The sequence below is a fragment of the Dryas octopetala genome, chromosome 7 (assembly GCF_963921425.1).
Source record: "Dryas octopetala chromosome 7, drDryOcto1.1, whole genome shotgun sequence".
Classification (NCBI taxonomy): Eukaryota; Viridiplantae; Streptophyta; class Magnoliopsida; order Rosales; family Rosaceae; genus Dryas; species Dryas octopetala.
The window spans coordinates 10,354,611-10,497,572 of record NC_141372.1 but is presented as its reverse complement, the minus strand read 5'-3'; the positions used below and the strand labels follow the sequence as shown (position 1 = coordinate 10,497,572).

Genomic DNA, 142,962 nt, shown 5'->3' with positions numbered 1-142,962 from the left:
TGGGTCGTTTATGTTCTGCCAATTTTCATGGGTTCTATTACATTTTGGAAATCAGGATAAATAATCTTTTTTTTTTTTTCTTTCAATATTTCGGGAATGTTATGATGACCTTTTTTTTTTTTCTCCTTGCAGAGATTATACTTAGATGGATTTGCCAGCAGGTTTTTCTTATATTCAATTCCAAGCTTTTGGGTACTTCGATCAGGTAAAACAACTTTGCATATTTTTATCTACCTTTATAGGAATGTATGGTGCTGATGATGGGAAGCCAGAATTTTGCTGTCTTTGTGTTTAAGTATTTTCTTTCTTGTTATCTCCTATTGGTTAGCATTATATTTATATCTGGTGTTGCCTGCTTATTCTTTTCATATTTAGATTTTATCCATTTAGTAATTTGTGTAACCATTTGAAAGTATATACAGATTTTCTTTGAGAATTTAGAAACTCTATTTTTATTATTGGGTGGTTTTATTTTGTTGCGTGTGTGCAGGTCAGCAGCATGGCTTGGCCGAGGTCTTTCTTGCGTGTGTGCACAGAGAAGAAAGAGCGATGCTCGTCCTTCCTTTGATTAACCCCTGTCCAGGTAATATTTTGCAGTTGTATAAAGTGTACCTGTCCATTACAGTATGCTGGTAGGTTCTCCTTTTTGTATATAAGACCTCAGTTTGATCTTTTTCTTACATCTTTACCTTACATACTGAAGTGATGCCCCTGTCTGATGCATTTGTAGCTTACACACCTCAACATCAACCACTTGGCTACTTAATTTTTAGCTTTCATTGTTCTCTTTAGTTTCCTAGTTTTCGCTTCAAGTTTGTGAACCTTTTTTAGTTTAGCAGAAGCTTTCTTTCTTTTTCTTTTTTTAACTGCCTTGTTCCTTTCAGTTTTGTTTTGAGTTATTAAAATGTTCTTAGTCTTTAAAATCTACTCTATGGAAAATCATCTATTACAAGTTAGATTCATGCACTAAAATTGTATGTTTTACCTGCTTCTTATAATGACAATATTGTGTTCCTGCTTATGTTCATCTACTTCTTTTACTCATGTTGCTCCTCAAGTAAATAGACAGCTGATAATTTAAACACCATTTGAGTCTAAATTTTCTTAATACACCATTAATGACTCTTATTTATTCCCAAACACACTTTTAGAATTTTAACAGTACATTACTAAAAATAACTTAAATAACTTTAAAATTCACAAAAAAATCAGTGGACTTAAAGAGTTGTTTTTCTGGTTTAAATAAAATCATCCGTGATATAGTCTTTGTATTTCCTCTAATATCCGTTGATGAGGTCCAGTTGAAGATAGGAAAGGCTCTTTGTCCATGTTAGTGTTCTGTAGCTGTGCCACCACTTAGCTAGGCAGCATGTGTAGAAAAATTGAATGAGTGTAGTGTGTGTGGATCTGTATTCTGATGTAGACGATTGTGTAGAAAGTAAAGAACAACCATTCCCTGGATTGGTGCTTTTACTTGAAGATAGAAGACGTTCTACTCAACTTAAAAAAACTAAAGACTGCTTGAAGTGCAATATATATATATTCAAGCTAAAGAACAATGAAAATAATGAAAGCAACTAAGAGTGTTGTGAAAAGACCCGTACAAAACACACATATTAAGTTTTACTTGCTGATTGAAGCTCAACTTTGTTTACACTTAGTCAATTATATTTATTATTGTCATGATCATTATCACCATCATCATTATTATTAATATTATTACTATGATTATTATTTTCAAAATTTTGGTGCAACCACATGTCAGTAAATTTTAGTTCAAATACCTTAATATCTTCGAATAAATTACAACTTAACATGCAATTTTTCATAATATTGGTTTCACTTGCAGTATTCAAGATGGTTATGATTGATGAACCTTTGTTATGTTGTTAGTGGTTAATCATTGGTTGTTATATTTTTAGGCCTGCTGCAGTTGGATGTAATATTTTTAGGCCTGCTGCAGTTGCAAAACATATGGTAGCAGTCAGCACCCCTACAAAAAAACTGGGCAATGGGGACCCAAGCTTGCAACTATAAAGGCTTTAGTTGTTAATGCCTTATTTGTTGGTCAAAATCACCATATTTTAGGTTGACTCTCTTATGCCACACCAATTAAGTGGGTTAAGACTTAAGAGTCACTAACTAAAGGAGGTGTTGGCATATATGTGGGTTAGTTTACAATGCAATCAAAATTGAAGTGAGTTTCTTAATGGAACTGAAGTTGAAAGGGTGGGTGTGATGTGGCAAGCACCCATATGTTACTTCCTCCACATACCCACTTTATCTTCAACTGAATACATCAAAAGTGGGTGAGCAGTAGCAACCGGTGGTGGTGGTGGTGGGCGCACAAAGTCCCAAATCTTCGTTCTTTAACCAATCCAGCCAACCATGAAAGAAAAAAGAAATGAGATGTCTTTCTCCCTTTCTTTCCTCTGGGCTTCTATCTCCTTGCCTTCTTTCAAGTATCAAGCCCTAGCCCCGATTTCACTTGTCCTCTGTCTCTCTATCTCTTGGTCTCTCGCTCTCTAATCTTAAATAGATGGCTTCGAAGAAGAACAAGGCATCGATCTCCACTATGGTCGAAGCACGCGAAGCCAGGAGGAGGGAGGGGATCAGTAGAAGCCCACGCAAGCCCGCAGATCTAGGTCTCAGCCTCGTGTTTCTTTCTCTCTCTTTCTCCCTCTATTTCTGCTTCTTGCCGTTATCATTGAAGGTTGCCTCCATCTCTGAAGCTCATCTTTTTAATTTATTAGGGTTTTAATGTTGGTTTTAATTTTCATTATTGAGTTTTTAGGGTTTCATACAAGGAAGCTCCTCTGTGAAAAACATCCCTTTTATTTTGCTCACTTTCGGTGAGTTCTTCTTCAGGTCACTTCCCATTTTGCTTCACCATTTTTCTACTTCTTACTCTTATAATGATTATATGGTTTCTAGTGCCCCATCTGCTTTTTTTTTTTTTTTTTTTTAATTTCAATGTTATACATCTTTATATTTTTAATTCCTATTAGTTATCATGAATTTCTGTATGCTATATCTTGCCTGATTTAATTTGCTATTGTCTGGACAGTAGTTTAGAAGTGTTGTATAAAAATAATGGACTCAATTTCTGCCTTCAATAGCTTTGATTTTGCATATGGAGGTTGGTCTAGAATATCAATTTCTTAAATTTCCAAGTCTCTAATGTTTACTTATATTTCATAGTTTGGTTATATTTGTTTTGAGATTTTGAGTGCCCTGAACTTGCTCTTATTAGTCAAACAAATTTTAGATGTCAGAAATTAGTATATCCATGCTGGCTTTTCTGCTTACCTTCAATTCTTGTTGAAGATGGATGATTTTGTGGTATTTACAGGTTTTGTGATTCTGCAGTTTATGTCAATTCTAAGTTCGTTTTGTTTTGGTTAAAAGGTCGACTAATGCAAAGAATCAAAAATTGCCCAAATACAATTTCTTGGAGACGGTTCTCAAGGAACAGCTGCTCCTTAGTCTCCAAATCGGAGGACTATCATGTCTGAAATATTTGAACGAGAAGGCACTTCAACTCCTCAAGAAAGTAGGTAGTGTTCCTGTCTTGAATTATGTAGTTATCTCTTTCCTATCTGTTCATCAAGAACTATTCTTCCATGAAGAAAAGTTATCAGAATAAGATGGGGGAAGGTTGGCCGAAGATAGTTCGCATTGATTACATAACAGAGAACATCTTGGTTTTCATTTCACTCTCAAATCAAAGTCAGGTGTGTAACAGTAGCACCACTTATTTAATTTCAATTTCGTAGTTTATGCTTTGACTTTTCAACTGAAAGGCATTACTAGTTATGAACTTCACTTCTTTATTGCTTAATCACATGTGCAATAAAACATACAGCCACTTAGCTAAAATTGAACTCTCAACTTTGTTTTCTGCAGAGTTCTTCAAATGGCTTATTTCACTTTGTTTTCTCAACTTTGGTAAGTTCAGTTCAATTAAGATTAGACTCTAATGGTGGTACAATTAAAATTGTTAAGTTTCTATCATAAGGTTCTAATTTGACGATTGTTAATCATATAAAACACATATTTTTGATAATAAAAGTTTTATTTTAAAGAGTAACACACTACCCTTTACATCTCACCTGCTCCAAATATGATTTGTATTAGGTGTTGTTGACTGACATGCTAAATAGCTAGCCCATTTGTTTATTGTGGTTCTCTTTTTGTTTTGTTTTTTTTCTTTTCTTGTTTTTGTTTCTAAGGGTGCAGAGCAGGGGTATGTAAGTATATAATGTGTTGAAGCCCCAAATTCTTAGTACCTTTTATATATGTTTGTTAGGCCATATAAGGCTTTTAGCAGGGCATTCTTTTGTGGTTATGATTTAAGACATTTTCTCTCATGTTTTCTCATTTTTCCTTTGAATTGATTTTTGTGTCTTACATCATTCGCATGTACAAATATGGTTTGTTTTCAGCAATTCAAATGGCTGAGATAGAGCGTGACAGATTGCTCATGGACCAATACCGTTCTGAAATGGAGAGAGTGCGCATTACATACACTGGGGAGATAATGAACCTGCAAAGACAGCAAAGTGAGATGGATATTCGACTCAATGGGAGGGTGTCGACTGGTCTTCACTGCAACCTTAGGGGTGGAATTGGCATAAGCACCAACAACACTACCTTATTGGCACCCACACTGCTCCATGGCTCTATTACCCCAAATCCCATTCCATTTCCACAGTTTGTTGCCCAACCACCAAGCTATGATGGTGAGAGCTTAAACTCTTCACAAATGTTGATGATGCTGCATAATCCAAGTCCCATGGTTGAGCCGGACGCTTTTGGGGAAAGTGCAGGCAAGTCTACACTTGGGAAAGGGAGTGCAGCCTCCAACTGAAAGAGCATCAGGTTTCTTTCTGCTACTAAATAACCAGTATGCATTTTGTTATCTTTTATGCAATATTTTGAAACCTTATATTGGGGGAGATATAAACTTGCTAGTTTATATTTTGGTTAAGGCCTAGATTATATTATTAAGTTTGGAAACTTGAGTGGGGATTACTTAGGACCCGTTTGGTACCTACTCAAATTTTTTCTTCAAAAATTAAGATTTTTTTTTTTAATGTGAGTTTTCAAAATCAATTTTTAAAATTTGAAAACGTGTTTGGTATGAAATTTGAAAATAATTTATAAATTTAAAAAATGATGACAGCTAAGAAAGAAGGAAGTGTAAAAAAAAAAAAAATGAGAAAAACGATATTTTATCATTTATAAAAAGAGGCATGTTTTTGAATTTTTTTCTAAAAACTGTTTTTGAAAATTGTCTACCAAACACGTTTTCTTGACTAAACCTTGTTTTTTTGTTTTTGAAAAAAAAAAAAAAAAGTTTTTGAATAGAATACCAAACAGGCCCTTAGCTTTTGTTCAAAACTGGGAATGTAGGAATTACAATCTCTGTTTAGCAGGGTGGCAGTGCTTTTGATGTACAATCACTGCATAGTTCATAGGACATGAGGCCTTAATGAGAATATGTATTTTCTGTTGATAGTTTTGCATTTCACTGGTCTTGTAATATTTTGAACTCCAAATTATGTAATGCAACTTGTATTCTGCTGTAACCATATTGAGTGAAATGGACATGGTAATTGTGCTCGAATTCTGTTCATTTTGGTATTCTGCTGTAACTAGATCAATAGCTCATTGAACCATTACGTATTTCCATCCATTTTACCAAATATGGAAATAATTCATACTCACTATCCTCTGAAATTGGGTGGCATTTGAAATGTCAAATACAAATCAATTAGTCTCTAAAATATGTGGCAGGCTCTTTTCTTTAACCACCAACATACCAACCTTCAAGCAATGGTGAGATAAATAAAACAACCAAAATCTGCAGAAGTTGCTAAACAAAACAACCAAATTCTGCAAAAGTTGTTATGTAAACTGTCAGCTTTTATTGTCAGATGTGGTCTGCTGGTTCCGCCCTTGTTTTAGATGGGTGGCCTTTGCCAATTTGCCACTCCAACCCCTGCAACTAACAGCTTAAATGTGGCAAAGGGGTGGCAATTTGGTTAGCCTACTATAAAGAGTGGCTGGAGGCTTAATAGCTAACAAAACCTTTTAGTGAGCATTGCCCAGTTTTCTGGTAGTGCACTAATCTTGCAGTATGACTATTTTCTTTCTTTTGTTGCATTTAGTTGATTAAGCATTTGTCAATGACACTTGTTAGGTCTAACTATTCTCCTATATTATCTCTATGTTTCTTTTTCAGCTTGTAGAGAGGTTTGGGATTGACCCTAATAATGCTTTTGCATTTTGGGATTGGGTCGGTGGCCGGTACAGTGGTAAGTTGTTTACATTCTTGTGTAGATATTTGTAGCTAACTTGATGTCTAATTCAACATTTTTGGACCAAACAAAAACAGTCAAATATTTGAATTGTTGGTTGCAGTTTGCAGTGTTGTTGGAGTGTTGCCTTTATCACTTTAATATGGGTTCTCAGTTGTTGAGAAGTATGTCACTCATGGTTGTTACAATTATATTTGAGTCACTTCTGAAATGTGTTAATGAAGTGGTTTTTTTTCTTTTATAATTCTAAGTACTTATTAACCGGTTGTTCTGATTCCCAAAAGGCATAGTTACAGTTCTCTAAAAAGTGGTCGTTTTAATAGTTGGGGAGGTCATCTTTGTGTATACTAACTAGGATGCTATATATTCTACTTAAAGGTTCTTAAAGGGAGCTTCAAGTATTGATCAACACTTCTACTCATCGCCATTTGAGAAAAATATTCCTGTAAGTGCCCGTATTCTCATATTGTTGCCATCATGATTATTATTAGAGTGGTTGTCTTGCATTTCGCCATTTCCTACTGGAAATGGAAAGGATGATAGAGTAATGGCATAAGTACCTGTAGTACTGGTAGGTTACAGAAATATCTGTATGCACAATGAATCTCATCAGTTGTCCTATGAATCAATTCATTCACATTATATTATTTGTTTATTTAATGCAGGGATTAAATATGCAACCAGGTATTCAAGAAACTTTCAATGGTGTTTAGCGTTGTCTAGATTTGGGAGGAGTTTGGTTATGATGGTTGCTTGTGTTAGTTTTTCTGTTTATTTCTTGTATAGGTCTTTGGCTATTGTAAGTTTGTTTGGTTTTAAGTTCTTTATTATTTTCATGTTTTTGTTTCTTTTAAGCATTGTATTTGGTGTACAATGACTAAATTTTGATATAAATAAATATTTTTATTTATATCTTGCAATGCATTGGTCTCATTTCAAATGAAGTGTTTCTTTCTTTTACGTTTACTTTGATGCATTCTTTTATTTTATGAAATAAATTAAATGGCAGGTGTATAAATAATATAAAGCTATATAGAAATTTAATTGCATATATATATAAATTCAAAAACGGCATGCAAGACAAGCCTTAAACAGGAAGCATGATGATATTTTAAGGCGTGCAACGTAAGCCGTAAATGTTGACTACTTACAGCGTGTAGATCATGTTGTAAATAGTAATATGAAATATGCAGGATTGTCAAATATGGTGTGTTTTTTCGTATTTATGATATGCATTACATGTCGTAATAAGTATAGACTTTTTACGGTATGTGCTTCAATAGCAGCCAATTGCATGCCGTAAAATCTCTTTACGACATGCAACGCACGCCGTGAAAGCTCAGTTTTGGTGTATTGAATTAGTTTTCTAAAATTATAAAAAATGCTAAAACTCTTTAAATGACACAAATTTTGACTAATCTTCCAAATTTCTCTTAATTTTACGCATTTCCATATTTCAATTTTTGCTAATTAATTTGTTGGAGTTTTTCTGGTTAGGCATGGCAACCATCCTGGAGACACTGTGTGACCAAGCCATGAGGGCAAATATATAAATGAACACAAATTTATCAATAAACATTAAAATGATCACAAGGATAATTGTCTTCATATTTGACAACATTTATTCGAAGTAGATATATGAATAAAATAAAAAAAATTTCAAGCGGAGCTTATCAATCCAAGCCTATGTAATACAAATTCGCATGCAGCTAGCTTCATTACATAGTTTCTTCTTTAGCTCTTACTTTCAATCACACTCGCACAACAAATAAGCAGAATACAGTTGAAAAAGTAAAACAATAAATTAAATTACAAAACGATCACAAATCACAAACACAAGCAAGTTGCATGGGCATATTATATATATGCCTTTTGAAGGCGAAAAGCAAGCTGTTGATAAATTAACTAAATGACTAACCTTTTGGGGCCTTTTGGTAGGAATCAGTCGGGGCTTTTTGACGGTGATCAGTTGGGGCCTTTTGGTGGTGATCAGTTGGGGCGCCCTTTTGGCGTTGATCAGTTTGGCGACGACGAGCACGAGTTGAACGCCTTCTATTTTTCTTTTTTTCTTCATCATCATCATCTTCATCTTCCTCGATTTGACTGTCGTCATCATCACCTTTATCTTCCTCCATTTGGCCGTCATCAACATCAGGCCGGCGACGACGAGCACGAGTTGAACGCCTTCTAGTTTTCTTTTTTTCCTCGTCATCATCATCATCATCATCATCATCACCTTCATCTTGCTTGATTTGGCTGTCATCATCATCACCTCCATCTTCCTCGATTTGGCCGACATAAGCATCAGGCTGGCGACGACGAGCACGAGTTGAACGCTTTCTAGCTTTCTTTTTGTCTTCATCATCATCATCACCTTCATCTTCCTCGATTTGGCCGTCATCATCATCACCTCTATCTTCCTCGATTTGGCCATCATTAGCATCAAGTCGGCGACGACAAGCATGAGTTGAACGCCTTCTGGTTTTCTTTTTTTCCTTATCATCATCATCATCTCCTTCATCTTCCTCGATTTGGCTGTCGTCATCATCACCTCTATCTTCCTTGACTTGGCCATCATCAGCATCAGGCCGGCGACGACGAGCACGAGTTGAACGCCTTCTGGTTTTCTTTTTTTCCTTATCATCATCGTCATCTTCTTCATCTTCCTCGATTTGGCTGTCGTCATCATCACCTCCACCTTCCTCAACTTGGCCATCATCAGCATCAGGCCGGCGACGACGAGCACGAGTTGAACGCCTTTTGGTTTTCTTTTTTTCCTTATCATCATCTCCTTCATCTTCCTCGATTTGGCTGTCGTCATCATCACCTCCATCTTCCTTGACTTGGCCATCATCAGCATCAGGTCGGCGACGACGAGCACGAGTTGAACGCTTTTTAGTTTTCTTTTTTCTCTCATCATCGTCATCATCTTCCTCACCCCTATCATCTTGAGAACCACCTTCATCTTCCTGGATTTGGCTTTCATCATCATTAGTCGGGCGACGACGAGTACTTGAACGCCTTTTAGTTTTCTCTTTTCTCTCATCACCATTACCACATTCTTCTTCAAGGATTTTGTCATCACCATGATCTGTGACAATCGCAGATTGTTCACCGCCTACTGTGGTGGTGGTTTTTTTGGGCTGATTACGAGCAGGGTGTTGGAATTCGTGTATCTGATCACCACCAGCACCAGTAGCTCCCGTTGGCCTCTTATATAACTTCTTCTTCTTCTTGGCCAAGTAATAGAGACCAATTGCAAGAAATGCGAGGAAGAAGACACCACCGAGAGAGACAAACGCGGCAACATAAGTGGTGGTGTGGTCTTTAGCACTATGAGATGATGATATTTGTTGTGGTGATGGTGCAAGTGAATACGGTGGCCCAGCTGGGCATATGCAGCTTGGTACTGGAGGACATGAGGGTGATGGAGGAAGTAGGGGTGGTGGTGAGTAGTATGGAGGATAAGATGAAGGTGGCTGCGGTGAAGAGGGTGGTAGTGATGGCCGTGGCAGTGATGGTGGCGGTAGTGATGGCGGTGGAAGTGTTGGTGGTGGTGATGAAGGTGGTGGAAATGTTGGTGGTGGCAGTGATGGTGACGGTAGTGATGGCGGTGGTGATGAAGGTGGTGGAAGTGGTGGTGGTGGTGATGAAGGTGGTGGTGGTGAATGAGGTGGTAGTGGTGAAGGCGGTGGTAGTGAAGGTGGTGGTGGTGGAAGTGTTGGTGGTGGTGATGAAGGTGGTTGCAGTGATGGTGGTGGTGATGAAGGTGGTGGAAATGTTGGTGGTGGCAGTGATGGTGGCGGTAGTGATGGCGGTGGAAGTGTTGGTGGTGGTGATGAAGGTGGTGGAAGTGTTGGTGGTGGTGATGAAGGTGGTGGAAGTGTAGGTGGTGGTGGTGGTGGTGATGAAGGTGGTGGTGGTGAATGAGGTGGTAGTGGTGAAGGCGGTGGTAATGAATGTGGTGGTGGTGGAAGTGTTGGTGGTGGTGATGAAGGTGGTGGTGGTGAATGGGGTGGTAGTGGTGAAGGCGGTGGTGGTGAATGAGGTGGTAGTGGTGAAGGTGGTGGTGGTGGTGGTGGTGGAAGTGTTGGTGGTGGTGATGAAGACGGTTGCAATGATGGTAGTGGTGATGAAGGTGGTGGTGGTGGTGGTAGTGGTGAAGGCGGTGGTAGTGAAGGTGGTGGTGGAAGTATTGGTGGTGGTGATGAAGGCGGTGACAGTGATGGTGGTGGTGATGAAGGTAGTGATGGTGAATGGGGTGGTAGTGGTGAAGGCGGTGGTAGTGAAGGTGGTGGTGGTGAATGAGGTGGTAGTGGTGAAGGCGGTGGTAGTGAAGGTGGTGGTGATAATAGTGGTGGTGGTGATGAAGGCGGAGGCAGTGAAGGTGGCAACGGTGAAGGGGGTGGTAGTGGTGATGGCAGTAATGGTGACGGTGGTGGCGGTGAAGGTGGTGGTGGTGGTGGTGGTAGTAATGGTTGTGGCAGTGGTGGTGGTAATAATGGTTGTGGCGGTGGTGGTGGTGAAAGCGGCTGTGGTGAAAGAGGTGGTGGTGGTGGTGAAAGTGGCTGTGGTGAAAGAGGTGGTGGTGAGAGCGATGGAGTGGTGGTGTTACATGGTGGTGATGATGGTGGTGTTAGATGGCGGTGATGGTGTTGTGGCGGTGATGGTGAAAGCGGCTGCGGTGAAGGAGGTGGTGGTAATGGTTGTGGCGGTGGTGGTGGTGGTGGTGAAAGCCACTGGGGTGAAGGAGGTGGTGGGGAGTAGTATGGATAAGATGAAGGTGGTGGTGGTGGTGAAAGCGGCTGCAGTGAAGGAGGTGGTGGTGAGTAGTATGGATAAGATGAAGGTGGTGGTACTTGAGATGGCAGTGATGGTGAAGATGATGGTGAAGGTGAAGGTGCTACTTGAGATGGCGGTGATGGTAAAGGTGGTGTTAGTGGTGATGGTGATGGTGATGGTGATGGCAGTGGTGGTGGCAGCGTGGGTGGAGGGGGGAGTGATGGTGTGGTTGTGTTACATGGTGGTGATGGCGGTGGAGGTGGAGGTGGAGGTGAGAGTGATGGAGTGGTGGTGTTACATGTTGGTGATGGTGTTGGAATTTGTAAAGGTGGTGATGATGGTGGTGTTCCATGGTGGTGTTGTTGTGGCGGAGGAGGCGGTGGTGGTGGGGAGAGGTATGGATTCCTCATTGCAAGAGAGGTATACTTGCACAGTAGCTGCTACTAAATGAAATGGTTACCGGCCTTATGGCGGTTTCTATTTAAACTGGTCGGTCGGGACTGGGGGCTTCACGAATCAAAAGTTTAAAGAAGATTCTCCTTCCATCAAGTAGTAATATTATATGACTCGAAGTCTGGATCCAACTTTTGGAGAATTCAATAGCATTCATTTGTCGTTGGTTGGTAGGAAGAACAACATAAAATATCACAAGCACGTGATTCATGAATTCGTAAAATATTCATGCAAATTGCAATTAAGCTCATCTTTATTTTTCAAATTTACATGTAATATATTTCCGCAATAAATAATACCCAATTGCACCATAAAAACTAACCAGTTGCCACTTATATATGCTACATGAAATAAAGCAAGGGGCCTACTGTTAATTGACCAAATGCAGCAAGAATAATGCACTGTTTTTTGACATTAAGTGATCATATATTCATATAGCGTGACAGTAAAAACATATATAGTCACTCATGCAAGTAATATTAGAGAATTACATTTTTATATTATATTAGTGACATACTCACAGTTGAGATTAAATTTTAAGAAATTTTGGAGGAATGGAGATTAAATTTTAAGAAATTTTCTAATGTTGAGTGATATGTATCGATCGCAGACTCGCAGTAGACTTCATCCACAATTATTAATAAATTTATAATTAATGGTAGATATGAGATGAAGAATATAGGCATCTCAATTTTTAATAACTGTATAAATAGTAGATATGTGAGAGATAAAGCATAACAATCTCATTTTTCTAAATTAAAACAAGATAAACTCTCTTTGATAATTTTTGCACTTAATTGCTTTTAAAACTAACCAGTAATTGATTTGGAAAGCTTAATGCATGCTTTGTTTAAACAACAGAGTACAACACAGGGGTTGTATTTAGTTAGGGGAGCAAATTACTAACATTTTTTTTTTGGCCATAAATTAATTACATTTGAAGTACGAGAAGAGTGCCAATTATACTTCATTTCAGTATAATCGGGAGGCACATGGTCTGGCTCAATTTGCTTTATATATATGTCAGTCTTGCCTCTTGGATACTGTTGTATGAAACTATGAAAGCTCCTCCTTGGTTGTCCCGTACGTGGATAACGCTTCTTTTGGCCATATGCCTTATACATAATAGCTAGGAATTATTGTTTCTAGTTTTAAAAGGAGACTCTTGCATGTATTGTGTAATTTGTCCGAGCTAGTGAATGAAGACAAGTGTGGGATGCTACACTTTTAATTATCCCCACACTTCTAATTAATCGATAAAAGTTGAAAACAGTGTGTAGCACATGTGAGGGTGGTTTTGATTGGCTGGGTAAATAGTTTTTTTTTTTGTGGCCACGGCTGAGTAAATTGTTACATACGTAAAAGTTAACACTTACTCTGAGTCCGAGGCGGTGCACAACTGCCCTTCAACAATTTTATGGTCTATTCTACAAGTGGGTCTTCAATTCTGACTGGCTGTACGCATGTGTTTGGTTGGAAAAGAATACAGTAATGCTACACATATCACATTTTTATACCACAATTTCATACCATTTTACATGACATTTATTATTAGACACTAAAAATTAAAAAAAAAACCTAAAAAAAAAACGAAATAACCTTCCAGTAAAGTAATGACACATCATGTGGGATACAAATGTGGAAAAAAAAATGTGGGACAATTAGCATTATTGAAAAGAATATAGGAAAGATATAAATGATTGTGTTAAATGCTTAATTATTCTGACTGGCTGTACGCATGCACTGACTGACTGATCGATATATAGTGTCACATGCTTAATTATTCTATTTTTTTCTTTGTGTTCTTATCTCAACCAATAGCATGCATCCTCCAGCTGCTTAGCAATGTTAATCCATAATTAAAGATGACATCGACCCGCACTTTCTGCTTAAATACTCCATCTTTGTAGACAATACAAGATGAAAGCGACAACTTACGTATATGTATAAGTAATCATTATATAATTATTGACAACTTACATTGCTAATTAAGCTGGAGGATATATGCTATTGGTTAATTGCCCATGGAAACTCATGTCCCTCCTGGCTCATGCTTACGATCTGTGTTATTAATGTCATATTCATGTCTAGCTAGCTTATTTTGAACATTGTGTATTACACAACATGCAAGATTGTCATGATTAATGGTCTGTGTTTATGCTAGCTTAGTCCCATTTCCAGATGATCTTAATTTCACTATATGCGCATACTGCAGCACCAGCTTCGCAGTCAATATTGTTAGCATTTGGTACTGTTATCACCCTATCATTTGTCTACACGTGCACGGTGCCTGCCAATGCTTGCTGCCGAGAATCAATATTGTTGTGTACTTGTTGTTTGGTTAAGTTCTTTGTCTCCCAAAATATTGGTAGGTGTGTCAAACATTCTTAATACTAATCAGAACTTTCTGAGTTTAATTAGTTACCTATAATTTCATGAGAAATAGTTAGATATATTCATAAATTGTAGGTTTTGGTTATTCTATTTATAATTAATCTTAGTTAGTTCATGTGAAATGCTATAAGTTTCTTTTGTTTGAAATATGAGTAGCCACAGATTTTTAAAGACATTTTAAAGTATTCAAAATTATAAAACTTTTTATTATTTGATCCGAATACTTTGAAACTTTTTATTGAATTTTTTTTCTGATAACTAGATAGTGATTGAATTGGGAGAGATACTGATTGGATGTTAATTTGTGGTTTTATTGGTTTTCTTTTATATATACATAAGTTTATTAGTTTATATGCACTTGATAAATCATAATTGACTATATTATCTATAGAATCTTGATTAGAGAGAAAGACTTTACAGAAGGGAAAAAAACAAAGACTTCACTTATCCCAACAATACCCGAGGGAGAAAAATATACTTGACAATAGAAAGTTTTAGAGTAAATTACAATTTAGTACCTCAACTTTACATGTTGTTTCAATTTAGTACTCAAACTTTGAAAATTTGCAAAAAAGTACCTCAACTTTTATTTTGTGTCAAAATAGTACCTCCATTAATTTTTCTGTCAAATAAACCGTTATCTGCTGACGTGGCATGGGTATTTTCGTCATTTTCTCTAAATTTAAAAAATAATAATATTTTAAAAAAATAATTAAAATTTCTTAAAATAATTAAAGGGCAAATTACACAAAAGTACCTCAACTAACCACCCTATATTACTTGAGTACCCCAATAAAAAAAAAGTTGCTCGTAGGTACCTCAATTACTGATTTTGCACACCTAAGTACCTCCGTCAACTTTTCCGTCAGGCCTGCCGTTAATTGCCTACGTGGCACACTAGAAACATGCCACGTGGATAAAAAAATAAAAAAATTTTAAAAAATGAACTAATTATTTAAAAAAACAAAAAATAAAAAATAAAAACTCCAAAACTAAAAAAAAAAAAAACAAAAAACAAAAAAATGGCAGGGGAGTTGCAGGGGCTAGCTCCCAGCCTCCTTCCGCCTCCCACCCCTCCCTCCGAGACCCACCCAACCCAGCCACCCACCCCTCCGACCCCAGCCACCTTGCCGCCGACCCCAGCCACCACGCCGCCGACCCACCCCCTCTCTTTCCACGCCCATCTCCTCTCTCTATCTCTCTAACTCTCTCTCTCTCTCTCTCTCTCTCTCTCTCTCTCTCTCTCTCTCTCCCCGAAACCCCAGCCCAAGCCCAGCCCGAGCCTAGTGACCCACCCCCTCCTCCCTTTGCCTCCCCCAGTGACCCACCCACCTCCCTCCTTTCTCTGGCCACCAGCTCCATCTCTCTCTTTCTGTCATTCTCTCTCCCTTTGTTTTTCTCTCTCTTATAGATTTGAACGAAGGTGGAGCTCAGGGCGGGCGAGTTGGGGCTGGGGTTTCGGGGAGAGAGAGAGAAAGAGTGAGGTAGAGAGAGGAGATGGGAGGGGAGAGAAAGAGGGTGGGTGGCTCGGTCGGGGAGAGAGAGAGCGAGCGAGGCAGAGAGAGAAAGTGAGGGGCGAGGAGAGAGAGAGAGAGTGAGGCAGAGAGAGGAGAGAGGGGGTGAGTGGTCGAGTGGGGCGACGGCGTGGTGGGTGGATCGGCGGCAGGGTAGCTGGGGTCGGAGGGGGGGATGGCTGGGTTGGGTGGGTCTCGGAGGGAGGGGTGGGAGGCGGAGGGAGCTAGCCCCTGCAACTCCCCTGCCATTTTTTTTGTTTTGTTTTAGTTTTTGAGTTTTTAATTTTTTTTTTTAATTTTTTTTAAATAATTAGTTCATTTTTTAAAATTTTTAAAATTTTTTTATCCACGTGGCATGTTTCTAGTGTGCCACGTAGGCAATTAACGGCAGGCCTGACGGAAAAGTTGACGGAGGTACTTGGGTGTGCAAAATCAGTAATTAAGATACCTACGAGCAACTTTTTTTTATTGGGGTACTCAAGTGATATAGAGTGGTTAGTTGAGGTACTTTTGTGTAATTTGTCCATAATTAAATAAACAAATTTCATAAAAAAAAAAAACATTTCCCCAGCCATCCCCCCCTCCCTTCCCTTCCCCGCCCCCAGCCATCCCCTCCCTCCTCCTCCCCGCCCCCACACAGCCAGCCCCCTACTCCCCCCACCCATCCCCTCCCTCCTCCTTCCTTGCTTCCCCACTTACCTCGTATAAATAGACTCTCTTCTCTCTCAACCTCCAACTCACAAATCTCAACCCCAACTCAATTTCTTGATGCCTATGTCTCAGAGGCCCAGCGTCCCTCACTCCTTCTCCATAGCCTTTGCCCTCCATTCCCATCTCTTCATCTCCAGTGAAATGAACTCCAGCAGCTTCTACTGGTCTTAACCCCATTTTTCTCTCAAATTTTGCTCATTTCTTTCATTCTTTTTTAACCCAAAAGACACTATCTTTCAGCCTTTAACCAACTTTACCAAATGGGTCTCAAAGCTTTCGTCGAGGGAGGCATAGCTTCCATTGTCGCCGGCTGTTCCACCCACCCTCTCGATCTCATTAAAGTCTGAATGCAGCTCCAGGGCGAAAAGGGTCGACCCACCCACATCCCACAAGTACAACCCATTCACACTCTCCGACCCGCTTTCGCCTTTCATTCTTCCCATTTTGCCACCATGCTCGCTCCGCCTCCTCACGTGCCCGCGCCTCCGCCACATGTCGGACCCATCTCCGTCGGCGTCAAGATCGTCCAGACCGAAGGCCTCGCCGCCTTGTTCTCCGGTGTCGGGTGGGGGAGAGGGTGGGTCGGGGCAGGGAGAGAGGGATGATGGGTGGGGGCAGGGATGAGGAGGAGGGAGAAGATGGGTGGGGGCTGGCTGGGTGGGGGCAGGGATGAGGAGGAGGGAGAAGATGGGTGGGGGGCTGGTTGTGTGGGGGCGGGGAGGAGGAGGGAGGGGATGGGTGGGGGGCGGGGAAGAGAGGGGGGGATGGCTAGGGAAATGTTTTTTTTTTAATGAAATTTGTTTATTTAATTATTTTAAGAAATTTTAATTATTTTTTTATTAAATTTTTTTAAAAATATTATTTTTTTTAAATTTAGAGAAAATGATGAAAATACCCCTGCCACGTCAGCAGATAACGGTTTATTTGACAGAAAAACTAACGGAGGTACTATTTTAACACAAAATGAAAGTTGAGGTACTTTTTTGCAAGTTTTCAAAATTGGGGTACTAAATTAAAACAACATGTAAAGTTGAAGTACTAAATTATAATTTGCATGGCTTGGCCGAGGTCTTTCTTGCGTGTGTGCACAAAGAAGAAAGAGCGATGCTCGTCCTTCCTTTGATTTCCAGTTAATATTTTGCAGTTGTATAAAGTGTACCTATCCATTACAGTATGCTGGTAGGTTCTCCTTTTTGTATATAAGACCTCAGTTTGATCTTTTTCTTACATCTTTCCCTTACATACTGAAGTGATGCCCCTGTCTGATGCATTTGTACCTTACACACCTCAACATCAACCACTTGGCTACTTAATTTTTAGCTTTCATTGTTCTCTTTAGTTTCCTAGTTTTCGCTTCAAGTTTGTGAACCTTTTTTAGTTTAGCAGAAGCTTTCTTTCTTTTTTTCTTTTTTTAACTGCCTTGTTCCTTTCAGTTTTGTTTTGAGTTATTAAAATGTTCTTAGTCTTTAAAATCTACTCTGTGGAAAATCATCTATTACAAGTTAGATTCATGCACTAAAATTGTATGTTTTACCTGCTTCTTATAATGACAATATTGTGTTCCTGCTTATGTTCATCTACTTCTTTTACTCATGTTGCTCCTCAAGTAAGTAGATAGCTGATAATTTAAACACCATTTGAGTCTAAATTTTCTTAATACACCATTAATGACTCTTATTTATTCCCAAACACACTTTTAGAATTTTACAAGTACATTACTAAAAATAACTTTAATAACTTTAAAATTCACAAAAAATCAGTGGACTTAAAGAGTTGTTTTTCTGGTTTAAATAAAATCATCCGTGATATAGTCTTTGTATTTCCTCTAATATCTGTTGATGAGGTCCAGTTGAAGATAGGAAAGGCTCTTTGTCCATTTTAGTGTTCTGTAGCTGTGCCACCACTTAGCTAGGCAGCATGAGTAGAAAAATTGAATGAGTGTAGTGTGTGTGGATCTGTATTCTGATGTAGACGATTGTGTAGAAAGTAAAGAACAACCATTCCCTGGATTGGTGCTTCTACTTGAAGATAGAAGACGTTCTACACAACTTAAAAAAACTAAAGACTGCTTGAAGTGCAATATATATATTCAAGCTAAAGAACAATGAAAATAATGAAAGCAACTAAGAATGTTGTGAAAAGACCCGTACAAAACACACATATTAAGTTTTATTTGGTGATTGAAGCTCAACTTTGTTTACACTTACTCAATTATATTTATTATTGTCATGATCATTATCACCATCATCATTATTATTAATATTATTACTATGATTATTATTTTCAAAATTTTGGTGCAACCACATGTCAGTAAATTTTAGTTCAAATACCTTAATATCTTCGAATAAATTACAATTTAACATGCAATTTTTCATAATATTGGTTTCACTTGCAGTATTCAAGATGGTTATGATTGATGAACCTTTGTTATGTTGTTAGTGGTTAATCATTGGTTGTTATATTTTTAGGCCTGCGGCAGTTGCAAAACATATGGTAGCAGTCAGCACCCCTACAAAAAAACTGGGCAATGGGCACCCAAGCTTGCAACTATAAAGGCTTTTGTTGTTAATGCCTTATTTGTTGGTCAAAATCACCATATTTTAGGTTGACTCTCTTATGCCACACCAATTAAGTGGGTTAGACTTAAGAGTCACTAACTAAATGAGGCGTTGGCATATAATATAATGTAACTGAAGTTGAAAGGGTGGGTGTGATGTGGCAAGCACCCATATGTTATTTCCTCCACATACCCACTTTATCTTCAACTGAATACATCAAAAGTGGGTGAGCAGTAGCAACCGGTGGTGGTGGTGGTGGGCGCACAGAGTCCCAAATCTTCGTTCTTTAACCAATCCAGCGCTAGTCCCGATTTCACTTGTCCTCTGTCTCTCTATCTCTTGTCTCTCGCTCTCTAATCTTAAATAGATGGCTTCGAAGAAGAACAAGGCATCGATCTCCACTATGCTCGAAGCACGCGAACCCAGGAGGAGGGAGGGGATCAATAGAAGCCCACGCAAGCCCGCAGATCTAGGTCTCAGCCTCGTGTTTCTTTCTCTCTCTTTCTCCCTCTATTTCTGCTTCTTGCCGTTATCATTGAAGGTTGCCTCCATCTCTGAAGCTCATCTCTTTAATTTATTAGGGTTTTAATTTTCATGATTGAGTTTTTAGGGTTTCATACAAGGAAGCTCCTCTGTGAAAAACATCCCTTTTATTTTCGTCAATTCTTTTATTTTGCTCAATTTCGGTGAGTTCTTCTTCAGGTCACTTCCCATTTTGCTTCTCCATTTTTCTACTTCTTACTCTTATAATGATTATATGGTTTCCAGTGCCCCATCTGCTTTTTTTTTTTTTTTTTTTTAATTTCAATGTTATATATCTTTATATTTTTAATTCCTATTAGTTATCATGAATTTCTGTATGCTATTAGTTCTTGCCTGATTTAATTTGCTATTGTCTGGACAGTAGTTTAGAAGTGTTGTATAAAAATAATGGACTCAATTTCTGCCTTCAATAGCTTTGATTTTGCATATGGAAGTTGGTCTAGAATATCAATTTCTTAAATTTCCAAGTCTCTAATGTTTACTTATATTTCATAGTTTGGTTATATTTGTTTTGAGATTTTGAGTGCCCTGAACTTGCCCTTATTAGTCAAACAAATTTTAGATGTCAGAAATTAGTATATCCATGCTAGCTTTTCTGTTTACCTTCAATTCTTGTTGAAGATGGATGATTTTGTGGTATTTACAGGTTTTGTGATTCTGCAGTTTATGTCAATTCTAAGTTAGTTTTGTTTTGGTTCAAAGGTAGACCAATGCAAAGAATCAAAAATTGCCCAAATACAATTTCTTGGAGACGGTTCTCAAGGAACAGCTGCTCCTTAGTCTCCAAATCAGAGGACTATCATGTCTGAAATATTTGAACGAGAAGGCACTTCAACTCCTCAAGAAAGTAGGTAGTGTTCCTGTCTTGAATTATGTAGTTATCTCTTTCCTATCTGTTCATCAAGAACTATTCTTCCATGAAGAAAAGGTATCAGAATAAGATGGGGGAAGGTTGGCCCAAGATAGTTCGCATTGATTACATAACAGAGAACATCTTGGTTTTCATTTCACTCTCAAATCAAAGTCAGGTATGTAACAGTAGCACCACTTATTTAATTTCAATTTCGTACTTTATGTTTTTTTCAACTGAAAGGCATTACTAGTTATGAACTTCACTTCTTTATTGCTTAATCACATGTGCAATAAAACATACAGCCACTTAGCTAAAATTGAACTCTCAACTTTGTTTTCTGCAGAGTTCTTCAAATGGCTTATTTCACTTTTGTTTTCTCAACTTTGGTAAGTTCAGTTCAATTAAGATTAGACTCTAATGGTGGTACAATTAAAATTGTTAAGTTTCTATCATAAGGTTCTAATTTGATGATTGTTAATCATATAAAACACATATTTTGATAATAACAGTTTTATTTAAAGAGTAACACACTACCCTTTACATCTCACCTGCTCCAAATATGATTTGTATTAGGTGTTGTTGACTGACATGCTAAATAGCTAGCTCGTTTGTTTATTGTGGTTCTCTTTTTGTTTTGTTTTGTTTTTTTTTTTTCTTTTCTTGTTTTTGTTTCTAAGGGTGCAGAGTAGGGGTATGTAAGTATATAATGTGTTGAAGCCCCAAATTCTTAGTACCTTTTATATATGTTTGTTAGGCCATATAAGGCTTTTAGCAGGGCATTCTTTTGTGGTTATGATTTAAGACATTTTCTCTCATGTTTTCTCATTTTTCCTTTGAATTGATTTTTATGTCTTACATTCATTCGCATGTACAAATATGGTTTGTTTTCAGCAATTCAAATGGCTGAGATAGAGCATGACAGATTGCTCATGGACCAATACCTGAAATGGAGAGAGTGCGCATTACATACACTGGGGAGATAATGAACCTGCAAAGACAGCAAAGTGAGATGGATATTCAACTCAATGGGAGGGTGTCGACTGGTCTTGACTGCAACCTTAGGGGTGGAATTGGCATAAGCACCATCAACACTACCTTATTGGCACCCACACTGCTCCATGGCTCTATTACCCCAAATCCCATTCCATTTCCACTGTTTGTTGCCCAACCACCAAGCTATGATGGTGAGAGCTCAAACTCTTCACAAATGTTGATGATGCCGCATAATCCAAGTCCCATGGTTGAGCCGGACGCTTTTGGGGAAAGTGCAGGCAAGTCTACACTTGGGAAAGGGAGTGCAGCCTCCAACTGAAAGAGCATCAGGTGTCTTTCTGCTACTAAATAACCAGTATGCATTTTGATGTCTTTTATGCAATATTTTGAAACCTTATATTGGGGGAGATATAAACTTGCTAGTTTATATTTTGGTTAAGGCCTAGATTATATTATTAAGTTTGGAAACTTGAGTGGGGATTACTTAGCTTTTGTTCAAAACTGGGAATGTAGGACTTACAATCTCTGTTTAGCAGGGTGGCAGTGCTTTTGATGTACAATCACTGCATAGTTCATAGGACATGAGGCCTTAATGAGAATATGTATTTTCTGTTGGTAGTTTTGCATTTCACTGGTCTTGTAATATTTTGAACTCCAAATTATGTAATGCAACTTGTATTCTGCTGTAACCATATTGAGTGAAATGGACATGGTAATTGTGCTTGAATTCTGTTCATTTTGGTATTCTGCTGTAACTAGATCAATAGCTCATTGAACCATTACGTTTTTCCATCCATTTTACCAAATATGGAAATAATTCATACTCACTATCCTCTGAAATTGGGTGGCATTTGAAATGTCAAATGCAAATCAATTAGTCACTAAAATATGTGGCAGGCTCTTTTCTTTAACCACCAGCAAACGAACCTTCAAGCAATGGTGAGTTAAATAAAACAACCAAAATCTGCAGAAGTTGCTAAACAAAACAACCAAATTCTCAAAAGTTGTTATGTAAACTGTCAGCTTTTATTGTCAGATGTGGTCTGCTGGTTCCACCCTTGTTTTAGATGGGTGGCCTTTGCCAATTTGGAAAAGGGGTGGCAATTTGGTTAGCCTACTATAAAGAGTGGCTGGAGGCTTAATAGCTAACAAAACCTTTTAGTGAGCATTGCCCAGTTTTCTGGTAGTGCACTAATCTTGCAGTATGACTATTTTCTTTCTTTTGTTGCATTTAGTTGATTAAGCATCTGTGAATGACACTTGTTAGGTCTAACTATTCTCCTATATTATCTTTCTATGTTTCTTTTTCAGCTTGTAGAGAGGTTTGGGATTGACCCTAATAATGCTTTTGCATTTTGGGATTGGGTTGGTGGCCGGTACAGTGGTAAGTTGTTTACATTCTTGTGTAGATATTTGTAGCTAACTTGATGTCTAATTCAAAATTTTTGGACCAAACAAAAACATTCAAATATTTGAATTGTTGGTTGCAGTTTGCAGTGTTGTTGGAGTGTTGCCTTTATCACTTTAATATGGGTTCTCAGTTGTTGAGAAGTATGTCACTCATGGTTGTTACAATTATATTTGAGTCACTTCTGAAATGTGTTAATGAAGTGGTTTTTTTACTTTTATAATTCTAAGTACTTATTAACCGGTTGTTCTGATTCCCAAAAGGCATAGTTGGAGTTCTCTAAAAAGTGGTCGTTTTAATAGTTGGGGAGATGATCTTTGTGTATACTAACTAGGATGCTATATATTCTACTTAAAGGTTCTTAAAGGGAGCTTCAAGTATTGATCAACACTTCTACTCATCGCCTTTTGAGAAAAATATTCCCGTAAGTGCCCGTATTCTCATATTGTTGCCGTCATGATTATTATTAGAGTGGTTGTCTTGCATTTTGCCATTTCCTACTGGAAATGGAAAGGATGATAGAGTAATGGCATAAGTACCTGTAGTACTGGTAGGTTACAGAAATATCTGTGTGCACAATGAATCTCATCAGTTGTCCTATGAATCAATTCATTCACATTATATTATTTGTTTATTTAATGCAGGGATTAAATATGCAACCAGGTATTCAAGAAACTTTCAATGGTGTTTGGCATTGTCTAGATTTGGGAGGAGTTTGGTTATGGTGGTTGCTTGTGTTAGTTTTTCTATGTTTTTCTGTTTATTTCTTGCATAGGTCTTTGGCTATTGTAAGTTTGTTTGGTTTTAAGTTCTTTTTTATTTTCATGTTTTTGTTTCTTTTAAGCATTGTATTTGGTGTACAATCACTAAATTTTGATATAAATAAATATTTTTATTTATTTCTTGCAATGCATTGGTCTCATTTCAAATGAAGTGTTTCTTTCTTTTACGTTTACTTTGATGCATTGTTTTATTTTATGAAATAAATTAAATGGCAAGTGTATAAATAATATGAAGCTATATAGAAATTTAATTGCATATATATATATATATGTATATAACTCAAAAACAGCGTGCAAGACAAGCCTTAAACAAGAAGCATGATGATCTTTTAAGGCGTGCAACGTAAGCCGTAAATGTTGACTATTTACGGTGTGTAGATCATGTCGTAAATAGTAATATGAAATATACAGGATTGTCAATTATGGCGTGTTTTTTTGTATTTACAACATGCATTACATGCCGTAATAAGTATAGATTTTTTACGGCATGTGCTTCAATGGCGGCCAATTGCATGCCGTAAATATCAATTTACGACATGCAATTCACGCCGTGAAAGCTCAGTTTTGGTGTAGTGAATTAGTTTTCTAAAATTATAAAAAATGCTAAAACTCTTTAAATGACACAAATTTTGACTAATCCTCCAAATTTCTCTTAATTTTATGCTTTTTCATATTTCAATTTTTGCTAATTAATTTGTTGGAGTTTTGTCTGGTTAGGCATAGCATGCATCCTTGAGACGCTGTGTGACCTAGCCATGAGGGCAAATATATAAATGAACACAAATTTATCAATAAACATTAAAATGATCACAAGGATAATTGTCTTCATATTTGACAACATTTATTTGAAGCAGATATATGAATAATATAAAAAAAATTTCAAGCAGAGCTTATCAATCAAAGCCTATGTAATACAAAGTCGCATGCAGCTAGGGGTGTGATTTGAATTGGAAAATCCGAATCCGACCGATTCCTATCCGAAAATTTCCAATTCTATTCCGAATCCGAAAATGCCGAATCCGAAAATGCCGAAATCCGAAAATTCCGAAAAAAATTGGATTGGAATTGGAATGTTTATGTAAATTCCGATTCCGATCCGAATTCCGATCCAAAAAATTCCGAAATGTTCCGAAGGCATTCCGATCTGATATTTCCGAAATTATGCCAATTTATTTCATATTATATATTTTATCATTTATTTAGTATGATACATATAACATATATTTTTTAAAAAATGACCAATACTATTAATATAAACATATGTACATTATAAATATATGTGTATCATAATAACGTAAATGGTAAGTTGGTAACACAAATACCCACATTTTTCCGTACATGTAATTACTATTTTTTTTTATTAGGGAGGGGAATTGAAGATATGGAGTAATTCTACAGTTGTTCCAACTGGAATATCCCATCAATTGTAATTACTAATTACTAAATATTTAAGCTTATTATATTCAAAATTTCAAACATGATATATATATATATATGTGAGTAACATGTATCTACTAATGACATTTATTCTAACAATGTTGGATGAGCTCCAAAGATTAATCCCCCACCTCTAAGATATGTGCTATTAAGCCTATTATACATTCATAGTGACATTTATTTCTCTTATATATTATGTATGTTATAATATATAATATATACCATTAAACATACACAATATATATCATACATAATTTATTTCTCTTATAACATACATAATCTAGCAATGAAAAACTTGCTAAATTGCATCTTTATTTTATTTTATGGTAATGGTATGGGATGGTATGGTTCAAATGTTATTTAAATTAATATTTTGAATTTTTTTTTTAAAATTGGACATATATTTTAATTACATTTTAATATAAATATTGAAATGCATCATAATCTATTGTCTTTTAATTTTTGTTTGTTTGTTAATTTCATCATTATTCTAAAAAAAATCCAAACATGTTCTAAAAAATATTATGAAAATGTGAAAATTCCGATTTTTTATTCGAAAATTTCAAATGTTTATCCGAAAGTTCCGAAAATGTTATATTCCGAAAAATTCCGAAAATTCCGAGAAATCCGAAAATTCCGAATCGGAATGAGATGTTGAAATTCCGAATCGGAATGAGATGTTGAAATTCCGATTTTTTGGAATGGAAATTGGAACATAAATTCCATTCCAAAATTTTTTGGATTGGAATTGGAACACCCTATTTCCGATCCGATCCGGCCGAAACACACCCCTACATGCAGCTAGCTTCATTACATAGTTTATTTTCTAGATCTTATTTTCAATCACACTCGTACAACGAATAAGTAGAATATAGTCGAAAACGTAAAACAATAAATTAAACTACGAAACGATCACAAATCACAGACACAAGCAAGTTGCATGGGTAGATTATATATATGCCTTTTGAAGGCAAAAAGCAAGCTGTTGATAAATTAACTAAATGATTAACCTTTTGGGGCCTTTTGGCGGGAATCAGTCGGGGCTTTTTGACGGTGATCAGTTGGGGGCTTTTGGCGGTGATCAGTTGGGGCGCCTTTTTGGCGTTGATCAGTCTGGCGACGACGAGCACGAGTTGAACGCCTTCTATTTTTCTTTTTTTCTTCATCATCATCATCATCATCATCATCACCTTCATCTTCCTCGATTTGACTGTTGTCATCATCAACTTTATCTTCCTCGATTTGGCTGTCATCAACATCAGGCTGGCGACGACGAGCGCGAGTTGAACGCCTTCTAGTTTTCTTTTTTTCCTCGTCATCATCATCATCATCACCTTCATCTTCCTCGATTTGGCTATCATCATCATCACCTCCATCTTCCTCGATTTGGCCGACATTAGCATTAGGCCGGCGACGACGAGCATGAGTTGAACGCCTTCTAGTTTTCTTTTTGTCATCATCATCATCATCATCATCATCATCATCATCATCATCATCATCACCTTCATCTTCCTCGAGGTCATCATCATCACCTTCATCTTCCTCGATTTGGCCATCATCAGCATCAGGCCGGCGACGAAGAGCACGAGTTGAACGCCTTCTAGCTTTCTTTTTTCCCTCATCATCATCATCTTCTTCATCTTCCTCGATTTGGCCGTCGTCATCATCACCTCCATCTTCCTCGATTTGGCCATCATCAGCATCAGGCCTGCGATGACGAGCACGAGTTGAACGCTTTTTAGTTTTCTTTTTTCTCTCATCATCGTCATCATCTTCCTCACCCCTATCATCTTGAGAACCAGCTTTATCTTCCTGGATTTGGCTTTCATCATCATCAGTCGGGCGAGGACGAGTACTTGAACGCCTTTTAGTTTTCTTTTCTTTCTCATCATCATTACCACATTCTTCTTCAAGGATTTTGTCATCACCATGATCTGTGACAGTAGCAGATTGTTCACCGCCGCTGGGTTGATTACGAGCAGGGTGTTTGAATTCGTGTATCTGATCACCACCAGCACCAGTAGCTCCCGCTGGCCTCTTATACAACTTCTTCTTCTTCTTGGCCAAGTAATAGAGACCAATTGCAAGAAATGCGAGAAAGAAGACACCACCGAGAGAGACAAACGCGGCAACATAAGTGGTGGTGTGGTCTTTAGCACTATGAGATGGTAATATTTGTTGTGGTGATGGTGCAAGTGAAGGAGGTGGCCCAGCTGGGCATGTGCAGTTTGGTACTGGAGGACATGAGGGTGATGGAGGAAGTAGGGGTGAAGAGGGTGGTAGTGATGGCGGTGGAAGTGTTGGTGGTGGTAGTGATGGCGGTGGAAGTGTTGGTGGTGGTGATGAAGGCGGTGGCAGTGATGGTGGTGGTGATGAAGGTGGTGGTGGTGGTGGTGAATGGGGTGGTAGTGGTGAAGGCGGTGGTAGTGAAGGTGGTGGTAATGATGGTGGTGGTGGAAGTGTTGGTGGTGGTGATGAAGGCGGTGACAGTGATGGCGGTGGTGGTGAATGGGGTGGTAGTGGTGAAGGCGGTGGTGGTGAATGGGGTGGTAGTGGTGAAGGTGGTGGTGGAAGTGTTGGTGGTGGTGATGAAGGTGGTGATGAAGGTGGTGGTGATGAAGGTGGTGGTGGTGGTGGAAGTGTTGGTGGTGGTGATAAAGGCGGTGGTGGTGATGAAGGTGGTGGCAGTGATGGTGGTGGTGGTGAATGGGGTGGTAGTGGTGATAAAGGCGGTGGTGGTGATGAAGGCGGTGGCAGTGATGGTGGTGGTGGTGAATGGGGTGGTAGTGGTGAAGGCGGTGGTGGTGAATGGGGTGGTAGTGGTGAAGGTGGTGGTGGAAGTGTTGGTGGTGGTGATGAAGGCAGTGGCAGTGATGGTGGTGGTGATGAAGGCAGTGGTGGCGAATGGGGTGGTAGTGGTGAAGGCGGTGGCAGTGAAGGTGGTGGTAGTGATGGAGGTGGAAGTAATGGTGGTGGTGTTGAAGGCGGTGGTGTTGAAGGCGGTGGTGGTGATGGCGGTGGTAGTGAAGGTGGTGGTAATGATGGAGGTGGTACTGATGGAGGTGGTACTGATGGTGGTGGTGATGAAGGCGGTGGTGGTGAAAGGGGTGGTAGTGGTGAAGGTGGTGGCAGTGAACGTGGTGGTAGTGATGGAGGTGGCAGTGATGGTGGTGGTGATGAAGGTGGTGGCAGTGAAGGCGGTGGTGATAATGGTGGTGGCAATGATGGTGGTGGTGATGAAGGCGGAGGCAGTGAAGGTGGTGGTGGTGAGTAGTGTGGATAAGATGAAGGTGGCGGCGGTGAAAGGGGTGGTAGTGGTGATGGCAGTAATGGTGACGGTGGTGGCGATGAAGGTGGTGGTGGTGGTGGTAATGGTTGTGGCGGTGGTGGTGGTGAAAGCAGCTGTGGTGAAGGAGGTGGTGGTAGTAATGGTTGTGGAGGTGATGGCGGTGGTGGTGAAAGTGGCTGCAGTGAAGGAGGTGGTGGTGAGTAGTATGGATAAGATGAAGGTGGTGGTGGTGGTAGTGAAGGAAGTGGTGGTGGTGGTGGCAGCGTAGGTGGAGGGGAGAGTGATGGTGTGGTTGTGTTACATAGTGGTGATGGCGGAGGTGGAGGTGGAGGTGGAGGTGAGAGCGATGGAGTGGTGGTGTTACATGGTGGTGATGATGGTGGTGTTAGATGGCGGTGATGGTGTTGTGGCGGTGGTGGTGGTGAAAGCGGCTGCGGTGAAGGAAGTGGAGGTAATGGTTGTGGCGGTGGTGGATGTGAAAGCCACTGGGGTGAAGGAGGTGGTGGGGAGTAGTATGGATAAGATGAAGGTGGGGGTGGTGGTGGTGAAAGCTGGGGTGAAGGAGGTGGTGGGGAGTAGTATGGATAAGATGAAGGTGGCGGTGGTGAAGGAGGTGGTGGTGAGTAGTATGGATAAGATGAAGGTGGTGGTGAAGGTGGTGTTAGTGGTGATGGTGATGGTGATGGCAGTGGTGGTAGCAGCGTTGGTGGTGAAGGTGGTGTTAGTGGTGGTGGTGAAGGTGGTGTTAGTGGTGATGGTGATGGTGTGGTTGTGTTACATGGTGGTGATGGTGGCGGAGGTGGAGGTGAGAGCGATGGAATGGTGGTGTTACATGTTGGTGATGGTGTTGGACTTTGTAAAGGTGGTGATGATGGTGGTGTTCCATGGTGGTGTTGTGGCGGAGGAGGCGGTGGTGGCAATTGCGGTGGTGGTGGGGAGAGGTATGGATTCCTCATTGCAAGAGAGGTATACTTGCAGTAGCTGCTACTAAATGAAATGGTTATGGGCCTTATGGCGGTTTCTATTTAAACTGGTCGGTCGGGACTGGGGGCTTCACGAATCAAAAGTCTAAAGAAGATTCTCCTTCCATCAAGTAGTGATGAGTTTTTCTTTTTTACTTTTTTTGTGATACATAAGTAGTAATATTATATGACTCGAAGTCTGGATCCAACTTTTGGAGAATTCAATAGCATTCATTTGTCGTTGGTTGGTAGGAAGAACAACATAAAATATCACAAGCACGTGATTCATGAATTCGTAAAATGTTCATGCAAATTGCAATTAAGCTCATCTTTATTTTTCAAATTTACATGTAATATATTTCCGCAATAAATAATACCCAATTGCACCATAAAAACTAACCAGTTGCCACTTATATATGCTACATGAAATAAAGCAAGGGGCCTACTGTTAATTGACCAAATGCAGCAAGAATAATGCACTGTTTTTTGACATTAAGTGATCATATATTCATATAGCGTGACAGTAAAAACATATATAGTCACTCATGCAAGTAATATTAGAGAATTACATTTTTATATTATATTAGTGACATACTCACAGTTGAGATTAAATTTTAAGAAATTTTGGAGGAATGGAGATTAAATTTTAAGAAATTTTCTAATATAATAACAAAAAATATTACTAAATTACTAGCTAATTGGTAATAATAATGTTATTTAACGATTGATATAATAAGTAGAAATTAAGCAGTAGCTGCGTCATTATCAGCAATGCTTTCCTTAATGGAATCCCAGTGTGCATTCACATGGGAATAAGATAATGACATCACTAGACTTGTCAATCAGGACGTGTGCATGCTTACGTGTTGTTGAGTGATATGTATCGATTATTAATAAATTTATAATTAATGGTAGATATGAGATGAAGAATATAGGCAACTCAATTTTTAATAACTGTATAAATAGTAGATATATGAGAGATAAAGCATAACAATCTCATTTTTCTAAATTAAAGCAAGATAAACTCTCTTAATTTGATAATTTTTGTACTTAATTGCTTTTAAAACTAACCAGTAATTGATTTGGAAAGCTTAATGCATGCTTTGTTTAAACAACAGAGTACAACACAGGGTTTGTATTTAGTTAGGGGAGCAAATTACTAACATTTTTTTTTTTGGCCATAAATTACTAACATTTGAAGTACGAGATGAGTGCCAATTATATTTCATTTCAGTATAATCGGGAGGTACATGGTCTGGCTCAATTTGCTTTATATATATGTCAGTCTTGCCTCGGATACTGTTGTATGAAAGCTCCTCCTTGGTTGTCCTGTACGTGGATAACGCTTCTTTTGGCCATAAGCCTTTTTCATAATAGCTAGGAATTATTGTTTCTAGTTTAAAAGAAGACTCTTGCATGTATTGTGTAATTTGTGTGAGCTGGTGAATGAAGACGAGTGTGGGGAGACTACATTTTCGATCCCCTAATCGATAAAAGTTGAAAAGATCAATGTGTAACACATGTGAGGGTGGTTTTGATTGGCCGAGTAAACAGTTACATACGTAAAAGTTCAATGGCATCAAAAGCGCTACATGTAGATGCAAACTCATTCAGACACCGACTCTGAGTCCGAGGCCATGCACAACTACCCTTCAACAATTTTATGGTCTATTCTACAAGTCCAAGTCTCCAATGAAGTGGGGTCTTTCAATTATGACTGGCTGTACGTATGTGCTTGGTTGGAGAAGCATATAGGGAGGATATAAATGATTGAGTTAAATGCTGAATCATGCACCGACTGACTAATCGATATATAGTGTCATATGCTTAATTATTCTATCTTTTTCTTTGTGTTCTTATCTCAACCAATAGCATGCATCCTCCAGCTGCTTAGCAATGTTAATCCATAAAAGATGACATCGACCTGCACTTTCTGCTTAAATACTCCATCTTTTTCTTTGGATGTAATTTGTAGACAATACAAGATGAAAGCGACAACTTACATATATGTATAAGTAATCATTATATAATTATTGACAACTTACATTGCTAATTAAGCTGGAGGATATATGCTATGTTGAGAGCAATGTGGAGCAATGTCCCACATCGGAAATCTAGAGCTTATATATGTGCTTATAAGTCTTGAGCCTCTCCACCCATTACCAATTGGTTTTGGGTTAGATGCTCTAATTCTATCATGGTATCAGAGCTTGGTTATCCGCGTGTAAGGCCTAACGGTCACACGTGCTCCCACGTCACCCAATACAATTTGTTCACGTGTAAGGCTCAAAAATCTCGCCACACGTGCGGGGGCGTGTTGAGAGTAATGTGGAGCAATATTCTACATCGGAAATCTAGAGCTTAGCATATGTGCTTATAAGTCTTGGGCCTCTCCACCCATTACCAATTGATTTTGGGTTGAATACTCTAATTCTATCATGCTATTGGTTAATTGCCCATGGAAACTCATGTCCCTCCTGGCTCATGCTTACGATCTGTGTTATTAATGTCATATTCATGTCTAGCTAGCTTATTTTGAACATAGTGCATTACACAACATGCAAGATTGTCATGATTAATGGTCTGTGTCTATGCTAGCTTAGTCCCATTTCCAGATGATCTTTCACCATATGCGCATACTGCAGCACCAGCTTCGCAGCCAATATTGTTAGCATTTGGTACTGTTATCACCCTATCATTTGTCTACACGTGCACGGTGCCTGCCAATGCTTGCTGCCGAGAATCAATATTGTTGTGTACTTGTTGTTTGGTTAAGTTCCTTGTCTTCCAAAATATTGGTAGGTGTGTCAAACATTCTTAATACTAATCAGAACTTTCTGAGTTTAATTAGTTACCTATAATTTCATGAGAAATAGTTAGATATATTCATAAATTGTAAATTGTATGTTTTGGTTATTCTATTTATAATTAATCTAGTCAGTTCATGTGAAATTCTCTTTTGTTTGAAATATCAGTAATCACAGATTTTTAAAGGCATTTTAAAGTATTCAAAATTATAAATCTTTGAAACTTTTTATTGAATTTTTGTCTGATAACTACATAGTGATTGAATTGGGAGAGATAGTGATTGGATGTTAATCTGTTAGTTTTATTGGTTTTTTCTTTTTCTTTTTCTTTTATACATAAGTTTATTAGTTTATATACACTTGATAAATCATAATTGACTATATTATCTATAGACTCTTGACTAGAGAGAAAGACTTTACAGAAGGGAGAAAAACAAAGACTTCACTGATCCCAATAATACCCGAGGGAGAAAATTAGACTTGACAAAAGAAAGTTTTAAAATGATCATTTGGTGGAGGGGACCTGTGGTCCGGGCAAACGAGAAAGTATGAGCTTTTCCCAAAGGAACTTTTGGTTATAATAATATTTGCTTAATGGGTGCTTTATGTTTGTCTAGTCTCCAATCCAACATCTGTACGTCTTTCATTCTTGAAAGTTGTTTTTCTTTCTATAATTTCCACACTTATCATTTATCTTTAATGTCTGTGATATACTGATATGTGATATGGATCCTACTTAATAATTTTGGACATTTTACAATCTTTCTTTTTCCTGTCATATATAGAAAGGAACATAACACACTTTTAAAGTTCGATCGGAAGGTGCCCATTTTCCATGTGAACCACTGTCTATGTCCTCTCTCTCTCTCTCTCTCTCTCTCTCTCTCTCTCTCTCTCTCTCTCTCTCTCTCTTACTGAAAAATTATAGGAATAATGTTATTTGAATCAAATTAAGTGACCAAATGAGAGAGACCAAGTGAGGTGTCACTTAGGGAGGTGGTCCTCATCTCCATGTAGTCCTTCATCTTCACATCTCCCCAAGTGACACCTCACTTGGTTCCTCTCATTTGGTCATTTAATTTAGTCCAAATAGTATTACTCAAATTATATATGTCTACATCTATGTCCATGTGAACCACTATATATATGTCTATGTCTTCTTTCTCTTTGCTTGTCCTTTTTTTAATAAAAAATTGTATTGAATATTGATTAGGTGATATGAGTGTATTTTTTAGATATGGGAAACTAGTGATTAGGGTTTAGAATATGATATAATATTAGAGTTTACGGTATTTGTAATTAGTTTTTATATAAAAATGTATTATATAAATTTAAAAATATATAAATTATTAATTATAGGGTTTAGGGTATAGGGTATAGAAAGGGTTTAGAGTTTATAAATTTATATATTTTTATATAAATTATAGAAATGTATAAAAATGTAATATTTAAATTAAATGTTATATATCGGTTTGGTTCGGTAAATCGACTGTAATAGGATCTGAGAATCGGAACCATACATACTAGTTCGGTTGGCAAACTAATAACCTGGTTTGGTTCCTCTTTGATATAGTTATTCTCGGCATCGGTTGGGCCGATTTTGGGTCCAATTTCGATTTTTCGGTCAAACCGACCCAGCCCTACAGGGAATGGATGGGCTTGGGTTTTTGACCTTGTACAATATAAGTAGGCTAGCTACTAATGTAACAATTTTTTACAATATGTTTTGGTATAAAAATTTTAAATTATTATCTTATTTAATAATACTTAAACTTTTATTTCATATGTTTTCCAAGTGTTCAATTTTTTTTCTTATTATATATAATGATATAAAATTTTAAAAATAAACAGAATAGCATTTTTTCGCAAAAAAAAAATCATCTAAAGCACTTATGTACAATATAAAGTACTTTAATGTTGACAGCCAAACAATAAAATGCTTATGTGTAAAAGTGTTACTAATATGGTGCTACTATCAAAAGTGCCACGACACAAAGTACTTTTTAAAAAGTAGTGCCAAACGAGCTTATACTATGTACGCCCAAGAACGCAATGTAACATATACAACAGCAACTTGAATACTGTAAGAAAACATTGTTTTCCAGGGCACATTGACATACGTTTGAGACCATTCAACACTATTATAACCTGATTTTTATAATCAAAGTCATGTATATATATATATATATATATATATAGTAAGACCAAAGTTTGGTATGTGGGGAACCAATTAACTAAAATAAATTTCATTACTCATCATATTGGTGGCGTGATTAGTTATCTTAGGGCTTGTTTGGCAGTGCTTTTAAGAAGGTCAAAAGTACTTCTAAATAGGTAAAAACACTTATGAATAAAAAATTTAGTGTTTGGTAAAAAATGTAAAAGCGCTTTGAACCAATTTTAAAGCACTTGAAGTGGTTTTGAAAGAAGCACATAGGAGGTGCTTCTTCCTAGAAGTGCTGCCAGGAGAATACACGGGAAGCACTTGGCTCCCTTTAATGAAAATTTCAAACTTCCCAATTTATCCCTATTTATTATAACAAATGCCCAAAGAACCCTTATACTGTTTTATTTTAATAAAAATTTCTTTATCGAACTGCAAACTTCTCAACTGCCTCGAAACCCATCGCCCACCGCCACTATCCATGATCCAACACCACCGCCTTATGCACCAGCCCCTCCACCACCAATTCATCCATGCTCTGCTGAGAATCACCACCTAATTTTCGTTGTAGCACAACTTAATTAGGATATTGTGTTTAACAAAAAAAATGAATCAACACCTAATTAGCTGGGACTCCATCCTCCAAATTCCAGGACCCGACTCAGAAAACCATCTACCCAGCTCGAGAAGCTCGCCACCGTCTTGAATCCCAAACAAGAACCGATTCGCTTTCTTTCAAGAGGCCTTCGAGCTAGTCTACAAATCCATTTTGAAATTGACTTTTAAGAATGGGAAAGAAACCCCAAAAATAGAGAGCAGAAATAAACCGAAACTAATAAAAGGGGTATCTGCTATTACATCTTTGAGTATGAAGTGTATAAGAATTGTTGCTTGAGATTGCAGAACTTCAAGTTCAAGAAATTATATGACGAAGAGAGACAAGGGTGTTATAGTGAACTCCAAACAAATTAATGATGATGATTCAGTGGATGGTTATGGTGGGAATAGTGGCGGTGATGGAGGACCATGGATGGTGATGGGATGAGTTGGTACTGGGCAAATGGGTTTCGGGGGTAGTTCAGTAGATTAAAGAAAATAGTTTTGTTTTAATTATTTTGCTATTTAGAGCTAAGGAAGATGTTACTTACAAATTTATAATAAATGTTTTCGCACAGATAAAGACTTTGACTGGAGCAAGAAAATTATAAACATCTGTTAACTCCATTAGCAAGGCATCTGTAAGAAATTTAGAAACAAATATATTATAACATATGTTACTAACAAATCTAATCAAAAACATCTGTGTGCAAGGAGTCCTCCACTAGCAAGAAAAGGATATACATGCATTTTGGGACAAAAAATCACATAATTATTTTATTTTTATAATCATTTTTTCTTGTTGAATTATTCATAATCATTTTATTATATATGATGATGGACAAGTTATAAAATAAAAATAGAAGCACTTTTTTAAGGCAAACCAAACACTATTAAAAACACTTTTATATTGATAACCAAACGATAAACTGTTTATTTGTAAAAGCGCTATTAACAAGAAGCGCTACTGTCAAAAGCGCTACAACATACAAGCACTTCCTAATTTGTTTTAACTTATGTTTACATCAATCCCACACTAGTTGGTAGCTTAATATGGACATCTGATCAGCATTGTTATACATGTATAATTTCCAGTAAGTTTTTTTTATTTTTATCAGATAGTTGCCAATTAATAAGTCGGTTTAATTATCAAGTGTTATAATCTACTCATGCAAATTAGTTACAAACTCAATTTTTTTGTTTTGTTAGTATACTATTAAGTTTACTTATCAAGTCATATTATATATTAACTACCAAGTCAATTTAATTATCAGGTTTAATGAATTAATGATTAGGTTTCACATTCAATCTTTTTGCTTTGCTTATTTTACATATCTTCTAGATTAAAATTCAGCTGGCATGTCATTACAATATTGGAGTAGGATGTAGACTGTCGAGGAAGTCATATTATATAATTAACCAAGTCAAGTCAGCAAGGCCAGTCCGAGGATTTAGGTGGCTTTAGGTAAGAAAAAAATTTAAGGTCTTTTGCTCATTTAATAACTAAAATTAATTGACCAAAAAGTAAATAAGCAATTTATAACTTGATACCCATCAATTTAATAAAAAAAATTAAAAAAATAAAACTGAGAATCTTTTTAAGTACACAAAAGTTGGAGTCAATTTTAAAGATAATTAATACATGTAACAAGCTTTAGGCTGCAAATAGCAAGCTTCTTGGCAATTTATATTCCAAATTCTTTGTTAACAAATCTTTGTTACCAAATTAGAGAGCTTTTTTACTTTTCAATATTAATTAAAGGAGGCAAAGTGTAAAACAACTAAGAGGAATAGTCGAATGGATAAAGGAGGCCCTGGACTATGAGACTGAGAGTGATGAAGATGAATGAATAGTTGACAAGGAATAGTTAGAAAATGAAGATGATTAGAGAAATAGTCAATGAATAAAGAAGACCTAGACTAAAAATAGGAATAGTAAAAAAAGTTTTTTGTTTATTAAGAAGCCCAACTTAGAAGTTTGAGGCCCTTTGGGTGAGTGGGCCCTAAGCAGTTGCCCAACTCGCCTACCCTGAGGGCCAGCCCTGTAAGTCAGTTCAATCATCAGATTTAAGGATCACTGTTTCATATTCAATGTTTTTGCTCTACTAGTATTTTATTTTTATTCAAATTCAGGCATGTAATGACAATATTGGAGTAGATTGTTGTGGGAAAAAAAAAAGATTATGATTATAATTGCCAACTAGGATGCTCTATATATTTTGTACGTGTTCTAATATTGTACATTATGTAAAAAAATCATCACTAATATATATTTTTTTATCTAAGGAAGGGGAATTCAACTTCAAATTTCTCTCAACATTTATTTGTTAGTGGTTTTTCTCTTCTCATTGTTAGAAGAGACCACAAATTCAAATCTCCCTTTTCCAAGATCAAAAGAAATTAAAAAAATTTATAGAAACAGCTAGTTGGTCGCAATTATTTATTTAATTTTTTAGGATTTTTTTTTATCAAAAAAATATAATTTTCATTTAAGCTAATTAGGGAAGTATACTATATGCATCCACCTGAACACTAAGCCATTCAGGCACTTCCCTCACTCAACTAGACATAGAGGTACAATGAAGAGCATGTCGAGCAAGTAAATAAGTTGCACCATCACATTTTCTGGGAACATAAAACAAGAATAATTAGAAAATAAAGACCAAATTTCCTTAGCTTCACCCATGAGATGATCATCATATGCCAAATCATCACCTTGCTTTTGAAGTTTGGAAATAACAACCTGTGCATCAGATTCAAGAACATTCGAACTAAAACTTGCATCCAATATGAATTTAATCCCGTGACGAATATATTTCTGTTTGATGAGGGGAAGCAATACTACTTAGAGAAAGGGGCACAGGCGCATAGCCACTACAACCTCTCCGTACAATTATGAACAATGGCACCAGCACCACCAACCCCAGTCACGTTCCAAACAACTCACAGGTGGGGGAGGCTGCGGGCCAGTGATGGGCCTTTTAGAATTACCCTCGACAAAAAAAGGCCCAAATAGCTAGCCCATCTAATGAATCCAAGAAGAGAAGGAGAGAAATGTTGCCCAATAAAAATAAAAGAGGGAGAGGACCCTCTTTGGGCCCAACACAGTACCAACTACCAGCAAACAAACGACAGGACTCACAGGAGAGATTTAATTGACAAAAAAAGAGAAAAAAAACTCACTTAAAAAAGTTAAAAAAAAAAAAAAACAAAAATCCTTCAAGAACAATGAGGGAAGTGGGAGAAGAGGACCCTCTGACTCTGTTACTCTCACACCACCAGCATTACCACCAACACCAAGAAGACGATGATGCAGAAGACGGCAATCTGATCAGACGGACATGGTCGGAGTCAAAGAAGCTATGGCGAGTAGCAGGTCCGTCCATCTTCAGCCGCCTCGCCATGTTCTCCGTCACCGTCATCACCCAATCCTTCGCCGGCCACCTCAGTGACCTCGACCTCGCCGCCATCTCCCTCGTCACCACCGTCATTATCTCCATCACTTTCGGTTTCTTGGTAACTCCACACTTAGCTCGCTCCACTCTAATCTCACTCTACAATCCTTAATTTTAGAAATCCAACTCTCGAACAATGCTCGAGTTTCTCTCGAGAAGTGCTTGAATCCACCTCGAGTGACACAAATTTTGGCTAATTTTATTTTAATTTTATGCTTTTCTACATTTCAATTTCTGCTACTTTTCTGGGTTTTGTCTAGCTAGGCATGGCCAGCGCGCTCGAGACGCTGTGTGGCCAAGCCTACGGAGGCAAACAGTACCACATGTTGGGGATCTACTTGCAGCGTTCGTGGGTAGTCTTATTTCTCTGCGCAGTGCTCCTATTGCCTCTGTTTCTGTTCGCCACGCCATTGTTGAAGCTCTTGGGACAGTCCGAGGGGGTCGCCGAGCGGACTGGTTTGGTGGCTCTGTGGTCCATTCCGTTTCACCTGAGCTTCCCATTTCAGTTCACGTTGCAGAGGTTCTTGCAGAGCCAGCTGAAGACTGGGGTCATAGCCTGGGTGTCCGGAGGGGTTTTGGTCCTCCATGTGTTTGTGAGTTGGGTTTTTGTGTACCAGCTTCGGATTGGGATAGTCGGGACTACTCTTACTATTGGTTTTGCTTGGTGGGTATCGGTTCTGGCACTGTTTGGATACATTGTTTGTGGTGGGTGCTCCCAAACCTGGACTGGTTTTTCTGCTCAAGCTTTTGTTGGGCTCTGGGATTTCCTTAGGCTTTCTGTGGCTTCTGGGGTCATGCTCTTGTATGTGTTCTCTTTCTCTCTGTATATATATCTATATATATATATTGTGATTGATTGAACTTAAATATGTGCATACTATATTTCAGGTTGGAGAATTTCTATTATAGATCTTTGGTGTTAGTGTCTGGGTATCTACACAATACTGAGATTGCAGTTGATGCCCTTTCCATCTGGTCAGTGTTATAACTTGATCTATTCATATAGCCTGTTTCATTTTTTTGGGTCCAATATACCGTGTTTCAATAATTTGACATATGCATTAGTTTCTGTGAACTCAATTATTCTCTTTTTGCAGTATGACTATCTATGCTTGGGAATCCATGATTCCTCTAGGATTTTTGGCTGCAACTGGGTACGTTACTGGTTGTAAGTGTCTCTCTTAACATATAGCTAAAAGCAAGAGAAGTTGATATCTTCTTGTCGTGACAATGTTTTCTCTTTTAATATGAACCTTTATTACCACTGCGTTGGGCAGTGCTATTGTCATTCCTCAATATGCACTCCTTGTGTGAGCGCTTTGTAAAACAGAATATTTAAGTTTAGAGTGCAAGAGTATAAACTTTGGATAGTTCCAAGCCAAATGGTTACTTGACTATTAAACACTAACCATAATAAATCTTGAATTTATATAAGTCAAATAAAGCCAGGATAAACTAGATTTAAGGTCCAACTGTCCGAGAAATATGGATCGCATATGTTAAGGTCATCATATTAATTGGCCATCGGTAATGTCACAGGCAAAAGAAAACGTACTACAACAGTTGTTGACTTGTTGTGGTCTTCATTTGGCATCATAGATTTTTATTTTGACCATTTCAAGATAGGACAAAGCATCTTCCACCACTTTACACACGAGTATTAGACAAATATGTTTGGCCCATATTATCCCCACTTTTGGTACTCAGTTCTCACATTTATAGTTTTTTCTTATAAATTCAATAGGGCAGGTTACATTTGTGTACATTCTTATGCAAGAAATGTTATACATGAAGTTTTTGTTAGCACCTTCTGACATTATACTGGTTTATGCCCCATGTATTAATATCAAATAATTGAATTGATAATAGAAATTTTATTTTGAGATAATAAAGTCACTCCAGCTAGCATGGCAGTACAGAGTATCATTTATATCTTCAATGTTTTATTTTCTCAATAAATTTTTTACACTTTCATAAGTTTTTGAGCAATTAACTTTTCTGTTTTGATAGTCTCAATTCTACTGATGGAATAGTGCATTCACATGTAACAATATAAAGGACAGATTTTTATGATTATCAGAATAGTTCTATAGTATATGATTCTGGAATTCACATGTTTCATTTACAATATGACTGCACCATTGCAAAAATCTAATTGCTTTTCGCCTATTGTTCCTTTGTAATCCAGAGTTCGTGTAGCAAATGAACTTGGTGCAGGCAATGCAAAAGGTACAAAATTTGCAACCACTGTTTCAGTCTTGACCTCCCTAGCAGTGGGACTTCTATTTTGGTTAATAATAATAGCCTTTCATAAGGAGCTTGCGATGATCTTTACCTCAAGCACTCCTGTCATTGCAATGGTCAATGACTTATCAGTCTTGTTGGGATTCACCATTCTCCTTAATTGCATTCAACCAGTGCTCTCAGGTGAGAAACTTTTTTTTTTTTTTTAAAAAGCATCATAGGTTTTGTCTAAAGAAATGTTTAGTCTCATGGAAAAATTGGTGGTCATATGTTGCTTTACAGGGGTAGCAGTCGGATCTGGTTGGCAAGCAATAGTAGCTGTTATAAATGTAGGTAGCTATTACCTTGTTGGACTGCCTGTTGGGGTTATTTTGGGATGGTTGCTATTGTTTGGTATTAAGGTATGTATCTATACTGAACAGTCTGCCACTTTTGCACATATGCATTTGAGTATGAAGGAGTCACACACCCTTCGATTGTGGGCTCACTATTGTTGACTAAGCTGCAATGGAAACTTGTTTTAACCGCAAGGTTATATATAAGTAAACAATTTCTCTGCTCTTGCTCCCAAATGTTACGCAAAATTTATAATCTAATCTGGTTTCTTAGTCTGACATGTGCTTAAACAAACAAGTAGGGAATGTGGGCTGGAATGATCAGTGGAACTGTGGTTCAAACCTTGATATTAACCATTATCACCATGAGATGTGAATGGGAGAAAGAGGTAACAGTTGAAATAGTTATACTGTGAAACACAATGCCTCGGTTTTTTCTATGTAATTGAACTTGTGTGATTAAAATGTTATTAACAGGCACAGAGAGCTCGAATTCAAATAGCAAAGGAGGCAACTTCCAACCAGTGATGTTAGCTCAACAAAAATAATTCATGTTTTGGTCTGTCCGATGATCTGTTCGAACTGTGAGTGATATAATCAACTAGACCATGTCTAATTTGAATAAGAAATAATAATGTGAAATATTAAATTAGACTCAGAGACTGACATTCAATTTCATTCATTATCAGCTGATGAGAACAGTGCCACAGTGGTAATGTAATATGATGGTGCCATAAGAGAATTAAGAAAGATGTTGCCTTATCATCTCTAGTAATTCTATCAAGCACGGATGCGAATACAGAACAAGAGTTACAAGTGGACACGGATATGGCAATATGACAAATTTCGTTAGTTTAGAACATAGACACTCTGCATGAATATGCACTACTGTGTTGGTTGTTGGCTCCAGTTTGGCTAGAGGTCTCTTCTGCTTTCTTTGCCTGAGTCTCCATTGCCTTACTGAGGTTGGAGGCCGGTTTCCTCTACTTTGCTGCTTTTGGCCGCTAATATGTCTACTTTGCTTCCTTGTGTCTAATTCCCATCAGTTGCTACTGTGGTCTGGTTCGGGGTTTCTTTTGCTATGAGTTGTTCCTACTGTAGGCCTTGCTGTGTTGGGCCTTGTTTCCCTGCTTGTATTATTTTTGGGCTAGCCTAATTGCTGCCTGGAAGTTGTTTGCTTTTTAAGATGAACAAAAAATGATAGTGAATTGTTATATTTTTATGATGAAAGTATATGAAATATTATTTTACCTAATATTTAGGCCCGGATATGAGATGTTATTGCTTTTAGGTCCACTATAAGATGTCATTGCTTTTCTTTTTGGGTACAAGGGAGGGTAAAATAGGAGGAAAAGTTCGAACTCTAACCTTAGTATCACGGGCCATGTCTTTTGACCCTCTACATTGCAACTATATTGTGCTTAATTTAACCACTTTGGATGTGTAATGCGTGAGGTTTTATTTCAGAAGTCTTGATGTAGTCATGTAATTTAAGAAAATATCTCTCTTAATATATTGAAATAATTATATTTTTTTCTTTAATAAAATGACATTTGGGAAGAAAAAATTTGAACTTAAAACATTCTGTGTAAGGATAAAGATAAATATTCTTAACTTTTAAAGTTATAAATCCCCACAAGCAGGCGGTGTGTAGGGTTATAGCCCCATTTATTTAAAGAAATTTTATTTATTCCATACCCCATTAATTGTCTAGCCCCCAACCTATCTAATCTTTACTCCTAGCCCACCACTAGGAGTAAAGATTGTTGAACCGATTATTGTTTTGTCGAATTTCTTTCAGAAAATATGCGCCAAGTCATTGTATGTATCAGATGTGGAGATGTTGAAGGATAAGATTGTGTACATCCTGTGCAAGTTCGAGTAAATTTTTTCATTGTCTTTTTTGATATAATGATTCACTTGCTGATATATTTGCCGTTTGAGGAAACTCTTGCTGGCTCGGTCAGTTATCGGTGGATGTATCCAATAAAAAAGTAACAATTCTTAAACATTTTTGTTAATATTCTTCAAATTTAGCTTAATTAAATAAATTTGTCTCACTATGTACTTCCATGTTGCAGAATGATGGGCACGTACAAAAGGTACATCCGGAACAGGGCACGGCCTGAAGGTTCCGTAGCGGAAGCATACATTGCCAATGAATCCCTCATTTATTGTGCAATGTATCTCCGTAATGTTGTGATGTCATTCAATCAGCCCATACACAACCACGACGGTGGTATCAGAAATGAGACACTTTATGTATTTTCTCAACCTACATGACATTTTGGCGCCCATACATGTGAGGTCTCGAAAGCCAACATGAAGGTAATGCATTGGTTCATACTCAATAATTGCGATAAAGTCGTATGATTGCTCGAAGAACATGAGAAACTGATGAAGCGCGACTATCCTTCGAGGGTAGAGGAAAAACATAAAGAATTGTTTCCAGAATGGTTTAAGGCACATGTAAGTGATTAATGTACATGTTTATTAGTATGCATGATTATTTGTAATCGTTTTGGTAATATTAATAATTACATTATCTTTTAACAGATGCAAAAGTTGAAAGATGATCATTTGCCCTTGTACAACAAAGAGTTAATGGCTTTGGCTTTGGCGTTCTTAAGGTTGAAACATACTCCGGATGTATTGTGAATGAAGTTAAGTTTTTGGTTGCGGAACGAGGTGATAATTTGACTACTCAAAATAGTGGGGTTTGTGTGTCGGGGAACTGCGACACTACCACGATGGATTTCTACGGCAAACTGACGAGTGTACATTAAGTGTTGTATAAAGAACGCTATGAAGTTGTGTTATTTAAGTGTGATTGGTTTAATATAGACTTGACAAATATTTAACGCGATTATGACTTAATATATATGAACACAAACACTCAGTGGTATAAGGATGATCCCTATATTCTTGTTGCCACAGCGACACCAGTATTTTATTTAGATGATCCTAAGGCGGGTGATGGTTGGAAAATAGTTCAAAAGATTCATAATCGAAACATATGAGATATTTCAAAAAAAGAAAATCAGAATGACTAGGCCTACCAAGAGGATTCATCTTCAAACACCCCTAATTCATGCGTCGCTCGCAACAATGATGATATCATACACCAAGTAGAGATTTATGACGTTCTTCCTATTGAGATTGATGCCGTAACAATTGATCTCGTGCCTCTTTTGCGAATTGATGTTGATGATTGGATCCATAATGATGATGATGATGATAACGATGATGATGATGATGATGATGGTATCGATGATGTGATGATGATGATGATGATGATGATGATTATGATCAAGTGGTGTATGCAAGTACCTCAGACAACGAAGAAATTAGTATTTTTAGTGATAATAATAATGACTCAGATTAGTAAGTCTTTACATTGATTTGTTATTTATATTTCTTAAGTTCATATATTTAAATGGTAATTAATATATTTGTGACTAATATAAATATTTATTGAATTGTGCAGGTGCGTCTCGTGATAACGAGGGCAAGAGGATCTATGTCTACGCAGTTTGTCCCAAACCAGCCCGAACCCGAGGTTGCCTCGGACCCCATTCTACTGTCGATTCCTGATTCGAGTACCTAGTCAGCTCTTGTGGCACAGAGGGCCCTCCGAACCCACAACAGACGTGGTCAGGTCGATGATGCAACCAACTTATCATCGTCGCAACCCGGACATGGTAAGAGAAATGTTTATATATATTATGTTTAGATTCAATTGTGCTTAAATGTTCTAAGATTAAAGTGATTATAATTATTATATTTGCTCTTGTAGATACCAAAGCGACGAGGGGGCCATGTAGAGGGTTGAAATCGTCAAAAATTACGCATACAACAAAGCCGATGATTAACATTGTGTGCGTGGATGGTAAATGGTGATCGGCCGACCCAGAGACCCATAATATGTTTGTGCACGACGTTGGGGCGCTTATTCGTGATCACTGCCCCATGTTGTGGGCCAAATGGAAAGATGTTGATCCCACCCAAAAAAAGAGAATCAGTACCTTAATCTCAGTGAGTATAGTTTGATTAATACCAAATGATGAATTTGATCAACCCTAACAACATAGTATTTATTCTATTCAGGTAAACTTTAACGTGTGGGAGGATTTCAACACAACAAAGTATTTTGATAATATATGCAAGAGTAAGTTTAAGGAGTGGAAGCACGAGCTGCACTTGCACTACCAGAGGTGGGCGTCGCTAGCTGAGGCATTAGCCAACCCCCCTGAGGAGATGACAGATTGGCTTGAGTAGTGACAATATATGTGCACGGAGTTCGAATCTCCTACGTTTTTGGTACGTTATATTATTTTAAGACTTTAAAATATTATTTTCTTTTGTTATTTCATTCTTTTATTGTATATGCAATAACATATTTATAATTTGTCTCATATTTAACAGAAAAAGTCAATCGCCAATGTGAAAAATCGGAAAACGCCGGCAAGGATTGAACATCATGGTCGTTCGAGACCCGTCAATTACCGGTTGGAGGAGCGACGTCGGGTACGTTGTTCTTTAATTTAATTTAATACATATATATTCATTAGTATTGTTTAATTTTTTACAACATTATTTTTTTGTTCAGGCGGGTTCTCAATTCTCGGAGATCGACACCTACAAGGATGTCTATTGCAGTCATGGCGGCAATGATGCAGCCAGGGCGATGCACGTTAGTTTTTTATCTTTTAATTTTTTCCACAATTTTTTTCTATTTATATTTAATTTCTTAATTTCTAACTTGTGTATCCGATTTTAAAGGTTGAGATGTTGGCCAAGACGGTAAGGTATTTGGATGAAGCGGCCAGCCAGCTCCTTCCTGATACTCCGTTGGAGTCGATCCAACCTGATCCCGATGCCGACCTGCGTATTCTGATGGACACACACTCGGGGGGCTTGGTAGGGAGATACACGACATGAGATATGGGAGGATTCGTGACGTCAGTACCTCCTCTTAGTCTTTTTCTCAGTAATCTCCAGCCGTCGCCGATCTGACTGCTCAATTGGAGCAGATGCAACATACGCTAAATTTCGAGAGAGAGACTCGGGAGGCACAGATGCATGCGATGTTCACCCAATACTTAATTGGCTTTACCGCGTCTACACTGCCAGGAAGGGATTTCGTTGATGCTGACGACTTAGATTGACCACTAGGGTCATATAACAATTATATATTGTTTGTACATATATAATTTGAATATAATTATGAATTTTTTGCTAATTTGTGTTAATATAAATTTTATGTTAGATTATATAGTTTTCGAATAAAAAGGTAAAATTAAAAAAATTAAAAACTAAAAAACTAAAAAAATAAAAAAACCTTAGGCGACGAATATTATCCATTGCCTAAAACCACTTTAGGCGACGAAATCATGATTTCGTGCCCTAAAACAACTTTAGGTGACGTCATAGATTTGTCGCCTGCTAAAGTCTTGAGCGTCAAACTTTGGGCAACTTGGGCAATGAAAATTCGTCACTTAAACTCTTGGGCGACAAAATCTTGTTTTGGGCGACGAATTATTTTCGTCACCTAAACTGTTTGTTTTGTAGGTATTGACTGAGGACACTAATTGCAGACTATGGAGCGAGGGGGATCTTCTTGACGAGACCAAACCCCCTTTCCATTATTTCTCTTCTATTAATTGTATTAATGCCCCAAGGGGTTGTACTGAGCAACGCATCTCCTTGCACGGAATACGCTTATGTCTCCCAAATTTATTGTTCAGATTGAAGATCGACCTGAATGGCTATCCTATGTTCTAATTAGTACATAAATTAAGTCCATCTTCTGAGAAAAAAAAAAAAAAAACTTTAACCCCCTTTTCAGAGTTTTAGAATTCAAAACCCTCAAATAGTATTCGAGCTTCTTGTAAGAAGTGTTTGAATTAACTTTAAGTAGTGATCGAACTTTGTCGACTATTCAAACACCACTTGAGAAGAGTTCGAGCACTATTTAAGAATTAGCTAGATTTCTAAAATTCTAAAAAAAAGGCTAAAATTCTTTAAATGACACAAATTTTGACTAATCCTCCAAATTTCTCTTAATTTTGTGTTTTCTCATATTTCAATTTTTGCTAATTTGTTGGGGTTTTGTTCAGTTAGGCATATGGCAAGCGCCCTTGAGACGCTGTGTGGCCAAGATATGGAGCTAAATAAATAAACGAACAAAAATTTATCAATAAACATCAAAATGATCACTAGGATAATTGTCTTCATATTTGACAATATTTATTTGAAGCAGATATATGAATAAGATTAAAAATTTCAAGCGGGGCACCCTTACCAATGAAAGCCTTGTAATGTTGCCTCCATTATACAAATTTGCATGCGGCTAGCTTAATTTAAGTAATTTCTTCATTCTCTTATTTTTCAATCACACTTGTACAACGGGAATAAGCCAAATACAATCGAACACGTAAAACAATAACTACGACACAATCACAACTCACAGACACAAGCAAGTTGCATGGGTTGATTATATATATGCATGCTTTTTAAAGGCGAAACGCGAGCTGTTGATAAATTAATTAAATGATTTACTTATTTGGGGCCTTTTGGCTGTGATCAGTCGGGGCCTTTTGGCCGTGATCAGTCAGGGCCTTTTGGCCATGATCAGTCCGGGGACGACGAGCACAAGTTGAATGCCTTTTAGTTTTCTTTTTTTTCTCATCATCACCATCATCATCAGAACCACCACCATCATCAGGACCATCGGAGGCAGAAGTACCATCATCATCATCATCATCACCATAACCACCTTCATGTTCTTGGATTTGGCCGTCATCATCATCAGTCCGGCGACGACGATCACGAGTTGAACGCCTTTTAATTTTCTTTTTTATCTCATCACCACTATCATCATCTTGAGAACCATCGGAGGCATGCGTACCACTACCACCTTCATCTTTCTGGATTTGGCTGCCATCATCATCAGTCCGGGGACGACGAGCACGAGTTGAACGCCTTTTAGCTTTCTTTTTTCTATCATCAGCACTATCATCTTCTTGAGAACCATCAGAGGTAGAAGTACCACTACCACCTTCATTTTTCTGGATTTGGCTGTCACCATCATCAGTCCGGGGACGACGAGCACGATTTGAACTCCTTTTAGTTTTCTTTTTTCTCTCATCACCACAATCATCTTCTTGAGAACCATCAGAGGTAGGAGTACCACTACCACCTTCATCTTTCTGGATTTGGCTGTCACCATCATCAGTCCGGGGACGACGAGCACGATTTGAACTCCTTTTAGTTTTCTTTTTTCTCTCATCACCACTATCATCTTCTTGAGAACCATCAGAGGTAGGAGTACCACTACCACCTTCATCTTTCTGGATTTGGCTGTCACCATCATCAATCCGGGGACGACGAGCACGATTTGAACTCCTTTTAGTTTTCTTTTTTCTCTCATCACCACTATCATCATCATCATCACTCCGGCGATGACTAGCACTAGTTGGACGCCTTTTAGTTTTCTCTTTTCTCTCATCACCATTACCACCTCCATCTTCTAGGATTTGGTTGTCATCTGTGCCAGTCACAGGTTTGTCACCGCCACTATGGTTGCCTACTGTGGCGGTTTCGTTGGTCTGATTTCGACCAAGGTGTTGGAATTTGTTTATCTCACCACTAGCAGCTTCTGCTCCTGGAGGTGGAAGAACCACTACCGCTGGCCTCTTATATAACTTCTTCTTCTTGGCCAAGTAATAGAGACCAACTGCTAGAAACGCGAGGAAAAAGACACCACCGAGAGAGACAAACGCGGCAACATAAGTGGTGGTGTGGTCTTTAGCACTATTAGATGATAACATTTGTTGTGGTGATGGTGCAAGAGAATAAGGTGGCCCAGCTGGGCATATGCAGCTTGGTACTGGAGGACATGAGGGTGCAGGAGGAAGTAAGGGTGGTTGTGAGTAGTATGGAGGATAAGATGAATGTGGTGGCAATGAAGAGGGTGGTAGTGGGGATGGCAGTGGCGGTGAAGATGGTGGTGGTGATGAAGGCGGTGGTAGTGAAAAGGGTGGTAGTGGTGATGGCGGTGGCAATGATGGTGGCAGTAGTGATGGATCAGGTGGAAGTGAAGGTGGTGATGATGATGGCGGTGAAAGTGTTGGTGGTGGTGATGAAGGTGGTGATGAAGGCGATGGTGGTGAAAGGGGTGGTAATGGTGATGTCGGTGGCAGTGATGCTGGTGGTGATGAAGGTGATGGTGATGAAAGGGGTGGTAGTGGTGATGGTGGTGGCAGTAAAGGTAGTGGTAGTGATGAAGGTGGCAGTGATGGTGGTGCTGATGAAAGGGGCGGTAGTGGTGATGGCGGTGGCAGTGAAGGGGAGAGTGATGGTGTGGTTGTGTTACATGGTGGTGGTGGTGGTGAAAGCGGTTGCGGTGAAGGAGGTGGTGGTGAGTAGTATAGATAAGATGAAGGTGGTGGAAGTAATGATTGTGGCGGTGATGGTAGTGGTGGTGAAAGTGGCTGCGGTGAAGGAGGTGGTGGTAATGGTTGTGGCGGTGATGGCGGTGGTGGTGAAGGTGGTGGTGGCAAAAGCTGTTGGGGTGGAGGAGGTGGTGGGGAGTAGTATGGATAAGATGAAGGTGGTGGTGATAGCCGCTGCGGTGAAGGAGGTGGTGGTGAGTAGTATGGATAAGATGAAGGTGGTGGTGAGTAGTATGGATAAGATGAAGGTGGTGGTGGTACTTGAGATGGTGGTGATGATGAAGGTGGTGTTAGTGATGATGGTGATGGGAGTGAAGGCAGTGGTGGTGGTGGTGGCGGTGTAGATGGAGGGGAGAGTGATGGTGTGGTTGTGTTAAATGGTGGTGATGGGGGAGGTGGAGGTGAGAGCGATGGAGTGGTGGTGTTACATATTGGTGATGGTGTTGCAATTTGTAAAGGTGGTGATGATGGTGGTGTTCCATGGTGGTGATGGTGTTGTGGCGGAGGAGGCAGTGGTGGCAATTGCGGTGGTGGTGGGGAGAGGTATGGATTCCTCATTGCAAGAGAGGAATACTTGCAGTAGTTGCTACTAAATGAAATGGTTATGGACCTTATGGCGGTTTCTATTTAAACTGGTCGGTGGGGCCTGGGAGCTTCACGAATCAAAAGTTCAAAACTAATCAAAAGTCAAAAGATTCTCTTTCCATCTAGTAGTGCTGTAGTGATGATGAGTTTTTCTTTTTTACTTTTTTTTGTGATACATAAGTAGTTATATTATATGACTCTGAATCCAATTTTTGGAGAATGTAATAGCATTCATTTATGGTTGGTAGAATGATCACAAAATATCACAAGCACGTGATTCATGAATTCGTAAAATATTCATGCAAATTGCAATTAAGCTAATCTTTATTTTACAAATTACATGATACCCAATTGCACCATAAAAACTAACCAGTTGCCACTTATATATGCTACATGAAACAAAGCAAGTGACCTACTGTTAATTGACCAAACGCAGCAAGAATAATGCAATGTCTTTTGACATTAAGTGATCATATAGCGTGACAGTAAAAACATAGTCACTCAAGTAATATTAGAGAATTACATTTTTAGACTATATTAGTGACATACTCACGTACAGTTGATGTATATTTAACACTTATTATTATTTTTTTAGTTTGGAGGAATGGAGATTAAATTTTAAGAAATCTTCTAACATAATAACAAAAAATATCACTAAACTACTAACTAATCGGTATTAATAATGTTATTTAATGATTGATATATAATAAGTACTGCTTCAGGTACTGCATCATATCAGCAATGCTTTCCTTAATGGAATCCCAGTGTGCATTCACATGGGAATAATGGTAGAGTCCCATTTCCAGATGATCTTTCACTATATGCGCATACTGATTACTGCAGCACTAGCTTCACAGTCATTGTTAGCTAGCATTTGGTGCTGTTATCACCCTATCATTTGTCTACACACGGTGCCTGCCAACGCTGCTGAGAATCAATATTGTTGTGTATTGTTGTTTGGTTAAGTTCTCTGTCTTCCAAAATATTGGTAGGTGTGTCAAACCTTCTTAATACTAATCAGAACTTTCTGAGTTTAGTTACCGATAATTTCATGAGAAATAGTAAGATATATTCATAAATTGTAAGTTTTGGTTATTCTATTTATAATTAATCTAGTCAATTCATGTGAAATGCTGTAGGCCTCTCTGGCTTGGAGTATGGATATCCATAGATTTGCAAAGGCATTTCAAAGTATTTAAAAGGGAAAATTTTAGTTAAATGACTCCAACTATACCTCATATTTCTATTCAGAACATGGATTTTACTTGGTGTCAACTGAGGACTGAAACTTTCATTTTGTGTCAATTAAAGACCTTATTTTTTTCAGTTTTTATCTCAACTTTGGCCCGATGTTAGACCTATCAAACCTCCATCAAATTCAACAAACGTATACTGGGTTTAAAACTATGCATCTTCTCTTTACAACCATATAAAAATCACTCAAATCGGACATCTACAACTCCAGATAATCGGCCCCAAAGTAGGGTATTCAAAACTGTCTAATTGGACCTCTGGGAAAATATCTAAAAATTGGACAGTTTCGAGTACCATAGTTTGGGGCCGATTATATGGAATTGTAGAGGTCCGATTTGGGTGATCTTTATATGGTTGTAAAGAGGAGATGCATATCTTTAAACCCAGTATAATGGTTTTGAATTTGGTAGAGGTTTAATGAGTCCAATGTTGGGCCAAAATTAAGATAAAAACTAAAAAAAATAAGGTTCATAATTGACACAAAACGAAAATTTCAGTCTCCAGTTGACACAAAGTGAAATTCATATCCTGAATAGAGACATGGGGTATAGTTGGAGTCCTTTAGCTAAAATTTTCCCTATTCAAAATTATAAAACTTTTTATAATTCTGAATACTTTGAAACTTTTTATTGGCTCTGTTTGTATTGTTTGTATTGAATTTTTGTTTGATAACTAGATAGTGATTGAATTAGGGGAGATAGTGGTTGGATGTTAAATATGTTAGTTTTATTGGTTTGGGGAGATAGTGATTGGATGTTAAATATGTTAGTTTTATTGGTTTTTTTTTTCCCTCTTATAGATAAGTTTATATATATGCACTTGATAAATCATATATAATTGACTATATTATCTATAGAGTCTTGACTATAGAGAATACAGACATAAAGACTGTACAGAAGGGAGAAAAACAAAGACTTTACTGATCCCAATATCTAAGGGAGAAAAATAAGGTCCGTTCACTTTAGGTACCAAATTGCAATGTTTTTTCATTTTAACTACCAAAACGTTTATGTCATTTGACTTTAGATACCAAATTTCAGTTTAGGTACAAACTTTAAAAAATATGGTTATACTGAGCTATGACTGTCTAACAGTCATAACTTTTTTATTGATTTATTATTTTTTCAATATTTGCAAGCTTAAACTTTAATGTTTTGTTTATGGGTTATAGGATTTTATCCCCCAAACCTAAATCAAAAGTATTAAACCCTTATAAATTTTGAATTTTTATGAATTTGAAACAGTCACAATTCACAATTGTATAGCAAACTAATTTGTGACCTAATCCAAACTGTCTTGCTCTAGGTTAGTACCTAAACTAAAAAAAATTAGTGTCTTAATGCTTTGCTGAAAAACTATTGATATTTAGTATTTAATCCTAATTTTCTAAGAAAAATAAGACTTTACAAAAGAAAGTTTTAAAAGAGTTAAATACAAAAATGGTCCACAAATTTTACTGTGATTGTCAATTTGATCCATTAACTATAAAAAGTGTTAATTTGGTCTACGAATTTCTCAAGTTGTACCAAAGCAGTACAAACATTAACATCCATAAAATAATTTAAGCCAAAATGTGATAAATGGACTGAAATACCCTTGAAAATGAAAACCTTTGTATTGCTTTAGTACAATTTGAAAAATCTGTGAACCAAATTGACACTTTTTATAGTTAATGTACTAAATTGAAAATCATAGACTATTTTTGTATTTAATCCGTTTTAAAATGAAGGTAGAGAAAGAAAAAATGTGCCCTATGGGCCGGGCAAAAGAGAGAGTATGAGCTTTTCCCAAAGGAACTTTTGGTTTTAATAGTTTTTGCTTAATTGGTGCTTTATATATGTTTGTCTTGTCTCCAATAATCCAACATCTTCATGTCTTTCATTCTTGAAAGTTGTTTTTCTTTCTATAATTTCCACACTATCTTTTATCTTTAATGTCTGTGATATGTGATATGGAACCTACCTGGGTTGTGCTAATAATTTTGCACATTTTACAATCTTTCTTTTTCCTGTCATATAGAAAGGAACATTACACTCAAAAAGTTCGGAAGGTGGCCATTCCATGGACATTCCTCTCTCTCTCTCTCTCTCTCTCTCTCTCTCTCTCTCTCTCTCTCTCTCTCTCTCTCTCTCTCTCTCTCTCTCTCTCTCTAACAGTATTTGATCTTCTTTGGAGCTATATGTATACTCTTATGTGGTTTGAATAATATTGGATCTTTTTTTTTGAAAAATATGTTGTGATTTCTTATAAAGTACAATTTAAAATGGGTTGTTTTAAATATGTCGTGATTTCTTATATATAGCCCATCCTTGCAAGCCAATATTAATTATAAGTTATCCTAATAATATATTTAAATTTAAATTCTTAAATTGAAATCCTAAATGAAATCCTTCCATAATTTAAATTTTATATCCAAATAATAGAATTTGAAAATACATGTATTTGAAATCCAAATCCAAATTCATGAATTCAAACAGGGCCCTTAGAATATTTTTGTATATATATGAAATAAATTTTTGCGAGTATACTAGCTTCTTTGCCAACTTTAATATTTATGATATGTTTATGTGTATGACCCAATGGCCTCCCCAAAAGCAAATTTCTAATTTCGACACTGCCACCATCAGATCCCTCATCACTTATAAATTTAGAGTGTTGTTATTTGCACACCCCAAAAGTTTAATTTGTGAAATAACCAAAAACACCCAAAATAAAATTACCCAAAACCCCATCCCTTTATCTTTCATTCCCTATTCCCTGTCACAGCACCCCACCCCCCCAGTGAGGAACCATTGCCGACCACCCCAGCCCCGCTCCGGCCCTCCTCTCTCTCTCTCTCTCTCTCTCTCTCTCTCTCTCTCTCTCCTCTCTCTCTCTCTCTCCTTCCCTCTTACCCGCCAACCACCCCACCCCCATCCTCCCTCTCCTCTTTCTCTCTCCCCGAAACCCAACCCCAGCCCCTCACTCTCTCTCTACAACTCTGAGCCCCTCCCCTTGCCGCACCACCTCCCTTTGCACCTCTCCCCTTCTGCCATCCCCCTCCCCTCCCCCTACCGCACCACCTCCCCCCTGCAACACTCCCATTTTGCCTCTGCACCCCTCCCTTTGCCGCACCACCTCCCTCTGCACCCCTGAACATCCAAAAAAAAAAAATATGCAGGTGGTTCGGCAGAACAGCGCCAAATCCGGTGGTTTCAATCAGCAGGTAACCACCGAATAGAATAGGATTGTTCGGCGGGTACCTACCGAATGAAACCATCGGTTTCAGCACTAGTCCGCCGAACCACTTGCAAATTTTTTTTTTGGTTTTCTTCTCCGGCGAGTTGGGTGGGTTGGGTGGTCGGCGTGTTCTTGGCGGCTCTGCATGCATGTGTGCAAATTGGGTGGGGGGAGGAGCGAGGGAGGGGGTGGGTTGTGTATGGAAGTTTGTGGTCTGTGGGGGTGCGGCAGGGGGAGGGGAGGGGGATGGCAGAGGGAAGAAGAGAAATGGAAAGAGAAAAAGGAAAGGAGAGGGGGAGAGAGAGAAGGGAAGCGTTGAGCCGCCGGCAACCCCGCCGGCGACCTTGCCGGCGGTGGGGGTGGCTGAGGGAGGTGTCGTGGTGGGGTGTGTGTTGTTTGGGTTTTGGGAGGGGTGTGTATAAGTTAGGATATTTTGGTAATTGAGAGGGGTGTGTATATGAGAAATGTTAATTGTGAGAAGAGTGTGGGAGTGTGAAGTGAGAAAAAGTGAGGAAAGGGTGTGCAAAAAGAAATTTAGGGGTGTGTAAATAGCAGCTCTCTAAATTTATAATCCTAAGGGCTAATTGTTAAATATTTTCCCAATTAAGAAAAGCATGCAGTGCGTCACCTATATAAGCTAGGGTGATGTAGTATGTACGCCCAAGAACGAAATTCAACATATACAACAGCAACTTGAGTACTGTGAGAAAAAATTATTTTCCAGGGCACATTGACATAGGTTAGAGACCATTCAACACTAATATATATAACCTGATTTTTGTAATCAAAGTCATGTATATATATATATAGTAAGACCAAAGTTTGGTTTGTGGGGAACCAATTAACTGAAATAAATTTCATTAATTACTCATCATATTGGTGGCGTGATTAATTATCTTAATTTTTTTTAACTTTTGATTACATCACTCCCATACAAGTTGGTAGCTTAATATGGACATCTGATCAGCATTGTTATATATGTATAAGTGCCGGCCAATAAGGGTTTTGTTTTGTTTTTTTTTTTTTTTTTTCAGATAGTTGCCAATTAATAAGTCAGATTAATTAAGTCGATTTAATTATCAAGTGTTATAATCTACGTACTCATGCAAATTAGTTGCATACTCAATTTTTTAAGAGTGCTGCTATTTGCACACTTTTTTTTTTCTTTTTACACACCATTTTTTCATTTTTTCTCACTTCACACCTTCACACTCCTCCCACAATTAAATTTTCTCCTACACACACCCTTCCTAATTACCATAATATCCCTATTTTATACAACACACCCCATTAACTCAGATAAAAAATATAAAAAAAACACACCCAGCCCCTCTCCCTCCCTCACCCGACCACCTCCCCCCTTCACCCAACCCATCCACCCACCCACCCACCCACCTCCCCCCTTAAACTGAGAAAGGGAAAGAGAGAGAGAGAGGAGAGAGAGAGAGAGATGGAGAGAGGAGAGAGTTCCGGAAGAGAAGGGGAGGTGCATGCTTTGAGAAAACATGATATGGCGTTCACAATTAATTTTGGATTTGTTGTATCTTCGAAAGGGTAGATAGACAACTGGAACTCTTTGGCTAAAATAGAGAGAAATTTCAAAAGTCATTCTCCAACCCAAAAGCTATCAAGTTAGCTCAACCAATTTTGACTAGCTAAAATAGAGAGAAACGTCAAAAAGTCATTCTTCAGGAGAAAGATGGTTGTTTTATGAGAGAGTGGGTTTGGGAGAGAAAAAGAGAGTAAGGAGAGAGAGAGAGAGAGAGAGAGAGAGAGAGAGAGGGGGGGGGGAGGGGAGGGGTTGGGTGGAGAGAGGAAAAGAGAGATAAGGGTTGTGTGAATTGTCCTTTTAAGTCTTTTCACATTAGAGTAATTTTGTAAATTCATTAATTAAGTGATGAAGTGTGCAAAAAGAAAAAAATAGGTGTGCAAATAGCAAATAGCAGCAATCTTTTTTAATTTTGTTAGTATTCTATTCAATAAAGTTTACTTATCAAGTCATATTATATAATTAACTACCAAGTCAATTTAATTATCAGGTTTAATGAATTAATGATTAGGTTTCACATTCAACCTTTTTTATTAATTTGCTTATTTTACATGTCTTCTCGATTAAAATTTAGCAGGCATGTCATTACAATATTGGAGTAGGATGTAGATTGTAGAGGAAATCATATTATATATAATTAACCAAGTCAAGTCAGTTCAATCATCAGATTTAACGATCAATACGTACTGTTTCATATTCAATATTTTTGCTTTGCTAGTATTTTATCTTTATTCAAATTCAGGCATGTAATGACAATATTGGAGTAGATTTTCGAGGAAAAAAAAAAATAAAGATTATGATTTTAATTGGGAACTAGGATGCTTTGTATGTTTTGTGTTCTAATATTGTATATTATAGGCTTGTTTGGTACGTCTCACTGTTAAACACTTCACTATTTCTTGGGACTGTCCTGGTCGACTCTTTCGGACTGGACTAAGCCGGACTAAATACTGTCCTACGTTTGGTGCTGCATCAGACTAAGAAGATGAACTTTTAAAATAGTGATAACCTATGTTTGGTATTCTATCGGACTAAAATATAATTTTGTTAAATAATAAAATATAAAATATTTATTAAATTTTTAGTATAAATATTGATTTCAAATATAAACTTCAACAAATCAAAAACTATAAAAGTGAAGTTTAATCACTTTGGCCACTTTTAAAAGGTATAGGATGTTTTCATACTTAATAAGATTCAAGAAATTGGTCAAGTGACCGTCCTGACTTTTAGAAGGCCTAGGGGCGAAATCTAAATTGGGCCCCTAATAAAATCTTTTGTAAAACAATTCACAATTGACAAGAAATCAATTAGGAAATTTTCGATCACATCAGGAAATCAACTAGAAATTTTTTGGTTGAACGTCAAGAAAATAATTGAAAAATAATAATTTATAGGAATACAAGAGAAAAATTAAAAGGAAAAAACACACACTCAAACATTAATTACATTTTTGCCTCAATGAGACCTCTCTAATTGTTTTTAGATTGAAAGAGCCTGTGGAGAACAAAAAAAAAAAAAAAACCAGTTTTCCACAAGACTATATGGAGAGACAAATATTCGTCTTTGCCAATTCAAAGTAAATATGCTCTCTGAATCTAACTTTCCAGAAAGGAGGCATGTACTTTTGTTGAAAAAAAAAGAAAAAAAAGAAAAAAAAGAAAAAGTGGTGTAAACCCAAGGGCAAAAGGACCCACTGCCGTGCAGATGAAGATGTTGGCTTGCTTCTCTTGTAATTCACGTGAGAAGCTAAAGAAAAAATGAAGCAAGTTGACCAAACACAAATTAAGGAAATAAAAAGAAATAAAAAGGTGGCTTTCAACTAATAATCAAGGAAAAATAGGTTGCAGAACCCAAACTTTATATCTTAGAAGGGCCTAGTTTTTTTTTTTGGTACAAGGGGGGCCTAAGCCCAAAGAAAGAAACTAGAAAACTACAGCTCGGACACAATAAGTAGAAAGGCCTAATTGCAGCGAAGACATTATAAATAAACCTAACAACTATTTTTTTTTAATATATATATATTAATATATACATAATATAAAAATTTGTAGGCCCCCCGTGAAGGTGGGCCCTAGGCGGTCGCACTCGACACTAGTCAAGTCTAATTGTTTATAGAATGATATTTAATTCAAATTTCATGACCATTTGCATTTTTCAAATGCATTACCAGAATAAAGAAAAGAAAGATAATGGTCAACTACGATTATCATTTTGTAGACGACAAGACTTGACCAATTTCTTGAATCTTATTAAGCATGAAAACATCTTATACCTTATCACACATAAAAACAATGATATAGAAACTGTAAAGTAATCAGAGTTGAATCAAATAACTTTCCATAACAAAGTTAATATTTCAAATATTATCATACATCGCAGGTTCCCAAGATTCACAAAAATTACTGATTAATCAAACTAGTTTCAAAATATAGGCCATATAGACTAGATTCCAAATGCCACATGCCATATAGCAGACTAGCTTCACAAAATCATATTCATCCATGTTACATGCCACCTTCCTAATGCCAACTCCAATCAAAACAAACAGATACGCTTTTACCATTAAACTTGATGGTATATATTATGGCTTTAAACAAAAATATAAGGCAGCAAGTTCATCCAAAATGTGGCATGCAGCACTGTAAGACATGTCAACAACAACAACAGCTCAGTAAGCAACTACACATAGTATGTACCTAGTCAAATATATATAACATCATTGATCAATCAAATAAAGTAAGCATAAAAACATAACAAAGAATATTTTATGTATGGCTAGTGTTTTTTTTTTTTTTTTTTGGGTGGAATCAAATAAACCCACCATTGATCAATCAAATAAAGTAAGCATAAAAACATAACAAAGAATATTTTATGTATGGCTAGTGTTTTTTTTTTTTTTGGGGGGTGGAATCCAAAGTAGACTAGTGTTTAAACTAATATTCAACTATAGCAGTCAAAACCCACAAGCAAATAATGTACAAAATTAATACACAAACCCCATATCCAATCAGAGTAAACCCAATGAACCTTAACCATAAACGATGCAAAAAAATTAAGTTCAATCACAAACGTAGAGAATTTAACACAACCCATGAATATTGACCAAACCTTAGAAAAATACCCAATTATTATCAAGTCAAAATAAATTCACCCAGAACAAATTTCTCATCAAATTAAGCCAACAAAAAAAAAAACCCATAATCAGTACATAAAAATCAAACCAAAAAACAATACATTGAACCTAATACATATATTACCAACTACTAAGAACAAGAGAGACATAGAGTAGGTGAGAGAGAGGAAGAGATATGAAAAGAGAGAGATGAACACTAACCAGCTGTGTGAGTGAGAGTGGGAGGAGAGCAGCGTCGAAGAAGATCGAAGAATTGGAGCAAAGCAGTGTCGAAGAGTAAGACTGACTCCTCTAAACCAACGAAGTTCTTATTTTTGCGATGGCCTCAGACAGTTCGCTATATGGCGTGAGCGAATTAATGAGGAGTTTTTTGTGGGCCCATCTAATTTAGTCCCATTTAAGTTAGATAGATGCCAGCCCAAACTAGTGCAAATTTGCTCACCACCTCTAAAAGCGGTGAGCATCACCACTTTATCTATAGGATGACATGTGTTTTCTAAACTAACTCTAGTTAATAATTTTAAATTAATAAATTCTGATATAATAATGAAGTGAGAGAAAATCACTTTTTTCCAAAACTTACTTGCCTTTTTCAATTCTCACGCTCTCTCTCCCCTTTATTTTATTTTCCTGATTTTGCTTCTTGTTTTTTTGTTTTTCTCTTTTATTCATGTATGCACTTTTTTCTTTACACTGCACTCTTCGTCACATTACCCTATTACACCATTTTCTTTATTTATTCACCCTGCACTATCTTTCATCACACATTTGAAAGAAATTTCCAGAACTTTTTATACTCATTATTCCAATTGAAGACCTCTTTTGAGCATGTAATAATTGAAGACCTCATTTTTAATCTAAAGCAATCGAAGACCTCATTTTTATACTTGTTATTCCAAAATTTATTTTAAGCTAATTGTTCATTTAAAATTATAACACAATAAATTATTTTAGTCTGCTTTAAATTCTTAATTTTGAATGAAAAAACTACATGAGCTCTCCATAGGCTTCTTACATGAAGCCCAATATATCATAATTTTACAAAACCCATAATACTACCAACCCAAAAACATTGTTGTTGCAATGCAACACAACTATGCTAAAGTTAACATATCGGAAATTATGTGTAAAAGACATTTACAACTCTTCTCTTCAAACACTGCATCAAATTGAGCCTGAAAAATTTAACTGACGAGATGATCCTTGAGTTGGTTGAGTGCTTGTACTTGCCTATCAAATTTATGATCACATATTTATTGATCAGTTAATCAAATTAATTAATTTTGGCCAAAAAAATAAATCAAATTAATTAATATTTGAAATAAACTAGTAGGGAATAAGGTAGATGACCAAACTTGTTTTTCCTAAAGAAGATGAAAGTTGAAAAGACATAGGGTGTCAAACAAGAAAAAAAAAAAAGATTTACAAAAAAAAAAAAGGAAAATAAAATAAAGGAGAGAGAGCGTGAGAATTAAAAAAGGCAAATAAGTTTTGGAAGAAATAGATTTTCTCTCACCTCATTATTATATCAGAATTTATTAATTCAAAATTGTTAACTCGAGTTAATTTAGAGGACACATGTCACCCTATAAATAAAATGGTGATGACCACCTCTTTTAGATAGGGGTGGGCGTTTAAACCGGAAACCGAATGCACCGTACCGAACCGGGGGGAAAAAAACCGTAAAAAACCGTTTTGACCAAAACTGGTCAACACCGGGTCAAAACTGGACTGGACCGGTCCAATCCAGTTCCGGTCTGGTTTTCCACTTCCCAGAACTGGACTGGACTGGATTGGACCGTTTAATTAATATGTATTTTTAATTTTTATATATATTTAATTTTTATACAATTTTTATACACTTTATAAACATTTTTATACACATTTTTACACACATTTTTACATACATTTTTACACACATTTTACACATTTTAGATAATAAAATTAATATTAACATAGTTATATTTTAGACCCTAAAATATATTTTATATAACCATATGGCATATTATTCTATATATATAATAATGTTTTAGTATATAATTTTAGTTATACCTTTTATAATAAAATTAATATATTTTTTATACTCTATAATCTATATACTAAACCCTATATAGTATATACTAAAATTATTATAGTTATAGGATATAGACTTATAGTATATAGTTAATTAGTTATAAACTTTTAATAGAGGAAATTATGTATTAGGGTTTAGGGTTTAAAGTTTAAAAGAAACCCTATAATCTAATAAGTATATAAGTATATAACATATATAACTATATACCCAATTGAAACCCCAATTAGACTCATAGTCAACTATAACCCTATACCCTAATACAATTATAACCATATACCCTAAACTATATTAATTAGTTAATTACTCTATACATATATTATATATAAGTAATAAGTATATAACACATATAACTATATACCCAATTGAAACCCTAATTAGACTCATAGTCAACTATAACCCTATACCCTAATACAATTATAACCATATACCCTAAACTATATTAATTAGTTAATTACTCTATACATATATTATATATAAGTAATAAGTATATAACACATATAACTATATACCCAATTGAAACCCCAATTAGACTCATAGTCAACTATAACCCTATATCCTAATACATTATGATCATATACCCTAAACTATATTAATTAGTTAATTACTCTATACATATATTATATATAAGTAATAAGTATATAAAACCAATTGAAACCCCAATGAAACCCCAATTAGACTCATAGTCAACTATAACCTTATCCCCTAATAAAATTATAACTAGGGAAAATGTTAGCAAAAGGACTATAACTATACCCCTATTTTCAGTTGAGGATCCCGTTTTCACTTTGCTTCAATCAAGGACTATTATTTTTCAAGTACTTCAATCAAGGATATTCCGTCAATTCTGTCAAAACTTCCGTTAAAATTGATCACGTGAGGGTCACGTGACCAATTTATAAGGGCAAAAAAGTCTTTTCTCTAAAAAAAATAAAACTAAATAAATTTAAACAAATTTAAAAACAAAATAAAAAATTCCCTCCATCTCCCTCCATCTCCCACCTTCGCCACCCCTGCACCATGTCGACCTTCTCTCTGTTTTCATTGCAGGATCACCTTCTGTCTGTCGCTAAAGCAATCCAATGACCAAACTTTCACACCCCAAAACGCCTTCGTTCTTCCAGAACATTGACTGTTAAACAACTTCCTCCCCACTCAACTGCTCCTTCAAGTTTCTCTCTTTCCCACACCACCATAAAACCCCACACACAGACATACTCTCTCTGCAACACCCATAAACACAAACAAAGTAACCAAGCAACCAACCATGCGCAAAACCCGTTCAGGCTCCACAATAAGCCCCGGAGGCCTGGACCTGACCCAGGCCTTCTTCAGTCCCATTTCCAGCACCGCCCCTCCCTCCCCCACCAAGCGCCACACCAAGATCTCCGTCATCGGCGCCGGCAACGTCGGCATGGCCATCGCCCAGACCATCCTCACCCAAGATCTCACCGATGTGCTCGCCCTCATCGACGTCCAGCCCAACAAGCTCCGCAGCGAGATGCTCGATCTCCAACACGCTACCGCCTTCTTCCCCCGCACCAAGATCCTCGCCTCCGTCGACTACGCCATCACCTCCGGATCCGACCTCTGCATTGTCACCGCCGGCACCCGCCAGAATCCCGGCGAGTCCAGGCTTAACCTGCTGCACCGCAACGTCGCTCTCTTCCAAAACATCATTCCTCTGCTCGCTCGCCACTCGCCGGAGACCATCTTGCTTATCGTCTCCAACCCAGTCGATGTCTTGACTTACGTGACCTGGAAGCTATCCGGGTTCCCCAGAAACCGGGTTGTCGGGTCGGGTATGAATCTGGACTCCTCCAGATTCCGCTTCCTTATCGCTGATCATCTGGATGTTAATGCTCAGGATATGCAGGTGGCTTGTATTTCATTTCATTCCATTTTCTTTCGAGCCAAAGTTCAATTTGTCCTTAAATTTTGTTTGTGTGGTTTAAATTAGGCATACATTGTTGGGGAACATGGCGATAGCTCGGTGGCGCTGTGGTCGAGCATTAGCGTAGGGGAAGTGCCGGTGCTGAGCTTCCTAGAGAAGCAGCAAATAGGGTACGAGAAAGAGCCGCTGGAGGGCATTCACAAGGCTGTTATAGGCAGTGCTTATGAGGTCATAAGCCTCAAAGAGTATACTTCATGGGCAATTGGGTACTCGGTGGCTGGCCTTGCCATGAGCATACTCAGAGAGCAGAGGAAGATCCACCCTGTTTCGGTGCTCGCGAAGGGCTTTTATGGCGTCGGCGGTGGAGATGTCTTCTTGAGCTTGCCTGCTTTGCTTGGGAGGGGAGGGGTCTTGGGAGTCACCAATGTGCATCTCACTGATGAAGAGGCACAGAAGCTAAGGGACTCAGCCTTGGATTGCTTTAGCGACAGACAGAAGGTGATCTTGAAGGTCCTGCAATGAAAACAGAGAGAGGGTCGACATGGTGCAGGGGGTGGCGAAGGTGGGAGACGGAGGGAGATGGAGGGAATTTTTTTTTTTGTTTTTAAATTTGTTTAAATTTATTTAGTTTTATTTTTTTTAGAGAAAATACTTTTTTGCCCTTATAAATTGGTCACGTGACCCTCACGTGATCAATTTTAACGAAAGTTTTGACAGAATTGACGGAATATCCTTGATTGAAGCACTTGAAAAATAATAGTCCTTGATTGAAGCAAAGTGAAAACGGAATCCTCAACTGAAAATAGGGGTATAGTTATAGTCCTTTTGCTAACATTTTCCCATTATAACTATATACCCTAAACTATATTAATTAGTTAATTACTCTATAGTCTCTATACATATATTATATATAAGTAATAAGTATATAAGTATATAACATATATAATTATATAAGTATATAAAACCAATTGAAACCCCAATTAGACTCATAGTCAACTATAACTCTATACCTTAATAAAATTATAATTATATACCCTAAACTATATTAATTAGTTAATTACTCTATAGTCTCTATACATATATTATATATAAGTAATAAGTATATAAGTATATAACATATATAATTATATAAGTATATAAACCCAATTGAAAATTTGAAACCCCAATTAGACTCATAGTCAATTAGTCAACTATAACCATATATCCTAAATTATATTAATTACTCTATACATATATAACATATATAACTAATTAACTATATAAGTATAACTATATAACCACAATTGATTACAAACATCAAACAGACAAACATTAAGCAAACATTAAAAGTTAAGCACTCAAGTCACTATTCAGTATTCACTAAACATTAAACAACTAAACACAGTCAAAGTTTCAAAATTATCAAAGTAACAAAGTGAAAGTCTGAAACCCTCAGCCCTCACGCAGTCACGCCGCAGCCCGAGCCCGCAGTCCAGACCTCACGCCGACTCGGCGACTCGGCGACTCAGACTTCAGACAGCAGCCCGCAGCCCGCAGACCTCACGCCGCAGCCCGCAGTCATGCAGACCGCAGTCGCGATCTTCCTCTCGCCGTCGCGGTCTTCCTCACGCAGTCACGCAGTCACGCCGTCGCGGTCTTCTCTTCCCTTCGTCGTCGCCATCGCCGTGGCGATCTTCCTCTCGCGACCAGGCCGTGGCGATCTTCCTCTCGCGACCAGGTCGTGGCGATCTTCCTCTCGCGACCAGTCCGTCGCCGTCGCCTCTCGGGTTCGTCCGTCGCCGTCGCCCCGTGGGTAAGTTCTCTCATCACTCATCTCTCATCTCTCATATCTAGTATCTCGGGTTAGATTTTGTGTTAGATTTAGGGTTTGACTTTGGGTTAGGTTTAGGGTTTGATTTGGGGATTTCGGGTTTGATTTTCTGATTTACTAGATTTTGGATTTGATAATTGTAATTTACTGATTTACTTGATTTTGGGTTTGATAATTGTGATTTACTTGTTGTTTGGGAAAATTGAAATTTGTTGGGACAATTGAAACTTGCTGGGAAACTTACTGATTTATTGATAATTTTGTTGGGTTTGATAATTTTGTTTGTGAATATGTATGTTAAATTGTTAGGAGAGATGGACCCCCAATCACATGGCACCTCTAGTAACCTCTCCTCCACTGCCTCTGCCTCTTCACCTTCAGCATCACCATCACCATCACCAATACCAACACCACCACCATCACCAACCCCACCACCAGATATGCTGAGTTGCTGACAATATAAATGCTTACCCGTTCCTTTTTCATGTTTGTTGATCTATAATGATGCGTATTTATCAGATATGCTGACAATGTAAATGGCTAAATGCTTACCGGACTGTATATTTTACAAGCAGACCAGCCATCAAAGGCTATGTTAAAAAAAACATGTTTTAAAATTTTTTTGGCCCAAAAATTTAATTGGGCTAAGGCCCAAATAGTGAGCCCAGTCTAAAACAGTAAACTGGACTGAACTGGAACTGTTCCAGTTCAGTTCAGTTCGGTCCAGTTCTGAGCCAAAAAATTCAGTTCTATAGTACTGGACTGGACTGGATTAATTATACAATCCAATATACAGTTTGGGGTGAGCACTGGACTGTACTGGACCGTGCCCACCCCTACTTTTAGAGGTGGTGAGCAAATTTGCACTCAGCCCAAACTTAGGTGAATGATCTTATTTAAGATAGTCTAATCCAGTGAAGCCTAGCTACCAACCACACCCTATGTAAAAAAATCGTCACTAATTTTTTTTTATCTAAGGAGAGGGAATGAAACTTAGAATTTCTCAACATTTATTTGTTAGTGGTTTTTCTCTTCTCCTTGTTAGAAGAGATCACAAATTCAAATCTCCCTTTCCCAATATTAGAAAAAATTAAAATTTTTTACAGAAACAGTTAGTTAGTCGTCACTATTTATTTAATTTTTAATTAGTATTAAAATTATATATGTTTTTAGGATTTTTTTTTATCAAAAAAATATATTTTTCATTTAAGCTAATTAGGGAAGTACAATATAATATTGATAATAATATTATTATGCATCCACCTAAACACTAAGCCATTCAGGCACTACACTCACTCAACTAGACATAGAGGTACAATGAAGAGCATGTTGAGCAAGTAAATGAGTTGCACCATCACATTTTCTGGAAAACATAAAACAAGAATAATTAGAAAATAAAGACCAAATTTCCTTAGCTTCATCCATGAGATGACCATCATATGCCAAATCATCACCTTGCCTATGAAGTCTGGAAATAACAACATGTGCATCAGATTCAAGAACAATCTAAACTAAAACTCGCATCCAAATGTGAATTTAATCCCATGACGAAAAACCATATATTTATGTTTGATGAGGGAAGGTAATACAACCTAGAGAAAGGGGCATAGCCACCACAATCTCTCTCGTACAATTATGAACAATGGCACCAGCACCACCGACCCCAGTCACGAATTTGAAAGCTCCACCTACATTACGTTCCAAACAACCTGCAAGTGGAGCAGGCCACCGGCCGGTAGTGGGCCTTTTTAGAATTACCCTCGACAAAAAAAAAGCCCAAATAACTAGCCCATCTAATGAATCCAAGAAGAGAAGAAGAGAACTCTTACCCAATAAAAATAAAAGAGGGAGAGGACCCTCTTTGGGCCCAACACAGTACCAACTACCAGCAAACAAAGGACAGGACTCACAGGAGAGATTTGCACTCACTTTTTTTTTTTTTTGCCAGGGAGATTTGCACACACTTAATTGACCAAAAAAGAGAAAAAAAAAATCCATTCATTTTAACTACCAAAATATAATTAGATTTTAATTTAGGTATCAGTTGACATTTCAAAGAGCCTGAATACATAAATATATCCAGTTATCACGTTATTTACGGATCTGCCCTATTAAAAGTTACGTTTGTCTCTGTCTCAACAAGACACTAATATCCAATACAGATAGGCCCACAAAATCTCATGATCCACACATCCTTACTCACTCACACACACGCAGAAACTTCACTCACTCAAAAATTATTTTCACTCTAGAACTTTCAGTAACGCTCACGCAAAATCAATCTCTAGATTGTTCTTCACTTTCGTCACTGATTCTTTCATAGATTTCTTTCAACGGAGCTATTGATTCATTACGCCTGAGTCATCACGAAGCTACCTGAGGTGAATTCTTTATTTTTTATTTTGATTTGTTTAGTTTTCATGTTTGAAGTTAGAGTTTCTGAATCTAAACTCTAACGCTATTACATTTGGATTCAAGAAAGAAATACTCACAAATATGAAGAATCTGAGTGCAAAATATAGTTGTGAATTTAGGTTTGAAAAGCTTTGGAAGTTTTGTTTCATTATTTTGGTAAATTAGGTTTTCATGTATAATCTAGATCCAAAATATAGTTCGTCTTTTAAGTTTTTTTTTTAATTGATAATTTATTTACATGATTTTGGTTGTTTATTAGTTAGTAGCCTATTTGAAGAAGAAATTGAAACTGAATAATGGACTATAATTTATGTTAGAGTGACATATATAAGTTTGAATCTCTAAAAATCTAACATGTGATTGTTGTTCAGAAGCATATTAATTTTATGTTACAGTGACATATATATAAGTTTGAATTTCTGAAAATCTAACATGTGACTGTTGTTCAGAAGCATAATAATTTTATGTTGCAGTGACATATATAAGTTTGAATCTTTGAAAATCTAACATTCACTCAGAAGCGTACTAATTTTATGTTACAGTCAAAGTTTGAATCTCTGAAAATCTAATATGTGACTGTTGTTCAGAAGTAAACTAATTTTATGTTACAATCACATATATAAGTTTGAATTTCTGAAAATCTAACATGTGACTGTTGTTCAGAAGCATACTAATTTTATGTTACAGTCATATATATAAATTTGAGCACTGTTAATCTTGAAATATGAGTTTTATTTCTTTTGTATGATATAAGTTTTCTTTTCTAATTTACACTTTTTGCATTTGGCCAGTTTAGGTACTTCCTTAAGGAACACTGAAATCTTAATAAACATACGGCTTAAAGGTTAATTTCTTTACTTTAGTGATTGTTTAATTAATATAAGTTTTGTTTCTTTTTTAATATGAGTGTTGTGATTACTTTCATAATTTAAAGGCATAAATTCTATTTAGACACATAACTATATAAGCTATTTAAACGGGGTCCATGAACTTTAAAATATTTCAAATATACACCCGATCTATTATCTAAATTGAAAAATAAATTTATGTCCATTGATTCGTTGAGAGATCAGTTAAATGACAGCTTGGCTTTTGCTGACCGGGATTACTTGACGACGTGGCGCTATCTCAGCAAACATTTCCCGCCAAATGAGCGACACGGGCCCACAATTTAATAATAATAGAGAAAGTAAGAGTTTGTAGGCTCGTGCCAGGGGTTAGGTGGACCCGTGTAGCTCATCTCCCGCCAAATGAGCGACACATGTCCACCTAACGCCTGACACGGGTCCACAAAGTTATTATCTCTTTCTCGCTCGTTGAACACAAGTGAGAGATTTATATTCGAATTTGGGGGAAACGTGATATTTTTTGAAGACTAAATGGTCAGGAGAGCGTTCGACGAGCGGGAAAGAGGTGATGGGTGTGTGGGCCCGTGTCAAGTGGACATGTGTTGCTCATTTGGCGGGAAATGTATGCTGAGTTGGTGCCATGTCGTCAATTAATCCCCGTTAGCAAAAGCCAAGCTGATATTTAACGATGGACGGAATTTCATTTTTTCAATTTACATAATAAATCAAGTGTATATTTGAAATATTTGAAAGTTCGTGGACCCCGTTGAAATAGCATATATAGTTATGTGTCTAAATTGAATTTATGCCTAATTTAAAGCATTGTAGATGCATGACAATCACACATTTGCATATTTGCACTCTAAGGATATGGTTCAGCTCTAGTTATAATGTAGAGATTGAATCTAATGGGTGACTAATAATGACAAATACAGAATTGTGACTAACATTAAAAAACCAAACCTAAACCAGCAGAATTAGGTGTATTAAAAGTCAATCCTAAATCTGTGACTGACAATAAAAATCCAAATTTAATTTTGAAGATTTATCATATCATACTTTCTATTGTAGATTTATCAAAATTTAAAGCATTGTAGATGCATGACAGTCACATATTTCCATTGTAGATGCTTATCTAGAACCTAAAATTTAAAGTATGTTATACATGAAGTTTTTCTTAGCACCTTCCGACATTATACTGGTTTATGCCCTGTGTATTAATATCAAATAATTTAATTGATAATAGAAATTTTATTTTGAGATAATAAAGTCACTCCATCTAGCATGGCAGTACAGAGTATCATTCTTCAATGTTTTATTTTCTAAATAAATTTTTTACACTTTCATAAGTTTTTGAGCAAGTTCTCCATAAATTGCAATTAACTTTTCTGTTTGATGATCACACATATTGATATTGTCTCAATTCTACTGATGGAATAGTGCATTCACATATAACAATATAAAGGACAGCTTTTTATGATTATCAGAATAGTTCTATAGTATGTGATTCTGGAATTCACATGTTTCATTTACAATATGACTGCACCATTGCAGAAATCTAATTGCTTTTTGCCTATTCTTCCTTTGTAATCCAGAGTTCGTGTAGCAAATGAACTTGGTGCAGGCAATGCAAAAGGTGCAAAATTTGAAACCACTGTTTCAGTCTTGACCTCCCTAGCAGTGGGACTTCTATTTTGGTTAATAATAATAGCCTTTCATGAGGAGCTTGCGATGATCTTTACCTCAAGCACTCCTGTCATCGCAATGGTCAATGACTTATCAGTCTTGTTGGGATTCACCATTCTCCTTAATTGCATTCAACCATTGCTCTCAGGTGAGAAACTTAAAAAAAAAAAAAAAAGCATCATAGGTTTTGTCTAAAGAAATGTTTAGTCTCATGGAAACATTGGTGGTCATATGTTGCTTTACAGGGGTAGCAGTCGGATCTGGTTGGCAAGCAATAGTAGCTATTATAAATGTAGGTAGCTATTGCCTCGTTGGACTGCCTGATGGGGTTATTTTGGGATGGTTGCTATTGTTTGGTATTAAGGTATGTATCTATCCTGAACAGTCTGCCACTTGTGCACATATGCATTTGAGTATGAAGGAGTCACACACCCTTCGATTGTTCAATTACCACGGCTGTTATTTGTAGAAATGTACATGGGCTCGCTATTGTTGACTAAGCTGCAATGGAAACTTGTTTTAACCGCAAGGTTATATATAAGTAAACAATTTCTCTGCTCTTGCTCCCAAATGTTACGCAAAATTTATAATCTAATCTGGTTTCTTAGTCTGACATGTGCTTAAACAAACAAGTAGGGAATGTGGGCTGGAATGATCAGTGGAACTGTGGTTCAAACCTTGATATTAACCATTATCACCATGAGATGTGAATGGGAGAAAGAGGTAACAGTTGAAATAGTTATACTGTGAAACACAATGCCTTGGTTTCTTCTATGTAATTGAACTTGTGTGATTAAAATGTTATTAACAGGCACAGAGAGCTCGAATTCAAATAGAAAAGGAGGCAGCTTCCAACCAGTGATCTTAGCTCAACAAAAATAATTTATGTTTTGGTCTGTCTGATGATTTCTGTTCGAACTGTGAGTGATATATTCAACTAGACCATAATGTCTAATTTGAATAAGAAATAATAATGTGAAATCTTAAATTAGACTCAGAGACTGACATTCAATTTCATTCATTATCAGCTGATGAGAACAGTGCCACAGTGGTAATGTAATATGATGCTGCCATAAGAGAATTAAGAAAGATGTTGCCTTATCATCTCTAGTAATTCTATCTAGCACGGATGCGAATACAGAACAAGAGTTACAAGTTGACACGGATATGGCAATATGACAAATTTCGTTAGTTTAGAACATAGACACTCTGCATGAATATGCACTGCTGTGTTGGTTGTTGGCTCCAGTTTGGCTAGAGGTCTGTTCTGCTTTCTTTGCCTGATTTTCCATTGCCTTACTGAGGTTGGAGGTTTCCTCTACTTGCTGCTTTTGGCCGCTAATATGTCTGCTTTGCTTCTTTGTGTCTACTTCCCATCAGTTGCTACTGTGGTCTGGTTCGGGTTTTCTTTTGCTATGAGTTGTTTCTGCTGTCGGCCTTGCTGTGTAATTGGGCCTTGTTGCCCTGCATGTATTATTTTTGGGCTAGCCTAATTGCTGCCTGGTTGTTGTTTGCTTTTTAAGATGAACAAAAAATGATAGTGAATTATTATATTTTTATGGTGGAAGTATATGAAATATTACTTTACCTAATATTTAGGCCCAGATATGAGATGTTATTGCTTTTAGGTCCTCTTTAGAAAGATGGTAGATTTTAGGTGAGCAAATTACACAAAAATACCTCAACTAACCACCCTATATCACTTGAGTACCCCAATTAAAAAAAGTTGCTCGTAGGTACCTCAATTACTGATTTTGCACATCCAGGTACCTCCGTCAACTTTTCCATTGGGGAGGCCGTTAAGTGCCTACGTGGCACACTGACATAATGCCACGTGGACAAAACAATAATAAAAAATAAAATAAAATTTAAAAAATAAAATAATTATTTTAAAAAACTAAAAACAAAATAATTAAATTAAAAAAACAAAAAAATACAGCTCCTCTCTCTGCCTCCCCCTCCGTCTCCCACCCCTCCCTCCGAGACCCTCCCAACCCCAGCCACCCACCCCTCCGACCCCAGCCACCTTGCCGCCGGCCCCACCCACCACGCCGGTGACCCACCCCGACCCCTCTCTCTCTCTCTCTCTCTCTCTCTCTCTCTCTCTCTCTCTCTCTCTCTCTCTCTCCCCGAAACCCCAGCCCAACCCCAGCCCCGAGCCCTCCTCCTTCCTTCTCCCCCGCGTTGGGTTCGCGCCATACAACGACTGAATTCCCAAAACGTCGTCGCTCTGGAGCTCCACCTTTTTCGTCATGGACGCGATCGTCGGGTACATAATTGACTCCTCCACCGAAGAGTGCCCCAGCCCCAGCAGATGCCCGATTTCGTGCACTGCCACTGACTCCAAGTCAATCGCCGACGCCACAGATGACGTGTCGACGTCGCCGGTGATCACCCAGTTCTCGTCGCTGTCCAGGTGAAACAACCCACTGAGTTGGGTGGTCGAAGCGGGGGAGGAGGAAGGAGGAGGGCTCGGGGCTGGGGTTGGGCTGGGGTTTCGGGGAGAGAGAGAGAGGAGAGGGGTCGGGGTGGGTCGCCGGCGTGGTGGGTGGGGCCGGCGGCAAGGTGGCTGGGGTTGGGCGGGTCTCGGAGGGAGGGGTGGGAGGCGGAGGGAGGGGATGGGCTGCATTTTTTCTTTATTTTTTTGTTTTTTTAATTTAATTATTTTGTTTTTAGTTTTTTTTAAAATAATTATTTCATTTTTTAAAGTTTATTTTATTTTTTATTATTATTTTGTCCACGTGGCATTATGTCAGTATGCCACGTATGCACTTAATGGCCTCCCCAACGGAAAAGTTGACGGAGGTACCTGGATGTGCAAAATCAGTAATTGAGGTACCTACGAGCAACTTTTTTTAATTGGGGTACTCAAGTGATATAGGGTGGTTAGTTGAGGTACTTTTGTGTAATTTGCCCATTTTAGGTCCACTATAAGATATCATTGCTTTTCTTTTTGGGTACAAGGGAGGGTAAAATAAGGGTAACTCTAACCTTGGTATTACGGGCCATGTCTTTTGACCCTCTACATTGCATCTATATTGTGCTTAATTTAACCAGCTTGGATGTGTAATATGTGAGGTTTTATTTCAGAAGTCTTGATGTAGTCATGTAATTTAAGAAAATATCTCTCTTAATATATCCAATAATATATTAAAATAATTGTATTTCTTTTCTTTAATAAAATGACATTTGGGAAGAAAAAATTTGAACTTAAAACATTTCTATAAGGATAAGGATATATATTCTTAACTATTAAAGTTATAAATCCCCACAAGCAGGGATGTGTAGGGTGTTATAGCCCCCTTTTTTTAAAGAAATTCTCTTTATCCCATACCCCATTGTCTACCCCCAACCTATCCAATCTTTACTCCTAGCCCACCTCTTCCTTCCCACCCCCAAAGCCCTTTATATTTGATTCACACATTTCCTAATAAGTAAGTGTGAGAAAAAATATTCTCTACCACATAAAATAGAAGCCCCATTCTTTTGTTCATGGTTGAACAACAAACAACGTTGCTCTTTTTGTTTTGGTCAGAAACAGCGTTTCAGTATGTGTTGTTTATAAGTGCAGCTAGGCAGCTGACCATGATTCCAACAGTCTAAACTAACATTCCTAGTCTATTCACCTGTAAAAGATATACAATAATGTATAATATATTTAAAAAAGGAGGTTGGTTCGTTTTTTAACTTTGTCTTCGGTCCACGAAGTGATTCCAATGCAAAGTTACACAAGAAGAAAGCTACGTGCAGAGGAAGGAAGCCTCCACTAGTCCACTCCACACAGCACGAGTCCTCCACCTAATTGTTTATATATTATAAAGAAGACCAAGAAAGTACCGACAGAGATATGGGACCAAGTTGACCAACACAATCACAAGGATAAATTACCTTAATTTTGGCACATCCCAGAGCCTGCATGCAAAATGTATCGTATATGGGGTTTTGCACCAAACAAAAAGCCAACTAACATTCGTGGCCTTAAAAAAAAAAAAAAAAAAAAAAAAAAAAAAAAAAAAAAAAAAGCCAACTAACATTCAAACTTGTCAGAACCATGCATGAGCCATGGATTAATTGTCGTGCAACAGATCAGCGTGGTTCATTACTAACGAAGACTCTGTATCCATATTGCTCCCACTTAACTACTTACATCTACCACTCGAATTGTTGAGGTTTTATCTTAAAATGACTTTGGTGTTTTTAGCAGTGAATTCCTAACTTATATCTTGTACACTGTTAAATTATTTTTCCAATATAAAACTTCTTTTACCCATTTCTTATAACTTGAATCGAGTCACATAACTTCATCATTAAAGTAATATATGAATTAAGAAACATAGATTTTAGCTTCTCTTTCTCTACTTAAGCAATTAATTTTGTGATCTCATTGGACTCACTTTTGTCGTCTGTGCTCTCCCTGATCGAGGTGATACTTTTTAATGTCTTGCTCACTTGCTCCCTTCATTATGATGCTCTTGACCAAAAACACTCATTTTGATTGATTACATCATATATTATCTACTCAATTCAATGGAACTTTTTTTTTATATATATATATTTTAAGGGATTCTTACGTAATTTTATGTGTCGGGTTAAATAGAATTTTTCACAAACATTCAATTAGTTGTAAAATTAATTTACAGCGTGACCTCTCAAAATAAATGAATTTTTTTAAATTTTTTTTATCATCCAACTCAATTAATCAAGATACTTTAAAAAGAATGCCAAAATGAGAGGAAAAAAAAATTTAACCCAAAATCTATTCAGCCTAAAACTTACCATCTATAATAGAATTAGCACCAAGTGCACAATACGTGACCTCTCAAATAAATCTATCCGATCCATATTCTTTTTACTTGGACAATAATTTACGTTCCGGAATACTAGGATATAGAGATTCTCTATCCTTGAATTAAAATGTATCACATGCACAATGCCCGCACTATAATTCTTTTGTCATCCCAACATGCATCTTCCATTATATTCTAAGTATGGCATCACATATTGTATTAGTTGTAATCTAGCTGCAACAAATTACATCATCGTCTATTAGTCCTTACAAACAGGACCTGACACAAAAATCCCTGTATTTGTCCAGCATCTATATACACCTTGTGTTTCAAATTAAAGTCTACTGTATTTGTCTGGATTTTGGTACCTATTTTTCAGTTTTCTAAATCTGTCAGTATACATATATTGTACGTACACATACACATGCATATACCATAAGTGTAGTATTCATTACTTATTTTAATTATTTATAAAATTTTAGCATAAGAATTATAGCAATGGTTCGCACACCTTTTCACGAATCTCACTTATGTCCGTAAACTTGACTTTTGAATTCTTTAGTCCATCAATTTTCTCTCATTTCTCAGTTAAGTCCATCACGTCAATTCTGTTAAATATTATTCTATATATTTTTAGAATAAATGAAACATTTGCCCTCTTAAACATTAATTAAATAATAACAATTGAAAAATATTCACTTTATTTCCAATATAAATGAAATTAAAGAAACTACATAATAAAAATTGGAAAAAAAAGAAGATGGACAGCCCCACCACAGCCACCCAACCCCACCGGCAGCCACCTCCTACTCTGACAAACCCTCCTCAGCCAGCCGACCACTGCAACCTCTCTCTCTCCTTTTCTCTTTCACTTTTTATTTTTTTTATGATACAAAACAAATCAAGTAAGAAGTATAGTGAACAGAACTAGTGGCCAAAAAAAAGAAAGAAGTATAGTGAACTATAACATTAAGAACACCAATCCGCTGCACAAAATTTTTTTTAAAAATAATTAGGCTTAGATCATTTAGAAAAACAGTTTTTAGATGGAGATCGAGAGTGTTTTAAAATTTATAAAAAAATCCTTTTAATTCATAATAATTTATAAAAAAAATTTTAAATTCATAATAAAGTCATTTTAATTTATAAGAAAATCATTTTAATTTATAAGAAAATCATTTTAATTTATAATAAAGTCTTTTCCCGATTTGAAGGATATTTTTCCCTATTTGAAGGGTATTTCCCCTCCTAAGGTGTAAAGTGGGTTTTGTAGAAGTTATGTTAGGTTTTAACTCTGAAATTTTGGGCGAAGCCCAAAATCTTGAAGTTAAAACCTAATATAAAGCCGTCAAAGAAGAAAAATAAAAGAACTGAATTAAAAATCCTAAATCACTACCGGTCTTAGTTTAAGGAAGACTCATAAAATAGACTGGACTCTAAGTATCCCTTTTTTTTTATTGTGTTTTTTTTGTATTTTTAATTTCATTTCTTTTGAGGTAAAAATGTAAAATGAATGTTTTTCAAATTTTATTCTTTAATTAATGTTTAAGATGGTAGATGGCGCATTTACTCTCAAAATAAATAGAATATTTAACACAATAGACTTAATTTATAAACGGAGAAAAATTAGTGGACCAAATAATCCAAAAGTCAAATTCGTGGACTTAAGTAAGAATGTGGAAAATTCACAAACCATTGCTAGAATTAACCCCATATAATAAAGAGATAATTAGGCCTAGGTTTTTTAGAAAAATAGTTTTAAGATAGAGACCGGTGGTGTTTTAAAATTTATGAGAAAATCATTTTAATTCATAATAAACTCTTTTAATTTATAAGAAATTTTTTTTAATTCATAATAAAGTTTTTTTAATTTATAAGAAAATTCTTTTAATTCATAATAAAGTCCTCCCCTAATTTGAATAGTATTTCCCCTGATTTAAAGAGTATTTCCTCTCCTAGGGTGTAGAGTGGGATTTGTAGATGCTACATGTTAGGTTCCGCCCAAAATCTCAAAGTTAAAACCTAATATAAAACCGTCAAAGAAAAAAAAATAAAAGACTTGATTAAAAACCCTAAATCACTACCGATCTTAGTCTAAGAAAGACTCATAAAATGAATTGGACTCTAAGTCTCCCTATAATAAATTGATGTTTTATAATAAGATGGTCTAATATGATTGTACCTCAAATATTATTTCAGAAGGTTTGTTGCTTTTATGGACGCATTTCAACGCTCGTTTTTGCTCAATTAAACATAATTGATATTGTTCAACAGTTTGAAAATACGAGATTTTCTCTAATAAGCATCAGATACATAAGCATTATGCATGCTTATGACATTTAAGTCATTGGATTGCCTATCACCTATTCCATTTAATTAAAAATCTTTGCAATTTAGTAGGGCTTGTAACTCTAGTGGTTGAGAGCATTTATCTCTATACCCAAGGCTAGAGCTCGAATCTCTCCTCCCCATTTGGCCTTCCCTTGTATTAAAAAAAAAAAAAAAAAAAATCTTTCAATCCAATGGTTCAAATATCAATATTTATGCATGTTTATGTCTGTCATGCTAATAAGAGAAATTCCTCTAAAATCACATGACAAATTACTTAAATTTTTTTTTGATAATTTAGAAAGATGGCTGCTATATATATACATACCCTTGTTTTTATCACCTCACACCCCTTACTTACTATGTACACACTCATTTTACTTTAATTTTTAAATAATTTCTCACTACACATCCTCACATTTTCTGAAAGGGAGAGAGGAAGGAGGAGATACGCCAGCCGACAACAATGTGGGGTATGACTGCCAACGAAGTGGGCGATGGCTGGAGTCTGACAAGGGCAGGAGGCTTGGTTCCAGATTTTTGGGTTTTTTTTGTCCTTCATGGTCTTTTTACATTAGGTGATTTTAGTCATTTCACATATTAGTTGAAGTGGGTGTGTAGGGATCAGAGGCATGGGGTGTTCAAATAGCAGCCATCTCTAGAAAACAGAACATCAATTTGAGGACAAATTTGGAAAACTAATATAAATTTAATTTATTAAAGACTTTTAATCTTATTTTTAAAATTTTTTAGAAATTTGACATTCAAGTAATACTTGAGCTTTGCTCGAAAAGTGCTCGAACACCCCTCTAGCATCACTCGATAGGATTTCAACACTACTCGACGGGATTTCGACCATTTCTTGTGGGGAACTTGAACACTACTCAATGTCAAATTTATAAAATTTTTAAAAAAGGGTTAAAAGTCTTTAATTGAATTTTTCAAAATTTGAGTGACACTCCGAAATTACCATGACACCCCTATACCGAACAAGACCAGTACGTGTGAAAATGACGATATCAATTTTGCTAAACCTCTGTCAAAGTCACACGTCAATGGGCAATGGCTGTGGAGATTCATTCATCCTACAGCTCACGTCACCCTATTTGTCAAAACAAGATAGAATTCAGTTTGGCAACAACTTATTTCCCAAAGATCGAACTCATCAAATTGACCAAATGACCAGCTCTCCAGCGCGTGTGATCTCCTCAACTCTGCACTTTTTGCCTTTTCAGTGCCACTAATGCACACATAATAAATAATATAAATCTCACAGACTTCCTCCGTGGTCAATCTCTTTATCTCTGTTTCACAGACCAGTAAGCGAGAGAGGACTATTTCATTTCTCTAATGGAAAACGATGATCTCAGCGTTTCCCTATTGCCAGAATCAACGCCCCAAAAAGGTGCGCAGCAGGACAAAGAGATTGAAACCCACGACCTGAAACTTTCCACAAGGGTCTGGGAGGAGTCGAAGAAGCTATGGCAGATAGTGGGTCCCGCCATCTTCAGCCGCCTCGCTACCTACACCATGAACGTCATCACCCAGGCCTTCGCTGGCCACCTCGGTGACGTGGAGCTCGCCTCCATCTCCATCGCGAACACCGTCATTGTCGGCTTCAATTTCGGCCTCTTGGTATATATATTCTCAGTTTCAATCCGAAAATTTGAGTTGTGTTTGCTAAGTGTTTGATGTTTTGCTTATTACCCATTTAGCTAGGAATGGCAAGCGCGCTAGAGACGCTTTGTGGGCAGGCCTTTGGGGCCAAGAGGTACCACATGCTTGGTATATATCTGCAGAGGTCATGGATTGTTTTGTTCGTCTGTTGCTTTATTATGTTGCCTGTGTACATATTCGCCACTCCAATTCTGAAACTGCTGGGGCAGACCGACGCGGTGGCAGAGCAGTCAGGGGTGGTGGCGCTGTGGCTCATACCCCTGCACTTCAGCTTCGCGTTTCAGTTCCCACTGCAGCGGTTCTTGCAGTGCCAGCTGAAGAACATGGTCATTGCCTGGGTTTCCTTGGTAGGTTTGTTGGTCAATGTATTCACAAGCTGGCTTTTCATCTATGTGTTGGATTTTGGGGTTGTGGGTGCTGCTATTGCTTTGGATATCTCCTGGTGGTTTTTGGTTTTTGGGCTCTTTTTGTACACTGCCTGTGGTTGGTGCCCTCTGACCTGGACTGGTTTCTCTGTTGAAGCCTTTTCTGGCCTCTGGGAATTCATCAAACTTTCTGCTGCTTCTGGTGTTATGCTCTGGTATATGTTTCTCATCACTCTGTATTTTCCTTTTTATAATTAATATGTTTAGATTCTGGGTTTGTATTGATTTTCTGTAAGTTGTGTTGTAAATGATTGATTATGCAGCTTGGAGAACTGGTATTACAGAATACTGATATTGATGACTGGGTACTTGAAAGATGCCACTATTGCTGTCGATGCCTTGTCAGTTTGGTATGAGAAGAATTCTATATGTTCTTGACAATTTAAATTATCTTTAATTTGCTTGAGACAATTTTAATTAAAATTACTGTTTAAGTTAATCATTTTTCTTCATTGTTTGAATGAATTAAATTTTGCAGCTTGACTATTAATGGGTGGGAGCTCATGATTCCTTTAGCCTTCTTTGCCGGAACAGGGTACTACTTTTTAACCTCTTAATTTCAAATATTCTCACTTTTATAATAGGACAAGACAAAATGGTAATATGATATTATATTATTATAGGTACATGAACATTTAAAAGTACCAAATGCTTATAGATCCTTTTGTTTTTTGTAGTTGTGGGCCTGTGGCTATTACTATCACTTTCTATTCATAAATATCATTTCCTTATTGAAATTGACAAAACATTTATTTTTTTGATGCAAGTGTAGCCGTGTAGGTAAGCCATGGCAAGTCAAGTGTTGCTTTTTTTTTTTTTCTCTAGTAATCAAAGTTACAAACCCAATATAAAGTCTTCTAGGCCAATGACTTTGTTAATTTTTACAGTAGTCCCATGCTTAGATAGTCTCTTCTTATGTGTTGAGACTTGAGGAGGCCCTTGAGACATTATTTAGTTGCATATGCAAACCTACCTTCCTTCAACCCTCTTCTATAGCAGTCTTTGTTGTGATGAAACTGACAGGGTGAGAGTGGCGAATGAGCTGGGAGCTGGGAACTGGAAGGCAGCAAAATTTGCAACAAAGGTTTCTGTGGCGGAATCCACAGTGATTGGTCTCTTTTTTTGTGTACTTATAATGATACTCCGTGACAAGATTGCATACATATTCACATCCAGCAGTGATGTTCTGGAAGCAGTTGATAGCATGGCTTACCTCTTGGCCATCACAATTCTTCTTAACAGCGTTCAACCTGTTTTGTCAGGTTCATTTTTCACTCTTCATTAACTTCCTGCACTTTAGCTCCACTATTTGAGCCACATTTACTACTGATCAATTTGTCGGTCACTTTTATAATACATGTGAAACCTATTTGTAAAAGTAAGTTTCTCAGTAGTTGAATCTAGATTCTCCACTTATTTTTTCTCTAATAGTTGTCTACAAAAATGACTATTTTGTGATTTTATCTTTGACTTGGGTGTTCTGGGTTTGTACAATCAACAGGAGTAGCTGTGGGCTCAGGATGGCAAGCATGGGTGGCATATATAAATCTTTTCTGCTACTACATTGTTGGGCTCCCACTTGGGTTTTTACTGGGATGGGTCTTCAACTTGAGTATTGGGGTAAGTTTTGTTCGTTTATTTCCCTCCATGCACCCAAACCTAATCCACCTGGTCAGCATATCAATTTGTTCAGCCTCAGGGTCTGCTAGTGAACCAACCTTGGGTCCTTTTTGGTACCAAAATCTGCTGATTGTACCAATTTTTGCACTTTTTACTTGAATTCATCAACTACCTAGCTACTGAAGAGTGGAGGCCCATTGGGCCATGGACTGTACAACCTGATATAATCCTATCTCAATATAGGCCCATATTAATTAATCCACTCCCCATCAAACATTACAAGGAGTAATTACATAATCTTGAAATTTTTGTTCAAATTGATGTGAAACAGGGTATTTGGGGTGGGATGATATTTGGTGGAACTGGCATTCAAACAGTGATATTGGCCATCATAACAATACGACGGGACTGGGAAAAGGAGGTATGTTTAGGAACACAATGAGTCAATGACTCCACTTTTTTTTTTTTTTTTTTTTCCCCATTCTTTTTGCTTTCAAACCCCTCTATTTTAAACTCTTGGTGCTTGAATTTTGCAGGCTGAGAAAGCCAACCAACGTGTATTGAAGTGGTCAACCCCTAAACCAGGCAATCAGTCAGAGGAACAAGCACATTAGCTGCAGGCTTATGAATTTTGCATGTGTTTCGTGTGCCAATTCTGAGAGTACCCTTTTTTTTTGTTGGAATTCTGAGGCCTAATTTCGAGCATTGAAAAAGAAAAACAAATGAAGAAAGAGAGGAGCTGCATGTGTGATTGGTTTAGTTTAGTGCAATTCATCTTAGTCGTCCATAATATAATTGAAGGGAAATTTTGGAACTACAGCCCGCCCAAGTTAGGCTTGTGACAGAGTTTCAGTTCAGCTCACCTAGTCACCTTATAAAGTACTTCAGCATTACTTGTCCAAACGAGTTCAGCAAGCAAATCAGTTTGACTCATAACCGTAAGGGTTTGTTTGAGAGTGTTTATGAAAGAAGCGTTTTTTCTCACTAGTGATTTTGCCGGTAGGCCCGGTACTTAGCTCTTTTATTAGAAAGAAGATAATTTTTTTTATTAAAATTCAAAATACTTCATTTTAAAGCACATTCAAAAAACACTACACAAAAAGTGTTTCCATAATCTAAAAAGCACTTTGGGTTGTTCTAAGGGTCCATAATCTTCTTGATATAGAATTATGATATGTACTATTTACTAAGGAGATGTGTTCATTTACTTACAAAGATTAAATGGTCAACATTTCAAGTGTTTATTTTGTTGACTACTTAATCTTTGAAGGCAAATGGTTTCTGATTTACCTAATTTGTTTCAAAGATGATCTTTTAATGGAGATTTAGAAGATAGACGGTATGCATGGTTGAAATTCTACATGGAGTGAACTCCATTAAAAATTTGTGTCAAAAATAAGATACTATGGATCCGCCCCATTTACTAATATCACATGTTTGGAAATATGATATGTTAATGAAGCCTAAGATTGACATGATAGCTTAAAAGGGAGTGAATGAGTCATAAAGTTGATTGTCCTAAGTGCTAACCAACCAAAGTTTCTAAAATATATTTTTTTGGGATTTTTTAATCAATAATATAATAGTAATGCTACACTTACCACATTTTTATACCACAATTTCATACCACCTTACATGACATTCATGCATTGGATACTAAAAAATAAAAAATAAAACTTAAAAAAGAAAAAGGAAATACCTTTCCAGTAAAGTAATGACACATAAGGTGGTATACAAATGTGGGAAAAAAAATGTGAGACAATTAGCATTATTGATAATCAGTTAATTATGACAAAGAGAAGACTAGTTGACATTTATTAAACCAAATGGTAATACATAAATAAACGTTAAATATTAATGGTTCAGGTTGACTACAAAACAAGGCTCTAACCAATCTCAAGCCCATTGATCAATCGCTAGGGTCAGTTGAATCGGGTCTAGTTAGCCCATTATCATTGCAATCTAAGTGTTAGGTTTAACATTGCAACATTTTGAAGGTTAGCGATCAAAATAAAATTTCACCCAATCTTGATGTAAAGCATTATTAACCCAATTTTCAAAGAGCCGTTTGGCTCATTTTATTAATGAGCCTAACGGCTAAGTTAGGAAGAGGAACGACTTCTTCCAATTTATTGAAGAGTGAGTGACCTTTAATCTTTAATAAATAAAGAGTCTTTATCAAAATGGACGAAGAAGAATCTAAGAGCTTCTTTCAACAAATCTTAAATTCTTTACTGAATTAATCCTTCCAAATTCCTCCCAAACAATTTACAATGATCGGCTTCAAACAAAGGTGTGCAACTCATCAGATTCAGACAAAGGTGAGCAACCAACAATATTATTGGAGAATTTTGATTTTGCGTTTGATGGGTTTTGGTGACGGCTACTTAGGCTTTTTCTTTTCTTTCTTAATTTGGATTAGTTTGAATCCGCTCATAAATCCACAAACAACTTTTAGTCTTATCGAGGGCCTCCTAAATCTTAGGACCAGCCCTGATTCCCACTCAAATATTGGTACAATGGGGCCTAAACCCAAATTTGAGAGGATATTTCTATGCATATTATTGGAGAGGGTCCAAATTTGAATCTTTCTTTAAGATAAATGAAATTTTTTGAAAAAGACAGGACCAACACAACATAGGTCCAATATGGGCCCGTGCAAGACCTAGTTTTGGCTATTACAACCTATTTGATAATGTTCAAAACACGAATGGGTCATGTTTATATGTTTAATATTAAAAAAAATAAAAAATAAAGGAGTCAAATATTGGTAGGCCTAAAGTTTCGGATATTTGGATAGGCCACGAAGAGTTTATTGTAAACCACTCTAGATCGTGTTGAGTCGGCCCCTTAACCCTTGTAGCATTTGTTTTATGGAATAGAAATCTAGAAATCTCATACACATGGTCACTCTCAAGGGTTTTATGAAACTCATAAAATGTAATATTTTCATTCCAATGTTTCAACGTATAAGGAATGAGAAACCCCACCATTTCACTTCCATATTTGATGGTTCCATGCCCATTTTTTAGCTACATTCATTTAAACAACGCTACCTTAAAGTGGAATTAGATTTTAACTCAGAACTCCGGAAAGACTGGGTGCCACTAAACAAAATAGTCATTAGCACCATGAGAGGTTTCTATTTCTTTTTAGCATAATACTTTATTTTCCATTACATTTTTGCTAGGACTTTCAGTGTAAGTAGTCAAATTAACTTCTCTAGCGCCTAATATGTACCTACTTCGTAGGCCATTAGGCAAGAAAATATCGACAGGGAAGAAGAAGTGGATGTTGGCCAATCCTTATTACCAGAATCATCAATCAGAAACAGTGCTGATGAAGATAAAGACCTTCCATTGAGGGTGTGGATAGAGTCGAAGAAACTATGGCGCATAGTGGGACCTGCTATCATCAGCCGCTTGGCTGCCTACTCCATGATCGTCATTACCCAAGCCTTCGCCGGCCACCTTGGCGATGTTGAACTCGCTTCCATTTCCATGGCCAACAATGTCATCGTCGGCTTTGGTTTTGGTCTCTTGGTAATTAACTAATTATACATCAAACACTATCTTACTCGTTTTAATACATAGGAAATTTTATGGTATAGACCCATATGACATACAAACACATTTTTACTATCACATTTTGACGGGTTTATTTTTTCAAATTAGAATATAGATTTGTGAACTACCATGTGTGTTTGTAGATCAAATGATGCCCATATCATACAATTTGACACGAATTCATTTCTTTTTCTTTTCTCATTCTTAATAGCATGATTGTTATAAGCCTCAAATTGTGATTTGTTTGTACACCTTACAAGTCGGTCACAATTTTATGAAGTAATGAAGAAGAGTGGAATAATAGGATTAGATTTGATTCCCTAGTATAACAAAAAAAAAAAAAAAAAAACATGGAGCAATGGAGTTACAAAAACATACATCAAAACAAAGAGGAGATCAATATATTTTGTAATTGTGGATCTATGTATTGATGGTTAAAGAGATGAATGAAAGAATAAAAACATGTGACAAACTATGAGTGACATGTTAAGGAGAAATGATTACATTGATGATTATGTAAAGGAGGCAACATTTTTGTTTGTTTTTGACAATGAATCAGTTAGGAATGGCAAGCGCGCTAGAGACACTATGTGGACAAGCTTTTGGGGCCAAGAGGTACCACATGCTGGGGATATACCTACAAAGGTCATGGATTGTGTTGTTCCTCTGCTGCATTCTACTACTGCCTATATACATATTCGCCTCTCCCATTCTCAAACTTCTAGGGCAGTCGGATGACGTGGCAGAGCAGTCAGGGGTGGTGTCCTTGTGGCTCCTACCCTTACACTTGAGCTATGCGTTTCTGTTCCCATTGCAGAGGTTCCTGCAGAGCCAGCTCAAGAACTTTGTGACCTTGTGGGTGTCCTTAGTGGTTTTGGGGGTTCATGCACTGGCAAGTTGGGTTTTCGTTTGTGTGTTGGATTTTGGGGTTGTGGGTTGCGCTATTGCTTTGGATATCTCATGGTGGGTTTGGGTTTTGGGGTTGCTTTGGTATGTGGTGTCTGGTTGGTGTCCCCAGAGTTGGGCTGGTTTCTCCAAGCAAGCCTTTTCAGGGCTTTGGGAATTTGTCAAAATTTCTGCTGCTTCTGGGGTCATGCTCTGGTATTGAATCTTTGCCTTTCTTTGTTTTTTCAATATACAATATATATGCATACATGTTCATACCATAATCATCATACATTTTCCTAGTGGGTCAAATGAAGTTTACGTTTTACAAAAATATTCGGGACTTACTAAACAGGTTTTGATTTAAATTGATGAATAACTTGGTTTATAGGGGTTGGTGTTTTTGATTTATGCAGCTTGGAATTCTGGAGGCATAAAATCCTAATATTAGTAATTGGATACTTAGAGAACTCAACTCTTACTGTGGATGCCTTGTCAATCTGGTATAAGACCACTCTTTGATCAACATTTCCTCTTTTTGAAGTGTATATATATATCCCCTGATTAATTTGGCTATGTAATAACATCCATTTTGATTAGATTGTTACAACTTTATCATATACTTCTTAAGTTTTAAGTTTTTTCTTTCTTATTGCTTGGATTCAACCTTGCAGCTTGACTATAAATGCGTGGGAGCTCATGATTCATTTAGCCTTCATGGCTGGAACAGGGTACTATTTTTTCACCTCGACCTTTACACAATTGTCACTTTTGATACCTAAATCTAATCATCTATATCCCTTTTTCTTTTATTTGGGGAGGGAAGATTAAGATCTCTCCAAAATTATGAAAATAAATACAATTAGACCAATAGTTAATTGGTTAATTGTCTATTAACTTTCCTATTAGAAAGTTGAGCCTTTTAATTTTGAAAATTCAATGTAGTCCCATATATGATGTGAACTATTCAACTTATATGTCTCCCTTGAGGGTGGACATCCACATTTTAAGACAAAGATAGACGTCCTTGTTGGGATTACACCCCTCGCTGCAGTTTATTGGTCGAACCTGTCCATTTTTTAATTCGTTCTACAAAATTCATCTTTACAAAAAATAACTAAAACAAAAATTATTTGGTTATCTAATTATAGTCAAATAAATAGACAAACACAATTTATTCGTTCAAATAAAAAAGATAATGGTGGTAATAAGTGATTACACGAGTTTTTAAGGAATTAGCAATTTCAACCATTGGACCGTAGTCCGGGGCAAACTTTCACATTTGTCTTAAAATATGTATGTCTACACTTGAAGCTCCATATATACTAACTTGAATTATTTTTTGTTTAAGTGAAAGATCAAGTCGTAAATTTGTTTTCCAAATTCTTTTGCAATATTTTGAAAATTTTGTGATGGAACTTACAGAGTAAGAGTGGCGAATGAGCTGGGAGCTGGAAACTGGAGGGCAACGAAATTTGCAGCAAAGGTTTCTATGGCAGAATCTGCCTTGATCGGTCTATTTTTCTGTGTACTTATTATCACACTCCATGAAAAGTTGGCCTACATATTCACATCTAGCACTAATGTCCTCCAAGCAGTTGATCACATGTCTTATCTATTGGCTATCACAATTCTACTTAACAGTGTTCAACCCATCTTGTCAGGTTAATTTTGATCCTTCATCAACTTTCTAACAACAAATTAGTCATAGTATAGCCTTAATATTACTGTTGCAAGATGTTAAAGTTTCTTTATTTTTTACATTAGAAGGACCAAACTTTTAACCTATTCTAATCCTAACACATTTTTTCATCTTCACTCATCCATTAAATTAGTCCAACTTTTTTTTTTTTTGGACAGGAGTAGCTGTGGGCTCTGGATGGCAAGCATGGGTGGCATACATAAATCTTTTTTGCTACTACATTATTGGGCTGCCACTTGGAATAGCATTGGGCTGGATGGCCCACTTGGGTGCTTTGGTACGTTTCCCTCTTTTTCTGCCTCAGGCCCTCAATGAACTAAACTAACTAATCGGCTATACCTTCATAATGGTTAATGAACCATTCTCTAAGCCCACACCCAACTCAATTTGAAAAATACTTCACACATAATGGTGTGGGCCGTGTGGCACTCACAAACCTTTGTGAATCCCATACAAGATTTAATTTTATTCTTTTTATTTTGGGTGTTTTGACTTCATTTTTTATGGATCTATGTCCTTTGCTAATTTCCTAGTAATGATTTTGTACTTATATCCAAAGCAATGTTGTTTTAAATTTCTATATAATTATCTTTTTCATCGATACCCTTAATTTTTAAATCTAAAACAACGTTGTGGATATACGTGAATAATAAGTGATTGATAGAGGATCATATTCTATTGTTTCTCTGGAGAAAGGTTTTGGGTAAAGAGCAAATTAGGGAAAATCTCGAAATCTAATTCATGTTATTTACTTCCAATCAAATTTTCTTAAAGGATTAGTTAAAAACAGGGTATATGGGGTGGGATGATATTTGGTGGAACTGCAGTCCAAACGGTACTTTTGGCCATTGTGACTATAAGACGTGATTGGGAAAAAGAGGTAATGCTTTAAACCTAAGAAATTCCACTTGTTCTTCCTTGTTCTGCAATATATACAAAGTCCAAATTAACTTAATTGTTATCATATTCAATACTGGTAAATAAATTTTGCAGGCTCAGAAAGCTACCCACCTTATGAAGAATTGGTCAGACTCTAACCTAGACAACCAAATACAGGAATAACAACAATAAAAGCAGAGCTTAATTATTATTATTATTATTATTATTATTATTATTATTATTATGTGCATATGTTGGCTGTGCTACAATTGCATACATTGTGAGCCTAATTTCTTGCAGCAAAGGAATAACAAAATTTATGACCTTAAACATTTTCGTGTCATATTCAGATTCAAATGTGGAAGTGGAAAGGACCCTTTAATGTTGATGGTCTTGAGTCTTTACCTGTATTATTGTTCTGATGTACTCTTTGCTAATACAGTATATACAATCACCAATCACCAATCACCAATCACCAATCACCATTCATCAGTGTTTGAAAATTCATGGATCATTTATTATTTATTTTGAAGAGTTTGGTTTTTGTCTGCGTGTCTGGTTTTTGGGTTTTGGGCCTCAGGTTGGCTACATTGTATTATCTAAAAAATATATATTTAATTGTTCATGTCATTTTGAGCAACAAATGAAATTTACGTCCATTTTAATAATTTTAAAGATATTAAACCCTTGAGAATAATAAATTAAAGAAAAAAAATGGAAAGGTACGTGGATGAAGTATATCCCTAGTTTTTCATAACAAACATTTTTGCAACCACTTCTCAAAGTCAAAATTAGCTTTAACTCCAATGTGTATATTCTATGATAAGAATAAGATGAGATTGTATGTGGACCAAATCCTCAATGGAATTCAATTATCCGAATTGTTCAATTATTAGGTCTTTATTTAAGGATCATCATTATAAAAAAAAAATTAGCTAAATTAAAAATTATCATTTAACTATGACCAAATAAATAAAGGAATGGAGTATTTCCAATAAACACAAAAATAATCATGATGATAATTTAATGGTCAAACAAGTTCGAGTTTTATTTATTTTCTTGTAGAGATAATTTCTAATCTACATATAAAAAATTGGATGGTTCAGATTATTGGTTTACGATACCAAATAGCCCCAATAATATGGTCTCTTTTGATTCTTGTAAAAATGGGGGTTGAATGTGGGAAACGTGGGTGGGTGGAGTAGTAGTATTTTACCTAATTTTCCATAACCAACAGTTTTGAAACGACTTCTCAAAGTCAAAATTAGCTTTCTACCTGTCCAATTGGGTTCTCATTGGCTAGCAATTAGGCAAGAAAGTGTAGCTACGATGGGAAATACAGACAGAGAAGAAGAAGAAGAAGTGGGTCTTCTTAATGAATCCCTATTAGCAGAGTCATCAAACAAAAACAGTGGTGGTGAAGATGAAGAAAGTAGTAGGCCCCTTCCACTGAGAGTGTGGGTAGAGTCGAAGAAACTATGGCGGATAGTGGGTCCCGCCATTGTCAGCCGCTTAGCTGGCTACACCATGACTGTCATCACACAGGCCTTTGCTGGCCACCTTGGTGATGTTGAACTCGCTTCCATTTCCATTGCCAACAATGTCATTCTCGGCTTCACTTATGGCCTCCTGGTACTTCATTATATCACACACTAGTACTTCATTCTGTTACCTTCGTGTACATTGTTGGGCTTAAGCTTAATTTGAGGTTACCATGCTATTATTAAAGCTTTAGCTTTAGTTTGCGAGGTGTGGTCAGGTTACACCTATATGTTTAGTGGCCCTGAGATTGCGGGGGATTAAACCAAATCATAATAAAAAACTAAAACTGTTATCGACCTTCCATATACATTCACATGATTAAAATTATTATTATTATTTCATTATTTGGGCTCAAAACAATATATTAAAAGTCTAAAATTTTAGGCCTTGAGCATTTGAGGAACTGAGGTGGTTGTCTCACTTGACTCCCTCAAACTGGCCAAGATTTCTTTGCATGTGAGATTAAGCTACACATTAATAAGAACAGAGCTCTCTTGAGGGTTGTACACGCTTTAGCTTAGCCCTTTTTTTTCTTTAAAAAAAAAATTCTTCTTTAAGTTATTTTAGACCATCCCGAGCTTACTTGAATCCCAGTCCATCCCTTCAATTCAAGTTTATTCTCTAAGTAAGTGAAGTCCAGCCCATTTTGAAATTCTAATTTTGTCTTTGTTGGTGAGGTAAAATATTAACTTAATATACATTGATTGTTATAGATTCTAAATTTGGATTTCAAATGATGTGACAGTATATTTTTCAGTACTCTACTTGTTGAAATAAATGAGCTCTAAAGTTGACCCAAATCTAAATCTGTGAAACATTTGCCACGCTATTTAGGATCCAAATTTGGAACATAATTTTGGAATCCCTCACACTACTCTTAGTCTCTTTTGAATTTTCGATGTCTAATGATTGTCTAATAATTTTCTTGGACATTTTGCACTTTGTTTTGACAATGAATTAGTTAGGAATGGCAAGCGCACTAGAGACTCTATGTGGGCAAGCTTTTGGGGCCAAGAGACACCACATGCTGGGGATATACCTGCAAAGGTCATGGATTGTGTTGTTCCTCTGCTGCATTCTACTACTTCCCATATACATATTCGCCACTCCCATTCTCAAACTTCTAGGGCAGTCCGATGACGTGGCAGAGCAGTCAGGGTTGGTGTCCTTGTGGCTCCTACCCTTACACTTCAGCTATGCGTTTCTGTTCCCATTGCAGAGGTTCCTGCAGAGCCAGCTCAAGAACTTTGTGACCTTGTGGATGTCCGTGGTGGCTTTGGTGTTCCATACACTCATAAGTTGGCTTTTTGTGTATGTGTTTGATTTTGGGGTGGTGGGTGCTTCTATTGCTTTGGATATCTCCTGGTGGGTTCTGTGTTTTGGGCTGCTTGGGTATGTCACATGTGGTTGGTGTCCCCTCAGTTGGACTGGTTTATCTATGCAAGCCTTTACTGGGCTCTGGGAATTTGTCAAACTTTCTACAGCTTCTGGGGTCATGCTATGGTATTACATCTCTACCCTTATTCATTTTTTAAGTCATCTTCAAGGATCACTAGCTACTACAATCACATCGAAAATTATATAACTGTTTTATTATAATTGTGATCATTTTACTCATTACAAAAAATATTGTGCTTGTCTATTTATGCAGCTTGGAATTCTGGTACTATAGAATCTTGATATTGATGACAGGATACCTACAAAATGCAACTCTTGCTGTGGATGCCTTATCAATTTGGTATAAGATCTCTTTTTGTATCAACATGTCTTCCTTTCTTCTAAGTTAGGTATGAAAATTTATTCCATTTCAAATTATTTTAAGTTCTTAACTTTTTTTTTTTTTTGCAGCATGACCATAAATGGGTGGGAGCTCATGATTCATTTAGCCTTCTTGGCTGGAACAGGGTACCTTGTTTCTTTTTCTACCTCTTCCACTTTGTTACTTTTACAATTCAAAGCAAAAGGAAAGGATTAAAGATTATATTAGTGAATATATATTGTGGGTTGATCAGACCTAAAAAAATAGACAATTTTGATCATTGAAGTACAATGTGAAGTGACACAACAAAAACCCCATACTTTTCTTGCATTGTGGGCATATACTTGATATAAACCCTTACGACTTTTCTTAGTTTTCACATTGTGTTTTCGGTCAATATTTGGGAAAATAATTTGAGAGTAGTTGTAATGTTTCAAGTATGTTAATTTTATCTAAATTTGTGGCAATATTCTAAAACTTTTGTCATGAAATTCACAGAGTAAGGGTAGCAAATGAGCTAGGAGCTGGAAATGGTCAGGTAGCAAAATTTGCAGCAAAGGTTTCTGTGGCAGAATCCACCTTGATTGCCCTATTCTTCTTTGTATTTATTGTCATATTCCATGATAAGTTTGGATACATATTCACATCCAGCACCGCTGTCCTCGAAGAAGTTGATCAAATGTCTTACCTCTTGGGTGTCACAATTCTACTTAACGGAGTTCAACCCGTTTTATCAGGTAATTTTGAACCCTTTCATCAACTTCTCAAAATTACTGCTTAACAATTAACAGTTGATAATCGTTCATGCGCGATTATGGAAAGCAAAACTCAAGCTTTGAGATTGGCACTAGAAGTTGGACAATAGAAAATGAGAAAAGTTGGATGTAATCAAGGGTTTAAATTTCAAAAATTTCGGCGAAATTTCGGCGAAATTTTCGATTTTGGGAGGGATCGAAATCGAAATCAAGTTTTGTTAAATTTTCGGTATAATTTCGGCGAAATTTTTGAAAGAGAGAGAGAGAGAGAGAGGAAAAGTTTTGCTGGAGAGTGGAGACTCGGGGGGAAGAAAGAAAAGGGAAGGAAGGAAAGAAAAGGGAGAAAAAAAAAAAGAAAGGAAAAAAAGAAAAAGAAAGAAAGAAAAAGAAGAAGAAAAAAAGAAAAGAAAAAAAGAAAAGAAAAAAAGAAAAAGAAGAAGAAAAAAAGAGAAAAAAAAAAGTAAGAAAGAGAAAAAAAATTAAAAGGTTTAGGATATATTGGAGTTTGGGGCCTTTGGGCAATTGTAAAGAAAATAAAATAGTTTGAGTTTTTATTTGGCTTTTTTGGAGTTTCATTTAGTTGTTTTTAAACCCTAAATTTGTAAACTCTAATATATTTCAATATAAAAAATAATTTAAAATACTCTAAAGAGCCTAAACCCTAATATCATATACCATATCGTAGTTTGAGGTTTTTGGGCAATTGAAAAAAAAAATGATTTGAGATTTTGTTTGGCCGTGTTGGAGTTTCGTTTAATTGTTTTTAAACTCTAAACCAATAAACTCTAATACCTTTTTATATAAAAAATAATTAAAAATATCTTAAAGGACCTAAACCCTAATATTCTATACGATATCTTAAATAATATAGAGTATAGATTATAAAGTATATAAAATTTAGTATATATATTATAGAGTATAAATAATATATTAATTTTATTTATTCATTATACTAATTTTATTTCATAGTATTTACCTTCAGCGCGCATTATATTCATCTTATATCACATGAAATTTATTATATAATTTGGTTTCTTCAATATTTTTTATCAATATAGTAGATAATATGTCAAATAAATATATAGTAAAGTTTCATTCAAAATTTCCGTATTTTGATAGTAATTTCCATCGTTTCCGTTTAATTTCTGTCAAAATTTAAAAATCTTCGAAATTTTCGTCGAAATTTCCATCGAAATTTCCTCGAAACCCGAAATTTTATTCCTTGGATGTAATCCCAAAATGTTAGTTTTTCTTTTGTGAAATGACAGTCTTCGTTTTCACAGGAGTTGCTGTGGGATCAGGATGGCAAGCATGGGTGGCATACATAAATCTTTTCTGCTACTACATTATTGGGCTCCCACTTGGAATTGTATTGGGGTGGGTGGCCCACTTGGGTGTTACGGTACGGTTTGCTTTTTCATATGCCTCCTCATTGCACCCACGGCCAATTCAAAAACTATCTTCATTGTGTAGTCTAATCCTTGCAATCAAATCTTCAAGTACGAGTTAATTTATTGCATTATCTTGTTATGCTTGTGCAAATTAATATTAAACAGGGTATATGGGGTGGCATGATCCTTGGTGGAACTGCTGTCCAAACAGTGATTTTGTCTATAGTCACAACACGACGTGATTGGGAAAAGGAGGTATGATTATACATAGTAATTTCCCTTATTTTTTATTAACACTAATGACAAGCAGGGTCGTATGATATAACAGTTTATATGTTAATTAACACAATAAATATAATATATATATTAATTGTCACATTATAAGATTAGTTAAAATTATCTATTGGATATTTATTAGTTAATATTATCTATAGGATATTTTCCTTATTATGTACAAAGTCAAAATTAACTTGTTATCGTACAATATTGGTGGATCAATTTTGCAGGCTCAGAGTGCTAGCCACCGTGTAAATAAGTGGTCAACTCCTAAGCCAGACAATCAAATAGAGGAGCAACAATAAAGAGCGGAGCTTATGCATGTTGCCCTTTGCTACATGCCGCAAAAAAAAAATAAAAACCAAATTTATGAGCATAAAGTTTTTGTGTCATATTCATCAAACCCATTTTGTGTAGCCTTTTGGTATCTGCATGCTTTGGTTCAATGTTTTAGCTGAAAAGAACCTTTGCAACTATATATCCACTATCTAAGCTGCCCGACAACATTGAAGAAGGAGGCTTTTCTTTTGTATTTTAATTCAAATGACACCCAACCAACGGCTAGCTGGGTTTTGGTCAATCAAACATCCAAAAATAAATTGCAGGGCTGCCCGTGCTTCTTTTTTCCTCTCAAATGCCCAGTCTTCTTCCTCTTCTATTTCACAACCAATCAATCTCTCCAGGCCAAAATCAAAGAAAAACACCAGAACCCAATACTAAATTCTAGGCTGACACCATCCTTTGTATTCCTCTCTTCTTTTATTTGTCGATTGAGATAAAGTTGGTCGGAATAGATCATTTATTCAAGCAAAAGTTGGTCGGGCTCATTCAACAAAAGTTGGCTGACTTCTACTTGAATCTTGGCTGACTTCCACACCCACCAAGTATTTGATTTTTGGCCAGAACCAAGGCCATTGCATCTTTTTGGACAACCCAATCGCAATTCAGCTGATGTTGTTTCCCTTATTTCAAATTCGGTCGATTTTTCTGCCAATGTGGGCCAAACAGCTAGCAACAAAACATAAGCCAGCAAGAGAACTTTCAAAACAGAACAATAAGTGAACAGACGAAAATTCATGGATTGCTTGGTGGACTAATGATTCGTTAAGGGAGGTGCTACTTGTACTCCTTAAAAGTCATCATACACTCCTCCTATATTTTTTTATTTACTTAATTTCCAGATTTACCGTCACTTACTTCCAACATTGCTTCCGTTTTTTCCTTCCATTTTCTTTGTGAAACCATTGGCCTCCTTTTTGCTTCTACATTATGATGCAACGTGTGGTGGGCGAAAGAGATACGGTTCTTCGAAACACAACCTACTTTAGATATGTTGATTTTCTATATCGAGAATGGCCAGAAACAAAAGCTTCTATTAGAATGATAATTATCTAAACTATCAGAAAAATAAGGAAAAAGAGAGGAATCATCTTTTCACAAATTTTATTAATTATTAACCAACCACCTCAAAAGAGTACAAGAACTCATATTTATAGCTCTTAGATTACTTGGGCACCAAACATACTTCGGTGACAAGATTCATAATTCAAACGAGAGCAAATTATCCATAATTACCTCAATTATACACTGACTTTCAATTTAGTACCCAAATTTTGAAAACTTGACAAAAAGTACCTCAACTTTCATTTTGTGTCAAAATAGTACCTCCATTAGTTTTTCTGTCAAATGAACAATTATCTACTGACGTGGCAGAGGTATTTTCGTCTTTTTCCCTACATTTAAAAGATAATAATATTTTCAAAAGAGCAAATTACAATTTAGTACCTTAACTATACACTGACTTTCAACTTAGATGAGATTGTACGTGGACCAAATCCTCAATGGAATTCAATTATCCGAATTGTTCAATTATTAGGTCCCTATTTAAGGATCATCTTTATAAAAAAAAATTAACTAAATTAAAAATCATTATTTAACTATAACCAAATAAATAAACGAATGCAGTATTTCCAATAAACACAAAAATAATCATGATGATAATCTAATGGTCAAACAAGTTCCAGTTTTATTTATTTTTTTGTAGAGATAATTTCTAATCTACATATAAAAATTTTGATGGTTCAGATTATTGGTTTACAATACCAAATAGCCCCAATAATATGGTCTCTTTTGATTCTTGTAAAAAAAATGTGGGAAACGTGGGTGGGTGGAGTAGTAGCATTTTACCTAATTTTCCATAACCAACAGTTTTGCAACGACTTCTCAAAGTCAAAATTAGCTTTCTACCTGTCCAATTGGGTTATCATTGGCTAGCAATTAGGCAAGAAAGTGTAGCTACGATGGCAAATACAGACAGGGAAGAAGAAGAAGAAGTGGGTCTTCTTAATGAATCCCTATTAGCAGAGTCATCAAACAAAAACAGTGGTGCTGAAGATGAAGACAGTAGTAGGCCCCTTCCACTGAGAGTGTGGGTAGAGTCGAAGAAACTATGGCGGATAGTGGGTCCCGCCATTGTCAGCCGCTTAGCTGTCTACACCATGACTGTCATCACTCAGGCCTTTGCTGGCCACCTTGGTGATGTTGAACTCGCTTCCATTTCCATTGCCAACAATGTCATTCTCGGCTTCTCCTTTGGCCTCCTGGTACTTCATTATATCACACACTATTTCTCTCACACTAGTACTTCATTCTGTTACCTTCATGTACATTGTTGGGCTTAAGCTCAATTTGAGGTTAGCATGCTATTAAAGCTTTAGCTTTAGTTTGCGAGGTGTGGTCAGGTTTAAACCAAATCATAACAAAAAACTAAAAAAGTCATCGACCTTCCATATACATTCACTTGATTAAAATTATTATTATTTCTTTATTTGGGCTCAAAACAATATATTAAAAGTCTAAAATTTTAGGCCTTGAGCATTTGAGGAATTGAGGTGCTTGTCTCACTTGGCTCTCCCAGAACTGGCCAAGATTTCTTTGCATGTGAGATTAAGCTACACATGAATAAGAACAGAGCTCTCTTGAGGGTTGTACACGCTTTAGCTTAGCCCTTTTTTTTTTAAAAAAAAAAAATCTTCTTTAAGTTATTTTAGACCATCCCGAGCTTATTTTAATCCCAGTCCATCCCTTCAATTCAAGTTTATTCTCTAAGTAAAGTCGAGCCCATATAGAAATTCTGATTTTGTCTATGTTGGTGAGGTAAAATGTTAACTTAATATACATTGATTATTCAATTTCAAATTTGGATTTCAAATGATGTGAGAATGTATTTATCAGTACTCTACTTGTTGAAATAAATGCGCTCTAAAGTTGACCCAAATTTAAATCTGTGAAACACTTGCCACGCTATTTAGGATCCAAATTTGGAACACAATTTTGGAATCCCTCACACTACTCTTAGTCTCTTTTGAATTTTCGATGTCTAATGATTGTCTAATAATTTTCTCAGACATTTTGCACTTTGTTTTGACAATGAATTAGTTAGGAATGGCAAGCGCACTAGAGACTCTATGTGGGCAAGCTTTTGGGGCCAAAAGACACCACATGCTGGGGATATACCTGCAAAGGTCATGGATTGTGTTGTTCCTCTGCTGCATTCTACTACTTCCCATATACATATTCGCCACTCCCATTCTCAAACTTCTAGGGCAGTCTGATGACGTAGCAGAGCAGTCGGGGTTGGTGTCCTTGTGGCTCCTACCCTTACACTTCAGCTATGCGTTTCTGTTCCCATTGCAGAGGTTCCTGCAGAGCCAGCTGAAGAACTTTGTGACCATGTGGATGTCAGTAGTGGCTTTGGTGTTCCATACACTCATAAGTTGGCTTTTTGTGTATGTGTTTGATTTTGGGGTGGTGGGTGCTTCTATTGCTTTGGATATCTCCTGGTGGGTTTTGTGTTTTGGGCTGCTTGGGTATGTCACATGTGGTTGGTGTCCCCTCAGTTGGACTGGTTTATCTATGCAAGCCTTTACTGGGCTCTGGGAATTTGTCAAACTTTCTACAGCTTCTGGGGTCATGCTATGGTATTACATCTCTACCCTTTTTCATTTTTTAAGTCATCTTCAAGGATCACTAGCTACTACAATCACATCGAAAATTATATAACTGTTTTATTATAATTGTGATCATTTTACTCATTACAAAAAATATTGTACTTGTCTATTTATGCAGCTTGGAATTCTGGTACTATAAAATCTTGATATTGATGACAGGATACCTACAAAATGCAACTCTTGCTGTGGATGCCTTATCAATTTGGTATAAGATCTCTTTTTGTATCAACATGTCTTCCTTTCTTCTAAGTTAGGTATGAAAATTTATTCCATTTCAAATATTAACCTTTTTTTTTTTGCAGCATGACTATAAATGGGTGGGAGCTCATGATTCATTTAGCCTTCTTTGCTGGAACAGGGTACCTTGTTTCTTTTTCTACCTCTTCCACTTTGTTACTTTTACAATTCAAAACAAAAAGAAAGGATTAAAGATTATATTAGTGAATATATATTGTGGGTTGATCAGACCTAAAAAAATAGACAATTTTGATCATTGAAGTACAATGTGAAGTGACACAACAAAAACCCCATACTTTTCTTGCAATATGGGCATATACTTGATATAAACCCTTACGACTTTTATTAGTTTTCACATTGTGTTTTCAGTCAATATTTGGGAAAATAATTTGAGAGTAGTTGTAATGTTTCAAGTATGTTAATTTTATCTAAATTTGTGGCAGTATTCTAAAACTTTTGTCATGAAATTCACAGAGTAAGGGTAGCAAATGAGCTAGGAGCTGGAAATGGTCAGGTAGCAAAATTTGCAGCAAAGGTTTCTGTGGCAGAATCCACCTTGATTGCCCTATTCTTCTTTGTATTTATTGTCATATTCCATGATAAGTTTGGATACATATTCACATCCAGCACTGTTGTCCTCGAAGCAGTTGATCAAATATCTTACCTCCTGGGTGTCACAGTTCTACTTAACGGAGTTCAACCCGTTTTATCAGGTAATTTTGAACCCTTTCATCAACTTCTCAAAACTACTGCTTAACAATTAATAGGTGATAATCATTCATGCGCGATTATGGAAAGCAAAACTCAAGCTTTGAGATTGGCACTACAAGTTAGACAATAGAAAATGAGAAAAGTGGGATGTAATCCCAAAATGTTAGTTTTTCTTTTGTGAAATGACAGTCTTCGTTTTCACAGGAGTTGCTGTGGGATCAGGATGGCAAGCATGGGTGGCATACATAAATCTTTTCTGCTACTACATTATTGGGCTCCCACTTGGAATTGTATTGGGATGGGTGGCCCACTTGGGTGTTACGGTACGTTTTGCTTTTTCATATGCCTCCTCATTGCACCTACCCAATTCAAAAACTATCTTCATTGTGTAGTCTAAACCTTGCAATCAAATCTTCAAGTACGAGTTAATTTATTGCATTATCTTGTTTTGCTTGTGCAAATTAATATTAAACAGGGTATATGGGGTGGAATGATCCTTGGTGGAACTGCTGTCCAAACTGTGATTTTGGCTATAGTCACAACACGACGTGATTGGGAAAAGGAGGTATGATTATACATAGTAATTTTCCTTATTTCTTATTAACACTAATGACAAGCAAGTCGTATACTCGTATGATATAACAATTGATATGTTAATTAACATAATAAATATAATATATACATATTAACTGTCCCATTATACTATTAGTAAATATCATTTATTGGATATTTTCCTTGTTACATACAAAGTCAAAATTAACTTGTTATCGTATAATATTGATGGATCAATTTTGCAGGCTCAGAATGCTAGCCACCGTGTAAATAAGTGGTCAACTCCTAAGCCAGACAATCAAATAGAGGAGCAACAATAAAGAGCAGAGCTTATGCATGTTGCCCTTTGCTCATGCCGCAAAAAAAAAAAAAAAAAAACCAAATTTATGAGCATAAAGTTTTTGTGTCATATTCATCAAACCCATTTTGTGTAGCCTTTTGGTATCTGCATGCTTTGGTTCAATGTTTTAGCTGAAAAGAACCTTTGCAACTATATATCAACTATCTAAGCTGCCCGACAACATTGAAGAAGGAGGCTTTTCTTTTGTATTTTAATTCAAATGACACCCAACCAACGGCTAGCTGGATTTGGTCAATCAAACATCCAAAAATAAATTGCCGGGCTGCCCGTGCTTCTTTTTTCCTCTCAAATGCCCAGTCTTCTTCCTCTTCTATTTCACAACCAATCAATCTCTCCAGGCCAAAATCAAAGAAAAATACCAGAACCCAATACTAAATTCTAGGCTGACACCATCCTTTGTATTCCTCTCTTCTTTTATTTGTCGATTGAGATAAAGTTGGTTGGAATAGATCATTTATTCAAGCAAAAGTTGGCTGAATTTTATTTGAATCTTGGCCGACTTCCACACCCACCATGCATTTGATTTTTGGCCAGATCCAAGGCCATTGCATCTTTTTGGACAACCCAATCGCAATTCAGCTGATGTTGTTTCCCTTATTTCAAATTCGGTCGATTTTTCTGCCAATGTGGGCCAAACAGCTAGCAACAAAACATAAGCCAGCAAGAGAACTTTCAAAACAGAACAATAAGTGAACAGACGAAAATTCATGGATTGCTTGGTGGACTAATGATTTCGTTAAGGGAGGTGCTACTTGTACTCCTTAAAAGTCATCATACACTCCTCCTATATTTTTTTATTTACTTAATTTCCAGATTTACCGTCACTTACTTCCAACATTGCTTCCGTTTTTTCCTTCCATTTTCTTTGTGAAACCATGGGCCTCCTTTTTGCTTCTACATTATAATGCAACGTGATGTGGGCAAAAGAGATACGTTTCTTCGAAACACAACCTATTTTAGATATGTTAATTTTCTATATCGAGATTGGCCAGAAACAAGAGCTTCTATTAGAATGATAATTATCTAAACTATCAGAAAAATAAGGAAAAAAAGAGGAATCATCTTTTCTCAAATTTTATTAATTATTATTTATTAATGAAATATGAAATTATTTCGAATTATATATCATATATAATATATATTTTATATTTTATATTTAGTATTTAGAATTTATATAATAATTAATTATAAGATTATAACTAACCACCTCAAAAGAGTACAAGAACTCATATTTATAGCTCTTAGATTACTTGGGCACCAAACATACTTGGGTGACAAGAATCATAATTAAAACGAGAGTAAATTATCCGTAAGTACCTCAACTATACACTGACTTTCAACTTAGTACCCCAACTTTGAAAACTTGACAAAAAGTACATCAACTTTCATTTTGTGTCAAAATAGTACCTCCGTTAGTTTTTCTGTCAAATGAACAGTTATCTACTGACGTGGCAGAAGTATTTTCGTCTTTTTTTCCACATTTAAAAGATAATAATATTTTTAAAAGAGCAAATTACAATTTAGTACCTTAACTATACACTGACTTTCAACTTAGTACTCCAACTTTAAAAACCTGACAAAAAAGTACCTCAACTTTCATTTTGTGTCAAAATAGTATCTCTGTTAGTTTTTCTGTCAAATGAACCGTTATCTACTGATGTGTCAAAGGTATTTTCGTCTTTTTCCCCACATTTAAAAGATAATAATATTTTAAAAAACTTTTTAATAAACAAAATTTTTAAAAAAATTAAAATAAAAAAATTTCTTAAAATAAAAACCTTTCCCCCTCCTCCTTCCCCAGCCTTGCCCCATGCAGCATCACCCCTCAACCCCAGCCCTGTCCCCTTCCCCTCCCCAGCCAGCCCCCACCCCAGCCCCTCTCCATGCCCGTCCCACCTTCTCCCCTTACCCTAGTCCCGTCGCACCCCCTCCCCCCCAGCCCCAACCCTGTTGCACCCCCTTCCCCCACCCAGCCCTCAGCCAGCCCCTCTCCTTGCTCAACCCACCCAGGCCTCCTCCACCCCAGCCCCCACCCATCCTCTCCTCTTCCCGCCCTCACCCTCTCCCTACTCATCCCCTACCCACCGCCCCGCCCGTCCCTACCCTACCTTACCCTACCCATCCTCCCACCTCTCCCTGCCCAACCCACCCTCTCCCCTCCCACCCATCCCCTCCGCCACCACCCATCCTCCCACATCTCCCTGCCCAACCCACCCTTTCCCCCCCACCCCCACCCATCCCCTCCGCCCCGACCCATCCTCCCACCTCTCCCTGCCCGACCCACCCTCTCCCCCCACCCCCAGTCCCGTTGCACCCCTCCCCCCAACCCCTAGCCCCGTCGCACCCGCCACCTAGCCCTTCCCCGACACCCTCATACAGCCCCTCCCCGACCCACCCCAACCCAGCCCCCTCACCCCCTCTTACCCAACCCCGACCCTCCCTACCCATCCCCCCTAAATTTTTTTAAATTTTTAAAAGTTTTAATTTTTTAAGAATTTTTTTTATTCAAAAGTTTTTTAAAATATTATTATCTTTAAAATGTGGGGAAAAAGACGAAAATACCTCTGCCACGTCAACAGATAACGGTTCATTTGACAGAAAAACTAATCATTTGACAGAAAAACTAACGAAGATACTATTTTGACACAAAATGAAAGTTGAGGTACTTTTTTGTCAGGTTTTCAAAGTTGGGATACTAAGTTGAAAGTCAGTGTAAAGTTAATGTACTAAATTGTAATTTTCTCTTTTAAAAAGGGTTAATTACATATATATACCTCAACTATACATCACTTATCAACTGGGTACCTCTGGTTCAAAAACTTTCATTTGGGTATCTCAACTTTAATATTTCGTCAACTAAGTACCTCCGTTAGTCTAACCGTTATATGCTGAGTTGGCGCTGACGTGGCATACGTGGACCCCACCATTAAATATTGACTTGGCATTTAAAAATAGCCACATGTACAAAAATTAATAAAAAAATAAAAAAACCCATTAAAATTATATTAAATAGAAAAAAAAAAAGACAAAAAAAAAAAAAAAAAACCAGCCCCTCCCTGCCCGACTTCACCTCCCTACCTAGCCCCTTCCCTCCCCCTTCCTCCCCTACCAATCCCCGCCCCTCCCTCTGCCACCCAGCCCCAGCTAACTCCATCGCACCCCCCACCCAGCCTGCCCCTATCCTGCCCAACCCAGCCTCTTCCTCTTCCTCTTCCCCGACGCCCCTCACCCCCAACACCCCCCCCCGGTGCCCCCTCTCCCAGCAACACCACTAGGTTCTCACCTCCTCGGCACGGTGAGTCCCTTGGCACCTTCAATTTGGTCATCTGAGCTGCGACGGCGGCGATTCGAAGGGAAAGACGGTCGGGCTCCACCGTTGACTTTCTGTTCCCAGCAGCGATGCGAGGTCGGACCACTCTTAATTGAATCCTCTCGTTGTTTTGAGCATGTTGGTGCCTTTGGATCGATCATCGAACCACCGAGTCTCATGAATCGAACCTGATAAGCCAACGACATTTTGTTCTGTTTGTGAATTTTGTGTTGTTTTGTGGTAGTTGTGCTGGTCTAGAATGTTAGAAGGGGAGGAGGCTGAAAAAATTCTAGAGAGAGTTGCAGAAAGAGAAGGAGGCCAAACTCGCTGGAGAGAGAGAGAGAGAGAGAGAAAGAGAAAGAGAAAGAGAAAGAGTAATATGTAAGAGAGAGTTGCAGAGAGTCGGGGAAGAGAAAGTGCTAGAGAGGAAAGGAAGAGGCTGGGTTGGGCAGGATAGGGGCGGGCTGGGGTGGGGGGGTGCGATGGAGCTGGCTGGGGCTGGGTGGCAAAGGGAGGGGCGGGGATTGGTGGAAGAAGGAGGTGTTGCAGAGGGGAGGGGAGGCAAAGAGAAAAAGAAAGAGAAAGTGAGAGGAGGGAGGTGGGTCGGGTCTGGTCGGGGTGGGGTGAGGTGGGGTGGGGTGGCAGGGGGAAGCTGTGGCCTGGGTTTAGGGGGCAAGGACGGGGGATGTGGAGGGGGTGGCCTGGGTCGGGGAGGAAGGGGGAATGAGGGGGCTAGGTGGGGAGGTGAGGCTGGGCAGGGGAGGCCGGGCCTGGCTTCGTTTTTTTTTTTTTTTTCAATTTTATATAATTTTAAGGGTTTTATTGATTTTTTTATAAATTTTTGTCCACGTGGCTTTTTTTTTCAAGACAAGTCAACGTTTAGTAGTGGGTCCGCTTGTGCCACGTCAGCGCCACATAGGCAGTTAACGGTCCTTCTAGCGGTCAAAGTAACGGAGGTACTAAGTTGACGAAATATTGAAGTTGATGTACCCAAATGAAAGTTTTTGAACATGAGGGACCTAATTAACAAGTGATGTATAGTTGAGGTATATATTTGTAATTAACCCTTTTAAAAATATTATTATCTTTAAATGTGGGGAAAAAAATGAAAATACCCCTGCCACATCAGCAGATAACGGTTTCTTTGACAGAAAAATTAACGGAGGTACTATTTTGACACAAAATGAAAGTTAAGGTACTTTTTGTCAAGTTTTCAAAGTTGGGGTACTAAGTAGAAAATCAGTGTATAATTGAAGTACTTATGGATAATTTGCTCTTAAAACGAAAGAGAAAATTACATATTTAGTCCAGTTATTTTATACCTAGTTCAATTTTGGTCCACAATCTTTTTTAAGTTCTATTTTGGTCCATTAATTTCTCTACTTGTTCAATAAAGATCCAGATTTGTTTTCTCAAATTTGGCATGCCTTTTACCCTATCAAATCTCACCCAAATTCAGCAAACATATACTTGTTTTAAAGCTATGCATTTCTTCTTTACAACCATATAAAGATCATTCAAATTGGAGTTCTAAAACTCAAAATAATTGACCCCAAAATAGGGTACCCGAAACTGCCAATTTTTCAAACTTCACCCAATCTCAATTCTCTTAGATTCTAACACTCCAAATTTGTTTTTATGACTAAGAAATGATGAAATATAACCTATACTTCAGTTATAATTGAAGAAAACACAACTCAAAAGATTTAAAGTCACAAATCTGGATCTTTATTGAACAAATGAAACAATTAGTGAATCAAAAGAGAATTTAAAAAAGATCGTAGACCAAAATTGAACTACGTATAAAATAAGTGGACCAAATATGTAATTTCCTCTAAAACGAAATCTAAAATATTAAGGGTTTTTTTTTTCAATTCATTATAGAAAATAAGCTTTTTTTAAGGTCCACTATCAACAAGCAATTCTCAATGCAGTCCACTTTAATAAAATCACCTTAAAGAATGTGCTGGGCACAGAGTCGAACGCTCCTAGCCTTTTTTTTCGCGTCAAGAGAATTGCCACTGTGAGATAGTGGCAATTCCCATTGCACAACAGCACAAAAAAACAATGCAACTTGTATAAATCTTCAACCTTTTTTATGCATAAACATGTTAAAAAAATCATAAAACGAACACAAAACACAAAAATTCAAGCTTTTGGAATAAAAAAATCTTAATTTAACAGTAACAATAATTGCCACTATCCAAGTAGTAACTAGCTATCTGAGAAAATAGTTACTGCTCCACAGTAACAATCGCCCAGCACTTCCAGATCATGCCCAACATTTCCAGATCACAACAATACTTCCAGATCTTAGTTCACCGACCTCCTTTAAGGCTCCAACAATGAGATATGGTGAAGAACAGAGATAATAAAGAGAGAGAGAGAGATCAGACAAAGCAAAGAGAGAGAACATAAAGAGCTGATAATGAGAGAGAGAACAAAGAGTGAGATTGGAGGGATAGAGTTCAGAGAGAGAGATCGATGGTTGTGGTCTTGTCGGCCTTACTTGCCGGATGACGATATGGTTCGATCGGAGAAGAAGATGGAGAGAGAGAGAGACCATCGGAGAAGGAGAGAGAGATGGAGAGAGAGAGAGAGAGAGAGAGAGAGAGAGAGAGAGAGAACTAACATTTAAAAAAAAATGAGTTTTAAACTAATTAAGTGGACTTTGTTATGATATAGATAAAGTAGGTGAATTTAATTATCATTAAGAGTCCAAAAGTGAACTTTATAATAATTATTAGAAATATTAATTAAAATCTTATCTTACCAAATCTAAGAAAAATTCCTAAAATTAATAGAGACTTCTTATTACAAATTATTAAAATAAAATAAATCTTCTAAAATTAAAAGATAGATATGCCGAATACGTAAACTGCATCACATTCTTTCTACTCTTTTTAAGTCCGAGTATTTTCTAAAGTTCCTATGACAAAACCTTTGAGTACTTGGAGGATGAGAGCTTGTCGAGCCCTTTTGGCATGCTTTCCAACAAATAGTAACACTCTGAATCAAAGTGGAAGAGCTGAGCCTCCACAGTCAAGGAGATCGACAAACGATGAATCCAAGGGTGCACTGTACAATTATTCACAATTGCACTAGAAATATTGGAAGCTTGATTAATCAAGTTGTGTGAAATGAGTTTTTCAAAGATCTCTTCTCCTACCTCTTCTGTCGTCTTCTCTTGGGTGGTTTTGATGAAGCCCTCATCAATCCACCAATAAATTAGAGGCCTCTTCTTTATTACAGAAGTCTCAGGGAAGATTGAGAAACTGAGGAAGCACAGCTTTAATTCGATGGTCAAGCAACGTTAGAAGCAAAAGTTAATAACGTTAGAAGCAATTAAAGAGTTTGAAAGAAACAAGTAAATTAGGGTAAATTTAGAAATTGATTGAATAAAATAAATAAATAATATAGGAGTGCATGATGACTATTAGAGAGTGCAAGTAACGGCTTTCTTTGTGAATTCTGTTTTTTTAGGAGACCCTATTGGCACTCTCTAAAAGTCATTGTACACTCCTTCTATTTTTCTTATTCTTTTAATTTCACTTTATTAATTTAATTGTCAAAACTGTCCACAATTGTTTATAACTTCTAAAGCATATATATAAACAACATATATATTAGACCAAGTCATTGAAGTTAATTAAGCGTATAAAAATATCCAATACTTCTAAATAACAGTCATTAGAGACTGCAACCATATCCAATACTTCTAAATAACAGTCATTGCAGCCATTGCAGTGAAAAGAGAAATCCAAGTCAAAATTGCACAGTCATTGCAGTCAATATATTGCTTCTAAATTTGGGTTAATGCAAACCTAGCCAGAAGTCCATCTTCACTTTTTTTTCATTCTCTTTTCTTAACAAAGAAGCAAACAAATGCATAATATTTTTTAAGGAAAAAGAAAAACTTCATTGTCCAAACAACAACAAAGCTTTGGAACCCTTGTTATTATTTACCAAAAACAAAAAAATTGAACCATTCTCTTGGGCGCGTCAAAATACAATCACATTCACAAATCACAATGTCGAAATTGTGATATCAACTATTGGGTTGTCAAGAAACCAACCTCAGATGTCAAGTAATAAAGAATGACAAAGACAAAAGACAAATCTTTTACTCAAACTAGAAACCATCAATTCGGGGCGATCCGCTACACAAAAACCCCGACTCCGGCCCAAAAGACTCTGAACTATCAATGACAGTGTGACTGACCAACCCAACTGTTCAAACGGTTATTGGAGCCGGACCCAAGCCCAACGACCCACAACCCGACGGTAACAGAAATAACTGCCCAGGCTCAACAAACGGGTTCCAGTACTGAGTCGACTCGTCTCGCCGCCCACTTCTAATCCTCACCACCAACCTCTTCTCCTCCCTCTTCTCCTTCGCCTCCACGAGCTTCGCCTTCGTCCGCCGAATCAAATCCCACAACCCATCGTTCCTCTTCCGGTTCACGAACAACACCACCAACCTCCCCCTGCAATCCTCCAACCTGTTAAGCAAGTTGATCAACTGAGTCAACTCGGCCGAACTCAGACCCTCAACTCGGTCCTCAACTTCCCTGAACCGGACCAACATTTCGTGCTGAACCGACCCGTAATCCTCCCCCGCCGCCCTCACCACCTCGTACACCAAATTGTTCCTCTGAAGGCTCAGCGACTCAGGCACGTCGCAAATTTGGGCCACGAAATCAACGAGAGCCTGGATTTCATCGACCAAAGACGAGTTCAATAAACCCAGTGCCTTATCTTCTTTGTCTTTCTTGTTCTCCGAGGAGTGAAGATAATACCCAATTGCTCTGGACACCATCAAGCTCTGCTCGACCACCCCAGCGAACCATCTCACCCAACCCGAAAGCTCCCACATACCCAAATCCGAGTTGTCGCAGAACATGGAGAGGTTGAGAAAATTGTGTCCCCCGAAAGAAGGGTAGTAAGCAATTTGGTCCCTGAGAATGAAGGAGCCGTTGGATATGATGTTGTGAATGGTGAAGAGGCACTTGAGGGCCACCGAGGCGCTGCGCGTGGAGTGGAGGCGGTCCATGAGGGCCTCAACGCATGCGCATGCAGTGATGCGCGAGGAACGGCCGAGGGCGAGAACCGCGGCGATTTGGGGCTCCGAGGGAGGCGTATTCGGGTCGTGGGTCGTGGCGCGGAGGACGGCGAGGTGTACGGAGGACGCGTGGCGGTTGAGAGAGAAGGCTGCTTTGATGATGGAGACTTTGTCTTTTAGAATGCCGACGAGGGTCCGGCCCATTGCGGGTGCTGGAAGACGAAGAATGCAAAGTGAGAAGAAAGTGGAAGGGAGCCGGACGTATAAAATGTCACAAGTAGACACGCTTTTACACTTCCACATGTCGCGTCACAAATGTGTGCCCGTTTTTTTTGTTTTTACTTGATTTTTAATTTTTTTAAAAGAGAATATATTTATAAATATAGTACATAAAAAATGACATTTCATTTAAATCAATAAAACATTTTAATATTACATAATGAAAGATGTAAAATTTTTTTTGTTTTCCATAAAGGTGAATAACTTTTGAAATTATATCCTACTTTAGTCACTAAGTCTAAGATGATGTCATGTATTTTAGTGTATTGAAAAATATTAATTTACCCTCTTTTTTTTTCATTACTTATGAGCGTAAAATTACAACGTTGTCCTTGATTTAGTTTAGCGTATAGAAATGGAATATAGGGCCCGTTTGGTTCAAGTTTTGGAGGCCTGGGAATAAGAAATCAATTTCATTCTCACGTTTGGTAAGTACAAGAAAATGAAATCAATTCTTGGCCTAAGAGAATCTAATGTCCTTATTGGGGGGAAAAAAAAAACTCTTACTTCAGCTTGGGTTTTATTTTCCCCTTCTTGGGAAATCATTTATTGCTTCTTTTTGGACAAAACTAACTCTGTTATTATTTCAAAATAAATAATAGATAAGAGTATAATTGGAAAACTAATACTTTTCATTTCAAATTCCCAGTTTACTTTCCCAAGTTTACCAAACACAAGAAAAAAAATTTCACATTCTCTTCCCCTGAAACATGTAAAGGAATTGATTTCCCAAGAAATCAATTCTGTGAACCAAACGGTCCCTTAGGGTGTAGAAATTGAGTGCAGAGTATATAAATGAAGTTTAGGGTTTAGAAATAGAGTTCTGGAACTTATGGCTTAGGGTTTAGTTTTGGGTTTTGGGAAAAAGTTAAACCCTAAGACGTTTTGCTTTATAGCAGTCAAACACAAACATAATACAAATCTAAATTTGAATAGTAATGTATGATTATTAATCTATTGTAATTTACCTTTTTTCATTTTGGTCACTAAAATAAAATTATAAAAAAATACATTAATTAATATGTAATTGTGAAAAATTTTATTGATTTATTTGTAATTGGCCCTTATAAATATATATATATATATATATATACAAATTAACAGTTAGACAAATAACAAAACAAGTATAGAATATGGATTTACTATAGATTTCTTTTGTGTGTCATGATTCTGCAATTGTGGGGAGTGTAAATACTGATGTTTTGTTATAAGCCAATTTTATTTAGGCTTTTTTACTCAAATACCACCTGAAGTATAAAGGGTGTGCTCAAATACCACCTAAACTTTTTTTCTTGTCAATTTACCACCTGAACTTTCACATATTGGCCAATTTACCACCTACCGTTATTTTAGTTAAATTTTCTGTTTATTTCAAGGGTATTTTCGTCATTTATATAAAAAAAGCATTTTAAATATTTAAAAAAAATCTAATTAAACCCCCTAAAAAAAAGGGTATTTTCATTTTCTATTTTTTTAGTTTTTATTTTTTTTTTCTAATTATATTTTAAAAATTTTTTTTAAAATAATAATATTTTTTTATTGTATTCAAGGGCAAAATGGGAAGTTTGGGAAATTTTTTGATGATTTAACAGAAAAATGGATGTTAGGTGGCAAATTAGCACATATTAATAATTTCAGGTGGTAAATTGGCAAGAAAAAAAGTTTGGGTGGTATTTGAGCACACCCCCTGTAGTTTAGGTGCTATTTGGGTAAAAAAGCCTTTTATTTATTAAAATTTCAAGTGATTTCTTTCAATTTTTTATAAAAAAATTTCTCTTAGTGATCTAGATGCATGAAATTAAATTTCGAAAATATTCAATTTTTTGAGGTTTCGAAATATTATCTAAACGAAATTATCGAAATTTTGTTAAAAATTTAAATTGTTTTAGTTTAATTTCTAACAAAATCCAAATTTCATATTTTTAAACCTCAAAATTCGAAATTTAATTTTCTGTCTAGATGTAAATATAAATGATCTTCACAAATAAGTTATGCATAAATTTACCGAAAAGGTTCAATTATTCACAAAACTAAAGTTCTGTAGATTTATATATAGTAAAAATTTATTTACTTCCTTACATACTTGTCGTGTTGACTCTCCAATTTCAGCCTAGCTCCTCTCTCTTTAGTCTTTGCCATCCGTGTTTTGAAAGGGCAAGTAATCAAATTTGCAATATGGTAAGCAATCACTATTATAGGAATTGACTTTTCCAAAGTCCAATTAGATGCTTCTTCGTGCTTAGTCCACCACCAAGAAACAAAAAGGAAAAGCATGATTAAAACCTTTGTAGACTTTTGTCCCCATAAAAAAAGCTCTGTACACTTTTATTTAAAAAAAAAAAAAAAACAAAGAGAAATTTTTTTTTTTTGCGCAAGCAAAGAGAAAAACAAAGAAAAATTATTTGAGCAAAGAGAATGCTAACTATCTTCCTCTCTGAGTTTCTCTCTTGTTATTCTTATTTTGTAGCTGAGAAAAAATATCTAGCATTCCTCTTTCACTAATAAAATCTCTTAAGATATATCCTACTACTATTGGTCAAAAAAAGATATATCCTACTAATAACATCGACTTGAGCTTTAAAGTCTTTCTATCCACATCTATCCTTCATTCTAAAATATCTGGACATCCTGAGTTCTGTTTTTTCTTTTTGTAAATCTTGACCATGAAGAAATACTCAAAAGTCAAATCCAAGTCTGATTGTTTTCGGGCGGACAAGAATGACTATTATTGGATTGGGTCGCTAACGAAATTTGATCCAACAATTTTGTGTCTTTTTTAGGGAATTGGTGCTTATACAGCTATTAACCTATTTGCGCTAGAATTTGCCCGAAGTACCACAATATTTGGGACCAGAGGTGTACAGCCGGCCGGGCTAGGCCGGCCCAATTAATTAATTAAATTATTTTAAGTTTCAATTATTATTTAATAAATCAAAGACTTAATTTTTAAAATTAATAAAAAATGTCAATATAAATTAAAAAAACCAATCAAGTTTGTAATTGAATATATAATTGAATTTTAGTTTTTTAGAAATATTTTTATTTATGAAACTAAAAATTAGTCTTTAAATTTCTAAAAAATAATTGAGACGGGTCAGCCCAACCCAAGATGTGCTCGTGCCGGGCCAGCTCAATTGGATAGAAAACTATGGCCCAACTCGGCCTATAAGTACAGGTCAGGCCAACTTTAAACAGTATGTGTCCGTGCCAGACTCGAGCGGGCCCGGCCCGATGTACACCTCTAATTTTAGGCCTAAAATAGAGGCAATTTGATTACAAAAGGGGAGAGTCTACTCTTTAAATCCAACAAAATTTTTTCAAATATTTACAATTTAACCCTAATTGTAAAAAAAAAAAAAAAATTTCAAAACCATTACACAGCCCCAACGTCACCCTCCCTAGTCCCTCCCACCTTGTTGATGGCACCACCACCTGTCACATCTCCAGCCCAGTACCAGCTGACAATGCTCCCTCCTTTCTTCTCTTTACTTCTCTCTCTCCTCACTTCTTTATCCTTTTCTCTCATTCTTAACGTATATAGTGTGAGAATGTTAATTATTTTGTCCCACATTTAAAATATAGCATTTTGTAAGTGCTTACAAGTATCTTTGGTCTATCTTTTTATTGCTAATTGGTTTTGGGTTCAGACAATGAGAGATTAACTATTATCCACTAGACCAAATGGTTATTGGTCAATTGGTTTTGGGTTGGATGCTCCAATTTCCTACATGATATCAAAGTAGGTTCACCTACATGTTAGGCCAAGTGGCGACACGTGCTTCACGTCATCCAAAATAATTTGTCCACTTGTTAGCTTAAGTAACACTACATGTGCAAGGGCGTGTGAGAATGTGAAGTGTGTTGTCCCACATTGAAAAATTATAGTCTTCTTTAAGTGTTTATAAGGGGCTTGAGTCTTTCCACCTATTACTAATTGGTTTTGAGTTGAATATTCTAATTTCCTTCGTATAAGACGGCAATGTAATGGAATATAATTGAATTTATCATTTCCATTTTCACCCACCATGTAAACGAGGACTCTAGGTCCTGATACAATTTTCTGAAACCATTTTTTTCTCTTACTAACATGATAAAAATCATCAATATATATTGCTTCAAATGTAATGATCGGTTATTAATTAATGATGTGGTCAATGTGGTTGGTCATTGTGAAGAAGCATAATGAAAATAGACCACTCCTCGCAAGTTACTGATATATAGAACTAACCAAATAATTATTCCTTATATTACATAGAGCCAAAGATGCGATCATACATGTTCAATCAGATTCATCATGTTATCAGCCATGAAATAAAGACATACCTAATGAATCAATCTTCTTCAGTTTGATCTGGGCAAGAAAAGATCTTCCACTCTCTCCAACAGTCTGTATGCTCTATCTCTCAATGAGGCAAGACAATTGAACTGATAAAGTTATGAAAGCAAGGACCTTATTGTAACACCCTGAATTTCTAGCTTATATTAATTTTGTTACTTAAGCTGTTAACCTTATTCTAACTATTTTTTTTAAAGGAATTGAAGTTTTCCTTAACTTTGTTTTAACTAACTTGGACCTTTGGTCGTGATTTTGGAGTTTAGTTGTGTGAAAATAAATTTTTGTGAAAGGGAATTCAGTAGTATGGAGATTATTTTATTTATTTTTATTTTTTGAAATTAAATTATGAGAGGAGAATTTTTCATAATTTTTTAAAAATTATTTGACTATTTTAAGGCTATCGAAAATTAGTACTCATCGTTACGAGTCCGTAGGATTTTTCGGGGAATAATTTGGAGTCCCGAGCTATTTTTGGTAAATTTCTGAAGTTGGAAGAATTAGAAAAATAGAAAAAAGAATTAAATTAAAGTTTGTTGTTGACTGGGCTGACAAATGGCGACGTGGCGCAGCGTAATTGGCAAAGGCGCACTGACACGGCAATGATTAGGCGCGAGTCAGCGAGCTCACGAGCTCGCGTTGAGACCAGCCACATTGAATCACTCACCCATCTTCTAATCGATCATAGCTATTGCACCTCATTAATCCCCTTTCAATCTTGATCGTCCGTTGCACATGAAGAACCGGTCAGCCCTCTTTGACCCGCATGCACAGTAACGGGCCAACCCAGATCCGTTTCCTCTCTAGAAACGGTCGATCCGCCGGGTTTTCTGACCCAATTCGTGTATTTTGTGTGTTTTTCACACTTTTGTGAATCCTATCCCACATTAGAGAATTAGAGAAACTTTCACCTCATTTTGCCTATAAATAGAGACTCTTGTACCTCATTTTCACTTGTATCACCCAGTGAAGTTTGAGATACTCACTCTTTGGTTCTTTAGGAGCCTCTCTAAGAAGAGACATACCAAAAGAGAAGAAAATTCTCATAGTCTAAAAGATTTTTTTTTTTGAGACCTTGCCAAGGAAGATGAGCCCTTAGGAGTGGAGTCTAGCTTTGGAGGTCTACAACCGAGTAAGTCTTTTATTTATTTTTCTGATTTATTTATTTATTTTTCTTAAGTTTAATATTAGGTTGCATACTTATATTAATTAAGTATGATTTATTTATTAATTAAGCATGCCTAGGTTTATTTTTGAAATTTAAATGCTTAATTTATTTGGTTAATTAAGCATGATTAGTTGTAACCTTAACTTGGATTTAAGCTATTAAATTAGTTTTAACCTTAACTTAGAGATTAAATTAGATTTAAAATATTATTCAAGCTTGATTAATTAATAGAATATTTTGGAGAAATACTAATTAATTAAATACTTGGATAATACTTAGGTTTAATTTATTTTAACATAAATTAATTTGTGAAATCGCTTTAAACCAAGGCAATTAGTCAAGTGGTTTGACTTTAAAATTAACTTGAAACTTAGAAACTCTAAAGAGTAGAGTTTAGTCCACTTAGTACTAGAGTCTTTAGGGACGTGCGACCTAAAAGGATGGGTCATAACGAGATTGTGTTGAAATTAACTTTTGACTAATTTGTTGTATTGTCGGACACTAGGAACACCAGTTACCGAATGATTTCTTTGTGACATGACAAGAAGGCGTTGGATTCTAGACGGATAAGGATGCATAGGCTATGTAAGAGAATATGTGAAGAGCATTAGATTTCAGGTAGGGGAATTTATCCTACATTCTTGACTATGAATTTTGTGTGTGTTTATATTTTTAAATTGTTATAACATGCTATGATCTATGAGTATAGGTAGCATTGTTCACACATGACCCTGGGTGCAAGTCCCTAAACCTTCTAGAAGTAATTAGTCAAAGTTATGGGGTGCCTAGCCAAGCTAATACGTGTGACGTGTTCTTGTGCGAAGCCAGGGCTCATAACCAATCAATTGGCAGATGGTACGATTCTCAAATCCCTACCTCTGTGGTTGTTGTATTCTCACTATGAATGATTATTGTGAATTTGTATGTTTATAATCATAATTGTTGTACAACCGAGTCATAAATGTTTTAAAAGTATTTCAAAGGAAATGTTTGAAGAACTTGTTTTGGATGATTTAAGAATTCGATGAAAAATGATTTTCACTATGTTTTTCACTATGAATGGTTTTGTGGTTTTCAAACCTAGCAGGGTCCCCTGAGGAAAGTTATAATTGTATGAGATGCTTACCCCTTACATTGTTTTTGTGTTCTTTGTTTATTGAATGTTTTTTATAGGTACGAGCATGGTAAAGAGACGAACTTGGACAATGGTCGAGCAGAGCAGCATCTTGAGATTTGTCAACTTCCTGGATTCAATTGGTGTTGTTATTTGATTGATATCTCGTGTCGAGTATATTTTGTTGATTTTTCCTCTATTGATTGGAGATAGTTTTGAGTATTTACTTTAATTATACGTTTGCATAGTTTTGAAACATTTATTCTATGCTTTATATATATTTCGAATTTATTTAATTCTTCAAGACTGCAATGAACTACCGTAACCTTGGAGGTTGGTTTTATAAAGAAGTATTATTTTTATTTCTCATGTTTTCCACTATTTATTATCTCTTATCCAACCCAGTCCCATTATTTTAAAAAAACTTAGTCTATTTTGCATATCTTGTGGGATTAACACTTGATTGAGTAACATTAGTCTCTTGGGGAATTCAAGATATGTGCCTCTGTTGCATAATCGAGATTTGGGGTGTGACACTTGTCTTATATAGATGTCATATGCTAGAAACCTACCCATCATAGGTTTCATGTCATGTACTTGATACATCTTAATCTAATTCTATATTTTATTTGGGCTTTATTAAGACTCATATAATTAGGCCCAAATACCATAATATTAATCACAATATTATAGTTATTTGATATATTACATATATTATCTTTTACTTTATTTGCAAAGTGTCACCTATGAGAAAGTGAAAGTGGATAAAAGACTTCACCCGCTGCTAACGATGCTTCTTGTTTTGTGTTTACTGACATAATGGAAAAAGAGGATTGAATTGGTTTGTCACCGTTTGGTAGATCTCGATTTGGGTTTTTCTGCATCATATTTTGATCTGCCTCTTCTTCGAACAAGAATTCCCAGCAAATCCTTGACTCCTCGAATACAATATTGTGTAATCTTAATAATTATATAATATATAGAAAATTATGATTAAATACTAAATATCAATAGTTTTTCAGTAAAGTAGTAAGACACTAATTTTTTCTAGTTTAGGTACTAACTTAGAATAAAACATTTTGGATTAGGTCACAAATCAGTTTGCGATACAATTGTGACTGAACAGTCACAATTGTGACTATTGTTGAAATTCATAAAAATTCAAAGTTTATAAGAGTTTAATGCTTTTGATTTAGGGTTAGGAATGAAGTCATATAATTTAGAGACTAAACATTAAAATTTAAGCCTTGCAAATATTGAAAAAACAACAAATCAATAAAAAAGTTGTGATTATTAGACAGTCACAGCTCGAAAGAACCATGTTTTTTAAAGTTAGTATCTAAATTGAAATTTAGTATCTAAAGTAAAATGACATAAATATTTTGATAGTTAAAATGAAATAACATTAAAATTTGGTATCAAAGTCAATGAACCTTATAATATATCGAATTAGGTTCAAACCACACATACGACTAATGGTCTAGCATATATTTGGAAAATAGGTCGCCGTTACTTGGAAGAGTGCATAGAAAGAGATAGTGATCATTGCTTGCAGGGTGGATTCAAATTCAAGCACGCAACTTTGATTACATTGAAGTCAGCTTATTGGGTTAATGACTTTTATTAGCTTGAAAATGACAAAATGTACATGAAACTAAAGATTATAGATAGTTAACTTAGAAAACTTGGACTTTTAAGACAAAGACACTGATATATATAAAACTTTTTTTTTTTTTTTGGCCATTGATATATATAAAACTTGATAATTGGTTTCCCTGCATTTACATGATCAACTCAGCAAAGCGATCAAAGAAGACTAAAACGCTGCAGATTTAAAACTCAGGTTTGTATTAATTCTCATCAGCAGGCAGATTGCTTTTATACTATCCTAATAATCCGTGTGCCATTATACCTGACATTGACAACATATAAGTACTCTTTAAATTTTTTTTTTTGTTATAATTTTAGTTATTCACATGTTATAACAAAAATATGTGGACGATGAAATTATATTTTTAACGTGTTATAAAATTAGTAAATTAGTAACACTACGTAATAATAATTCAATCACACAAAAAAATTATTTCGTTTAAAATGCTCTACTGGATTGGATTAGTATTTAAGATTGGATAGGGATCGATTGGATTGGAGCTAGAGCATTATTGCAACATGATTGAACTATTGTATAATTTAATTGTAGTATCTAAAACATTAAGATAAGTTGACTCATAACTTTACATGGGATTATTGTCCCATGTTATTTTAGACTATTATCAAATTTAATTATATCCGGTATCGTCGGTTTAATTTATAGGTCACCAAATATGGGTATTGGACAAACACTGTAATTAATTAATGGTCCAATCCCATCTCACATCCTAAACCAAACTGCACAGTGATCCGACAGTAGGAACTATTTTGCATACCCTTACTGTAATAAACTAATAATTAGTCAGTCCAAAATTAAATTAGATTAAAATTTGTCATTCATTATCAAGCATACTTACACTTCTAATTAGTCATCTTTTTTTTTTGGCCATTCACTTCTAATTTGTCATCTAACACTCTTTTTATAAGTATTTTAAAATATTTTAATATTAAATTAATAATAACAAACTGGAATATCAGTTGCACTATCAATCTATTTAATTTCATTGAAACTTATTAATTTTTTAAGGGTATGCAAACTGTAGTGCCCACTTGGCCACTTGGATATATCATTACATAAAAATGAAAAATAAAACTATTGATAAAAAATGAACTTATGAGATGTGGTTTACTGGCTTAACCATTGGGTTTCATAAAAGGCCGAAGGCAAAGACAAGGCCAACCCCGAATAAACAGAGACAAAGAATAAACTTCCAAATCAAGATTAAGAGAATAATAATTAATTCTCAAATATTACGAATTGATAACGCAACTGTGTTGTATCACTACTACTGTATTTTATTACAACAATTTTCTTACACCGATTTTCTCTTACCAATTTGCTCTAAAAAAAAATAAAAACACAAAACAAAAATAAAGTAAATTGAAAAGATATGTACACAAAATATCTCAAACTTGTTTAAATTGTAACAATATTTTAAACCTGGCCTTCCCGCCGTAAAGCATCGGACGAACGATGATCAGACGGTGATCTATTCGATCCCGACGGAGCAGCCACCGAAGATTTAAAGGATACTTGGAACCACTTATAGAAGATTTAAAGGATCTATGGATCAACGGTGTAAGTGTTTATGATGCATTCAGTAAGTCCACATTTAATTTGAAAGCTATATTGATGTGGACAATAAATGACTTTCCTGCTTATGGGAATTTATCTGGATACTCCACAAAGGGTGAAAAAGCATGTCCAGTATGTGGTGTTGACACATGTTCAAAATGGCTGAATTGTGGTAAAAAATTTGCATATATGGGTCACAGAAGGTTTCTTCCACACAATCACCCATTTCGGGTTAAAAAAGATTGGTTTGATGGAACTAAAGAACATGGACGGAAGCCTAGAATATTAACTGGTTCAGATATTCATCAGTTTGTCGAGAATTTTGAAAATGATTGGGGAAAGTCGAAGAATAAGAGAAACAAAAAGAGGAAGAAAGATAGAAGTCCTATTTGGCCATGGAAGAAGAAGTCGATTTTCTTTGAGTTACCATATTGGGAGGTTTGTCGCTTTCCCCTTTATTTTTATTAAATTTTAAAAATACTTCATAGTTTTTGTTGTTGAATTTTAGATAACTTTGGATAATATTGCAGACATTACTATTACGCCACAATTTGGACATGATGCATGTGGAGAAAAATATTTGTGAGAGCATTATTGGTACTCTCTTGAATATGAAAGGCAAGACAAAAGATAGCTTAAATTCTCGTAAAGATTTGGAAGAGATGGGCATAAGAAAAGAACTACATCCAAAAAATGATGGGGCTGGTTTTCTTTGTGCAACTGCATCATATGTCTTATCCATAAAAGAGAAACAAGTTTTCTGTAAAAGGCTATTAAATTTGACATTACCAGATGGTTATAGCTCCAACATTTCAAATCGTGTGTCATTGCAAGATTGCAAGATTTTAAGTCTCAAGTCTCATGATTGTCATGTCCTAATACAACAAGTGTTGTCAGTAGCATTAAGAGGACTTTTGCCAAAGGGACCAAGGGTTGCAATATTCAGATTATGTGCATTTTTCAATGAAGTATGTCAAAGGGTGATTGATAAAAATAAATTAGAAAAACTTGAAGATGATGTTGCAGAGACTTTGTGCATGTTTGAAAGGTTTTTTCCTCCATCCTTCTTTGACATTATGGTTCATTTAGTCATTCACCTTGGACAAGAAGCTAGGATTGGTGGCCCTGTTCATTTTCGTTGGATGTACCCATTTGAAAGGTGACATTCGCAATGTACTTTATTAATTATAACCGAAGTTAATATTAATTATAATTTTTAGTATGACTTTTTCTTGTGATTTAAGTTTATGAAGGTACTAAAAAGCTATGTTAAAAATCGTTCAAGACCTGAGGGATGCATAGCTGAAAAATATTTAGCTGAAGAGATCACACGGTTTTGTAGTGGGTACATGAAACAAGCAGCTGAAATAGGTGTTCAACATAGACGCAATGAGGATTTTGAAGATGAAAAAATAGTAGAAGGACGCCCAATTGGTTATGGAAAGTTGAAGACAATGAATTCTGACATGCTAGAAATTGCTCATCGTTATGTTTTGTTCAATATTTCAGAAGTAAAACCATACAAAGAGTAAGTAAAATTAACATTTGTGGCAGTGAGTTGTATTGGTTTATATTGTTGTTACTCACAGTCTAAATTTCTTGTACAACGTGCATTTAGAGGAACTTAAGCGTTCAGATATGCGTCTTTTGAAAAATGAAAGCCTTTTACAGAAGAGACATATAGATACTTTCAGTGCATGGCTATCAAATAAAGTGAAAAAAAATGGTAGTAGTGAAATGTCACATATGCTGAGGTGGATTGCATGTGGGCCTCTGAACTATGTTGAATCATTTTCTGGTTATATTGTTAATGGAAATCGATTTCACACAAGGAATGCTGAGAAAAGCACACAGAATAGTGGGGTTTCCATTGAAGCATATACAATGTGTCGAGCAAGTGCAAGAGACACTTCACATGTTCTTGGAAAAATACCGTACTTTGGTGTTATAAATGAAATTATTTTGCTAAACTATAGCCATTATAAATTCCCTATCTTTCATTGTGATTGGGCAAATATAAGAAATGGTGTCAAGGTTGAAGATGGGTTTACATTGGTTAATCTCCACCAAGGGCAACATCAATTTGAGAAAGATCCATTTATATTGGCATCACAAGCAAAGCAAGTGTTTTACTCAAGAGAGAATGATACGTCCAACTGGTATGTTGTACTAAAGGCACCACCAAGAGGTTTTTATGAGTTTGAAAATGCTGATGAGAATGATTACACGCCATCTGCACCAGTAGATGTCTCTCGACTTGACCTAAACCTTGATGATGAAGATTATGTTAGACATGATTGTGAGGACATGACTTATAATTCGGTAATTATAATTGTGAATTATTGGTCTATTGGTTTCATTTGCATATATTATTGTTTTACAAATTTTTGTTTATATACCTCTAATAATTTTTGTTTGCTTAACAGAGTGATAATGAAGAGTGACACTAGTAACAGAGCGTGCATGAGCTACTTCCTATAGCTTTCTTTCTGGGTTCCTGTAGCTTTCTTTCATTTGTATATATAATTCCCTGTAACTTTCTTTCATTTGCATATATACCTCTACTAATTTTTGTTTATATTACATTTGCCATTGCTAATTGGACCTACATTGTGCACTGCAGGTCAGACTTGTTTAAGGTCTTAAGTAATGGCTGGGGAAGTAAGCTTCGACCTATTTCTCATTTAATATGTCATATACATTTCAAATTATGTTTTTTTAAAACAATTTTTTTATTTGTTGTGCTTGTTATTCTTATAAACTTTTTTATTTGTTGGGCTTGTTATTCTTATAAATTTTTTTTGTATGTTCTATGAAGTCTTCAAAAAAAGGAGCTAAGAGAGGGAAAAAGCAACAGTTAGCTGCTATAGCTACAGCCATGCAACAAGGGAATGAACCCTTACGAATATTAGGTGGAGGGTCTAATTCTCCACTAACGGTTTCACCTAATGAAGTACCTAATAATCCAGAAATTCAAGATGAATCTAACCCTGAAATATCAAAGAAAAAGCCTAGGGGAAAGACAAAAATGGTGAATCTTAGCAAAGGAAAAGCAAAAACGTCTCGTCTTATAGTGGAGTTCAATTATTCTGGCCAACCATATAGAGGTGATGTAGCAAAATTTGCTTCATTCCTTGGTACCACAGCAAGAGAGCTACTGCCAGTGACATTGGAGAATTGGAAGGACCTTTCACAAGAATTTAGAAATCAAATATGGGAGCATATCACGGTATTGTAGAGAAATATATTTCCCACATTCACATTGAATAATTTATCTATAATTTCACTCTAATTTTACTTTGTATACATTTTTTTTTGGTGCAGCAAAAAGTCGCTATTGAGGAATGCCACAAGAAATATACATTTCAAAAGTTGAAGAAGCATTGGAGAGATTTTCGATCCTTATTAATTAAAGAAGTGATGCAGCAAGCTAAAGTGGTCGGCCTACAACGTGCTGCTGCCCTCCTCAAACCAGATAACATTCACTCCATGGAGGAATGGCAATCTTTTGTCAAAAAACGAACCTCTACAACATTCAGGGTAATGGTTTTTGACATTTTCTTTCAAGTATACTTGTGGGCTATCTACTGTTTTCAGCCAATATTCTCCAACATTCTATTTGTTTTTTTATACTAACTAGTTATTTATATATTTTTTTCATAGGAAAAATGTGAAAGATTCAAAAGGATGAGGGCAAAACAAACTTTAGTGCATAGGACAAGCCGTAAAAGCTTTGCTCGTTTGGAAGAGGAAATGGTAAAATCTTTTTTAATTTCATATGAATTTTGTCCTGTGAGAAAGTCTGCAATGTAATATTAGCATTAGGTTATCTCTACTTGTTATTTTATAGCGACAAGAAAGTGAAACACCAGATGCAATTTCAAGGGTTGATGTCTGGATCCGTGGTTATGAAACGAAGAAAAATAATGAGGATGAAGAAGTTGAGGATCCAGAGATAGTGGTAAAAAATTATCTGCTGTATACTTTTATGTTTATGGTTAAATTTTTATTTTTCTATTTATATTTATATTTATATTTTCAATTATGTACTTGAAGCAAAAAGTGAAAAAATACAAGGCAGCAGACTTGGAGAAATGCTCTATTAAAGATGATGCCCTTACAAAAGTACTTGGTCCTGACCCACGAGGAAGACTAAGAGGGCTTGGATTTGGGGCAACCATTTCAAAGGTGGAAGGTCAAACACATATGCATGATAAGTTCAATAAATTGGAGAATGAGATGCATGACTTGAAAAATCAGATGCGAGATCTTATTTCTAAGTTAGACAAAGGGGGGATTAACACTGTAAGTAACGAGGATAAACATAATGATTTCATTTTGTTCATATTAGATTTGTGTTAAAATTTGGTTTAATTGATGTCTTAAGCATTGTTACAGCAAAAAGAAAACACAAGTGTTCAACATTCTGCTAATGAGGCATCACAAAGAAAACAGACAACAAATCCAAGTGTTCAACATTCTGCAAATAATACAGCACAAAGCAAACAAAAGAAAAATGCAGCTGTTCTATGTTCTGATCATCTTGAGAATACAAAGTGCAAGTTGTTAAGTTGGCTTGGGACAAATGAAGTTGTTGCAATTGGTGAAATTGCATCCAAGGATCCCACTATATTGGTCCATCATGTGCCTCTTGGCCATGAGTGCTGGAAAGTTTGGGTGAATGATGTGTTAGATGATAGTGTGGCTCTATATCGACCAACACGTGAGTTCTTTCTTCTTCGTGAAGCATTAGGAAGTACAATTGCGTGGCCAATAAAGTATATCAAAGTATATTAGTCTCACATTTTCGAGGTACATTCTTTTTTCTTTACTTAATTTACTTAATAGCTTTATGGAATGTTGTAAGATAGGATGATATGTGATAATACCAAGCTTTAGCTTTTGCATACACATGCATTAATTATTGCGTACAGACTTTGAACCAATTCTATTTCACCATACCCATATAATTTTGCAATTTAAAACAGTAATTTAACACCAAAGTTTATAATTTCAATTTTATTTATAAACTTCAATCCAATTGAGTAATCTTTCAATAATAGGATCTCTATAAAATCCAAAAAATCACCCCTTCACAAACTATTGGTCAATTTTATTTTATTTTTAAAACTAGAGCTTTATTTTCTTATAAATTCATTTGGCAAAACTCCTTGCCCCAAACGCTTGCTCAGATTCTTGTCAATTCTCACTGCAATTTAAATAATAAAGTACCATGTTCATCTTATTGTCTTTTACTGCATCCTCTACCTACTTCAAAACCTGAGCTAATGATGGCATGGAGGCAAAGTGAATGGGCGATGAAGGGGGCTGCATATTTGAGAAGTAAACACAAGTTCATGTATTATTGAAGCTAAATATCAATTTCATCTGTTTCCCTGTATTACATTCATCTGTTTTTTGTGTATCGGGAGATGCATGCCAAATTGATTTTTAGATTCAGTGAAACTAAATACAAGTCCCTGTATTACATTCATATGTTTTTACTTTGGCTGATGTCCAGGAGATGGAAGCAATAATTTTCAACTTTCTATTTGAGCTGCTTGTAGATTTGATTCTAATTACACTTAATTTTGAGTTTGGCTACTAGTTCATCAATTCTGGGTTTTTTTCTTTTGCCTTATCTTTTTGTTTTCTATCTTTCTTGGGTTTGGCTGCATAATCTTTGACTTTTGTTTTGAATGGATTGTTTTTCCTGATTGTTATGCATATTTGCTCAAGCTGTGGTATATTTGGTTGAGATGATGTTCTTACTAACTACTGTAACATCTTTCTTTCATTTATAGGATCCATTACTGATAAAATATCAAGTGCCACAATGATATGTTTCTAGATTAACCTATTTTCTTTTTGGCACTGCATTTGTTTCCAAATGTATTAATCATAACTGAGTACTACAGCTAATTGGGGTTGGAGCATGGATTTACTTAATTTTTCCTTTCAAGTCTAAACTTAATTTTTATTACTTGATGTCATACATTATGCTAAACTTCTCACTATTCTAATAATTATTTTCAGGTACGAGATGAGGTTCCTAGAGTAGTTAAAGGGAATGTCAACATTTTGTTGGTGGATCCAATATATGGCTGTATGGGAGGCTAGTTTATTGCACCTTTTTTTATATCAATCAGGGCAGCATATATAGTTAGGAACTCTTGGTACTTATGAAATATATCTTGTTTTGGCTTGCATTTTGTTATTTACTCTTTAATTTCTAACTCTTAAAAATGTGACTTTGTATTTGGAATTGATTATCATAATTTGAATGAAGTGTGTATTTCTCTTACATTTATCTTGATGCAGTATTTTATTTGGTAAAATTAAATGGCAGGTGTATGAAGCTAGATAGAAATTAAGTTGCATATGTATAAATAAGCAAAAAAAAAAAAAAAACTCAAAGACGGCGTTCAAAATGTAAGCCGTAATATGTAGAATAATTACGGCGTGCAGATCATGTCGTAAATAACTGAAAGACGGCGTGTAAATGTAAGCCGTAATATGTAGACTAATTACGGCGTGCATATCATGTCGTAAATTGTAATCTTAAACGTGAAAGATCGTTATTTATGACGTGTTTTGTTTATATTTACGGCTTATATTGCACGCCATTATAAGTATAGACTTTTCACGGCATGCGCTTCAACGGCACACAGCAGCACGCCGTAAATATCAATTTACGGCATGCAACGCCCGCCGTGGAAGCTCCATTTTGGTGTAGTGATGGTAAAGAGACGAATTTGGACAATGGTCGAGCAGAGACTTCCTGGATTCAATTGGTGTTGTTATTTGATTGATATCTCGTGTCGAGTATATTTTGTTGATTTTTCCTCTATTGATTGGAGATAGTTTTGAGTATTTACTTTGATTATACGTTTGCATAGTTTTGAAACTTTTATTCTATGCTTTCTATATATTTCGAATTTATTTAATTCTTCAAGGCTGCAATGAAGTACCGTAACCTTGGAGGTTGGTTTTATAAAGAAGTCTTATTTTTATTTCTCATGTTTTCCACTATTTATTATCTCTGATCCAACCCAGTCCCATTATTTAAAAAAAAAAATAGTCTATTTTGGATATCTTGAGGGATTAACACTTGATTGAGTGACATTAGTCTCTTGGGGAATTCAAGATAGGTACCTCTGTTGCATAACCGAGATTTGGGGTGTGACACTTATCTTATATAGATGTCATATGCTAGAAACCTACCCATCATAGGTTTCATGTCATGTACTGGATACATTTTAATCTAATTCTATATTTTATTTGGGCTTTATTAAGACTCATATAATTAGGCCCAAATACCATAATATTAATCACAATATTATAGTTATTTGATATATTCAAGGAGTAAAATTTCGGTTTCGAGGAAATTTTCGATGGAAATTTCGACGGAAATTTTCGTGGAAATTTCGATTAAAATTTCGATTTCGATAAAATTAGATAAAAACGACGGAAATTGTTATCAAAATATGGAAATTTTGAATGAAACTTGACCATATGTTTATTTAACATATTATCTACTATATTAATAAAAAACATTGAAGAAACCAAATTATATAATAGGTTTCATGTGATATAAGATGAATATAATGCGCGTTGGAGGCAAAAACTGTTAAACAAAATTAGTATAATGAATAATGAAATCAGTATATTCTTTATACTCTATAATTTATACACTAACCCTAATACTAAACCCTATATACTCTATATATTTTAATACTCTTTATACTCTATAATCTATGCACTAAACTCTATATACTGTATGTTCTTTAAGATATGGACCATATGGTATAAGATATTATGATTTAGGCCCTTTAGGGTATTCTTCCCCACCAAGCACCAGCCCCCTGCCTCTCTCCCCCCAACCCAGTCCATCCCCGACACACCCCCCCTCACCCAGCCCCTCCCAGCCCCTTTTCTGTGAGACCCTGTATTTTCCAAATAATTATTTTAAATATTTTGAGAATTTATTTTAAGGATTTTGAGAATTTATTTGGAATTTAAAAAGGTTTTAATTTAATTTTAATTATTTAATTATTTTTGTTTTAAATTAGGCTTGACTCAAAGTTAACTTTTAAATTTAGTAGACTTTTGATTCGGACTTTGGGCACGTTGGATAGGTCTCGAGTTCACGAGTTCGTAGACACGTAGCACGCGTCGATCGGAGTTATGGTTTGAAAGTTACGGACATTTGAAGTAAAGGGCAATTTTGTAATTTTTACAAAAGGGGTTTTAAAACCCAAAAACCAGATTTTTATCCCATTCTCTCTCCTCTCTCCTGGTTCTCTCTCTCTCTCTCTCTCTCTCTCTCTCTCTCTCTCTCTCTCTCTCTTTCTCGCGTGCCTCACCTTCGCCGCGCCTGCCACCGGCGCGTGGCGGCGCGTCCAGCCATGGCTGGCAACGGGACCGGCCCAGATCTCCTCGCCGTTCTTCCTTCTTCCTCCCCCTGGTGGCGGCGCAGCCCAGAAACCTCCCCCGAGTCGCGAACCAGCTGAGGCCGATCCTTGGAGCTCCGACGGCGATCTCACTTTTCCGGCGACGACGCGACCTCCCATCACTTGGGTTGTCTTCCTCTCGTCACGGTGAGTCTGCCCATGTGCTTCCCTGGCTTCGACGACCCCGCACGGCGGCGGATCGAAGATTTTGCCAATTTTCCCGAAATCAGCCCCCAAATTTCGGCGAAATTTCGCCAATTTCGCCGAAATAATTACCGAAAATAATTGGGTATGTGATAAAATTTCGGTGACCCAAAAAAACGAAATTTCATTCCTTGGATATATTACATATATTATCTTTTACTTTATTTGCAAAGTGTCACATATAAGAAAGTGAAAGTGGATAAAAGACTTCACCCGTTGCTAACGATGCTTCTTGTTTTGTGTTTACTGACATAATGGAAAAAGAGGATTGAATTGGTTCATCACCGTTTGGTAGATCTCAATTTGGGTTTTTCCGCATCATATTTTGATCTGCCTCCTCTTCGAACAAGAATTCTCAGCAAATCATTGACTCCTCGAATACAATATTGTGTAATCTTAATAATTATATAATATATAAAAAATTAAGATTAAATATCAAATATTAATAGTTTTTCAGTAATCCAGCAAGACACTAATTTTTTTTAGTTTATAATATATCAAATTAGGTTCAAACCACACGTACGAACTAATGGTCTAGCATATATTTGGAAAATAGCTTGCCGTTACTTGGAAGAGTGCATAGAAAGAGACAGTGATCATTGCTTGCAGGGTGGATTCAAATTCAAGCACGCAACTTTGATTACATTGAAGTCAGCTTATTGGGTTAATGACTTTTATTAGCTTGAAAATGACAAAATGTACATGAAACTAAAGGTTATAGATAGTTAACTTAGAAAACTTGGACTTTTAAGACAATGACATTGATATATATAAAACTTGATAAGGTTGGTTTCCCTGCATTTAAACATGATCAACTCAACTCAGCAAAGAGATCAAAGAAGACTAAAACGCTGCCCACCCTTAATTAATTTGCAGATTTAAAACTCAGGTCTGTAATCTGTATTAATAGGCAGATTGCTTTTATGCCATCCTAATAATCCTTCTGTCATTATACCTGACTTTGACAACATATAGGTACTCTTTAAATTTTTTTTTTGTATAATTTTATTTATTCACGTATTATAACATGAATACGTGGACGACGAATTTATATTTTTAATATATATATAATGTGCAAGAATACTCTAAAACTAAATAGTTAGTAAGATAATACAAAACTAACTATTCTATTAGACCGGCGTACTGCACAATATAATTTCAAAATCCAAACCATTTATTTTTTGAAATAACCATTCTGGAATATCAGTTGCACTATCAATCTATTTAATTTCATTGAAACTTATTAATTTTTTAAGGGTATGCAAACTGTAGTGGCCACTTGGCCACTTGGATATATTATTACATAAAAATGAAAAATAAAACTATTGATAAAAAATGAACTTATGAGATGTGGTTTACTGGCTTAACCATTGGGTTTCATAAAAGGCCGAAGGCAAAGACAAGGCCAACCCCGAATAAACAGAGACAAAGAATAAACTTCCAAATCAAGATTAAGAGAACAATAATTAATTCTCAAATATTACGAATTGATAACGCAACTGTGTTGTATCACTACTATTGTATTTTATTAAAACAATTTTCTTACACCGATTTTCTTACACCGATTTGCTCTAAAAAAAATGAAAACACAAAACAAAATAAAGTAAATTGAAAAGATATGTACACAAAATATCTCAAACTTGTTTAAATTGTAACAATATTTTAAACCTGGCCTTCCCGCTGTAAAGCATCAGACGAACGTTGATCAGACGGTGATCTATTCGATCCCGACGGACCAGCCATCGAAGGAGTTGCCTCGTCATTATCAGGCACATGTTGTCGAACAGAACCTGTCCTAGATATGAAAGGCGGCATCATAGAGAAAGTCCACTGGTTCGACCGCGAATTTGCATCAAACCGCTCATAACCGTTGATCTTCCCACGCCCGCTGTCGTTCCTATAACCCCTTCTCGTACTCCCAGCTCTCGGAAACGCCACGCTGGTACTCCTGGCACGTGTCAACGCCGCGTTCATCAGCTGAGTCCGTACCTCCTCCGGTAACCGTAGCGTGAACTTCTCAATATTCTCGCCGGGTTGAACCAACGAGTGACCCGTCGAGTGTGACCGTGGAAACAATACTCTCGTGAAACGCATTCCCGTTGACCTTGACCTCGGTGGTCTGAACCCGGTCGATCTCGACCTAGGTGGGACCGCCGGACCCAACTTAACCCCGGGAGATGCTTCTTCTTTGATCTGATCATCCACGATCCGGATTGACACTTGGCGTGGCGGCAGTTGTTGCGGTTCGGGTCTGGATACCCGTTCAGGTTGACTCGGTTCGTCAATCGAGTCGTCATACATTTCGAGCTGCTCAATCAGAGTGTAGGGGAGCTCTCCGGGTTTGGGTACCAGGTTGGCCCGACAAACCGGGCACGTGGAGTGAGAGATGAGCCACGTGTCGATGCAGTCGGGGTGGAAGACGTGGTCGCACTTGGGGATCAAACGCAGCGTTTCGTCGTCCTGGAACTCGTTGAGGCAGACGGCGCACTCGAGCGAGTCCTGCCCGAGCTTGAGCCCCTTGACCGTGGAGTAGAAGAAGGTCGGGAACGTCTCGATGACGGCCGGGTCGAGCCCGCGAGTGCTGTTCCGGAGCGCGAGGTCCACGCGCCCTTGGAGGCGCGACTGGGCGCACTGGCGCGTGTAGACGGACAGAAACCCCAGTATGAAGAAGACGACTACTAAGATCACCATGACCACCGCCATCTTGAGGTCGAATCCGGGCCGTCGGCCGTTGGCTTGCGGTGGGAACCCTGATTGGGTCTGGGCGGTGATTGAGTGCGAGAGGAGGAGGAAGCTGAGCGTCCAGAGGAGGACATGATTGGTTGAAAAGAAGTTGTGAGATGGAGTCATGATGGGTTCATGAGTTTTGAGGGGAGTGTTTGTGGGTTTGGTTGGTTGTTCCTGAAAAGCAAAAAAAAGCGAAGCAGAATTGAAAAGATGAGGAAGAAGCAGAAAAGGGATTGGAGAGAGTGGGTAAGATAGAAGAGAAGAGAAAGAGAAGAGAAGAGAAGGAAGGGCTTTGAATGGGTCGTGGGGTTGTAGCTGTGGGGGTTGACTATGGAGAGATGTGAGGCCCACAAACTAGAAGATTAAAATTGGTATAAGAATCTTGGATTTATGTATAACAGGCATCGAACATGAGGATGATGATAATGATCGATGATTGCCACGTAGCCAGTTGGAATTGGAGAATTAGAGAAACTTTCACCCCCTTGTGTCTATAATTAGAGATCATTATACCTCATTTTTACTTGTATCACCCAGTGAAATTTGAGATACTCCCTCTTTGGTTCTTTAAAAGCCTCTTTAAGAAGAGATATACCAAAAGAGAAGAAAATTCTCATAGTTTAAAAGTTTTCTTTTGGAGAGTTTGTCAAGGAGGAGGAGCTTTTAGGAGTAGAGTCTAACTTTGGAGGTCTACAACCGGGTAAGTCTTTTATTTATTTTTCTGATTTATTTATTTTTCCTAAGCTTTAATTTTAGGTTGTATGCTTATATTAATTAAGTATGATTTATTTATTAATTAAGCATGCCTAAGTTTATTTTTGAGATGTAAATGCTTAATTTATTTGGTTAATTAAACATGATTAGTTGTAACCTTAACTTGGATTTAAGCTATTAAATTAGTTTTAACCTTAACTTAGAGATTAAATTGGATTTAAGATATTATTCAAACTTGATTAATTAATGGAATATTTTGGAAAAATACTAATTAATTAAATACTTGGATAATACATAGGTTTGATTATTCTAACGTAAATTAATTTGTGAAAGCGCTTTAAACCAATGCAATTAGTCAAGTGGTTTGACTTTAAAATTAACTTGAAACTTAGAAACCCTAAAGAATAGAGTTTAGTCCACTTAAGACTAGAGTCTTAAAGGACGTGTGACCTAAAATGATGAGTTATAACGAGATTGTGTTGAACTTAACTTTTGACTAAGTTGTTGTATTGTCGGACACTAGGAACACCAGTTACCGAATGATTTCTTTGTGACATGACAAGAAGGCGTTGGATTCGAGATGGATGAGGATGCATAGGCTATGTAAGAAAATATGTGAAGAGCATTAGATTTCAGGTAAGGGAATTTATCCTACATTCCTGACTATGGAATTTGTGTGTGTATATATTTTTAAATTGTTATAACATGATATGATCTGTGAGTATGGGTAGCGTTGTTCACACATGACTCTGGGTGCAAGTCCCTAAACCTTCTAGAAGTGATCAGTCAAAGTTATGGGGTGCCTAGCCAAGCTAATACGTGTGACGTGTGCTTGTGCGAATCCAGGGCTCATAACCAATCAATTGGCAGATGGTACGGTTCTCAAATCCCTACCTTTGTGGTTATTGTATTCTCACTATGAATGATTATTATGAATTTACACGTTTATAATCATAATTGTTGTACAACCGAGTCATAAAAATGTTTTGAAAGTATTTCAAATGAAATGTTTGAAGAACTTGTTTTAGATGATTTAAGAATCCGATGGAAAAAGATTTTCACTATGTTTTTCAGTATGAATGGTTTTGTGGTTTTCAAACCTAGCAGGGTATGTCCCCTGAAGGAAGCTATGATCGTATGAGATGCTTACTCCCTACATTGTTTTTGTGTTCTTTATTTATTTAATGTTTTTTATAGGTACGAGCATGGTAAAAAGACGAACTTGGACAATGGTCAAGCAGAGCAGCATCTTGAGTTTTGTCAACTTCCTGGATTCAATTGGTGTTGTTATTTGCTTGATATCTCGTGTCGAGTATATTTTGTAGATTTTTCCTCTTTTGATTGGAGATAGTTTTGAGTATTTACTTTGATTATACGTTTGCATACTTTGATTATCGAATTTATTTAATTCTTCAAGACTGCAATGAACTACCATAACCTTGAGAGTTGGTTTTATAAAGAAGTCTTATTTTTATTTCACATGTTTTCCACTATTTATTATCTCTGATCTAACCTAGTCTCATTATTTTAAAAAAGCTTAACCTATTTTGGGTATCTTGGGGGATTAACACTTGATTGAGTGACATTAGTCTCTTAGGGAATTCAAGATAGGTGCCTCTATTGCATAACCGAGGTTCGGGGTGTGACACTTGTCTTATATAGATGTCATATGCTAGAAACCTACCCATCATAGGTTTCATATCATGTACTGGATACATCTTAACCTAATTCTATATCTTATTTGGGCTTATTAAGACCCATATAATTAGGCCCAAATACCATAATATTAATCACAATATTATAGTTATTTGATATATTACATATTATCTTTTACTTTATTTGCAAAGTGTCACATGTAAGAAAGTGAAAGTGGATAAAAGACTTCACCCGCTGCTAACAATGCTTCTTGTTTTGTGTTTACTGACATAATGGAAAAAGAGGATCGAATTGGTTCGTCACCATTTGGTAGATCTCGATTTGGGTTTTTCCGCATCATGTTTTGATCTGCCTCTTCTTCGAACAAGAATTCCCAGCAAATCCTTGACTCCTCGAATACAATATTGTGTAATCTTAATAATTATATGATATATCCAATTAGGTTCAAACCACACATACGACTAATGGTCTAGCATATATTTGGAAAAGTAAAATATTTGGGTCACCCCTTGGGAGTACCCCAAGGTCACCCCTCCCCCCAAAATAACAATTTCGGTAATGTCGGCGCATGATCGGAACCGTTCACTTTTTAGATCACCTATTATAGATCATCTCTGTAAAAAATCAAATCAATCTGAAATCGTTTTGTTATATAACTGTTGTCAATTAAGTAGAAAAATTGATGATTTTTCAATTAAAGAGTGATTTTTTGACCAAACCGTTGATTTTTTCTATTTAATCAACAACAGTTATATAATCAAACGATTTCCGATTGAGTTGATTTTTTGCAGAGATGATCTATAATAGATGATCTAAAAAGTGAACGGTTTCGATCATGTGTCGGCATTACCGAAATTATTATTTTAGGGGGAGGGGTGACCCAAGTAGTGTCCTTTTGAAAATAGGTCGCCGTTACTTGGAAGAGTGCATAGAAAGAGATAGAGATCATTGCTTGCAGGGTGGATTCAAATTCAAGCACGCAACTTTGATTACATTGAAGTCTTATTGGGTAAGTTAATGAATTTTATTAGCTTGAAAATGACAAAATGTACATGAAACTATAGATTATAGATAGTTAACTTAGAAAACTTGGACTTTTAAGACAAAGACATTGATATATATAAAACTTGATAATTGGTTTCCCTGCATTTAAACATGATCAACTCAGCAAAGCGATCAAAGAAGACTAAAATGCTGCAGATTTAAAACTCAGGTCTGTATTAATTCTCATCAGCATGCAGATTGCTTTTATACCATCCTAATAATCCGTGTGCCATTATACCTGACATTGACAACATATAAGTACTCTTAAAATTTTTTTTTTGTATAATTTTATTTATTCACGTGTTATAACATAAATACGTGGACGACGCATTTATATTTTTAACATACATATATATATATGCATTATAAAATTAGTAAATTAGTAACACATGTGATAATTCAATCACACTAAAAAATTATTCCGTTTAAAATGCTCTACTGGATTGGATTATTATTTAAGATTGGATTGGGATTGGATTGGAGCTAGAGCATTGTTGCAACATGATTGAACTATTGTATAATTTAATTGTAGTATCTAAACATTAAGATAAGTTGACTCATAACTTTACATGGGATTATTGTCCCATGTTATTTTAGACTATTATGAAATTTAATTATATTCGGTCTCGTCGGTTTAATTTGTAGGTCACCAAATATGGGTATTGGACAAACACTGTAATTAATTAATGGTCCAATCCCATTCACATCCTAAACCAAACTGTACAGTGATCCGACAGTAGGCACTATTTTGCATACTAATAATTAGTCAGTCGAAAATTAAATTAGATTCAAATTTGTCATTAATTATCAAGCATACCAATTTGCTCTAAAAAAACAATTAAAACACAAAAATAAAATAAAATAAATTGAAAAGATATGTACACAAGATATCTCAAACTTGTTTAAATTGTAACAATATTTTAAACCTGGCCTTCCCGCCGTAAAGCATCAGACGAATGTTGATCATTGGCGCCAATATGATCAGACGGTGATCTATTCAATCCCGACGGAGCAGCCACCGAAGGAGTTGCCTCGTCATTATCAGGCACATGTTGTCGAACAGAACATGTCCTTGATATGAAAGGCGGCATCATAGAAAAAGTCCATTGGTTCGACCGCGAATTTGCATCAAACCGCTCATAACCGTTGATCTTCCCACGCCCGCTGTTGTTCCTATAACCCCTTCTCGTACTCCCAGATCTCGGAAACGCCACGCTGGTACTCCTGGCACGTGTCAACGCCGCGTTCATCAGCTGAGTCCGTACCTCCTCCGGTAACCGTAGCGTGAACTTCTCAATATTCTCGCCGGGTTGAACCAACGAGTGACCCGTCGAGTGTGACCGTGGAAACAATACTCTCGTGAAACGCATTCCCGTTGACCTTGACCTCAGCGGTCTGAACCCGGTCGATCTCGACCTAGGTGGGACCGTCGGGCCCAAATTAACCCCGGGAGATGCTTCTTCTTTGATCTGATTATCCACGATCCGGATTGAGTCCCTTGACACTTGGCGTGGCGGCAATTGGGGCGGTTCGGATCCGGATACCCGTATAGGTTGACCCGGTTCATCAATCGAGTCGTCATGCATTTCGAGCTGCTCAGTCATAGTGTAGGGGAGCTCTCCAGGTTTGGATACCAGGTAGGCCCGACAAACCGGGCACGTGGAGTGAGAGATGAGCCACGTGTCGATGCAGTCGGGGTGGAAGACGTGGTCGCACTTGGGGATCAAACGCAGCGTTTCGTCGTCCTGGAACACGTTGAGGCAGATGGCGCACTCGAGCAAGTCCTGCCCGAGCTTGAGCCCCTTGACGGTGGAGTAGAAGAAGGTCGGGAACGTCTCGATGACAGCCGTGTCGAGCCCGCAAGTACCATTCAAGAGCGCGGGGTCCCCGCGCCCTTGGCGGCGCGTCTGGGCGCACTGGCGAGTGTAGACGGACAGAAACCCCAGTATGAAGAAGACGACTACTAAGACCACCATGATCACCGCCATCATGGGTTTGACACCGTGCAATAGGTGATCCCCTGATGGGGGCTGGGCGGTGATTGAGTGCGAGAGGAGGAGGAAGCTGAGCGTCCAGAGGAGGACATGATTGGTTGAAAAGAAGTTGTGAGATGGAGTCATGATGGGTTCATGAGTTTTGAGGGGAGTGTTTGTGGGTTTGGTTGGTTGTTGCTGAAAAGCAAAAAAAAGCGAAGCAGAATTGAAAAGATGAGGAAGAAGCAGAAAAGGGATTGGAGAGAGTGGGTAAGATAGAAGAGAAGAGAAGAGAAGAGAAGAGAAGAGAAGGAAGGGCTTTGAATGGGTCGTGGGGTTGTAGCTGTGGGGGTTGACTATGGAGAGATGTGAGGCCCACAAACTAGAAGATTAAAATTGGTATGAGAATCTTGGATTTATGTATAACAGGCATCGAACATGAGGATGATGATAATGACCAATGATTGTCATGTAGCCAGTTGGAATTGGATGCTTTGTGTTGTTTGGGTTTACTTGTTTGTTGTCGTTCATATGTGGTACAGTCAATGCGATTATATCGAGGTAGCTGCCTATGTATGTATAATTTGTATGACCAATTTTATATATAGTTACAAGGTATATATGATGTTCTAGAAACCTTGATGCTCCCACTTGTTTTGGGGATTGGTCTTTCTAATTTCAATTCTACGCCGGCAGACTTAATCCTAGCTAGTTTGGACCATTACCTTCGAACCTTTCATTTCTTCTTGTCTTTAACCAATCCGGCCAACCTCTCCCATATATCAGTTTAAAAAAAAAAAAAAAAAAACCATTACAACGAATTCTTGCTTGAATATATATGAAATGTGAGTGTCAATCGATGAGTACGTATGATGACTAAAATGGCCAAGGTCTTGCACTGCCGTGGCCTTTTTCTAAGCCATGTATATATGACTCATGTCTAGTTCTAATATATTAAGCTAGCTATTCTTGGTGAGACGCTATATATATATGTCCAAGCTGTCATGGCAATAATTTTATGTTAGTTTTTTTGGTAATTTTATGCAAGGATAAGGTTACATGCATGATGCATGCTCTAGAAATTTTATAAGGGGATTGAGGTCAGAATGGATTGTATATATAAAAGCATTCAAAACGAAATGCTCTTTAGTCTTTAATTTGCAACCATTTCTTAATCATAGAATGGGAAACGTGAAAGGATATACAAGCCACACTGGCAAGTTGTGGCACAGAGGGGCTCCACTAGAAGTTGACTCGGACTTGAATTTCATCCAACCACCAATAACTTATATATATATATATATATATATATATATATATTATATGTGTGTATGTGTGTATAGGAAGAAAATTAATCCTCTCCTTTTCAACCCCATTTCCGCCAAACTAGACCTGAAAAATTAATGGTGGCTAAATAGGACGGAATTAACATGCTAAATATACTTATGGTCAAGCTGAGGAAGTTTCTTGGTATACAATACTCTTGCAATGTGAATTAGGCTTCGCCAAATAGACCAATATAAAAGTTATTTGATTAGGATCTAGATCATCTCTTTGTCTTGAGTATCTACTACTTAGTTTGATTCAAACGGTTTATTAGAAACTTGAAAGTTATAATGTATTTTTGAGTTTTATTACAAAACCAGAAATAAAATGGAGGAACCGTAAAAAAAAATTTATTATATTGAAGGGAATTGAATCCTAAATTTATAATAATCCTAATTCATTACGCCACACACCCTCACTATTTAGACTAACTCTAAAGATTAAATTTCCAACGAACGATTTAGATTAATAATTAGAATGATTAAGATAAGAAAAATATCCTAATTCAATTTGAATAACCTTATTCAATATGTATGCGCATCCTATATTGGAAATATAGGTGATAATGATATATTAGGCAGATGTAAGAGACTGGTATATATACTTGTACAATAATCTGTTCATTTAGTTGGCCACACACGTGGAAATTTTTTAGATTCACACTTCTGATAAAAATTTGTGATGAAGAAAGCTCACTTGTTCATCAAATTTTATGATTATTCCTACTATTAAAGTCATATGCGATGGCTTCTTCTCTTTTTGTTTTTAATGGAAATATTGCATTCAATCATATATCAAATCAAAATATAAATTTAAATATGCTGCGCTCAGATTATTACTTTGGAAACCATGGGCTTATTATATCTTGTCCCGTGGGCGGCGTATTCTTTATTCTCACATTTTATTCACTCTCTTCAAGATTTAATCCTAGTTTCATACTTGGGTTTAGCCAAATCCTTAATTTTTACAATTAAAAATCCATAAATTCTTGCATTATATATTTAACAGAAAAGCATCAATGCATCATCTGATACGCACGTTTGACTAATTAAACTTTATTAAATAGAACATGCCTGGAAGTCTTTTGATGATAAATACAAGAAAACTCGTCAAAATTAATTATCATCCAAATGTGAATGAAGGTTGTTAATTTATAGACTAGCATGTCATGTCATATCATCCAAAATTAGTGTCTACATAAATACCATGCTGTGCTATGAAAAGGGTTATCCTATATATTTGAATCGTACCGTATATTCTCTATATCTACTCTATAATATAAGAAATTTGTTATAATTTCATCTTTATTCATTTACTTAAGATTTACAGGGGTGATAATATAGCCAAAATCAAAAAATTTGCTCACCATGTCCTTAATTTCACACAATTGCATGTCATGCCAAATGGCTACAGACAAGCCTGGCATATTTATGGAACAAAGTATTTTATATAGAAGTATAGAACATCTACATATTGGAACCTTTCAAAAAGGAAAAAAAGCATTTACAGAATGAAATAAGAAAAAGGGGAATCGCCTTCTTCAATTCACTTTCTCCACCAACTTTCTCCTTTATTATTCTCATTTCGCAATGTAAATTCAGGATCGGAACTGTTCATTTTTTATATCTAACTATGAATATCATCTCTGCAAAAAATTAACCAAATCAAAAATCATTTGGTTATGTAACTGTGATCAAATAAACAGACAGTTTTGGTAACAATTTGATTCACCATTAGTTTATTTGTTACTATTATAGAATCAAACGATTTTCGATTTAGTTGATTTTTTGCATAAATGATTTTCAAATAATTATCTAAAAGATGAACGGTTCTGATCATAAAAATACATTGTGGAATGAGAATGATAAAAAAGAAGATCGGTGAAAAAGGTGGATGGGTGAGGTGGATAGCATTCCTATAACAAAAATATAAAAAACTGGAAGTAACAATGCCACAATGGTACATAAGTAACAATAGTAGGGCAAAGGCCCAAGGCCAAATAACCAACAGGAGAAAATGTCCACCTAGAATAAAGACCAACCAACCAAAGTCACAAATAAAATCACACAAAGGAAAGGACAAAGCAGAAAGACAAGCAAATGGGGCGGGTTGGAAGGTACCACCAGAATCAGTCACAAGAAGATTTATTGACAATAATTGATATAGTATTGTTTATTTTTGGCAGGACTGGGTCTCTCTCCCTCTCTATCTCTAAATATATACATATTTGATGGGTGATAATTCTCATAAGCCTATAAGAAAAGCCCAAATGTCCAAGAAGAGGCCCACGGGGTTGTTTCAAAAAGCCCAAAATAATTTCCAGGATTAGGCTCAAAGAACCCATTTAATAATCTCATGGGCTTGTGGTACAGATTACAGTATGTTAGGGTCTAAAGTCCATAATGAGTTCTACATTTGGCATAATAAAAAAAGGGAAATTCTAAAGGGACTCCATTATTTACTTTTTAAACCCACATCAAAAGCTTTAGGAAGCAAACAATAGTGAGCATGTGCGGTTTGGAAAGTAATAGTGGGATCCTTTGAAAATTTCCGATAAAAAAAGCTTGGTAATCTGCCGAACCCAATCCAAAACTAGTGTGGGCCCAATATTAATTTTGATTTTTTTAATATAAAGTCCTAAATAGTCCAGAAGACCTATGTAGGAGTGGGACACACCCTATATATGGTAGATAGTTTTGTGACCTTTCCGATATGGAATTAACTTCATACACTCTCATAACTTGTATTAAGTTACACAACATCCTACCCACGTGCATCCTCAAGCATAGGGCTATAATTAATGGAATATTTTGGAGAAATACTAATTAATTAAATACTTGGATAATACTTAGGTTTGATTATTCTAACATAAATTAATTTGTGAAAGCGTTTTAAACCAATGCAATTAGTCAAGTGGTTTGACTTTAAAATTAACTTGAAACTTAGAAACCCTAAAGAGTAGAGTTTAGTCCACTTAGGACTAGAGTCTTTAGGGACGTGTGATCTAAAAAGATGAGTTATAACGAGATTGTGTTGAACTTAACTTTTGACTAAGTTGTTGTATTGTCAGACACTAGGAACACCAGTTACCGAATGATTTCTTTGTGACATGACAAGAAGGCGTTAGATTCGAGATGGATGAGGATGCATAGGCTATGTAAGAGAATATGTGAAGAGCATTGAATTTCAGGTAAGAGAATTTATCCTACATTCCTGACTATGGAATTTGTGTGTGTATATATTTTTAAATTGTTATAACATGATATGATCTGTGAGTATAGGTAGCGTTGTTCACACATGACCTTGGGTGCAAGTCCCTAAACCTTCTAGAAGTGATCAGTCAAAGTTATGGGGTGCCTAGCCAAGCCAATACGTGTGACGTGTGCTTGTGCGAATCCAGGGCTCATAACCAATCAATTGGCAGATGGTACGGTTCTCAAATCCCTACCTTTGTGGTTGTTGTATTCTCACTATGAATGATTATTATGAATTTGCACGTTTATAATCATAATTGTTGTACAACCGAGTCATAAAAATGTTTTGAAAGTATTTCAAAGGAAATGTTTGAAGAACTTGTTTTGGATGATTTAAGAATCCGATGGAAAAGGATTTTCACTATGTTTTTCAGTAGGAATGGTTTTATGGTTTTCAAACCTAGCAGGGTATGTCCCCTGAGGGAAGCTATGATCGTATGAGATGCTTACCCCTACATTGTTTTTGTGTTCCTTGTTTATTGAATGTTTTTTATAGGTACGAGCATGGTAAAGAGATGAACTTAGACAATGGTCGAGCAGAGCAGCATCTTGAGATTTGTCAACTTCCTGGATTCAATTGGTGTTCTTATTTGCTTGATATCTCGTGTCGAGTATATTTTGTAGATTTTTCCTCTATTGATTGGAGATAGTTTTGAGTATTTACTTTAATTATACATTTGCATACTTTGATTATCGAATTTATTTAATTCTTCAAGGCTGCAATGAACTACCGTAACCTTGAGGGTTGGTTTTATACAGAAGTCTTATTTTTATTTCACATGTTTTCCACTATTTATTATCTCTGATCCAACCTAGTCCCATTATTTTAAAAAAGCTTAACCTATTTTGGGTATGTTGGGGGATTAACACTTGATTGAGTGACATTAGTCTCTTAGGGAATTCAAGATAGGTGCCTCTATTACATAACCGAGGTTCGGGGTGTGACACTTGTCTTATATAGATGTCATATGCTAGAAACCTACCCATCATATGTTTCATATCATGTACTGGATACATCTTAACCTAATTCTATATCTTATTTGGGCTTATTAAGACCCATATAATTAGGCCCAAATACCATAATATTAATCACAATATTATAGTTATTTGATATGTTACATATTATCTTTTACTTTATTTGCAAAGTGTCACATGTAAGCAAGGGTTTAAATTTCGAAAATTTCGATTTTTAAGGGTTCCGAAATTTTAACACTCATTCGACCAAATTTCGAAAAATTTCGAAATTTAACGAAATTTCAAAATTTAACGAAATTTCGCTAAATACCCAGCTGAAGCCAGTGAGTGAAGGACTGAGCCACTGAGGAAGGAAGCAGAGACCAGAGGAAGAGAGGGGAGAAAGAGGCGAGCTGGCCTCGTCGCCGGCCGTCGCCGAAGACAGTAGATCGAAGAGAGAGAAGAGATCGGCGTGGGTCTGGTGGCTGGGCAGTGGGAAAGAAGGAGAAAAGAGGAAGATAAGGAGGGAGGAGAAAGAGGGAGGAGAGAGAAGGTCTTGGCGTGGGTCTGGTGGCTGGGCATGCAGTGGGAAAGAAGAAGGAGAATGGGTATGGTGGCTGGGCAGTGGGAAAGAAGAAAAGAAGGAAAAGGTGAAGTCACGGGAAGAAAGAAGAAAAGAAGGAAAGGAAGGAAAAAGAAAAGAAAAGAAAAAGAAAAGAAAAAGGAAAAGAAAAGAAAAAGAAAAGAAAAGAAAGAAAAGGAAAAGAAAAGAAGAGAAAAGAAAGAAAGAAAAGAAAAAGAAAAGAAAAGAAAAGAAAAAAAGAAAAGAGAAAGGAAAAAAAAAGTTTAGAATTGGTTGAGGACTTGAGATTTGGGGTCTTTGTGTAATTAGAAAGAAAAAAAAAATTTGGGATTTCGTTTAGTTGTTTTTAAATTTTAAATCCTATTACATTTTTATATAAAAATAATTAAAAATATAGAAAATTAGAATTAAATACCAAATATCAATAGTTTTTCAATAAAGCAGCAAGCCACTAATTTTTTTTAATTTAGGTATTAACCTAGAGTAAGACATTTTGGATTAGGTCATAAATCAGTTTGTTATATAGTTGTGACTGTCGAACAATCACAGTTGTGATTAAACTGTGACTGTTTCAAATTTATAAAAATTTAAAATTTTTAAGAGTTTAATATTTTTTATTTAGGCTTGGGGGATGAAGTCATATAACTCAAAGCCTAAACAGTAAAGTTTAAGCCTTACAAATATTGAAAAAACAACAAATCAATAAAAAAGTTATGACTGTTAAACAATCACAGCTCGATATAACCATGTTTTTTAAAATTGGTACCTAAACTGAAATTTAGTACCTAAAGTAAAATGACATAAATGTTTTAATAGTTAAAATGAAAAAACATTATAATTTGGTACCCAAAATCAACGGACCTTTAAAAATATCTTAAAGAGCCTAAACTTTAATATCTTATACCATATCCTAAAGAATATAAAATACACATTATAAAATATATAAAATTTAGTGTATATATTATAGAGTATATAAGATTTAGTATATAGAGTATATATGATTTAGTGTATAAATTATAGAGTATAAAGAATATAATAATTTTATTTATTCATTATACTAATTTTATTTAATAGTATTTGCCTCAAGCGCGCATTATATTCATCACATATCACATGAAACCTATCATATAATTTGGTTTTTTCAATATTTTTTATCAATGTAGTAGATAATATGTTAAATAAACATATGGTAAAGTTTCATTCAAAATTTTCGTATTTTGATAATAATTTCCGTCGTTTCCGTCGAATTTTTTTCGAAATTTAAAAATCTTCGAAATTTCTGTCAAAATTTCCATCGAAATTTCCTCGAAACCCGAAATTTTATTCCTTACATGTAAGAAAGTGAAAGTGGATAAAAGACTTCACCCGCTACTAACAATGCTTCTTGTTTTGTGTTTACTGACATAATGGAAAAAGAGGATCGAATTGGTTCGTCACCATTTGGAAGATCTCGATTTGGGTTTTTCCGCATCATATTTTGATCTGCCTCTTCTTCGAACAAGAATTCCCAGCAAATCCTTGACTCCTCGAATACAATATTGTGTAATCTTAATAATTATATGATATATCCAATTAGGTTCAAACCACACATACGACTAATGGTCTAGCATATATTTGGAAAATAGGTCGCCGTTACTTGGAAGAGTGCATAGAAAGAGATAGAGATCATTGCTTGCAGGGTGGATTCAAATTCAAGCACGCAACTTTGATTACATTGAAGTCTTATTGGGTACGTTAATGACTTTTATTAGCTTGAAAATGCCAAAATGTACATGAAACTATAGATTATAGATAGTTAACTTAGAAAACTTGGACTTTTAAGACAAAGACATTGATATATATAAAACTTGATAATTGGTTTCCCTGCATTTAAACATGATCAACTCAGCAAAGCGATCAAAGAAGACTAAAACGCTACAGATTTAAAACTCAGGTTTGTATTAAAACTCAGATTTAAAACTCAGGTTTATACCATCCTAATAATCCGTGTGCCATTATACCTGACATTGACAACATATAAGTACTCTTTAAATTTTTTTTTTGTATAATTTTATTTATTCACGTGTCATAACATAAATACGTGGACGACCCATTTATATTTTTAACGTATATATATATATGTGTTATAAAATTAGTAAATTAGTAACATCATGTGATAATTCAGTCACACTAAAAAATTATTCCGTTTAAAATGCTCTACTGGATTGGATTATTATTTAAGATTGGATAGGGATTGGATTGGAGCTAGAGCATTGTTGCAACATGATTGAACTATTGTATAATTTAATTGTAGTATCTAAACATTAAGATAAGTTGACTCATAACTTTACATGGGATTATTGTAGGGCTGCCCATCGGTCGGATCGAATCGGTAAATGGCCCTACCGATTCGATTACCAAAAATTTCGGTAATCTAGTTTTAATGCCGATTTCCGAATCGATTTTTTCGGATTTCGGCATTTTTCAGATCCTTCGGATTTTGGTATATTTCGGTATTTTCGAAATACCCACACACATAGGCACATCAAAACCCACACACAACAGAGGCACACCAAAACCCAGATCAAAATACACAGACGCCATGGGGAGGGA

At 36.4% G+C, this 142,962-nt stretch overlaps 11 protein-coding genes and 3 pseudogenes across 41 annotated transcripts in view; 10 read left to right on the top strand and 4 right to left on the bottom strand.

The window, feature by feature from the left end:
• Window positions 1–7,227, top strand: part of LOC147279563 (uncharacterized) — a 7,566-nt gene extending 339 nt beyond the window's left edge. For 2 of the 8 annotated variants that reach the window (XR_015123371.1, XR_015123367.1), the window contains exons 2-9: window positions 133–206; window positions 491–632; window positions 3,409–3,553; window positions 3,630–3,734; window positions 3,907–3,948; window positions 4,446–4,881; window positions 6,248–6,768; window positions 6,989–7,227. Coding sequence is in view for 1 of the 8 variants with exons in the window: in XM_086250726.1 (XP_086106852.1) it covers window positions 146–206; window positions 491–632; window positions 3,409–3,553; window positions 3,630–3,734; window positions 3,907–3,948; window positions 4,446–4,466 (516 nt within the window). In the remaining 7 variants the exon portion in view is untranslated. The other 6 variants (XR_015123370.1, XR_015123368.1, XR_015123369.1 and 3 more) reach the window with 6 other exon arrangements.
• An 11,697-nt stretch (window positions 7,228–18,924) lies between these two features.
• On the top strand, window positions 18,925–23,435 carry LOC147279562 (uncharacterized). 16 transcript variants are annotated; one of them, XR_015123359.1, is made up of 9 exons: window positions 18,925–19,276; window positions 19,985–20,125; window positions 20,202–20,306; window positions 20,475–20,517; window positions 21,023–22,307; window positions 22,436–22,508; window positions 22,615–22,675; window positions 22,890–22,956; window positions 23,177–23,435. XR_015123359.1 is itself a non-coding variant. In XM_086250725.1 (5 exons), the coding sequence occupies exons 1-5, from the start codon at window positions 19,103–19,105 to the stop codon at window positions 21,112–21,114; spliced, it is 555 nt and encodes a 184-aa protein (XP_086106851.1). In that variant the 5' UTR covers window positions 18,925–19,102; the 3' UTR covers window positions 21,115–22,429. The 16 variants fall into 16 exon arrangements, 1 of the variants encoding a protein (XP_086106851.1); XR_015123358.1 differs by lacking the exon at window positions 22,615–22,675 and having other exon boundaries at window positions 21,023–21,454; XR_015123354.1 differs by lacking the exon at window positions 22,615–22,675.
• A 2,091-nt stretch (window positions 23,436–25,526) lies between these two features.
• On the bottom strand, window positions 25,527–29,065 carry LOC147279561 (uncharacterized). The gene has a single exon (XM_086252623.1). It carries the CDS (start codon window positions 28,994–28,996, stop codon window positions 25,757–25,759), a length of 3,240 nt encoding a protein of 1,079 aa, XP_086108749.1. The 5' UTR covers window positions 28,997–29,065; the 3' UTR covers window positions 25,527–25,756.
• Window positions 29,066–37,178: 8,113 nt separating this feature from the next.
• On the top strand, window positions 37,179–70,833 carry LOC147279559 (protein DETOXIFICATION 27-like). Of its 6 annotated transcripts, none has more exons than XM_086251168.1 (10): window positions 37,179–38,086; window positions 38,286–38,827; window positions 38,914–39,000; window positions 39,123–39,179; window positions 40,214–40,254; window positions 40,330–40,452; window positions 40,552–40,670; window positions 40,907–40,993; window positions 41,082–41,188; window positions 41,294–41,959. In XM_086251168.1, exons 1-9 carry the CDS (start codon window positions 37,799–37,801, stop codon window positions 41,130–41,132), a joined length of 1,395 nt encoding a protein of 464 aa, XP_086107294.1. In that variant the 5' UTR covers window positions 37,179–37,798; the 3' UTR covers window positions 41,133–41,188; window positions 41,294–41,959. The 6 variants fall into 6 exon arrangements, with proteins under 6 accessions (XP_086107294.1, XP_086107293.1, XP_086107292.1 ...); XM_086251167.1 differs by lacking the exon at window positions 41,294–41,959 and adding exons at window positions 70,433–70,447; window positions 70,556–70,833 and having other exon boundaries at window positions 37,180–38,086; window positions 40,214–40,452; window positions 40,879–40,993; window positions 41,082–41,158; XM_086251164.1 differs by lacking the exon at window positions 41,294–41,959 and adding exons at window positions 70,433–70,447; window positions 70,556–70,833 and having other exon boundaries at window positions 37,181–38,086; window positions 40,214–40,452; window positions 41,082–41,158.
• Window positions 62,037–63,290, top strand: LOC147279560 (L-lactate dehydrogenase B pseudogene; annotated as a pseudogene).
• Window positions 70,834–77,792: 6,959 nt separating the features above from the next.
• LOC147279558 (protein DETOXIFICATION 27-like) lies at window positions 77,793–81,301 on the top strand. Of its 2 annotated transcripts, none has more exons than XM_086249975.1 (8): window positions 77,793–78,277; window positions 78,358–78,899; window positions 79,008–79,094; window positions 79,223–79,279; window positions 79,768–80,006; window positions 80,246–80,364; window positions 80,696–80,785; window positions 80,901–81,296. In XM_086249975.1, exons 1-8 carry the CDS (start codon window positions 77,993–77,995, stop codon window positions 80,976–80,978), a joined length of 1,497 nt encoding a protein of 498 aa, XP_086106101.1. In that variant the 5' UTR covers window positions 77,793–77,992; the 3' UTR covers window positions 80,979–81,296. The 2 variants fall into 2 exon arrangements, with proteins under 2 accessions (XP_086106101.1, XP_086106103.1); XM_086249977.1 differs by having other exon boundaries at window positions 78,141–78,277; window positions 78,362–78,899; window positions 80,901–81,301.
• A 3,194-nt stretch (window positions 81,302–84,495) lies between these two features.
• LOC147279557 (protein DETOXIFICATION 27-like) lies at window positions 84,496–88,137 on the top strand. The gene is made up of 7 exons (XM_086250385.1): window positions 84,496–85,031; window positions 85,232–85,318; window positions 85,490–85,546; window positions 86,241–86,479; window positions 86,676–86,794; window positions 87,308–87,397; window positions 87,511–88,137. Exons 1-7 carry the CDS (start codon window positions 84,496–84,498, stop codon window positions 87,577–87,579), a joined length of 1,197 nt encoding a protein of 398 aa, XP_086106511.1. The 3' UTR covers window positions 87,580–88,137.
• A 466-nt stretch (window positions 88,138–88,603) lies between these two features.
• Window positions 88,604–93,633, top strand: LOC147279556 (protein DETOXIFICATION 27-like). 2 transcript variants are annotated; one of them, XM_086250383.1, is made up of 8 exons: window positions 88,604–89,028; window positions 89,900–90,441; window positions 90,590–90,676; window positions 90,787–90,843; window positions 91,196–91,434; window positions 92,736–92,854; window positions 93,009–93,098; window positions 93,350–93,633. In XM_086250383.1, exons 1-8 carry the CDS (start codon window positions 88,726–88,728, stop codon window positions 93,422–93,424), a joined length of 1,512 nt encoding a protein of 503 aa, XP_086106509.1. In that variant the 5' UTR covers window positions 88,604–88,725; the 3' UTR covers window positions 93,425–93,633. The 2 variants fall into 2 exon arrangements, with proteins under 2 accessions (XP_086106509.1, XP_086106510.1); XM_086250384.1 differs by having other exon boundaries at window positions 88,923–89,028; window positions 89,904–90,441.
• A 1,674-nt stretch (window positions 93,634–95,307) lies between these two features.
• Window positions 95,308–99,124, top strand: LOC147279555 (protein DETOXIFICATION 27-like). Of its 2 annotated transcripts, none has more exons than XM_086250173.1 (8): window positions 95,308–95,722; window positions 96,558–97,099; window positions 97,248–97,334; window positions 97,432–97,488; window positions 97,841–98,079; window positions 98,282–98,400; window positions 98,553–98,642; window positions 98,875–99,124. In XM_086250173.1, exons 1-8 carry the CDS (start codon window positions 95,420–95,422, stop codon window positions 98,947–98,949), a joined length of 1,512 nt encoding a protein of 503 aa, XP_086106299.1. In that variant the 5' UTR covers window positions 95,308–95,419; the 3' UTR covers window positions 98,950–99,124. The 2 variants fall into 2 exon arrangements, with proteins under 2 accessions (XP_086106299.1, XP_086106300.1); XM_086250174.1 differs by having other exon boundaries at window positions 95,584–95,722; window positions 96,562–97,099.
• A 7,189-nt stretch (window positions 99,125–106,313) lies between these two features.
• On the bottom strand, window positions 106,314–107,600 carry LOC147279554 (putative clathrin assembly protein At4g40080 pseudogene; annotated as a pseudogene).
• Window positions 107,601–117,380: 9,780 nt separating this feature from the next.
• On the top strand, window positions 117,381–119,926 carry LOC147279553 (uncharacterized). Its single transcript, XM_086252043.1, has 6 exons — window positions 117,381–117,391; window positions 117,491–117,920; window positions 118,013–118,641; window positions 118,726–119,010; window positions 119,072–119,804; window positions 119,909–119,926. Exons 1-6 carry the CDS (start codon window positions 117,381–117,383, stop codon window positions 119,924–119,926), a joined length of 2,106 nt encoding a protein of 701 aa, XP_086108169.1.
• Window positions 119,927–120,430: 504 nt separating this feature from the next.
• LOC147279552 (uncharacterized) lies at window positions 120,431–122,279 on the top strand (annotated as a pseudogene).
• A 5,359-nt stretch (window positions 122,280–127,638) lies between these two features.
• On the bottom strand, window positions 127,639–129,104 carry LOC147279551 (RING-H2 finger protein ATL34-like). Its single transcript, XM_086250939.1, has one exon. The coding sequence runs from the start codon at window positions 128,987–128,989 to the stop codon at window positions 127,802–127,804; it is 1,188 nt and encodes a 395-aa protein (XP_086107065.1). The 5' UTR covers window positions 128,990–129,104; the 3' UTR covers window positions 127,639–127,801.
• A 4,096-nt stretch (window positions 129,105–133,200) lies between these two features.
• On the bottom strand, window positions 133,201–134,526 carry LOC147279550 (RING-H2 finger protein ATL34-like). The gene has a single exon (XM_086252282.1). It carries the CDS (start codon window positions 134,398–134,400, stop codon window positions 133,201–133,203), a length of 1,200 nt encoding a protein of 399 aa, XP_086108408.1. The 5' UTR covers window positions 134,401–134,526.
• Between the last annotated feature and the right edge of the window lie 8,436 nt (window positions 134,527–142,962).

Excerpts from the sequence above, each read along its gene's own strand:
- LOC147279559 (XM_086251164.1), top strand. The coding sequence starts at position 37,799 with ATGAGGGAAGTGGGAGAAGAGGACCCTCTGACTCTGTTACTCTCACAC. Across the intron at positions 38,087-38,285 it reads CCATCACTTTCGGTTTCTTG|CTAGGCATGGCCAGCGCGCT; the intron begins GTAACTCCACAC and ends GGTTTTGTCTAG. Across the intron at positions 40,671-40,906 it reads TGCTATTGTTTGGTATTAAG|GGAATGTGGGCTGGAATGAT; the intron begins GTATGTATCTAT and ends ACAAACAAGTAG.
- LOC147279553 (XM_086252043.1), top strand. Across the intron at positions 117,921-118,012 it reads TTGAGTTACCATATTGGGAG|ACATTACTATTACGCCACAA; the intron begins GTTTGTCGCTTT and ends ATAATATTGCAG. Across the intron at positions 118,642-118,725 it reads TGGATGTACCCATTTGAAAG|GTTTATGAAGGTACTAAAAA; the intron begins GTGACATTCGCA and ends CTTGTGATTTAA.
- LOC147279556 (XM_086250383.1), top strand. The coding sequence starts at position 88,726 with ATGGGAAATACAGACAGAGAAGAAGAAGAAGAAGTGGGTCTTCTTAAT. Across the intron at positions 91,435-92,735 it reads AGTTCAACCCGTTTTATCAG|GAGTTGCTGTGGGATCAGGA; the intron begins GTAATTTTGAAC and ends TCGTTTTCACAG. Across the intron at positions 93,099-93,349 it reads GACGTGATTGGGAAAAGGAG|GCTCAGAGTGCTAGCCACCG; the intron begins GTATGATTATAC and ends TCAATTTTGCAG.
- LOC147279562 (XM_086250725.1), top strand. The coding sequence starts at position 19,103 with ATGGCTTCGAAGAAGAACAAGGCATCGATCTCCACTATGCTCGAAGCA. Across the intron at positions 19,277-19,984 it reads TCTTGCCGTTATCATTGAAG|ACCAATGCAAAGAATCAAAA; the intron begins GTTGCCTCCATC and ends GTTCAAAGGTAG. Across the intron at positions 20,307-20,474 it reads CACTCTCAAATCAAAGTCAG|AGTTCTTCAAATGGCTTATT; the intron begins GTATGTAACAGT and ends TGTTTTCTGCAG.
- LOC147279557 (XM_086250385.1), top strand. The coding sequence starts at position 84,496 with ATGGCAAGCGCGCTAGAGACACTATGTGGACAAGCTTTTGGGGCCAAG. Across the intron at positions 85,547-86,240 it reads GCCTTCATGGCTGGAACAGG|AGTAAGAGTGGCGAATGAGC; the intron begins GTACTATTTTTT and ends TGGAACTTACAG. Across the intron at positions 86,795-87,307 it reads TGGCCCACTTGGGTGCTTTG|GGTATATGGGGTGGGATGAT; the intron begins GTACGTTTCCCT and ends AGTTAAAAACAG.
- LOC147279561 (XM_086252623.1), bottom strand. The coding sequence starts at position 28,996 with ATGAGGAATCCATACCTCTCCCCACCACCACCGCAATTGCCACCACCG.
- LOC147279551 (XM_086250939.1), bottom strand. The coding sequence starts at position 128,989 with ATGACTCCATCTCACAACTTCTTTTCAACCAATCATGTCCTCCTCTGG.
- LOC147279558 (XM_086249975.1), top strand. The coding sequence starts at position 77,993 with ATGGAAAACGATGATCTCAGCGTTTCCCTATTGCCAGAATCAACGCCC. Across the intron at positions 78,900-79,007 it reads GCTTCTGGTGTTATGCTCTG|CTTGGAGAACTGGTATTACA; the intron begins GTATATGTTTCT and ends TTGATTATGCAG. Across the intron at positions 80,786-80,900 it reads GACGGGACTGGGAAAAGGAG|GCTGAGAAAGCCAACCAACG; the intron begins GTATGTTTAGGA and ends TGAATTTTGCAG.
- LOC147279555 (XM_086250173.1), top strand. The coding sequence starts at position 95,420 with ATGGCAAATACAGACAGGGAAGAAGAAGAAGAAGTGGGTCTTCTTAAT. Across the intron at positions 97,100-97,247 it reads GCTTCTGGGGTCATGCTATG|CTTGGAATTCTGGTACTATA; the intron begins GTATTACATCTC and ends CTATTTATGCAG. Across the intron at positions 97,489-97,840 it reads GCCTTCTTTGCTGGAACAGG|AGTAAGGGTAGCAAATGAGC; the intron begins GTACCTTGTTTC and ends TGAAATTCACAG.
- LOC147279550 (XM_086252282.1), bottom strand. The coding sequence starts at position 134,400 with ATGACTCCATCTCACAACTTCTTTTCAACCAATCATGTCCTCCTCTGG.